Here is a 140196-nt window from a genome sequence, read left to right on the forward strand (position 1 = left end):
TGCAGATGACAGTGCATCCTAGAAGATCCTAGATGAACATCTGGTAGGCTGGGGCCTCCTCGTCCTCCCCTCCTTCCCTTCCCTCTCCTCCCCGCCCCCGTCCTCCTCCCTGCTGGCCTCCCCAGGATGACCCCTGACCCCTGTTGAGTATACTGTACATTTATAAACACTGCTTCCCTGTGTGGACAAGCCATCCTTGCAAATGTCACAGAGCCACCTGGGATGTCGTGCCATGTTCGAAGCCCCTATTCTGCACCCGATCCTTTTGGCACAGGACAGCAGCTCTGACTGCAGAAGGTGATAGGCACACAGCAACCAAGAAGGGTCCCAGCAGGTAAGGAAGGCCCCCGGATTTGAGGCACGGTCTTGGCCAGGCCTCCTCTGCTCACCCCGTGTTGCCATTTTCTTTTTACACCCAGCCTGCTATAGAATGCTTGACTTAGGAGAAGCAAGAGCTAGCCCTGATTCCAAAGGAGGACACAAGAATTCAATGGAAAGATGTGGTTTAATTCATACAATCGCAGGAAAAGCTCAGCAACTAGATATTAATATAAGAGAACCATAATAAATAAACTATAGTAATTAACACATATTGAGCACCTACTGTGGGCCAATCATTATTCTAAAACTTTACATGTGTTGACTTACTCACAGCAATGCAAAAACTCCTGATTTTACAGATGAAGAAACAGAGAAGTCAAGTAAGGAACCTGAGGTCACGCAGCTAGGAAACTTCAGATATTAACTTGAACTACCAACTTCAGCCTAGGAATCAGAGCTTCTTCCTACTATTTAGGAAATGGAAGACAAGGCCAGCCATGTAGGTAGAAGAAATAAAGTACAGTTTTCTCTAGTAAGTGGCACGTGCGTTGAACCCTGCTGAGGACACCTGGATGGCAAGTTCCCCAGACTACATAGGTCCACACAGGATTCTACACAAGTAAACAAACAAACAGATGATGGATCTACTAATAAAGAAAAATGATCCCAGAGCCCTCTTATTTTGTGTATGACTAAACAAAGATCAAGGCGAATCTGTCAATGTGCATTTACAAAAGACAGTACCTCACAAAGTACGTTCCTCACAAGTACCTGTGAGGGCTTCTGTGTCCAGGTAAAGGCATGCATTGATTGTTATGCATGTATTAATATCAAAATAATAGAACTCTGGCTTTTCCTAGGTCTTTGAATTCAACTTGCAAATCCATTTCCACAGACGACTGTACTGTCTGTAACCTGCAAGGGGTGTCTGGTTTAATGTTGCAATAAGCCTCAGTAGCTTCGAACAGTGAGTCCTGATGGGGAGTGATTAAGTCCCAAGTGCAACCTGCCGTGACCAGAGCAACTCAGGGCGTCCAGCAGGAAGCAAACCTGGAAGGGCTCTCAGGTTCTCTCCAGAAGTCAAGTGGGGACACTTTGTATATTTCCTTTAAATTCTCTTAGAGAACTTAGGCTCCAGTACCAAGAACAAAAATAAAAACAAAACCTAGTTCGAAATGAAGCGACTAGCCAGTCTGTTTTAAATGCCATAGAAGACGAAACTTTCATTGGCACGTCAGACAGTTTCTCGCGCAGCTCATAAGAGGCAGATGGGATGCCTCTCACCACAGGGTCATTTCTGCAACTTCCGTCCTCATTTCTAGCCGTGATCCTAGGCTCTCCTGGAGTGGACGGGAAGTCAGTGCCAGAGTCAACGACTTGTGTTTAACATCACAAGAAAGTTTCCTCCAAAAGTTAGGATGCATGCCTGAGATTCCAGCCAGAACTCGGGCCTAAGGTACAAGGACAGACAGCATCCAGATCAGGGTCCTGTCTCCAGTTACTATGGCAACCAGAAACTACAGGCCCCCGTTTTACAGATGGGACTGGTTTTCATAGCCTTGACTTTGACTTAGGCTTAGGGGTCTAACCCCGTTTACCCTGCAGGACAGACTGCTCATGGGCCCCAAGTAACCGTTCCCCTTGGCACCTGTGGTCCCAGGATAAGGGGTCATCTACCAGCATCCCTCAAATCTACGTAATTAAGAGAGGCCCAAGGAATGAGATGTAAGCAGAAGCGTTGCATGAATTCTGTAGGAAATGTCCTTGAAGGTAAAGGGCATGCCCTCCTCTCTTCCTGAATGCTTGGAATAAATGTTCAATGGCAGGAACTGGAGCAATCAACTTGGACTATGGGGTAAACCTGGGAATGGATGGTGTTTTTTATGACTCACTGTGTGGAACAACGGAGAGAAGCAGCTTGGGTCCCTCCCTGACACTGCAGAATGCCTCACCAACCTTGCTATCAGGCTGTGGTAAAAGGGAGAAATTAACTTCTACAAGATGAAGCCACAATGTTGAATTATTTTCAAGGAAACCTATCCCTGACTGCTCCTGACACCACCACCTGATTTATATGGATAAATCCTGAACCTTCTGCCCCACCACACACAGGGCTCCACCAGCCAACCTTCACTGCTGGCTATAGGTCACATTCCTAAGACATACCAATGACTTAAAAGGTCTTACCTAATTGACATTCAAAATCAGTGGCCATGTTATGGTTTAGGTATTAGGAATCCCCCAAGTTTATGTGTGAGACAATGCAAGGATTTCCAGAGGTGGATTGATTGGATTATGACAGGTATCATTTTGTTGGTGGATTAATCCACTGAGATTATTTGTGGGGTTGCAATGGGAGGTGGGGTGTGGCTGGAGGAAGTAGGTCACTGGGGTGTGCCTTTGAGGTTTATATTTTGTCCCTGGTGCCTAGATCCCTCTCTCTGCTTCCTGCTGCCATGTCCTGAGCTGCTTTCTTCAGTCACACCCTTCCACCATGATGTTCTGCCTCAGCTCAGGCCCGGAGCTATGGAGTTGGCCGACCAGGGACTGAACCTCTAAAACCAGGAGTCATAATAAACTTTTCCTCCTTTTTGGATCTTCCTGTCACAGTGATGCAAAGTTGACCAAGACAGGCAGGATGCCACATTCTTCAATCTGGGGCCAGAGCTCCATGCGACTCCATGGCAGGTTCAGTCAACACTAAGATACATGGTAAATTCACATATTAAACGCCAAAGGCAAATCACCGAGCCCCTGCTTTGCACACATGACTTTGTTCTACTATGGCAACAGCCCTAGGAGTGACCATTGCCAGTGTCCCCTTCCATTCTGGAGGCTCACAAGCTGAGGCTAGACACCCAGCCCGAGTCCTACGGCAGCCCCTCAGACCAGGGAGATACCGAGGCACTTGTTTACTTGTGCACTGCAGATGGCTGAACCATCAAGAAGGAACAGAGAAAGATCTGCAGGCTTCGTTTTAAGGAGAGTTAACCCATCGGAATGGCTACGCATGGCAGTGCAAGTCTGTAGCCCCAGGTGCTCAGGTCCACACCTGAGGGCAGCTGGGGCCACTTAGCAAAGCCCTGTCTCAAAATAAAATCAGAAGGGCTGGGGATGCAGCTCAGCTTGTGTGGAGCCCTGGGTTCCATCCCCAGCACCTGGGGGAGGGGGAAGGAAGAGAGAGAGAGAAGTTATTTCAGGTTGGTCTTTATTTTCTCAACAGCATATATGGCTTCATCTTCATTCTCTTCAAACATGGTGGAAATCTAACAGCCCAAACAGGATATGTGTGCTTGGTTTCACCTGGAAACAAAAAACTTTCTCTCCTTTGCCAAAAGCTGAAACAAAATGAGGAGGGGGCCAACCCAAAATGTGGCGCACACTGGGGAAACGACCCAGGGAGGCTCACCTGGCCGGGCAGGGCCCTGACACTGGGCAACTCCCAAACTATGGAATTTTCCTTTCTCATTTATAAAACATCGGCAGATATATTGACAAGGACAATACGCATAGGAAAGATACTTAAATTAGTAATGGGCATAATTTATTGAGTGCTTGCTAAGTACCTGGCGCTGAGCCAGCAATTCTTTTACATACAATTGTTTTCCTGAAAACCACTCTGAGGCGTGGGCACCCGGATGCCCGCTTTGCAGAAGAAAACGTGACGACTCAGCTGCATGAGCCCAGGCACCCACGGAGCGGCCCAGGCATGCGCTCGGAGGCAGTCCCCCGTCCCCCACTGGGGCTTCCGGCTCCAGCTGACTGCAGTCTTCTCCGCCTGACCCCTCATTCAACCTCCCAGGCCAAGGTGCTTGTTTTTAAACGTCTCCAAACCACGACACAGGCCGTTTCTGATCTCTAAAGAGCCCCATGCTTTCTTCACTAGAATGAAGGTAGTAACCACACCATCTCAAATTTAAGCTCAGTAATACATTCTGCCTGTTTTGACTTTATTCAGAGGTAAAGTCATACAATGTCATAGGATGAAAGATTCTGGTGCAGAGACCCTTTAGAGACCACCTGCCTCAGTGACTGTGACCCCAAGAAGGGTGTGCCACACGGTGTGAGTGGCAGGGCACACGCTGGTTCCCTCCCCCTCCCGTCTCCTTGTCATTCTACATCTCGGCCTCTGGGCTTCCCCTTTCATGATGATGCTGTAGCTGCTTCCCTGCTGCTCCGACAGCAGCTCTCTGGGGGCAGTCACAGTGTCCACCTTGAATACTGTTGTAGACCTGATGGCCCACCCCGAGCCTGGCATAGAGCACCCGATGAGTATTTGTTAAATCCATTGATACTGCCGGGTGTCCAATGTGGCACCCCTCAGCTCCCTAGAACACAGTTTGAAAATCCTGCTCTAACTTGACTTACTCATTATACAAACCAGAACACTGACATGTTTCGTGGTAACCCAGCCCCTGAAGTCTTAATACGGCTAGAACTGGTTTTACAAAGGCAGATTCCTGTCCCCCCTCCCTGCTGGGTCCACTGAAACAGAATCTCTGGGAGGAAGCCCAGGGCTCTGCACTTAGAACAAACCTCCTGAAGTCATTCTTGTGCACATTAAAGTTGGAGAAGCAGGACTCTGTGGGTTCCTTGTCCAAGGCCAGGGGCTGGCTGGAGGCTCAGTCAACAGAGATCCTTCTGCTCAGACCAGATCAAAGAGTGGCTGCCCTTGGCAGGGGTGGAGTTCACCTAGAGACACCCCTTTCTGAGCGAATGATTCATTCTCTAAGCCTTTACTGAGGACAGGCATCTGCCACAATGTCCCGGGTCATCCCATCCACCAAGGCCTCCCACCTCCACCTTTTGGCTGCAAATCTTCTCTGCCTCCCAGGTCCTGAAAAGATGATGGACTGTGGCCAAAACACAGCCACAGACTCCTTGTCACTCGTCCTGTGAACTTACTGGGGTACTTACTGGTTGGCCCTTGGCACCTGTGGGTTTTTTTATCTGCAGATTCAACCAAACACAGAATAAAAATATTCAGAAAATGAAAAAAAAAATAAGTAAATAAAAATAAACAAATAAATTACACCATTATGAAAAAATATCCAGAAAATGATTGCATCTGTACTGTACACACTCTAAACAATACATTCCCTCAACCATATAGCCGAACAACGATCCAGGCAGCATTTACGTTGTTTTAGGTATTATAAGTCATCTAGAGATGATGCAAAGAGGATATGTATAAGTTATAAGCAAATGCTTTGCCTTCTGAGCACGGGCAGATCTTAGTACCTGAAGGAGTTTCCTGAAGCCAATTCCTGTGGCTACCAAGGGATGACTGGATGATGCAGTGATTCTACTTCTGAGTTAGGTCATAAAAGGTATGCGGCTGCTACCAGCTTTGTTGGGACACTCCTTCTCAGAATCTAGCCTTCATGCCACAAGAAGTCCAAGCCATAAGAAGAGGTTGTGTGGATGCTCAGCCTTCTGTCCAGCCCACCCCTCGGTCTCAACACAACTGAAGATCCCTCAGCTCGGAGTTACCCTCCACTTCACGTCTTCCCAGACATGATGGGACAGAGACAAGCCATGCTTGTCCAAATCCCTGACCCACAGAGCCCATGGTCATAATGGAAGAGCTCTCTTATGCTTCTAATTTTGGAGAGGTTTTTATGTAAGATTGGAAACTAGAATGAGCTGCAAATGAGTGTTCCATAAAAAACTGAAATGTGACCTATGACACTAGTACTCTCCCTTCTCCTCTTTCTTAGGAGACCCCCACCATCCACCTGGGGCAGGGTTTTACCCAGTTGCAGCAGCAGGAAACCTGAGTACAGGAGGTGCCCAGGTAAGCACTGGTCTTTCACAAACCGGCAGATGCCCACGGAGGCCGCGGGCATCGATCCCGCTGCTGGAAGGCGCCCTCAGGGTCAGGGTCTTCCCGCCTCTCACCCTCGCCACTCTCACGCTGGTTGCCATCAGAAAGCTGCTCTCTCTAGATAAAACGTGTGCTTAAAGGAGAATAGGCATGGCTCCATTCCAAGAAAGAGGTAGGAGGTGGCGTTGGGGACGGTGTCCGAGTCTCGCCCCCAGCACTGTGCTGGAAACACCTGTCTCCCTGCCAGGTCAGCCACAGATGCTTCCGCTTCACGCTTCCGAGGGGCGTCTACCTCCTTCCAGCTTCCCTGCAGGCCACCTCCGTAGGTCAGACCCTGGCACCTTGGATGCGCCAGACCATCAGAACAGGTCTCCACTGCCAGCGCCACATGGAAACCTCTGCAGTGTTGTTCTGGGTCCCAGTCTGCTCCCTGGCTTCCAGGGGCTATGCCCTTAGGGTGAACTCACACAATGGGTTCACACGCCTAGTTCATGGTGAGAGGCCCGGGACCTGGCCCCGGAAGGGGCCCTTACTGTGAGCTCACTGTCCCCTCACCCCATGTCACAGCACTGCCCAGCGTGAAGTGGCCATCCCCTGACAAACCCTGGGCTCTCTCTGTGGGTGAGCACTGACATGGTCACGTCCACATCCCCACATATAGCGCAGGACCCGACACCGCAATGCCCCCCGAATTTTTGTTGAATGAAGGAAGGTGTGACCCTCTTCTCCAGGGTCTCTCCGTCTAAAGGGAAATACAAGATAATAAGCAAACGACGGCTAAGTATGAGGTAATACCCGACTAGGAGACAGAAAGTGTTCACAAGAGAGGAGACGAGGCTGGACAGGGGACAATGGCGAAGCCTCCATGCAGGGGCAACCCTCCCACTCTGCTTCAGACGGGGTCCGGGTGGCGAGCATCCTGCCAGGGCTTCGGTGGTCCACACACGAGCCCCCTGGTGTGTTAGGAAGAAGTGCGTGTTCTTCTGGCTGACGTGTGTGGAACCTGGACACCAGACTCATGTTAATCTGTGTTGTCTCCTGTGTAGTCCAAGTGCAAGCTGAAGTCACCCAGCCTCAGGAACTGCTGCCTGAAGGGAGCACCTAAGTCCCAGAGAGTCTGAGAGGCGCACTTGAACCCACTGGCACAAGAAGAGGGGTAAGAGCCGCCTTCTGAGAGCACGAGGAAGAAAAGGAGGAGTAACATGTTCAAGATCTGACACCAGCTGGTGCTGCAGAGAGGAAGCCACTGCCCAAGGCCAGGACCTTAAGGAGGGCTGGGCAGGGGCAGGTCTGGGTCCCCCAAGTAAATGACCTATGGGGACCTCAGGATATTACCTTAACTGGACAGAAGTGAGGAGAGGAGAGAGGGAAAGAGAGGGAGAGAGGGAGAGAGGGGAGAGGGAGAGATATACAGGTGTGACGGGCAAGAAACCAAGGAGTGCCCGGGATGGCCACTCGCTCTCAGAAGCTAGGAGGAGGCATGGTGGTTTCTCTCTAAGAACCTCCGAAAGGCACCCACCCTGCCCACACCTTCATATCAAACTTCTGGCCTTTAAACTGAGAGACAAACTTCCTCCGTTTCTGGCTACCAGGTTTGAGGTAATTTCTAAGGGCAGCCCTAGGAAAGCTCTGGGCTGCAAAGGCTGGCCCCTCTGAGGAGGAGCTCGGGAGCCGTGGCCCGTACATCCTGCAGCCCGGGGCAGTGGGAGGACCACAAGAGGCAGGTTCCATCACGCTGGGCCAGCACTTGGCCTCTGGGCTTCTGTATGCACTGGGGGCTGGGGAGTCCCGTCATGGCAAGATGGAGATCTCTGTTTTCAGGAATATAACAACATGTAATTTAACCAGTGCTTTTGGGCTGAGTCATGCCTGCTAATAAAGGGTTTATAAAAAGAATTAGAAGAAAACAAAAGAGAAAAACACTGGGGCCACTTCACGAGAAGGACCTTAACTGCTAACCTCAGAAAAGTTGGATTTTCTTCCCTAGGCAATGGGGAGCCATTGCAGTTTTAAGGGTGTTGAGCTTGGGAGAGACCTGGGGGAAGGAAAGGTTCTTCAGGAAAATGAATGAGTGGCTGCAGGTAGCAGAACCATGACCTGAAGTGGCTTAAAATGACATATTTCATTTCTTGTATGACAGAGAGTGTGGAGAGGTTCAGATGTGGTGTGGCCGGGCCTCTTCATCTACTTATGTATCAGTCAGCTTTGCACTACTACAACAAAATCCTGACACAGGCTACTTATGAAGTAGAGAGGTTAATTTAGCTCACCCAGGCAGCTCCATTGGTTCAGTCTCTGGGGAGGGTGGCAATGGCAATGTATCATGTCAGGATCCCACATAAGAGAGCCACATCTCCAACCAGAGCAGAGAGAGACGGATAGGGACCCAGTCCCTTTCAAGGACACACCCCCAATGACCTGAGGACTTCGCGCAAGACCTCACCTCTTAAAGTTCACAGTACCTCTCAGTGCTTCTATCTCATGGCCAAACCTTTACTATATGGATCCCTGGGGGACATGATTACAGCACCAAACCATAGCACCGTGTCTTCAGCTTGACATCTTCCATGAGCACAAGATGTCCTTCAGAGAAACTGTGTTACAAACATTACTCATGTCAAATTGGAAATGAGCTTTCCAGGGCTTACTCTGTTTTTTGTTTACCTTCTGGCAGTGCTGAGGTTTGGAACCCGGGACCTCGCTCATGCTAAGCAAGTGCTCTACCACTGACCTACGCCCGGTGACCAGGATTTACTTTTAACATTTTTCTTCAAAGACTCAAATGTATTTGCCTCCTTATCTTGGTGGTCCAAATAGGGATTAGATCTCATTTCTGAGCCAATTTCTGGCAAAGAGATTAGGATGGTCATGACTGAGACTAGTCAGCAGGTTTAGTGGGATCTTGGATCTAATCTATGTGAACAGTGTCAACTGAATGTTTCTGCTGAGTAGTTCTGCTAACCCCACTGCTCCCCAGGATTCTCAGTGCCAAAGGGGGGGCTTAAGGGCCATGTGTCCTACGTTCCTGGTAGTGTCACATCTTCTGCACTTCCTCACCCATGGGGTGGACACATGCTGCCTGGGCAGCCTATTCAGGTCAGGTGGGATTGGTGACCCATGACCCCCCGGATGAGGCCTGTCAATTGGATTCCTCTCCTGGAAAAACTAAACTGTGAAGTGGATCAAGAGGGGGAAATGAAATCGAAGACTGATTCTACATTTGCCATGACTTGGAGGGCCTGGAGCCATCAACATGCAGAAAATCACAGGGGATGTCCTAGGATTTAACAGAGAAAGCCCGTGGGTGGGGAAGGAAGAGAGGAGGCGACTGCGCACACGCGCGTGCACACACACACACACACACAAAGCACAGAGACAGCAGCTTCTCCTCCCAGCTTCCTCAGATGGCGCAGCCCTGTGATCAAACAAGGAGGTCCTCACGGTCCCAGGACTGAAGTACAGCCTGGTCCAAAACACAGAGCTGTGTGTGCCTGGCGCCTCTGAACTCATCTCTGACGAGCTAGGTGGCCCTTTCCTTTTCTGCACAATCACCCCAATGGGCTCAGAACCCGTTAGGATCTTTCCACTCTGATGTGCCAAGGAGGGGGTAGGGAAGGGAAGCAATCAATTTCTTCAGCCATCATTACGGAGAGCTGTGCTGCTGCTGAACATGTGGGAGGTAGCAGTGAGCACTAAATCAATGTCAGAGCTCCCAGGAGACCCACCCAGCAGGCGCAACCCCCAGGGACTATTATCAGTGGTTTTCTGGCAGCACATGTCGGGAGATACACTTGGGGTGACAAGGAGGAATACAGGCACAGGCCTCTGGCACACAGCCCTGATTTTTCCCTAGCTCCTGGAAATGGTCCAGGGCATCAGGAGATGGAATTTCACAACTCACAACAAATTGCAAAAAAAAAAAAAAGACCAGAAGAGAGGACCTCCTGCCACCTGGGAGGAAATGTGCTGTAACAGAAAGGAAGTGGGGTGGAGAGAAACACGGGGACTGGGCTAACCCACCTGAGACTACATACACAGCTTCTGATGTGCATCCTTCCATATAGATAAGGTGATAATTCATGTGTATTCACCAATGTGTCACTTAATAAGGAACTTCCCTATCACCATGGAGTCATCCAGGAGACCCACCAAGAACCCCAGGCTAAAACTGGGCTGCTTTGGGTTCTTGGCTGCAAAACTGAGCAACTGTATGACTTGGGTCTATTTATTTGCCTAATCTGAACCTCTTTCTATAAAATCTACAGAACAGAGTAATATATTCTCATATCAGTACGACATTTTCTCACTTTTCAGAGTGCTTCCCTATGCACTATTTTATTTGATCCTCACAATAAACAACACTTCTTTTATTAATTCATCCTGTAACTCTTTACTGAGCATCTACCACGTGATCAGCAGAGACAGGGACTGCAGTCAGCAGGGGGCAAAACACAGCATGTTCCCTATGCACAGCAAGCTGTCAAATCAAGAGGCAAACAGCCAGCAGACAGAACCCTGCTGATCTGTAGGGCTTGGTTATCCCAGTGAGGACAGCAGAGTGGCCAACCAGAATCACCTGGATGATGCTCTGAGTCACACCTCTGGGTGCTGAGAATCTGAGTGATCCAGCATCTGGAAGATGCTTGGCTGGAAAGGATGGTAGCTGGTGTTATGGGAACTCTGTTTCTCCCCTCTCCCTCCAACACAAGCATTTTGGGGAATGCCAAGTGTGCCAAAGTCTGACCCTAGGAAATACTTCCAGGCAGGACAAAGGGTTACCCACTCCCTAGCATCAAAACCAAAAGCCAAGGGGCCAGGCCAAGAACTCAGAGTAGTTCATGAAGCATTCAAACCTTTTCTGTCAAACTCCTAAAGGGCAGGGACAGTTGGACAGGGCAGGCCCAGCGGGCTAATGGGGTCCTTGAAGAAGGTCAGTAGATCCATGGGCTTTTTGTTTGTTTAGTTGTTTTATTTTGGCTTTTTCTCTTTCTGGCATGTCTTCCCTCTCCAGTGACTGACTTTCTCTTTCTCTCCTCCTCTCCTATTAATCAGGTTCTCTTCTACTCCAGTCTTATTAAAATATTTCTCTTCTCTCCCATGTCCCTGAAGTCTTCCCCACACCTCCACCCCATCACCTAGGCAGGCCACCTGCCAGAGAGGTGCCCTGCCTTCAGGCTAACCGGGGCTGAGCACTGGGTAGGTGCTAAGTTCAGCTCCAAGGGACCCACTACATGACAGAAATGCCCCACCAGACAGTCACTGTTATTAGGCCCCTTTTCACAAAAGAGGAAAGCAAGGCACGGATCTCAGGATGCGGAGGGACCGGGAACTAGCTCAAGATCACCCATCCATGGAGCACCGCACAGGATTTGCAGATGGGTTGAAACCGTGCGACACAGCAGCCCTCTGGTGAATGAATGCAAGGCAAGTTCCCTCTCACCTTCCACTGCAAAAGGCTGACCGCTCCTCCTGGAGAAACAGGAGCTGGAAGAATAAACTGACCCATAGGCACGCTTTGCCTCTTTCCTCTTAACATTCCACCGAGAAGTTGCAAAAGAGGTAGGTAGTCCCACACTGTGAGGGTTAAGGCAGAAAAACCAGATTTTTGGAATTGCCTCTTATATCTTGTGTGCAGCATTTAGCCTCCTAGATCAGCACTCTGCCACTCATCAAACTAAGTCTCCGCCGCCCTCATTTCCCTATGAAAGACAGAGGGCATAACCCAAACCTAATCCCCAAACCCCAAAGCACACGCCCAGGCTGCCTCGGTGGGCCCTGCACTGGCTCCTACTGCCCAACCTTCGCCCGGTTCTGGACCGCGTTGCAGTCTCTGCATGGGAGGAAAACCCGCGGCGGACAGGAGAAAGGGAGGGGGCCAGATCTCCGTACCAGTTATGCGGCTCCGAAGCCGGGATGCACGGGTCGTGGCTCAGGCCTCACCCGTCCCCACGCCTTCGCCGCGCTCCTCCCTCTTCCTCCTCCCTAAATCCCACCTCGAGTCCCGCGCCCTTAGAGAAAGTCGGCGGATCTGCCCGGCCGCCAGCAGGGGAATCGGCCCCTCTCGCCACGGTGCACCCGACTCGGGTTCTTCTAGGGACCGCTACGTCCGATCGGTGCGCGCCCATCGCCTCCTCCCTGGCGCTGACCCCACAGTCCCTGGGCCGCCAGGGCGCTCTTCCCTAGCCTCGCCCGCTTTCGGCGACGATCGGTCCCGAGGAGTCTCGAAGCTGTCCCGCAGATCCCCTCTTTAGGCGGTGATACGGTCCCTCGCCGCCGCCGCCACCGCCACAGCCGCCTTCGGCGTCTCCACGGCCGGGCCTCAGCCCAGCCCGCGGCGGTCCACGTGGCTCGGCAGAGCTATATTCGGCTCGCAGGAAGCCCCAGAGAGGGGAAAGCCGAGCCGATTCCGGCGGGAGGGGCGCAAGGGAGCGCGGGGCGCAGAGGGCGGGCGCGGGGCGGAGGAAGGGGAGGGCCGCGCGCCGAGGAGGCGGTGGCCGGGCTCTGGCGCGCCCCGCTCGCGGCCCCGCCGGCCACGGGAGGCGGCCCCTCGGCGGTCGCCCCGCCTCCCGCTCCCGTTACACCCGGGGGAAGGTGTTCCCGAGGCCGCTCCCATCCTCACCCCGCCTCCCACTTCCCCGGCTCAAGCCTCAGCCGGCGGAGCCCCACTATGCCAGACAGTTTCGACACTTTGCAAAGACAAAGAGCCCTAGACCAGAGGGAGGAGAAAGAAGAGGAGGAAAAGGAGGAGAGGAAGGAGGAAGAGGCTCTGTGAGCCGGGCCGGGTGAGTATTCGGGACGCCCCCGTCTTATGTACTCTTCGGAACCCCCTCGGTATCCAAAGCCGGGAAACTCTAGCGTGTCTCCAGCCGTGGTGAGTGTGCGCGCCAAGCCGAAAACTGCTCCGGGTGCGCGGGGACTGCGTCCGCGCGAGTTGGGGTTCGGGCAGTTTCCTGTGTGTTCTTCTAGTGCAGGGGTGATTGCCCGGACCCGGGAACAGAGGGGTAGGGAGGGGACTAGGAGGGTGTGACAATGGAGGTGGGAATGAAGACCCCAGGCACCGGGAGGAAGACACCGGTAGGGAAACCCGGTCCCTGGCCGCGACTACCACCTGGGTGTTTGGGAGAGGAAGGTATGGGAGGAGACTCGGGCTGGGGTCTCCAGAGCTTACTGGAGGAACCGCCGGGAGCTCAGCAGTAAGCCTACAGCAGTCTGGGGCAGCGGTCCCCGTAGCGGCCCCAGTGACATTGCGCCCGACACCGGTTGGATCTACCCCGCCCGCGCCGGGGGCGAAGAGACCCCTAGGCGCGGCGGGTCTCCGGTGCTTTAGAGCGGAGCCGGGGTCTTCAGCTGGGACACCGCGGGGGCGCGCAGAGGCCACTGGTGACCCGGACCAGAGGCGCTGGGACAGTATCCGGATCCAGGCTCCCAATCCGCTGTGAGCAGGCGCAGACTCAGGTGGAGGCTATCAGCTCCCGGGACGCCTCTAGCCTAGGCTGCTCCAGATCCGGGGGAGAAGTTGGCGCCTGGGACGGGTCAGCTGGATGTGGCGTGGTGGGAAGTGGGCGATTCGGGTGGGCAGAGGGATCACGGCGGCAGTAGTGGTGTTGGTGGCAACTCGAAACTCTGAGTCCTCCCCAACCCCGTTAGGCGCCGCAGCTGCCAAGAAATAATGTGACAAAAGTTAGCAACTTGTCTGCGTCTCTAACGTGTGTGACCTGCGCGAGCAGGGTCCGCCCCTTGTAGGAGTGCACAGGGGTGGAGAATAGTGACAGAGTTGGTGGGGGTACAGCTAGTTCGAAATCGGGACGGTGGCGCAACTTTCAGCCTGAGTGTTGGAGAGTGACCTTGCGGGAGGCAGCGACGCTGAACTTGAGATGGGGATTGAGGCAGCGCCCCAGCTTGGCACAGATAAACCTTCGCCTTGGCCCTGTGGTCAGGTCTCCTAGAAAAGGGTGTCAGGATCAGCCGGGCTCTGTACGCTGGAGCTGAGTCTCCCCTCTCTCCTACGCTAGGGTCCTATCCCGCGCCTACCACGCATCCGGCTTGGTGGCGCTGGGCTAGGGGGCACGTGCGGGCCCAGAAACGCGCGAGTGTGTGGAGGCTGGGTCGGCCACTGCGTCTCGTGGGCCAGGCGAGTCCCGCAGAGGGAGACAGCCCTGACTCTGAGGGCAGGGACAAGCTCGCCGCGTCGCCGCATCAGACATTCGCCAGGTTTTCACGTGTGATTCCGGGGACCTCTCGCAGTTCTTGGCTTATCGCCCTCGCGGGTCCCCACGCCCAGCGATTTGTGCCGAGAAGGTTCCCCAGGGCGACAGCGAACGCCCACCCCCGCTCTGCGGCTGAGTGGGGGCGGGGAAGGGGAGAGATGGGGAGATCTTCGCTAGCGGGAAAATGGCGAGAGCAGGGAACGAGAGTGCCCAGTCGCCGCCATCGCATCTGGCACACAGTAGGTGCAAACACTCTTCATTGAAAAGGCCACTCCGATAGGAGGTGCTGGCAGGGGCCCGACACCCCTTCTCTCCTTCCCCTCCCCATTTCTACCACTGAGTTCAAATTCACATATTTGGTCTAGCCCTCCGGCTTCTGGACGTGCCTTGAGTACCTACTGCGTGCCACACTCCACTCCAGTTACGTTCCTAGAAGCTGCGGGCGGTGCCCCCTGGTTTTCTTTCCCGGGTGCTGCGGGAGAGCGCCCCGGGCTCGAAAACGCAAAGTGCACTGCCCCCTGCTGGCTACTGTGGAAACTGCCGCCCGGCTCTGCGGTGCGGAAGGGGCCTGGAGGCCTGAGGCAGAGTCACACTGCACCTTCCTGTACTTCCCCTTCCTACCCAAACCCGGGGGGGTCGATTTTCCGAAATCTCATGATTGACTGAAATGATTCACCTGATTTCACCATGCTGCACCTCCTGCCTCTGCCAGGATCCGGTGCCAAGTAGGGTCTCTTCTTGTCTCCTGTCATCTGTCTCTGTCTCTCTGACTTTGAGCATGAGACTTAACTTCCCACAGCCTCAGTTTCCGTATCTGTAAATTGAGTCCATTACTATGATCTCCAAACTGTGTCCTGAAAAATAGGTATTCCACATAAAACTGAGTGTGTGAATAGGTGTGCACTGTGTACACGTATGTTCAACACATGTGTTTGTGTGCATGTGCCCCGACCTCAGGTCTGGGCAGCAGGAGTTCCACCACGCCGTTTCTGCTGAGTAAAGAAATGAAAGGATGAATAGAAGGCTCCTTCTACCGCCTTTCTGAGATTGCACGGGTCCTGACCTTTGCTCCCCTGCATGTCACTGTTGGCATCGCCCGGTCAAGCAAGACCAGGACAGGGCTGAGCAGGGGCTTCACCTCACCTTCCCAGACTGGAGGCCACAGTAGCTACTGGGCTCGGGGGTGAAGGGAAGTGTGGCTGGAAGTGATGGCAGAGTGTGGCATTGGGGGTGGATTCAGCTCTCCACAGCAGCAGGCAGAAGCCAACTTGAGTGTGTCTGGTGGCCATGGACAGGGCTGTGTTCCCTCGTGCAGGATCAGGCCTCCTGCCCTGTCTACACTCCTGAAATCTGGGGACTGTCACCAATATTGGGAGCCCTCAGACCATGCCCCTGGCATAGGGGAGCAAGTCCATGTGTGGGCCTGGCAGTGAGGGTGTAGTCAGACTTCATGCCAGGTGGCTCTGTCTCCCCTCCAAGCAGCCCCCCAGTCCAGGCCTGCATCCGAGAGATAAGCCATGGCAAACCCCCAGGGAGGAGGCTTGGGATGACTGGCCTTCTGAGCCTCCTGGTCAGTTTACCTGGCACCTTGCTGGGGTGGCCCCTGATAAGAGGTTGCTGACTCCAAGGAATTGTCTGTGGATAGATCCAGAGGGATCCAAACTTCCACTCTTAGCTCAGCCTCTCCCATGCCACAGAGCAACCAAGAAAGATAAAACTGACTGGTCATTTGTCCTTACATAGTAGTACTTTATCCTCCGTATGTTCCGAGACCCCAGAAACCTCAGAGAGCCAGCTGTCCATGCACAGGCACTCTTAGATGTACAAAGTTGTGATAGACGTCATAAATTAGGACAGTAAAAGAGGAACAATAACTACTAACAAGAGAGACCATTTATAACAATACACTGCAATATAAGTTGTTGAAAATTTACAAATTGTTTACTTCTAGAATTTTCCATTTAGTAGTTTTGGAATTCGGTTGATTGCAAGTAACTGAAACTGGGGAAGTGAAACCATGATGGGGGACTTCTGTAGTGCTTTGTGGTGAGTCCTGGACATGTGTGTGCACAGGACTTCACAGGCCCACCGAGAGCCGGCCCGGGCATGAAGAATTCTAGAATAAGGCTTATGCACAGCTTATTCAATTGTGTGACCCGTAGGGAAACTTCTGCAGCCCTGCTTGCAACCTGGGACTCTGAGAGCCCTCTCCAGCTCTGCTTTGGTCACAGGAGCCCAGATGTGGGCTGTGAGAACCGGCATTTGAGTCCCTCTGCTAGTGCTGGGTTGCTTTGCAGCTTGGCACCCAAGCAACTCTGGGCTCTGGGTCTGTTTCATTCTGCAAAATGAGAGGCTCTGCAGTTCTGTTGACAGTCACCTTTAAAGCTCCATTAAAGCTTTCCTTTGTAAAGACAGGCCCCACCTCCTTTATTTTGCTACAAATTCCTCCTCAAAACCCGCCTGGCATTGCAGGCCTGACTGGGGAGACTGGACTGGCCACTACACAGTGCCAAGAGCATCCCTCCTCTCACACACAGGTGGCTCTGGACCTCTGGGAGCCCACACTCACTTGACGAAGTCGTTTTCTAGCAATTCTCAACACTGGGTTTTGAAAGATGGCCCAGAAGTTTCAGACACTGAGGTCTGAAACCTGACGAGGCTGTGCGATGCCAGCGCACTTGGGGACTTCCAAGTGATACATTTTACAAAGAGGAACCTGGTGACCTCACCAGGCCTAGCTTGTTCCTATCTGTGAGCTACAAATGACCTTAGAAATCATTTTGTTTAAACTGTTTTGCTTTCATGCAAAACTAGGAGGTCCAGAGGGAACATCCCCAGGACTGTTCGGGACAGAGCTAGTGGGTTAACCCTTTGTGCCCCCTCTTCCCCAATCCCACACTTTTCCATGCATTTGAGCCATGGTTTGGTTTCCTTGGTGGGAACCGACCTATCCGGGAAGGCTGGGACTTGGCAGCTTGTTTGGCTTTGGTGAGGTGGTGGCTGGATAGTTTTGGTTTCAGCTCAGCCTGCATTTCTTGGGAGCTTATTTTGCGCAGGAAGCTTGCAACGTGCTGGAATACAGGTGTGGAAAAACACACAGTCCTTGTCCTCTTGCCTTCCTAGAGGCCCCAGTGAGCTGGGGAGGTGCAAGGGGACCTGGAGAGTTCTGCCTGGTGGTTTGTATTAAGAATTCAAATCTGCATGTGCCGAGATGGGGTACAAGGGAGAGGTTCCCTCTGCCTCGAGGGCCCACAGAAGGATTCCTGGGGGAGACAAAGCCCTGAGAACTTGGGGTTTCCTCTGGAGAGGAGTCAGTCTGTGACACAGCAAAGACATTTTCTCGATTTTGTGTCCTGTGTGGGTAAGAAAAATAAAAGTCGAACAACAGATTGCTGACAGGCCTTTCCGCGAGTCTGAAGAGGCAGGGACCTGGGGGTTGGAGGGCTCCGGTGTGGGTGTGTCCTGATCTCTTACTGGCTGGTGTGGGATGGGCACGTTACGGGGCTATGTTCCCAGCCTCCAGCGGACCACTGTTACAGCCCAGCCAGCCGGCTGGGCATCCAGAGTGTGGCCTCAGAGAGATCTCTTGGGAAACTGTGGCTGTTTACTGTTTGCTTTAAAAACTAGGGCCTAATGCTTTATTTTGAATACTTATTCTTATCATTTGTCTCCAATTTGAGTAGCTGATGTGGGAGGATGAGGTTTAAGGGCAGGATGGGCAGTGGGTAGGAACAGCACCAGGTTTACGGGGGTATCACCGCAGGTCTGAGGTGGGCCAGACCCTGCACCTCTGTGTACCAGGTTTGCAGGGCAGATGGTCTCACCCTGGCTTGCAGGTCCTGAGGGAGAGGAAGCTTGGGAGAATTCAGATGCGGGAGACCCCAGAGCCTCCTGCCTTCCAGCTGAATTAAGTCTGTTGATCAGAGGAAGTGGCTGTGTGGGACATGACATCAGCACAGAGCCTGTGCAGAATGCAGGAGTGGACAGGTGTCAGGACCTTCTAGAAAGCTCATAGAAAAACACTGGAAGGAGGAGGCTAGTTCTAAGGTCAAGTGGCTTGTTAATGACCTTCCTTGAAGGAGCAAGGCCTCAGGGCTGGTCGCAGCTGCATGCTGTTCTCATTCCTATGGGTTGTGTGAAACCTTTAAAATGTCTTTTTCCCTGAGGCAGAACACAGAGAATTACTAATTAGCCAGAACAGGGGCCTACGAGCTGCCCAAAAGCCAGCTGTTACCAGGTGGCCTCGGGCACCTGAGGCACTGGCCTAGCTGGCCAGCAAGGCTCTGACTGGAGTCAAGTTTGAGGCCCTGGGTGGGCTCCGTCTGTTGTGGGTACGCTGGACAGCAGGTGGGGAGGGCTTTGGTATCAGGATATTTCTCAATCGGGGGCCGCCTGGGCAGGGAAACCCCTGCACTCTAGTCCTGAGCCAGCCCACCTGCTCCTGGCTGGGGGCCTTGGACCCTTCACTTACTGTCCTGGGCCCTTGGTTTCCTAAGCAGGGGATGGCAGTGTCAGGGCCCACCATGCCCTGCCACAGGGAGCAGGCAGGAGCCCCCAGCTGGACCAGGCCTTGCTGAGAATAGTGTAGTGGTGCCCACTTTGTACAGTTTAGAGTGTGCCCGGGTTTAGATACCCTGTGAGGGGGCTGGAGCCGTAGCTCAGTGGTGGAGTGCTTGCCTCGCACACGTGTGGTACTGAGTTCCATCTTCAGCACCACATAAAAATAAACAAAAGCATTGTGTCCATATACAACTTAAATGTATTTTAAAATACCCTGTGGGTATGGGTTTCAGCAGGAGAGAGACCTCTGCCCCTCACCCATCCCCCCGCAGAGGTGCGGGAGGATGAAATCTACCAGCTCAACCTGGTCTAGCTCTCTGCACAGGAGCGGGCCTACCAGCAGCCAGGGCAGAGAGCGCTTCGGGGCAGGGTGGAGTGACATCAGGAGTAGGCCTGGAGGGTGGCCTGAGAGATAAGGTGCACCAGCCCCGGGGTAGGTGGTCCTAAGATTCCCAACTGTCAGGTGAGAAGCCCAAGGAACTGACCTAAGTCATTAAACCCTCGCCTAAGGCCACACAACTGGTGGAAACCCAGGGTTTAACCTGTGGTGTTTGAACTGTCCTAGTAAACGAAGTGCATCAAATGTATGATATTATTAAGACCCTTTTGGGTTAGTTTTCTGTTGCTATATCAAAATATCAGAGGGTGGGTAATTTGTAAAGAAAAGAGCTTTTTTAGCTCATAGTTTGGGAGGCTGAAAGTCCAAAGAGTGTGGCATAAGCTCAGGTGAGGGCCCCTGACTGATTCGCCTCGTGGGCAGTGGGCTATGGCTGGACCCCCGTGAGGGAGCCAGCACATGGAGACAACAGTGGGGAGGGGCGATCTCGGGAACGCCCCTGAGGCCCCACTTCTGAAAGATCCCCCCACTTCTTAACATCACCCCATTGGGGACCAAGCTTCCAACACAGGAACCCTTGGGGACACCCTCAGACCACACTCCTGCCAAAGCAGACCCTATTGACATTTCGAAGCCGGGCGGAAAGGCTTCAGGTTGGAGGTTTGCCAGGGTTTCAGGGAGGGGCTGCCACCCCCGTGAGCAGACTCCCTGCCTCCCCTGTGCCTCAGGTTCCTCTGACGTCCAGAGGATGTGTTTTGTACAGTCTTTGTGAAAAATGGGCAGCTTGATTGATTAGGAATTTAGCGTAGATGCTGAGGCACGAGGGTTGCTCAGCAGACGCTCGTTCTTACTCCTGAGCTGGCCGGAGTGGGGTGGGCTGAGCTTCCTCAGGCCTGTCAGTCTGTTCACATCCCAATGCTATTCTTGGAATATTTGTATGTTAAGAGTTTCTGGGAATGCTTGGAACAGTTATTCTGATTATGTCTGTGTGGGTATCTTTTCTCTAAAATACATCAAAGGTATCTTACCAGTTAAATCTTTGAGAGAATATAAGAGTTAAAATTCAGATCAACTGAGAACAAAAGAGCATTAATTCCCAATTGTTTGGCAGAATTAAAAGAGCATTACAAATGACTTTTGGAAAGTTCACATTTTGTTTTGCAAGAAAGTACTTTCTCTGAATGTCACTAGGTACAGTTAAAAAAAAAAAATCCAAACCCAAACAGATAGCATTCTAATAGATTTTGCTGCTTTTACAAACAAAACAAAACAGAATCCATTTGAATCCACAGTGAACTCATGGACTAGAGTGGCTAAAAATTCCCTTCATGCGTATTTACTTAGCAGAGAACTCTTGAGAAAAACCCAACCAGAAAATCACCACCAAAGCAAATCAAGCTACTTCTCTGAGAAGATGAAATGACTCCAAAATATGGTTTCATGCCCCCAAAGCCTGAAAGAACTGCAGATGAAAAAGGAAAGTCCATCTAATTGGGCATTTACCTTTTCAGAAATGAAAGTGGAAAGAAAAGAATGTAACAAAACAAAACACACACACAACCCTTTGCTTAGATCCTTAGAAGTCTAGAGCTGAGCCCAAGATAAATCTCCCAAATTTGTCTGGCCAAGTCATGAAGGGCTCCACTGTCCCTCCTCCCTACCGTGTCCTGTAGCCCTGCCCCAGCACAGAGGTCCCGAGGGCGAGAGTTGAGACACCCTGGAAGCCACGGAGGGCATCCCGGGCCCTCTGCGTCTGCTGCCAGCCCCTGCGTGGCCCTGGCTCAGCTCTTCCAAGTGCTAGCCTGGAACGAGGGTCCTGCCATTGTACAGATACAGACATGGCTTCCAAGTGGATGCTGTTTTGTAAAGTAGCAAAATCTTTGAGAATGTTACCTGTTTGGGACTGGAGTTTAGCAAGGCCACACAGGCTCACTCTGTTGGGCCCTCCGGGCAGGAATTAGGCACACTTTGGACAGCCCGTGGCCATGAGGCACACCTGCACCTAGGCCACCAGCCCCCGCCACCCTCCCCGCCGGCACAGGTGAGGAGGGAAGCTCTGCCAGAGGACCTGCCCAGCACCAGGCCAGTGGCTGGGAAAGGGCAGGTGTGTCCTCCTGCCCCAGGAGCACGGGCCTTCATCCCAGCACCCTGACCGGGCGTGAACGCCCCACCCACCCCTCATAACACAACCAAGTCCAGCTGCTGGGACCAAGACTTGGTCATCGCAAGGATGCAGCAGCCCAAGCGCACACACTGCCATTCACAGGCCATGTCACCAAGTTCCGGATGAGCTGGAACCGGAGGCAAGCTTGGCCAGGGACCAGCTCAGCCCTAGCAAGCCCTGGCGTGGCAGGGCAGGCTGGGGCGAAGAGGCTAGTTCCAGGGCTGTGCTGGTGAGCAGGCCATCACATGGACCCTGGGAGGTCAAGGAAGAACTGGCCCATTTGGTTAGGCAGCTCGCCCTGTCTTGTATTTGTTCTGCATGTGAATGGATTGTTTCTCAGGAGAGAAGAGTCAGCTGCTGGGTGGAACCAAAGCCCAGGAACAGAGGCCAGGAGGCTGGAGAGAGCCGAGGGAGTGGAGGAAGCCCCGGCGGCCAACAGGGGAGGCGCAGTTTTGGGGGTTAAACTGATGAACCTCAGGGAGCAGAGGTAACTGTGGGCAAACTCTGAGCAAGGTTTCACAGAAAGCGATCCAGAGGCGTTGGGGTTTAACTGCGGAGTGGGCCTGCAGGTGGCCTGGGCTCCTGTCCATCTGCTCGGGGCCCACTATCAGCTCCGCACCCCGGCCAGGCCAGGTGACCTGCTCCCCTTGCCAGGGCTTCTCGTCCCTCTGACCTGGCGCCCCTTTTCTTGCGGCAGCCCTCTAAGGCCCGTGTTGGGGCTTTTTCCTAATCCCATTTACAGATGTGGAAACTGGGGCTTGGAGAGGGTAGGTCACAAAATTAAGGTCACACAGCCACAAAGTGGCAGAACCAGAAAAGCACTCCATTAGTGTCCAGAGCCCAGGCCACCAGCACCGTGCTGTGGAATTCACAGGCCACCCACAGGTCTCCGGCAGGGCAGGGGCAGGGCAGGTTCTCCAGGAGTCCCCTGCAGGATGCCAGGCCCAGCCCTGTCCTCCAGTGGCCACAGACCCAGTTGCGTGCTGCCCATTCTGGAATGAGGCCCTGGTGTCTCCGCACTTGCTGCCTCCCAAGTCAGAGCCCGCAGCCCCACACTCCAGAGCGGGGTCTCCAGTGGGACTGCTTCTGGTTCTCAGGTAGCCCTCAGGCCGCACCTGGCCTGTTAGGGTCTCACCTGACTGGAGATCTCCGCGTGGATTCTGCGTTACTGCCGGCAGGTGTTGCTCTTTGGAGTGGCCCTGGCACCTGGGCGTTGAGCACCATGAGCCCCCTGGGCTGGAGACCCGGATGGAGCAGCAAGGCCAGAGTCAACCTGGGTTTTGTAAGCTGAATTGTAAGAGTCACTGCTGCAACTTTAGAAGAGTCCTTTTTAAAATCTTCACAGTAGAGAGGACAGTTGTTCCCAGAACGAAGTGCTGTTAATCCCACCACTTGGTGGAGGGTTTCCAGGATAAAGACCTTTGCTTGGGAAACAGTGTCGCTGCCGTAGAGGAGAATGGCTTTGGGGGGTGAACGGGTGTTCCTACAGCATAATCTCAGATTTTAAAGTTCAGTCTTCTGGCAGAAAAGGAAATTAAAACGAAGGGGGCATTAGGCAGGCAGTGTCCTCTCTGCCCACCTCCTATGGGAACTTCGGATGGAAAACATGCCATACCCTGCCTGGTGGCTCATGAGTGGTTCCAGCCTCGAACCTGCTGCTGTTTTCCTCTCTGCCTGTGACATGAACAAACTGAGCTGAGCAGACTCGGACCATGAACTCCAGCATTTTACAAATGACGCTGATCCCTCTACAACACCAAATATCCAGTCCAGGAGGAAGAACAGGCTGGCCAGAGGCAGTTTTGACTTTCGGACAGCCCTGCATGGTTGTCTGAAACCTGCGCTGGCCTGGGTTAGGGAGGTTCCCTCTTTTTCTCAGAACGAAGGGATCAAACCTGTGTTGGCTGGGGTGGGCTGGACTTGCGGGGCGTTGATTCAGTGATAGCAACTTACAGGTGTTACACGTTTAGGTGATGTGAAACAAATAATTGTAAAATCTCAGTGCTTGCAAAGAGCCTCAGCTGTGCCCTTGTTTGAACTTCTACTCCGAGACTTCAATTACCATCCACTGAGTCATTGCCTCTTTTATTAAGTACTGGCTCTGCCTCTTCCTAGCTGTGTGACCTTGAGCGAGTTGCTTACTCTCTCTGTGCATCCAGTTCCTCATCTTTTATAAGATAGGGATCTTAATAATGACTAGCTCCCAGGAGATACTAAATGAGTATTAAATGAGTTAATACTTGGGACTGTGTTGCTGATTACATCCTCTGAGTAACCCGCTGTCATCCGTCCTCACCACGCTCATTTAGAACCCAACCCTCTTGCTCGGCCTCGTGAGGCAGTTTGCCTGGCTGAGACTCCACGTGGTTCTACCGCACCTGCTCTCCTCCCCATGCCAACCATGACCCTTGGATTCCTGGCTCAGAAAACTTCCTAGCAGTGAACTTTCTACCCAGGCAGGGCTCTCCAGAGCCACCTGAATTAAGGCAGGGAAGTCGCTGGGTGTGCAGCCTGCGGGACTCGGGGCAGCCACTCGTGACCACAAGACCTTCGTTGCAGTGGGAAGACAGCCCAGGCCCCACTGGAACCCTTGCTGGGCCCTCTGAAGGGTTGACATCTGTACCAGGCTGCCCAGCTGCTCTCTGCCCTGTCTCCCTGGCCTCCCTGCACCCCAAGGGTGAAGCAGCAGCCCTGCCCACATGACCAGGTCTCTTCTAGGGCCCCTGATGCCCTGGACGACCCCTGCCCGTGAACACCGGCAGTTCCAGATCCCCCAGCCCCTCTCCTGGCGGCCCTCTGAGCAGGGCTGTGCTGGGCTGTGCACTCTGGCTTCCGTCTGTCCCTGCCTCCTGCCCGCCAGGGGCTGCCACACACTGGACTTCTGGACTCATCTGCCTCCTCGACAGGGCCATGGGGTCATTACTGCCCTTAGTGTTTTGACAGCTGGCAGAACCGAGGCTCCCCAGAGCTGGCCACTGCCCCAAGGCCCCAGATCGGGTGGAGGGGTGGGGGCTGCCACACTCCTCTCCTCCCCGTTCTCTCTGACACGCACGTCGTGAAGCGTTGGGGACCCAATGCAGCTGGTCTCACTGGCTGCACTGATGGCCCCTGGCCACCGGCCACCTCCCTCCCTTCACCCTTCTCTGTGTTCCTGGGAACCAGATAAGAGGCCCAAAGAACAAAGCACGCCGCACACTGAACCGTATTCCAGAGGGTTATAAACAGGACAGCTAGTGGTGGCACTCTGGGTCACCTTCACCAGGGACAGACTGTGTGACGTCAGCCCTGTCCTTTGGCCCAGGGTTTCCATGGTCAGTAGAGTTCTTTCCTCCCTCACACCTCTCTTCTCACTCCTTCCTCCCTCATTCCTTCCTCCTTCCTCCCTCCCTTCCTTCCTTCCTCCTTCCTCCCTCCCTTCCTTCCTTCCTTCCTTTCTTCCTGCCTTCCTCCCTCCCTCCCTCCCTCCCTTCCTGCCTTCCTGCCTTCCTGCCTTCCTTCCTCCTTCCTCCCTCCCTCCCTTCCTCCCTCATTCCTCCCTCATCCCTTCCTCCCTCATTCCTTCCTCCCTTCCTTCCTCCCTCCCTTCCTCCCTCCCTCCCTTCCTTCCTTCCTTCCTTCCTGCCTTCCTCCCTCCCTCCCTCCCTTCCTTCCTTCCTGCCTTCCTGCCTTCCTGCCTTCCTTCACTCTTTCCCCTCGGCCACAAATTCACATTCCAGAGCACATAATTCTGTCTTCTTCAATGAGGCAGAGCCTCCCTAGAAAACCAATAGCCATACTTTACAGTCCCTCCCACAGCTGACCAAGGGCAGTCCTGGGCCTGGCTCTCACGTCCCCTGCAGCTGTTCAGCTTACCCTGCAGGGCAGGGGATTGCCTGCTGGGCCACCGATTCTTAGCAGTGGGATTTGGGGCAAGTCACCTCTGCACCCAGATAATATCACCCAGGGGGAGTCGACCTCATGGTGAGTGGGGAAAGCCCCAGAGAAAAGGTGGACCTCAGGCTGGGACTGGGAAGACGGGGGCGCCTTCGGACAGCTACAGTGGGTGGAGAGGGCCTCAGAACAGGGGGCCCCTGTTGGGGAGCCCACCAGCTGGCCCCTTCCCACTTTGTGCCTGGAGGGAAGGGGCCAGCAAGATGGTTCCAAACGACACATAATCTTGCTCTGACAAGGTGCAGTCAGGTCTTTTCCTTCATGCAGAATGAGTTCTAGGACCCCCATGGCTTAGGACAGCCAGGGAGGCAAGGTTAGCCACGGATGGGCCCCAGGGCTGACGGTCCCTCCGGGATCCAGGTGAAAGTTGCTGTGAGTCACGTCTGGGACATTTATTTGCTCCAGTGTGAGGCTTGGTGACTTCATCTCTCCAGGGTGTAAGGACAGATTGGCGCTTGGTGCTGAGAATCTTTCAAAATGGAAAACAACTTGGAGATTCCCAGTCTGGTGACCAAGAGAACCGGGCGGGCGGCTTGGTTGACATCAGGGAGCAGGGTGGCAGAGGCATGGGAAGGAGGGGAGGGGAGGGAGGGAGGGGGGAAGGGGAGGGTGCCGTCCTTCCAGTCCAGAGCTGGGAGGTTGAAATGCGGCAAGACAGACCTCTCTAGCCAGACAGACTGCGGCAGGTGGCAAAGCCCAATGCGGCTCCTGGGACGACTGAGCAGGTCTGCAGGAAGTGTCCTGCTCCCTCTTCAGGCCTCCAGAGCTGAATGACAGTCCCTCCCAGATGGAGACCCAAGTCCGTGGCAGGGCCAGTGCTCGGGGGATCCCAGGTGTCCCAAAGCTTCTCAAACCTGGACTGGAGCCACGTAGCAGGCGACCCCCTTGCTGGCCCACTCTGAGCTTCAGGCAGGCCGTGGGCGTGGTCCCAGCTGTCTTCTCGTCTTCCATCCTCGGCCACTTCAGGAAGCCCATTCCTTGGATTCATCTCCGGGCAGAGGCCCTTCGCCTGCCCCTGCCTCCACCTCTCCGTCAAGTGCTCAGGATGAACTGGCTCAGACGGGTTGTGGTCTGCAGGGCGGGCAGGTAGCTTGAGAGCAGGCCTGTGCGTCCAGGCTTCACTGTCCCCGCCACCTGTTGACTTTGGAAGGTCGTTTTAGACTGTGAAATAAGGGGTTTGTAATGTAACTCACTCTCATGGTTACGAAAGTAAATTTTGGAAGGTGCCTGGCACTGGCAGGAGTTCCGCCGTGAGGGTCCTGGTGCTCAAAGGCTGCGGTCCTCGGCCTCCACCTCCGCGGGACTCAGAAGTGGCCGCACAGTTCTGGGGAAGGCCGTCACCTCCCTGTGCTCCTCTTCCCGGTCTCTTGCTCCTGGCTCCCCCACCGCCATGCTGCCCAGATCCTTGTGGACCTCACTGTGGGTCCCTTAGGTGAGCCCTCGAAGGCCAACTCGAACTGTCGCAGACTTCCATCTCAGAGCCGTGCAGGTCAGGGACTTCCTTCGCCCCATCAACAGAGGAGGAGACCAAGGTTCTGTGTGAGTTGGTAACTTGCCAGTGACCCAGTGACCAGCCACCTGGCGTTGTTACGTCTGTCCCCTGTGAGTGGCAGGCAAAGCGAAGCACTCTCCGCCTTCCCGTGACCACCATCACCACCATTTCTGCTCTTCAGAGAAGGAAGCAGCTTTGAGCAGGACAAGCTGGTGCAGAGGTAATGGGTCTAGGGTCTGGATGACGGGCGGCGTCCTAGGTGGGAGGTGAGAGGGGACAGGCCGTTCAGTTTCGCTTTCTACATCTGTGAAACGGGACCAAGACTTGCGTCCTCAGGGGGCTACTGTGAAGAGGGAATCGAGTCAAGAGTGAGACTCAGAATGGCGTCAGCTGCCCTGTCCATCAACCCAGGGTGGCTGGGCGCAGTTGGATTCCTCCCAGCAAAGCAGCCAGGCCTCAGCATTTGACTTTCAGATCCAGAAATCTACTTCATTGTGGGGAAGCCTTTCAGGGAGGAAGACTTCAGGCTAGAGAGCAGCTTTCCCAGCCGGCCAAGCACATGCTTCCTGCTTGAAGTTCTGTCTTTCTGGTTCCGAAGAGCTGCTGGCCTTTGCAGCCTCCAGGGAGGGAGGGCAGCCACATCCACGGGAGTGGTCCTCTCTCTGCTCAGCTTCCTGGTGCCCTCGGCATCAGCCTGTCCCCTGGTCCCACTCCCAGCACAGAGCCTGGCCAGCAGCCCTACACTGGGCACGCACAGGCTTCCCTCAGTGGCCCCGCCCCTTGCCCAGCGTCTGCTGCCCTGCTACTCCTGCTCCTCATCAGCGTCCCCTCTGCAAACTGCTCTGGCTCGGCAGTCTCTGCATTGATCTCATTCTCCAGCAGCATCATGTTCTGGACTGGACGGGGCTTCTGATTGGGAAACCACTGCTTGTGCGTGTATGGTATTCCACAGGGACAGTGGTGTGGCTCCTTGCGTCCCCCTCCCACATGGTGGGCTCCTCCAAGGTCGAGCCCAACAGTGTACTGTTTTCCCCATCAGGACAGAGCACACAGCTTGGCACAGCCTGGGCCAAGGTCCCCCCAAAAATGCCATGTGCAAAAAGCTATGTGAGTTCTGGGTTTTCTGGTTGAGTTTAGTTAGCAATTGGTTTATATTTCAGGCTCCAGCATGTGCTAGTCATAGGACCTTGAGCAAATGACTTCATCTCAAGTCTCCAAATACTCAGCTTCAAAATGATGAAAATCATAGTATCCACATCCCAGGGCCATTGCAAGAGGATTAACTGGGTTTCTGAGTACAGTACAAAATCTGAGCTCATAAGCACTTAAAAATGTTATCTTCCATTTCTACCACCAGTTTGACTTGATTATTATGAAAGCGATTTCATGTTCTTTTTTATTCATTTATTTTTCAACCCAACCCTGCAAAATAGTTGGAACAGGTAGACTTTGCGTCTTACCAATGAGTAAGCCTCAGAGGAAAACTGTTTTTGTAAAATCACACAGCTTAACTGGACCGAAAAGCAGGCCACCCTGTTTTGGAATATGATGTGCCCACAGTTCTCTGCAAAAGATTCCTGTAATTCACAATGCTGCAATAGTACTCAGCCAGATTCCGTGTTAACAATTACTCAGACGATCGTTTTCTGCTTGGAGGGGAAAGCTCTGAGTTATTAAGCAGACTGGCCCTGCTCCTCCTGGAATCATGTCCAGTTTTATTCCCAGTCTCCTGTCCAACCCAGAGATGAAGCAAAATTGAAGAACAAAATCTCTTATGAGATTTATTGCATTATATTGTGCAGTAGGAAGGAACATCAGATGGCATGGGGGGCTGTGAGTGGCGGATGCACTAATAGGGTCAAAGAAGGAAGATTTATGGGTCCAGAGTAGGAGAAATGAGAACATAACTGTGATTTGTTTGACTGGAATTTGTCCTAATCCGTGCTCTGACTGTAGTCTGGAGACATTTCTCTGCAGTGCCTGCTGAGGTCCTGAGTTGGTAGCTGTCGTGGTTGGTGGGATGGAGAGAAGCGACGGGGATTGGTGGGCTCAGACGGGAGGGGGTGAGTCACGTGGCAGTGGAAGAACTTGAGCTGGAGTCTAAGCCCTTAGTCAGTCCACTGCTCTGCTCTGAGGCTGGGTGACCCAGGGCCTGTCTCTATGGAGGAACCGTCTTGTGGGACTTGGTTTCTTCCTCTGTGGTCTCAGTGGGTCACAGATTTTCTTGAGCCTCTGGAAAACGGAGGCTCCTTCCTTGCTCCTGTGTCTCAGCACCCTCCAGAGGCATTTCAGCAGTGAGAGTTTAGGTGCTAACTCTAATTGGAACCTCTGGGATGGGTCGGGACGTGCCACCTGTGTAGACAGAGGCATGGCAGCAGGGCTCGGGCCAGAGCGGAGCTGCATGATGGCGTGTTGGAAGGGTTTCAGGGCTCCTGTCAGGAAATAAGAGGAAAGGAGCTAGAGCAGCTGATAGGCTGCCCCTGGAACCGGCAGCACGAAGCCACGGAGATGATGGCCTTCCATGTACCTAGCCCGGGTGCTGTTACAGAAGCCGAGGAACCCAGGCTGGGCGGGCGAGGTGGGCCGCCTGGCTGTGCAGTCCTAGTTTGTTTGTTTTTAATTCAGAGGCAGGATCTCGTGTTCCCCAGGCTGGCCTCAAAATCTCCGTTCTCCTGCCAGAAATTCCCGAGTAACTGAAACTACAGGTGTGCACCCAGGCCTGACTCCTCATCTAGGTTTTCAAACCCCCTAGCTGCTCACCACTTGGGGTTTGGACTCCTTGGCAATTGCCAACCTATTTAAAAATAACAAAACAAAACAAAACAAAAAACTCAAGACAAATGCATGCATTGGTTTAGGATCACGCCTAACTCCAAGGAGAGTTCTAGACCTCATCTGAAGATCACAGGTGCCAGACGGGGGAGTGAGACTGAGGCTCAGTGGGAGCAGGGCTGCATTAATTCTCAGCTTTCCCCTGCGTCCTGCAGAACAGGCTCGGTGTATGTCCCCACATAGGCGAGTACACACGCAGGTCTTTATAGCATGACGATCATCAAGTGTTTAGAAAGATGTGACATACATGGGGCCCAAACTCAGGTGCAGGCTTCTGCTAAATGATAAACCGGCCGTGCCCGAGGGAGCCTCGAGACCCCCGTCCTGTGGACCATTCATCCTCCCTGCGTTCAGCAGCCATCATCCAGCGCCCCCGACACCAAAGCAACAGCAACAGTCTGGGGGCAGGGCTGGTGAGCTGCAGCGCCTGCCCGAGAGGCTGGGTCTAGTGAGGGCAGCTGACAGCAGGATCCGGGTGGTGGCCCTGCTCACCTGACCATGCTGAGTGAGAGAAGGAATGGATGAGCACGCGAACGCAGACAAGCTCCCGAGGCCGGGGCGCCTCGGCAGGGCCCCACCCCAGTTGAGAGTTTGGAGAGGGCCGTGTCCAGGGAGAGCTCTCCGGGACCATCGCTGAATTGTTCTCCTTCTCTTCACAAGAGGTGGCAATGGGCTTTCACCCACATGCCGGGCAGCGTGCCCGGGCAGGGATGGCACAGTGGTGTGTGGGTCAGACGCCCTGTGCCTGGTGGAGTTCAGGGACTGGGGACAAGTAGGTGTTCTCTGCAGGAGCACGACGGGGGAGTGGTGAGGTGCTGGGGCCCGCCCCGTCTGGGAGTCCACCGAGGCGCCTCGGGAGGTGCCATTTATACTGAAACTTGAAGAAACTTGAGAAGAAAGTACAGAGGGAAGGGGACCCAGTGAGCTGGCAGTGGGACGAGGAGGGTCTGGGGACCTTGGCGAGATCCCTCCGGCCACTGCTAAGAGAGGGTCTGACCTGGAGGAGGTGGAAGAGGAGGCCACCTGTGACTCCCTCCCTGAAATTCTCACTTCCGACTGCGAGGGCCTGAGGAACGTTTAGCTGCTGTAGCTTCCATTCCGGCCTCTGCGCCCGCCCTGCTCTCTCCCTCTGGCCACCTCTGTGTGTCTTCCATGTTAACATCCTGCCCCCACCAAGGATCCCTGAGCAGAATCTGTTTATAGTCAACACCACACATGGTCCAGAGCCAGACGATGGCTTTAGACTAATGTGGCCTCAGTCAGTCACTAACCCTGTTGGTCCCACGTCGGAAATAGCTCTATAGTCTCCTGTCCCTGCTCTCGCCAGTCCCTAGCACAGACCCTCCTTCCTAACACGCCGTGTGGCCTTTGCCCTCAACATGAGCGTACTTGGTGGTCACGTGAGCTGGCTTGCTGTGAGGACCAGCACCCAGGCCTCAGTGTCTTACCACAGCGAGCAGTTGTGACTGCCTGGTTCCGTGGGCCAATGGGCATTTCTTCTGGTCTGTGTGCCTTGGCTGGGCTCCATTGCCTCTTATGGCCTCAGGCACAGATGTGGGGGCTCAGCCAACTGGTGGCCTCTCTCCATGCTGTTCCTCATGCTCCAGGGCGCTAACTCAGGCCTGTTAATGTGGTGGCACAATGATTTTCAGCAAGAAGAGGGAACTCGATGCATAAACACTTGTAAAGCCTTTATTTATGTCACATTTTCTGCTGTGCCACTGGCCACAGCTAGCTCAGATTCATGGGGTGGAGAAATGGACTGGAGTTGTGGCTCAGGACAGGAGGGGAGGCAGAGGCACACTGTTGGCATCTTTGGATGCAGACAGAATGGCGTTGGTCTCTGTTTTTTGCTGTCCCTGCCTTTGTGATACTGGACAAGTTTACTCTCCCAAGTTCTCCAAGTCTCAGCTGCCTGTGTAATATGGGCATGATTGGGTGATCGCTCGGTGACATCCGGAGAGGAGCAGATGAGGAAATGCGTGGTGTGCTCGGCTCTGAGCAGGGCCCAGCAGGAGCACAGCTCTGCCTCGGAGTGCTCTGCCGCGGACACTCCATAAAGAGGGCTGTCCTTGGGAGAGGTGATGTTCCGCCAGGGACGGTGCGGCCTGCTGAGGTTCTAAGCAGCCTCAGCTGTTCCTCCAAGGACAATCCTCGTGAAGATGACGAGGGAACACCTGGGTGAGGAACATGCTTTCGTGATGTTCTGAAACCCAGGGGAGGTCTGGCATGGCTCTCTGCTGAGTCCTGGAGAGAGCTTTAAAATGCGGCCCTGGGGTCACGTCGGGCCTGGTCCGTTTTCATAAATAGAGCCGTGGAGCTCCAGCCATGCTGCCCAGACCAAAAGCAGTGCCCTGTCACCCCTGAGCATCAGGAGCAATCCTCACTTTGCCATTTGGAGGCACTGAGGTTTGGGACCATTTGTTAGCAGGAAAAACTAGCTGACACAACCATGTGTCCAGACCTCGGGTCTGCACTCAGGGCAGCAGGGCTGAGCCGGGTGGGAGACGCCTTGGCTGCCACACCTGACATGGGAGCTCTCTGGGCCTCACCAGGGGAAGGGTGCCAACCCTGTCTAGAGCTGAGCTGTCTCGTGGAGCCTCAATTTTAATTAATTAAAGTAAATGCAATGAAAACCCCGTTCTCTGTCATGTATTTCAAGTGCTCAACAGCACGTGGGTCTGGTGGTCACATGAGGCAGAGAGGAGCAGGGACATTTCCATTCTCGAAGGATTTGGCTTGAGAAGACAGCCATCACCCTGGGACCTGTCTGTCACTTTGTTATGCCCACCCCTAACTTAACTCGGGCATGGTGGCACCCGTGGTGGGTCGAGGAAGGTTGGTGAGAAGTCCGTCTGGGGCTGTTTTCTGTGTGATTATTGGTGGGAATTCTTCTTCCTTTCTCTCCCTCTCTCTCTCTCGTTGTGGTTCTGGGGTTTGAACACAGGGCCTCCCGTGCCAGGCTAGGGCTCCCCCACTCTCGCTTCAGTAACGAGATGGAATTACTTTTCAAATCCCTTTGGGGAGCCAGTGGTCTCCGTACGTGACTTCATGTAGAAGCAGGCCTCTGGGCCTTGGGGCTTACGTTTTCCATGTAGGAATAGAGGAGGGCCTGGAGCTCCAGCCTGCTGAGGTCCCAGGCCGGCCAGACGCCAGAGAAGCCTTCCTGAAAAGGAATACACAGCGGCCACAATGTTCATCACGTGAAGATACGAGCGGGAGAGATAAGACACGAGGAGAGGAAGGAAACAAGCTGAGGATAAGGGGCCGCGAAGCCAGGAAGCCGGAGGAAGAATGAGTCCAGAGAAAATGGACTCTGCATCACGCTCCTGAACTTGCTACGAGGAAGCACGTTGAACAGAGTGGCAGTGGTGGGAGATGACCACACCCCTGAGGGGCTACACATGACCGGGTTTACACAAGAGACAGGTGGGACAGTCCTGGACCTGGCCAGTGTCCCAGCATCCTGGATGGGACAGGAGGTTCCACCTGGTGCATAACCAGAATCAGTGGGGAGTCAGAAGAGTTGGTTGGGGACCCAAGAGGGACCAGAGGGATCTCCAGATGACCACCAGGTCTGGATAAAGTCCCCAGGCTGGGTGTAGATACTGGCTTCTTCATCCTCAGGTTGCCCGGGGAATAGCAAGAAGCAGGCAGAGGCTCAGTTGGTGAGAAAGATTCCATCACTTTGTGTCCTGTACGCCTAGATCTGAAAACCGTCTTCATTTTCTGAAGACTCAGCATTTGATCAAGAACACTTGGTTCCTCTCAGTAGAGAAGCGCCAGTCCCTGGGCGAGTCCGCACTCCTGGGGTGGCATTGCCTCCAGGCCCTCTGAGCAGACAGTCGGGCATGTGTGTGAGGGGCAAAGGCACATGGCTGAAGCCTACACTCTACATGCTCATAGGCGTCATGTGCACATACGTATATCCGTGTTCGTCATCTCCATCATTTGTAAATTGACCTATCTATATGTTAAGCCACTTGTTCACACTGAGAACTTTCTAGAAATTCATGTCTCTCTTGGTGCTGAACTATCCCCCTATTCCCAAGTCAGCACCAGCCCAGCAACCACACTTACTAAACTGTCTCAGACCCGCGTGTGTTGTTACTGCCGACAGGTGAGGAAACTGAGACCTTGGAAAGCTAACTAAGTTGTGCTAAGTTGCACAACTAGTCACAATGGCAGCTCATAGTGAGCACCTGTTGGCTTCTGATCTACAGGCCCAGGAATGCGCCTTGGTTTTAGGGTAAAGCAGAACAGAAGGTGGGGTAGGGTTTGTCCACAAAACCGGAACTCTCCAGCCCTCACAGCGGCAAGGACATCTGAAACATGTTCACGGGACACAGTGTCCTTCACTCCCCGGAACCCTGTGTGTGGTCTGCATCACTCAAGTTCAGTCCTCCAAGGGGGTGTGTGCAGACACATCTGGCATTGAATGCACACATGTGGGTTTGCACACCTGATGAGCGTTTCCGGGGAGAAGGCAGGTGGCTGGTTCAGAGTGAGGGTGTAGCCCCAGAACTGGCCTCACTACCCAGCGAGCATTTCCTCTCGTGCCCTGGGGTTTTCCTGGCAGAGCCACGTTAGCTCAGAGGCCTTGACTTCAACATATGTGCATCCTGGGACCAGCAGAAGCAGGCAGCGTGTGCAGGCCAGCTGCAGGCTCCTTCGCACGCCACCAGCAAGTGTTTCTGAGCCCCTGAATGTGCTAGGTGCTGCTCAAGGTGGACCAAGTCGTGGGGAGCTCACCTCCCCGCCAGGCGTGGGGATGGGAGGAGGAAACAGACATCTGAGTGACTGGGCGGGGACAGGCAGAGGACACAGGTGGACTGTCTGCGGAACCAGCTCCCACTGCTGGTGAGAGACAAGTTGCTCCGAGGACAACCAGGCGTGTTCTCCCCTCTGGGTGGGCTGTGGCCAGGCCCGTTTTCTCCTAGACACAGTCACTGGCATGGCCGCTCAGAACTTAGGCATTTCCTCTTTAAAATAAAAAAAAGAAGAAGAAAAAGAAAGAAAGAAAGGCAGTGTTATCGACAGGCGCAGAGGCAGGCAGCAGCCAGGCACTGAGGAGATAAGAGGGCATCCTGGCAGGCCTCGGATGTTGGCCTGAGTGGCGGGAAAGAGCTGGTGGAATTTCCCTTTTTGATAACATTTAAGAGGAGAGAAGTAGTGGCAGCAACAGACGGGGACGGGGGAGCCCCCCGAGGGTCCAGGGCTGGGTGGGGAGGGCTCATGTAAGATGAGGCAGGACCCAGCACCGCCCAGGATCAGAGGGGAGCTTGCCCTGGGGCTGCCTCCTCACTCATCAACTCCCTCTCACCGTTCAGCAGAGGGTCAGTGAGCCCCTCATGGTCACTGCCGAGCCCTGGAGGACAAGAGCCATGTCCTCAAGATGCTAATGATTTGAAGGGAGAAACGGGCCAGTTAATCAGTGAGTGTGCAGGTGACGTTCTGCTTGTGGAGCCCGGAGCTTACGCAGTCTGGGAGGCCTCTTGGAGGAAAAGTAATACGAAGGTGTGGATTAAATACGATGGAAGCTCTAGACAAGTGGGTGCGGCTGAGGGCCGAGCTTTGGCGCCTGGGCTGTGGCTGTCACTGCCCAGGTTGCAGGCAGAGGGTAGCTGTGAGCGCTCTCCTGGACACCAGGGCCTGCAGGGCTGAGTGGGCACAGGGGAGCTGGCAGAGGCCATCACTGGGACTCTGGTGCTCGGGGTGGAGGGGATTTACTTTCTGGATCCCTGGTTTTGGGCTAATGGAATGGGTTTGGAGACCCTTGTTCTTAGGGCTTCTGGAATTCTCCAGAGCACTTGGTGCACAGTGCTTCTGGACTGTGCTCTAAGGCTCGGCTGAACTCCGGAAGGCCTGAGCTGAGCCCTGGCGGAGCCTCAGCAGGTCCTTGTGTAGGGCCGACTGTAGGTTCTGCGCTTCCACCAGCCCTGACACACTGACAGTCAGCTCCACAAATGTCCCAGGGCCACCGTCGCCCTCTCCTGTTTCACAGCGGATGGGACTAAGGTTCAGAGCGGTTGCCTCAGTTCACCACAGACACACAGCCAATAGCACAGAGCCGATCGGAGAAGATACGGTGTATCTCCAGAACCCAGTCCCGGTGCATTTCCACCCCTCCAGGATCCTCATGCCGAATTCTCTTGATACCTTACTGCAAACGCCCTGTGTGGCCAAGATGAGGAGAATGGCTAACAACAGGCAGCCCTAGACCCATGATCCATGCAGAGTTGGCGGTGGCAGGCCTTGGCCCTCAGGTGCCCAGGTGGAGGGCCCCACCTGCACACCTGGGCAGGGAAGACCGGGTGCTGGGGCCTGCGTTCCCTCAGCCTTGCACCCTCTCCTGGGCTGCTGAACAGGCTCATTCTCCCCAGACGTTTCACCAGCGCCCTCCCCTAGCCTGGGGTTACAGTTACAAAGTCAGAAGTGTGGGTTCCCTGTTCATGGGGCTTATGGTCCAGCCTCTGGGGTGCTCCCTGCCTCCCCTGCTCCGTCCACATCACACTGGGGACAATTCCCGAAGCCCTGGGGGCCCTGTGCCCTCACATCCCAACTTCCCCACACCTGTTGGCTCATGTATAGAAAGGACTGGGGACTGGCCAAGGGTCACTGCTTCTGGGTCTTCTCACCTAGTGGCTGCAGGCTGCAGCACCACGTGGGCTCATCATTACCCTCTTCTAGAAAGATGGGCACTCCACAGCTGGAGCTGCAGCAGCCAGCAGCAGTGTGTGCCCACCCGGTTACCCAGGGTCCAGCCCTGGAGGGCCGCTGGGCTGTCAGGAGGCTGGGCCCTGGATTCCTAAGTCCCAGCGTCTTCCTGACTCTGCTGCTTGCCAGCTCACCACCTTCCCCTGTAGCATCTGGCTTTCTTGATAAAGTGAGACCCACCCTGCACCCCAGGGGAGATGGGTGTGCCCCTGTGGAGGGTTCCAGAGCATGGGCCTGGGTAGGAGGAGCTGGGGTGCCCCTCTCCGCTGCTCCTCTCCAGCTCTGGAGCTTGGGCGGGTATTTTGCTTCTCAGACTTAGTTTTCCTGTCTGTCAGAAAGAAGAGGAGCATGGCTGCTTGCTGGGCTTCCTGAAGGTTAAATGACAGGAAGACCCATGGCCAGTGCTGGGTAAAAGGCACTCTTAGTAATTCTTATTGTTGACACTGACCACACTGTAGTGGGACCCAGTGAACTGGAAGGACAGGAGCCAGGACCCACCTCCCAGCCAGCTCGGGCCATCCGACACAGGCACTCTGCCATGAAGGAATGGCTGTCCCTGCTCACCTCCATGGCCTGGCCCGAGACTTCGACAAGGCCAAAGGCAGGGAAGGGAGGGCCACTGGAGGCACAGCCTTTCCCATGTGCTTGTAACTGCCAACCACACAGGGCGAGTCCTTTGCAAAGGGCTGATTTTAATTTCCATTCTGGTCATACCCAGCTAATAAGCCCTGGTATATACAGGTAACCTTTATTCCAGAAGGGCATCCGTTTGTGTCCTTCCCCTTTCAGTGCCATGTTCCTGATGGTCCTGGACAGGTCCAGGTTCTGCAGTAGGAGGGGCAAGACCCCGTGAGTTGGGTCCCCAGCCTCACCTCTGCGCCCCGCCCCACCCCTCCTCCTGCCAGTCGGTGACCTTCAGAGCCACGCCCCGTATTGCCCTAGCGCAGATCTCACTCTGCCGCTCTCTGTGCCACCGCACTCAGTGCCTCTCTTGATCTCAGTTTCCTTCTCTGTGCAATGGACAGAATAGCTGAGGATGGCAGCAACCTCGAGCTGAGCAAGTTAGAGAAGGTGGCAGTGCTTCCCACCCTACTGGGCACAGTGTCTCCCACAGCCAGTGTTGTGCACAGGTCACACAGGTTCAGGTGTGGCTGTGAGCATAGAAATCATGTCCTCGTCACACAGACAGCATCCCCTCTCAGGGAAGGGCCTGTCACATCTTGGGCTGTGGATGTGTGCCTTGCTATGCCATTCTCCATCTGCAAGACCCTGTTCCTGCCTTTCTGCTGCCTCATCTTGTCACCTGCATGTCAGCTCACATGTCCCCTCTTCTGGGTATCCTTTCCCCCTCAACCAGGGCTTTTCCTGCATCTGCCCAGTCCCCTGGCATGCACAGCACTTGCTCAGAGGGCACACGGTCCTGTGTGAGTGGCCGTGTGCGGGGCCCCTCGGGTGTGGAGCCTGTGCTTCTCTTCCTACCGAGCACACGCCTGGGTCAGGAACATCTTTGCATCTTGCTGGCAAGCAGAGGCAGGCACAGTTGGTCCACTTGTCTCCTCGACACAGAACTGGCCCAGCTGCCGGCTTGATGAACACGGGCCAGGCAGGCCCCAGGGGATCATGTCTCAGCCTCCTCAGGCACCAGCCAGCCTTCCACACCTCCTCCCACCTCTGCCTCGGGTTTTGGAGAACTGGAATGGACTGCAGACTCAGGGTCCTTTAATCGTGGGACTGGTCCCTTCCCTGCATTCTATGTGCTGGTCAAAGTACCTGCCATTTATACAAAAGTCTGCATGCCTCCCAGTGAATGAAGCAAACACGGTGCCCAGTAGTTCACTGCCCTTTCTAAATCAGTGCCCTGGCCAGGAGGAGGAAGGAGAGGGGAGGAACTGACCCCAGCACACCTCATTCCACTTGGCAAGCCCTCGACCCACATCCCACAGGCTGTATGGGGAAGATGTGTCGCCATGTCGCCTAGTGGTCTTCGGGTAAACCCTTACCCATGAGCACTCCAGTGAGCCTCTGGGCTTCTGGCTGCCAGAAGAGGAAGAAGGGAAGGCCTTTGGGACTGGGAAGCAGATTTGCTTTTCTGCTGGTCACATAGAGTGGAATTGGCTCCCTGCACTTAGCAACCTATGCAGATGGGTCCTCCCTCAATGGAGCCTCCAGGGGCCAGGGCTGCTCTTCTCATCGAAGCCAGTACTTGGGTCAAGGAGGGACCATCAGGGAGTGTTTGGAATCGTGCTGAGCACTTACCTGCTGTATGGCTGTCAAGTGGCATATTGAATTAACTCTCCTCCACATTGAAGTGCATCTGCACCAGTGTCTGCAGCCATCAGTTGATGGCCGTCTCCTGCCTTTAGCCGTTCCCTTTATTTGAACCCTGTCCTTGGATGAGTTCCCAGAAGAGAGATACTGAAAATGTTTTGAGGTTTCTTGCTACCTGTTGCCACTTGTGACTTTGCTGTGGAGGGGAGATCGGGAGACGACTATCCCTGTAGTGACTGGGAGAGGGAGACCCCACAGCAGCAGTGGGATCCTGTGACGGGCCCAGAGTCCTGGACCAGGATGGAGGCCCCAGGGAATTTGCTCCTGGTATGGAGAGCCTGTTCTCATGTCTCTCATCTGGGGGCAGCTAGTGTGTAAATTGGGGGAGTGAGCACTTTCAGGTGTGGGGGGCAGAACCTGCACCTCACCTCAAATACATTTGAAAAATTGGGGTGTTGGTAGCCCACAGGAGAAAAATAGCACAAACAAGGCTTGCAAAATTCCAGGTGTCCATCACACCTAGAGATCCTTTGCCCTGGTCCCCAGGGTGCCACAAAGCAGAGGACTTTCATAGAACTTCAGGATTCGAAGGGACCTCAGGTCTCCTTGACATTCAGAGGGCCGCCGGGCTATTCCCACATCCCCTCCAGTGCCCAGTGGAAATCCAGAGAGCAAAGCTCATTCAGGAAGGGGAATGCAGACAGCTTGCTTGATGGCAGCTCCGGGCCCTCAGACCTGGGCGGGCCAGTCCCTGGGTGGCTTGGATGGAGGCGTGTGAGAAGGTGAGGCGTGAAGGCACAAGGCAGAAGTGCCGGCCCAGGCTGCTTCTCAACCCGGAGACGGGTCCTCGCCCCACATGCTCTTCAGAGGGCCACCAGTGCGCCACCTCCTGCTGCAGGGACAGTCGCATGCTCCGCAGGAAGAGCAGAACACAGCCTGGAGCCCTCTGGAAACCCCCAGGTGGTGTGGGATGGAGGGTCAGCGTGCAGGGTAGCTGGCCTCAGAGTGGCCCCTTTCCACAGGTATTGATCATCCCAGTAATTGAAAGATTATTGAAATCTTTATTGTATCATGTATAAAGAATCATAAGAAATCCATCATATGATAACAGAAATGATGTTTGATGGAAAAAAGACCCCTTAACCCAAACGAACCAGAGAGGGCTGGTCCTGCAAACCTCTCAAGGCCTGGCGTGAAGGACGACAGCAGTTCTCCTCTGGCCCTGTGTTCAGCCTATGGTGAAGTCACAAGTCATCCGCCTCCGGAGTGAGACGGCGAAGACTGTCTGGGCACCCTGGTGAAGATGGCTTGGACGTCGTGGACTCCCCAGAGGGCCGCGGTGACCCCAGCGGCGCCTGGACCACAGCCTGCCACCTGAGCCGCTCTCTTCCCTTTGCGCTCGTTTGGCTCGCAGGGCTGGGGTAGAAATCATAGCGATTCAGAACCTGGCTTTTCCAGCAGGCTGCCGGGGTCCTGTCTGCCTGTGGCTTTCAGCTTTCTCCTGTCCCCTTCCGTCCTCTCTGAAGTGGGATGACGTACCAGCTTACGGGAGGATGATGAGGTTAAAGGAGTGACTGCCGCGAAGCTCTGAGAGCGGGGGCCTGGGAAGTGCCCGCGTCGACACGCTCCCCACGCACACTGCATGGATACACATGTGCACACGCCCACACGCCTGTGAGTGCATGTGCATGCCACGTAGCACATATGTGCATTGTACTGTATGCATCACAGACGCGACACATGAAAGCCAGTAAAACTCTCCCCAGTTACTCCAGCAAAAGCCCACGGCACGTCATTCCTGAGAACTGGAGTATTTGAAAGCCAACTCCCAAGGCGACTTTCTGTTCCCCACGCCCAGAGTGGGGGAAACCGAGGCACCAGCCCCCACTGCATCCAGGGTCCTGCGTGGAGCATAGTTGCCCAGCTGCCGGGCCTCCAGGTCCTGTGGAGCCCTGCCCCCTGGCCTCCTGGAGCCTGGATCAAGGCCTGGTGACGCTCTACGGCCTCCTCCTCTGTGCTGGGGAGTAACCGTGTTTGCTTGGCTTCCTGCTGGAGAACCGGCCACAGACACCACAGCATCAAGGAGGGCGGCCTCGGCTCTGGCCAGGGCTTCCCCGGAAGGCCCTGGTGCCACCTCACACTGGCATCCTTTTCCAGAAGTGCTTTTTGTCTGAAAGCTCTCTGTGTGACCCTAACAAAAGCAGCTGCGTTTCCTTGGCCTTTGAAGAGGCAGAGGACAAAGGAAAGGAAGAAGGCCACACTGGTCCCTGGCCTCCTGCAGCGCCTCCGCCCTCCGCCCTGCCTGCGTGCAGTGAGCTCACCTGAGGACTTCTGGGAGCCTGCTCACCACTGGCAAAGGCCCCCTGGCTTCCTGGGAGGGCCAGGCAGCTGGGCTGGGGGCATTCAGAGAGCTGGGGCCTCTTCCCTCTGTGGGAGAGCAGAAGTGCTAAGAGGAGGAGGAGGTGGAGGTTTGGGAGCGTCTGCAGTGGTGGGGTGACTGGCCACACCAAGAAGGAGGAGGAGTGGAGGCGTGGGGAGGGAGACACTGCCCAAGTGGGTGCCCGGGCAGAGCAGCGGCAGGGGACACCATGGCCACCCACCGAGGAGGAGGGTGCCTGGCGAATCTGAGCAGCAGGGGCTCAGGGTGCTGGGCAGGAGTGGGGAGGGTGTGTGGGTCAGAGAGGGAGAGGTGGGCAGGTCAGAGAGGCCTTGGTGACATTTGGTGTCACTGTGCCTCAAGGGCCACCGTGTCTCCTACTGGATCTCTGTTAACACTTGGGTCACTTCCTATTTCTGATTTCCTGGGCTCCACTGGGAAATGGCCCCTGAGTCCACCGCTGGGCCTGTAGCTCTTGCCTTGACTCCCTGGCATCCCACCGGGACCCCTAGCCTGGCATCGCTGGTGGCAGATGGACGCCTCTCCTCCTGCCAGCCTGTCTCCTGCTCAGCCAGGCCTTTCAATTTCACATCCCACCAAATGGGTCCTGGTTGGTCCTGATCTTAATGCCCTGACCTTTGCCCAGGAGCAGCATCCTGAGGCCCTTCTGGAATGAGGTCTCTTCACTGCAACACTGTCCCCCTGTCCCCCAAAGCACCCTTCGCTCCGCTTCCTCAGGACACTGATCACTTGCCGCCTGGCGGTTGCCTGGCAGATTCTTGCCCTAGGTGCTCAATTCCACAGGTCCAGGACTGGGCCTGCCCCAGGAGCTGGCGCCTGCCCTCCACCCGCGTCATCTGCCACAGCGCAGCTGGAGAAAGCCGGACAGCCATTCTCTGCTCCAGCCACAGAGGACCCGTCACAGCAGGCTGCGACCTGCACGCCCGGACCCGGGCCCTGCCGCCTCTGCTGCAGCCGCCCACCGCCATCCCCGCCCCCCTCCACCTGAACAGCATCGCTCGGGCCAGCTGACCCCGTGGCTGTCTTGGCCAGGTCCCATTGGCCACGTTTGGCTGCCAGGGCGTGATCTTCCTGACGCTTTGTGGGGCTCTGAGCAGAGAGGATGGATGTGGCCCTGCGTTCAGAGCCCTTGCCGCTGACCGCAGGGCAGCAGGGGTGCTCTATAAAGGGCCACCCACGAACCTTGAGGTTTTGCAGGCCAGATGGTGCCTCGTGATTACTCAGTTCTGCTCTGTGGCAGAAAGCCCTGGCCTTCCTGAAGGAAGGGGTGTGCCGTGTTCCCATGACAAACATTTCCTTTACAGAACGAGGTGGCGGCCCCTGGACTGCACCCCTGGGCCTGGGGCTCTCAGGCGGGCCCAAGCTACAGCCCAGCGTGTGTGCAGCTTGCTCATTGCTGGTGTCCTCAGCCGCCCGGGACCCCTCCAGGACAGGGACTGCGTGGGGCTCCTCACCACACTGCAGAGCCCCAGTCAGCAGTGGCCCCGGCCGGCCCAGCTGGGGGCGAGGCGGTGAGAAGCAGAGTGGCCGGATCCTTCCCTTAGACCACGAAGTGGCTTTAGCTCCAAGGTTTGGGAGTCAGACTCACCCCTTCTCCAGGCGCACTCTTCCTGGATGCTGCAGCAAGCTCTGGCGGGCACGGGCGTGGTCTCCTGGGGGCAGGTGGGGGAATTTGGGCTCAGCCCTCAGCCTTGACATCTGGAATGCCTGGCTCCTGGCAGCAGCCCCAGCCTCACCCAGGGCCCACCTGGACTCACTCCTCCGAGGGCGGGGCAGGTGCAGGTGGAGTCCCTGAGCTATGGGCAGCCTCTCTGGGGGGCAGCCTGTTCCCTCTTGCCTGGGGCTGGCCTGAGCGCTGAGCAGCTTGGGTGAAGCCCTGACATGCGGCCTGCAGAGCCATTGACCTCAGGGCTGTGTACTCGCCTCTCACTGAGCAGCCATAACAGCCTGCGTGGATATCATCGTTGTCCTCATTTTATGCAGGGCAGACTGTATCACAGAAGAGTTGCTTGTCCGAGGTCACCAGCAGCTCTGTCAAAGTGTGGTTTGACCCTGGCAAACCCATGCCAGTATTCTCGTTTATAACCACCATGCCGAGCCGACACAGAATGGCCAGGGTTCTGAGCTGCAGGGGCTGGGGTGAATCCGTCTCGCCCCACTGCCTCCAACCCCTTGGTCCAGCCCCTTTGTCCGGATGAGGACACTGCTGCACAGAGACAGAAGTCATTTCCTAACCAAGATCACACAGCATTTCTAGAGGCAGAATCTGAAGCTGGTGATCCGATTCCTAATGAATGCTTTATCCACAAGCCCAAGGCTGTTCTTTGGCACCTGCAGGCGGACAAAGGCAAAGTCTCTCCCTCTTCCTCTCTGCCCAGCCCCACCTTATCCTTTGTTAAAACACAACCCCTGCCGAGCATGGTGGCTCATGCCTCTAATCCCAGCAGATCAGGAGGCTGAGGCTGGAGGATCTCAAGTTCAAAGTCAACCTCAGCAATTTAGTGAGGCCCTAAGCAACTCAGCGAGACTCTGCCTCTAAATAGAATGATAAAAAGGGCTGGGGGGTGTGGCTCAGTGATTAAAGTGGCCCTGGGTTCAGTCCCTGGTATATTAAAAAACAAAAACAAAAAAGACCACCCCTGTCAGCAGGAAGTGGCAATACAAATATGCTCCTTACACTTTAGTTTGCCTGGACAGGGGTGGGCGGTAAGGGGACTGGGCCTGCCAGCAGTCGGATCCCGACTTGAGTCAGTGCCCTTGGAGTGCTGGGCAGGTCTCTCTGACTTGGAACTGCATCTCAGGAACCCGTGGCCATGAGACCCTGGCCCCTGGCGATGCTTTCTTCTGTGGAGTCAGCTGCCTGGGTTAAAAAGGGAGGCCACCTGGCTGAAGCAAACTGGGAAGCTCTGGAGAGGGGACCTGCAGGTGCCTTGTGGCTCCGGATGGCCGAGGGGGGGCTCTACGGGCCTTCACCAGCTCTTTCCGTCTCCCCTTTTCTTGATCTAGAACAATCTGCTGCCAGTGCTGGCTGGGGAATGGGAGAGGGCAGAGTGACCAGCAGAGGGCAAGGTCCCTGGGGTCCAGATTGTCGGGCTGGTGGACCTGTCGTGTCTGCAGAGGAGTATCCTCAGCTCAAGTGTTGGCCAAGGTGCAGGCTGTCGGGGCCCCGGCAACCCTGCCAGCCCAGGGCTACTTCATGAGAGCTGAAGAAGCATCAGGATCTGCTCATCTGCAAAATGCCAGGGCCACCTGCAGGCTGTCGTGTGGCCTGGGGGTCTAGAGCTCCATCCGGCACTTAGCTCTACATTCATTGGCTGGGTGACATTGGGCAAGTTCTTCATCTCTGTTTTAGATTTTTACCTAAAAAATGGGAATGACAGTAGCTCTCATGAAAAGCTTAGGAGTCAGGTGCTGTGTTGTCTCCAGGCTCTCTTTGGCCTGGGAGGCCAGAGCAGATAGATGTGTGAGAGCTTCAGCAGAGAGGACGTATCAGTCAGTTTTGGCTGCATAACAAAGAACACAAGATGGCGTAAGAGCACCCTTTTGATAACCCGGGTCTATCGCTCATGTTCAGTCTGCAATTTGAGTTGGCCTGGACCAGGTGGTCACAGCTCTCTGAACCATGTTTTCCTCATGGCAAAGAGACAGGTGTGCAGAGCTCTTAAGATTCTGGTTCTGAATGCACCCTGGTACACACGTGCTGCTGACCAAAGCAAGGTCTGCGGCCATGCCTAGCATCACTGACATGAGGAAATCCCAGGGAGGGGTTTGGGAGCACTTGGCCCATCCGTGCAGATTGAATGAATGCATAACGAGGGGCCAGCGGGAGGACCCACTCAGAGGCGCCGGACACTATCGTAAAACTCCCAGGCAAGTTCATGACCGAGATCTGTACCTCTGCACTTCCCGGAAATCTCTGCTGTCCTTACGGTGACTCTGTCACCCTCTTGGCTTGACATTAGCGTGGAAAAATTTCCCCTGTGCTATTTTAAATTCTTCGTGAACCAGCATTTTTCTTCCTCTAATCCAGGGAAGAATATTCTGGAATTTGCTTGATGGCGGGATAGCTCTGGTACTCACCCAACGTGGCATGGCTGGGGTTCGGGGTGTGCTGATGCGTCACCTGCCCCAATCCTGCCAGGGCGCCTAGCATGGTCAGGTCCACCCTCTCATCAGGGGGCGGGAGGCCCTGGCTGCGCATGCCCCCAGCGCGGAGTCCCAGGGACTTCTAAGGTGTCAACTACTGTCTGCACTTGCATTTCTCTGATGACCGATGAGCCCTCTGTGCCTGTCCTGCCCTCAGCCTGACCCCGCTGGCTTCCCCTCCCCACCCCTGGCCTCCCTCTTCTTGCCCTTCACAGTTCAGTGTGGACTTTCATCCCTGCAGGAGACTCTTGGCTCAGGCCCCTCCAGCCGCTCCTCGGCCGCCCTTCCACAACAGCAGGCTGAGGCCCATGTTTTCATACCCACCTCCAGCCTCCCACCTTGGGGATCAAGGCCAGCTCCTGCACCTGCAGGCTGTGCATCCTCTACCAAGGGCTTGAACCTCTCTGAGCCTCAGGTCCTTCCTGCGAAGTCGGGGATAAAAATAGCATGCGCTGGGAGAGTTTTCTTGAGAATGGAGAGAAATGGTGTGTATGAAGTATCCGGCTCATAGACGGCTGGGTGGGGACAGCTCTTGGATGGTGGTCTTTGCGGGCTCCTAGCCCGGGGCTTTCTGGACAGGTTCTGTGTATTCTCAGATTGCAGCAGGGCCAGGGGAGACCTGGAAGGAGCCACTGGCCTTACTGGAGGAGACTTGCGCATCAGGTGTGGGCTGGCCTAGGGACCGTTTTAAAAGTCCCTTCTCGGCCTGCCATTCTGTGATCGGGAGATTACCAGGGGAAACATTCTCCCTGTGTGGCCCACGCAGGTAGTCACAGGAGCCTGCAGCTGCAGCAGAGAGCTGGGTGTGCCTAACACCGCTGGGCACACCGTGGAGGCTGTCATCTTTCTGCTGACCAGGGTGTCCGTGTCCCAGCAGAGGAGGGGGCCCACTATTTGGCTGGCAGAGGGAGTAGCCCTGGAAGACTCTGCCTCAAGCTGGGTGGCCCTCCACTCTCTACCCTAGGAGGGACGGCGGGGCTGCAGATCAGGAAATCAGGGAGAGCAGGAGCAGAGACCTTTAACCCCCAGCCCCCAGGTCACAGTCTCACGTCTCTGCAGGGGCCATGCAGGTAATATGAATGGGTGCAGAGGTCTGGGTGAGGCAATAGGGAGTGGTGAGGCCTGGGGCAAACTGTTAAACTGTGCTAGGCAGGGAGTAGTTGCTGCTTAGCCTGGGGAATGTGAGCCCAGGACTCCTTTTCCAAAGGAAGGCAGAGGTCTACTTTTTTATGTGAAATGTTCTAATTTTTCTTTTTAATTAATTAATTATTTTTTTGGTACCAGGGATTGAACCCGGGGTGCTTGTCTACTGAGCCACATCCCCGGACCTTCTTAGATTTTATTTAGGGACAGGGTCTGGCTAAGTTGCTGAGGCTGACTTTGAAATTGCGATCCTCCTGCCTCATCCTAAACTGCTGGGCTAAACCTTCTAATTCTTAAAAATGGCGGCTAACTCCAAGTTTCAGCACTGACAAAACACGCCTGGGAAGTCACAGTGTCCACAGCTCCGATTGAGCCTGGTCATTGACGGATTAGAAATGGCCTGAGAACTCAGGGACTTCCAGAAGTCCCCAGGGAGCCCGGCCCTGGTGGACGCCAAGCAAGTCCTCTCAGTCTGGTGGGCCGCCCGCCCCCGTGGACTCCTCCCCACCTCTTCTCAAGGTGGAGCTGGAGCCTCAGAGGGAAGGGACCTGCTGGAGGTGCCAGCTCACAACCCCAGAGTTCAGAGCAGGCTGGTGCTTCCAGGCCTGTGTCCCCGAGACTGTCCAGCCACCACATGCCAGGAACCACCCTGTGGTGGCTTCACCAACTGCCCCAGCAGGGCTCCCGCGGGTGGCCCGACGCCTGCCAACCCACCCAGGGAGGGCGGCGTCTCCGGAGCCAACAGATGTACCCCTGAAGGTGGGGGCGTCTGCTCCGCCCTCCTTCTGGTGGCCCGTCCTGGGAGGAGCCTGGGGTCTGGTCGAAGGACTTGCTCTTGACCTTGGCTGGACGTTCTTAGAGAACGTCTGAGGCTATAAATCCGAGGCTGAAAAGGGACCCATGTTCTCCTGCCTGGCTGACCTGGGGCCCAGCACAGGGGCCTGGACCTGCATTCGAGCGCTGTGAGCAGTTCCAGCTCGGGTGCCCTGGCTGTGACTCCAGGCTGCCGGCTGTGGTGATCGCTGCCCTGCTGGCTTCAGAGCTACTAGGAGAGGCCAGGTGAGTGGAGGGATCTGAGCTGCCAAGGAAAGAGTTAAAGAAATATCAGTAGTGTTTGTCCTTAAAGTCCTTCTCCCTGGAGGATGACATTTGAGCTGCTGGGACAGGAATGACAGGAAGGAGCCAGAAAATCCAGGCTGTGCAAAGGCCCTGAGGCAGTAATGAACTTGGAGGGATCAAGAATAGCTATGGGGCTGGCATGTCCAGACAGAGAGAGTAGGGAGAACCTGTGGGGGCAAAGCAGTGACGTGGCCAGCGACTGCCGGAGCAGGGCCAGCACCCTGCCAGCTCTCCCCCAGGCCAGCGGCAAGGAGCTCAGCATCTGGGACACACCCGTACGCCCAGTCCATGACGGTGCAGGCAAGAGTAGAAGGGTCCAGAAAGTGAAGAAGCTGGTGGTGAGGGGAGTTGCTCCAGCAGATGTCCAGGAGGTGCGGGGTGGTCACCTGGCTGGTACGTGGGAGCAGGGTTGGCTCCCCTGGGCTGGGATCACTGAGGGGCAACGTGGGCATGAGCAGGTCGCCTCCATTTATCTGTGGAAGCTGGGAGAGGAAGGACTTGAAGGCCTGGGTGCCTGGACTACAGAGGCCCGGGACCCGGGAGGCTCAAGGGTCCGAGCAGCCCTGGGTGATGTCCGGACCCGCCCTCTCTACCCAGTACCCCCGGAGGCAAATGCATCCTCACGGCTCCTCGGTGCAGAAGTCAGGCCCCGCAGCACACTGCCTAGCGAGCAGGAAGGAGGCAGGGAGACTCCAGCGCCTCCTTCGCCTCTGCCGAGGAGGACAGCTGGTGTCCACCATCCCGCAGACGGCTCGCAGCGGAGGGAGGCGTGCTCCAGAAAGAGAGGGTGGCCGTGGGCAGTGGGCAGTGGGCAGGGAGCAGTCAACAGCAGGCTGCGCTTCGCCCGCTCCTGCCCGCCCGCAGTTCTCCTGCAGAGGGTGCAGTCCCAGCCCCAGGCTCCTTGCTCCACGGGGAAAACAGGCTTAAGCCTGCAGCTTGGTCCCCCACGTTCTGTGCTCTTGAGACTCTGTAAGTGGCACTCCCTCCCAGGAGCATCCTGGACAGAAAATGACCATGGAGGGTGACTGGTTGGTGTGGCGTCTTAGATACTTGCGTATAGAAAACGTGGCATGTCTTTCTTGGCTGTGTTGCTTTAAATATTAATGAAGTAGAACTGTTCCTTTTGCTTACTGGTTGTTGACATTCCTTCCAGGTTATTTGCCTTTTAATTCCCAGTTTTTACAAGTTAGGCTTTGTGTGTGTGTGTTGTGTGTGATTGTTGTTTTGTTAGAGCTCTTTGCATATGATGAGAATTAGCCAGGTGCTGCACACACCCTTCCTGGTTTGCCATTCATTTTTCATGATCTTTCGGGCATTTAACTCCTGGGAGCTGGAATCAGCGACCTTTTTCTGTGAAGGGCCAGACAGTAAATGTTTTTAGTCTTCGAGAGCCAGCAGGTCTCAGCTATCCATTCTCAACTATGCCGTGGTAGCATGAAAGCAGACACGGCTATCATGTAACTGAATGTGCGTGACTATGTTCCCATAAAACTTTATTAACAAAACCAGGAAGCAGGCCTGCCGGCTCTAAGTTGCCTGCCTGTGCCTTAGAGCTTAATTCTCATGCATCCATCTTTTCCCTTTGTGTAACTACCAGATTTTATAAGCAGAGGTCTTCTGCAGCTCAGAATTTAAATGAGAGAGAAATAAATAAGCACAAACTTAAGGAGAAAAAAGCACTCGAGCAGACAAGGCAGGAGCCCCAGGAACCATGAATTCTGATGGACAGTCTGGAGGCCTCGGCCTTCATCTTGGTGGGTCCCCAAGTCCCCAGGTGGACAGAGGAGGGAGCGCTGGGCCTGGGGGCCTGGCAGGGCTGTGCTGGAAGGGGGCACACTCCATGGGCTCCCCTCCCCCACCTCTCCTATGACCTTTGCTCACACCCCTGACCTGGGCCCATGGAGGACAGAGAGACCTGCCTTCTGCCACCTGGTCTTGGTAGCCTGGGGCGGACCCCCAGCTTCCCTCCATGGAAGCCATCCGTCTCCCCTTTCCCTCTTCCTGCAGGACCTGTGCCCTCCAGGGACAGGGCCGTCAGGCTTGACTGAGTGTGAGTTCCACACCCAGTGCAGGAGAATCCTGTCCCCAGTCTTCTGATCCAGTTTCGAGGTGTTCTCGCGCCCAGTGTGGTGTGTAAGACAGAACTCGCCCGTGCTAAGCCATGAATCAGGAGCCCGACTGACTCTGCCAAGGACAGCTGTCCGATGTGCTTGTTATGTGCTTGCTCTGCTGGCCTCTGCTCAGCTGCCCTTGTGACCTGCTAGAGACACAGGCCTGGGGGCTGTGCAGAGCCTGGGAGGACGCACGCACGCATGCCAGCTACAGACCTGGAAGCCCTCCGTCTTCCTGCGCCCACACCCCCTCCCAAGCCTGGAGATGACCAGTGAGGTGCCGCAGGCCTCAGGGAGTGTGAAGGAGGCCTTGGAATCTCATGCTCTGTGGGCATCGGCCCCGCGGCCCCCTGGATTGGGTACTGCCCCTGCCATCTATGATCCGCGTCACCCAGGATGAGTGGCTTTGCCTCTCTGCATTTGCCTGAATGTGAAATGACTCTGATAATCAGGTGTTTGGAAGATTGGGCGACTTAAAACACATGAAGGGTTGGAGTAGTTCATATGTGTACCAGGCACACAGTAAGTGCTCAATAAATTCAACTGCCCCTCTGCTATTAAGTGCACTGGAAAAATTCCATTCTGTTGCTGTTTGCTTCCTCTGACGGACTGCAGATTTACGCATCTCCACCTCCTGCTGCACACCATTAATTAAAGTCCCCAGCCCAGATAACCTTGCTTGTCTGTCCTTAGCAAGCTTCGGCTTGATAAGAATTTTCAGAAATGTGTTTGTGGGTCTTTTAAAACCCCAGGGACCAGTATTTACTGCCAAAAGGTGCAAGTGTGTCAGAAGGATCTGGGTCGGGCGCGAGGAGAAGGCTGGAGACCTCGAGAGGGGAAGGCCAAGCCTTGGGCTCCGTCCACCTGGCCGCGAGCTCTTCTGTTTGTTATTTAAGAGTCCCGCTGGGAGAGGTCACTGGTTACCTGTGTGACTGCGCCGGGGGACCTGAAGAAAGACCCGGGGTTGACGCCCCACACGTCTTCCCACTCCATCCCTGGTCCTCCCGCTGAAGGACCCCTGCTACCCTCCCAGGGTAGCGTGTGGGGCCCCTGGGAGGACAGCACGTGGTGCGTCTGTGCGACGAGATGCCTAGACTCGGTAAACGGCGTGCTGGGGGCCAGGGGCCTTCCCGGCGGGCTCGTGGCTCCCAGGTGACAGAGGCGGCTGGGGCCCCGCAGGCCCTGGTGCTGGTGTCAACGTGCCTGGCACGCCATGGCAGAGCTGCCTCTCCAGGAGCCGGGCACCTGCACGTGCACCTCTGCCTCGGCTTGTGTCCAGTGATGTCCAGCGGGTGCTTCCCAGTCTCCTGAGGCCCACGTCCACAGTGACGGGGGACCCAGGGACCACGGGACACTTCCAGGCCCCGTGTTTGTGACAACCACAGAAGCCCTTGGGAAGTGGAGTGACGTCAGGGGCCCTGACAGGCTCATTGCTGAGGCTTCGCCTTTGCTCTTGGACCACGTGACCTGCGTGGTGGTCCAGCCTGGCAGGTCCCGAGTTTCCAAGACAGATGTGTCTCGAGGGCAGAGTGAAGCCAGAGGAAGGGGTCAGAAAGGGAATCAAGAGTGATTTGGGTGAGCAGATGCTGTCCGCCCGAGTGACCTGCTCAGGCCCCGAGCCTCTGGCTGACCTGGAAACCTTGGGGGTCAGCTCGCCTGTAGCGCATCTCGCCCGCCAGACCTTTCCGCCTTGTGAATTCCCGACTTCCTTCTGCTGGAACCCTGTGCTCCGCAGGGTCCTGTGTTCCACAGGGTGCATGTTCCTTGAGTGTCTCAGCTTGTCTCTCCCAGGCCCCTGCCCCGTGTCCCCCTGTGCCTGAGCCTCCCAGGAAACCAAGCGGTCTGTCCTGTTCTAATCCCACATGTGGGGATGGAGCTCAGAGGGGTCGTGTCACCTACTTAGTCTCAAGCCAGCAGGTTGCACAGTGAGCCACCAGGCCGCACACCCTGTGCTCGGATCTCCCAGGTCTGCCCTGCCCAGGGTGGCTTCCCCAGATCTTGGAACATTCTCTCCAGTAGCCTCCCAATCACATGTGACCTAGAATTTGCCTGATGTCACTCAGGAACTTTATTTAAAATTCAGTCTGATTTAATCAGTTCATTTAATTAGTGGTGCTGATTGATTAATTGATTAGTACAACTGAGGAACTGTGTTTTAAATCTAAAGCTTAATTTGAATTAGAAACGGTGACATGAGGCTGGTCATGCTGGAGAACTGTACAAGCCTGAGATGTCACCCTTGGACAACTTGCAAGCTAGCAGATTCACCTGCTGGCTGGTGCTGGCGGAAGACATGAGCTTCCTGGATCAGAGACAAAGGACCTCGCTCTGCACGCCTGAGCTTCCTGTCTGCATCCTCTCTGCCCGCCTCCCCCGTCCGGTGAAGTTTTCTGCAAAAGCATTTACTGTTAGCTGCTCTGTTTTATTTGATTTATAAGCTTGCAGAAGAGAAAGGACTTTATCTGGTTTACCTTGGGATCACCAGCATTCAAAATAGGCTTGGCATGTTCTGGAGACTCGGCGATGCTTGGCTGGATAACCAGAGGCCTCTGGCTTCCCATTACGTAGCCAAGAGTCAAGACCAGGTATTTGCTGAGGATCTTGCTTTGAAAATTCTCTGAACGTGGAAGAGCGCTCCACTTTGGAGCCTCTCTCTTCCTGGTGGCCACTGTTCTCAGCCTGGCCTCCCACAGGGTCTCAGTTCCTCTCCTGGAGCCTGAGGCAGAGATGTGGTACCCAGGGATTATGGGCAGGCATCCAGGAGAAGGGCTGGGGAAAGCAGGACTGGGCAGGGGTGGCTGGACAAGGGCACATCATTCAGCGGGCGATGACCTTCAGCCTGATGTGTGGGACCGGGGTACCACTAGTGCGGAGCAGTTGGGCCAGCCTCACGCAGCCTGTGTCCTTCAGTCTGCCTGTGGGCTCTCAGGGTGGTGGCCGGGGGATGTGGTCACCTTCTAGGTGAAACGGCTCCCGTTCGGCCTCTGGGCTGGTCCAGAAGACAGGCAGGAAACTTGAGCAGCCCAGAGAGGCGGGGCTGGTAATCTAGAGCAGCTGCTGGCCTTTCCTTAGGTAGCAAATTACTGCCACTGACCCTTGGAGCCACTTCCCTGGAAAAGCAGGCTTTGTGTTTCGTTTCCTGGGCGGGTCAGGCTGCGCTGAGCCCCCACCCTGTGAGGTGGCTGGAGAGATGTGGAACCATATTCTAAGGGGGCTGCCAGCAAACCTCACCAGCCTGTCCCCCACGTCCCCTGCTCTGCACGCTGCGGGAGGAGAGTCCAGGGAAAGATCGCCGGTGCTTCTGCCTGTGAGGTGGACAGCAGTGCAGGTGCCCCAGGGCGTTGCCTCTTAAAGTGGCCGCTGCCCCTGGCGGCTCAACCCCCAGCGTCCACTGCACCTACTCTGCGATATTTCATGCGTCACATCATTGACCACCATCCAGGAGTCCATGGGGCAGCCTCAGTTTACCCACTTAGCAGGTGGGTAAACTGAGGCTCACTCCCACTGTCCTCCTGAACACTGACGTCACCCTGCCCTCCCCCAGGACAGGAAACCCCGGTCCGGGGGCTTCGTCTTCCTTGCCCCCTTGTGGGCATATTCCTTCCCTCTTCCCAGGCGACTGACAGTCTCGCCTCCACCCTGAAGCCGGCCCGGCCCAGCCCAGCCTGCTGACCACCCGCCTCTTCCCTGACACGGCGTCCCGTCCCGTCCTCCCAAGGGCAGGGCTCTCCCTTCCCTGGCCACTGTCCCCCATGTCACCTACCGCCAGGCTTTTGGCAAAAACAAACCAACAGACAAGGACCCCAGACTCCAAACCCGAGACCACCCACACCCACGTTGTGCCCCGAACGGGCTTCCCGGTTCCCTGCCCACTTCTCCCCAGCGCCCAGGCATGTGGAAAGCTGGGCTCTTTCCCAGAAAGGGAAGGGAGGTGGTTTTGAAGTGACTCAAACAGGGGCTTGCCGGGTGATGTCAGGTCCTGGCAAGTCCACCCACGAGGTGGCCGAGCCGACGTTGGCCTCGGGCAGTGGAAGGGGTCAGCCTCATTTCCTCCTCAGCGAGCAGGAGTCCGTGGAGTGATGCCCAAGCTGCCTCAGGAGACTGGGGTTCCCGCCCTGGCCAGCCACGTGACCTGGGGACAGCGCTGGGGACAGGAGTCTGACGCTCCACCGGCCCTCCCACCCTACCTGGCTCTGTGCTGCTGTGGCCGCCAGCCTTCCTCTCCCCTCCTCCAGCCTCCTTCCTGCCACCTGCTGGAGGATCGGCCCTGCCTGCGGAGCGGACCTCCCACACTCTGCAGAGGGAGGGAGGGAGCGCTGGCCCTAAGGGTTTGCTGAGAGAGCAGCAGTGGGCTGGTTCCCAGTGCCCTCCAGCCGCCGCACCGCACACCCCACACACCCATCCCGTGCGCCCCCTCAAGCGCGTGCTTCCTCAGGCACGCTCTGTGCCATGTCTCATGGTCCTTGCAACAACCTCAGGATACAGGGGCTCCTGTCATCCACCTTTGCTGATGAGGAAACTGAGACTCAGACGGGAAGTGCTTCTGTGTGGCCACAGAGCTGCTAAGTGGCAAAGCCTGCAGAGAAGGCAGATATGCTGACCCCCTGCTCAGGGTTGCTGCTGGTAGGAATTGGGTGTTTGCAGAAGGAGCCCTGTACTGGTCAGCTCTGCTGCATCACAAACAAGCCCCAGAGTTCAGGGACTTGCCATGAATCTTGTTCACGTGAGGAACAAGCAAGCCGTGGCTGCCTGCAGCTGGCTGTGGCTGGGCCCCTGCCCTGAGTCTTCCCGGCTTCGGTCCAGGCTGAAGGCAGCCACTCCCCAGGGCGAGCCAGGCGCTCTCCAGAGCAGAAAGGACCGTGCGTTGAAGGAGCAGTGGCATGTAAGCCTTCTTCCAAGAGACCACACCCCTGGGCAGAAGCAAGGACCTGGCCAAGCCCACGTCAGGGGTCAGGGAGGTACTGTCCTTCCACAAAGAGAGGCGGGCCTGGGGGTGGCAATAAAAATGCACCAAGTCCCATCCAGGCTGTCTGGCCTGAGGCGCCGTCTCTTTGGTGTGACTGCGGGCACCGTGTTTCACGGAAGACCACCCCGCGCGACTTCCTCTTCTATAAAATGGAAGGATGCCCGAAGCGCTGTCCCCACCCAGCGTTGCTGTGACGGGCACACTGGCTGGGCGCTCAAGGGCAGACGCCTACCCTCTCGCAGCTCTGGTGTTTGGACTCCTGGGATGGAAGCTCTGCCTGGCCTGGGCGTGGCTGCTCTCACCTGCTCCGCACGGCCCTTCTGCTCTGCAAGGGACCCTGCTGCCTCCTCTTCTCCTAAGGCCCCCAGTTCCTTGGTTCGGCCCTGAACATCGTGACCACATCTATGCCTTCCTGAGGGCCTTCCTCCAACTGCAGTCCCCTCAGGCCTGGGACTTCAACGTAGGGGTTGAGAGGACGCACAGGCAGGTCCCGTTCCTTGGTGGTGTAGGGAGGATCTCGGTGGGCCAGACACTTGCGTGTCGACGCTGGCTTACCAGGAAGCTCTGGATAGAAGCCAGGCTGCCCCGGGCCTCCGGGGGCTTGTCCCTCGTGCTGATGGGGCCTCTGCAATGGCGACACCTCATTGAGTTGATACCTACACCCTTGAAATGATCCCAGTTCATGGCACTGGCGAGGTGCTCAGAAAGGAGATTTCTGACTCACACTGGGACGCATAAGGCAGCAGTCTGGACCCAACCAGGTTGGAGGGGCTCTGGGCCGTACCCTGGCCACGTTGCTCCCCAGCCATGTGACTTGGGGCCCATCCTTGTCTTGTGCCAACCAGGCTCCCTCCCTAGGACAGAGAATATTTTGCCAGCAAAATCTCAGCAGTTTTCGTTTTCTCATAACCTTTTGTGCCTGTTCCGGGGGAGGTGGGCAATGTTCAGTGCCAGAGTCAACTCGGAAAGGTATTTCTACAAAGTCCTTGGGAACTCTGGAGTGACAGTGCTCCCCAAGCCCCCTCCCACAGGTACTGTGTCCCCACAAGGCACCATGATGACCCTGCATGGCAGGGCTGGGAAGGAGGGACACTGCCCCTGTGTGGGGCTGTGTCTGTCCTGTGGGAGCCTCAGTGTGGCCTTGAACTTGAGCAGCTCCACAGGCTCCTGGATGTGAGTGGCGTGGGACTCTGCGCAGTCTAGAAACCCGCTGACTTGCCATCCTTGTTCGTGTTTCTGCTCCCACCTCTGGCCTTGCCCAGGAAGAGCTGGGTCTGGGGGTGCCTGGCAAGACCTCTGTCAGCTGGGAGGGAGGATCAGGGCACAGTCAGCTGGCTTCCCGTGTCTTCAGCATGGCAAGGTCGGGGAGGGGCACCGCGTGGAGGAGCATGGCCTCCCCCAGCTCACTGCTGAGTAAACACGGGTGTGCCGCCCACTTCAGAGCGCGCTGGCCCTCAGCCTCCCCTTCCCGGCCAGGAAATGAGAACAAACACCTCCCGTGAGATGCACATCTGGCCCAGAGTAGATGATGATGTGGTGATGGTGGTGATGGTGGTAAGGGTCATGGTGCCGGGAGTGTTGGTGGTGACAATGACAGTGATGGTGGTGGTGGTGATGGTGATGGTGGTGATGGTGACAGTGGTCATGATGTTGATGGTGATGGTGGTCGTGATGCTCGTGAGAATGGTGATGGTGTTGGTAGTGTTGATGGTGATGGTGATGGTGGTGGTGATGATGGTGGTGGTGATGGTGGTGATGATGGCGGTAGTGATGATGGTGGTGGTGGTGATGGTGGTGATGATGGCGGTAGTGGTGATGGTGGTGGTGGTGATGGTGGTGATGATGGCGGTAGTGGTGATGGTGGTGGTGGTGATGGTGGTGATGATGGCGGTAGTGGTGATGGTGGTGGTGGTGATGGTGATGGTGGTGGTGATGGTGGTGATGATGGCAGTAGTGATGATGGTGGTGGTGATGGTGATGGTGGTGATGATGGCGGTAGTGGTGATGGTGGTGGTGGTGATGGTGGTGATGATGGTGGTAGTGGTGATGGTGGTGGTGGTGATGGTGATGGTGGTGGTGATGGTGGTGATGATGGCAGTAGTGATGATGGTGGTGGTGATGGTGATGGTGGTGATGATGGCGGTAGTGGTGATGGTGGTGGTGGTGATGGTGATGGTGGTGGTGATGGTGATGATGATGGCGGTAGTGGTGATGGTGGTGGTGGTGATGGTGGTGATGATGGCGGTAGTGGTGATGGTGGTGGTGGTGATGGTAGTGGTGATGGTGGTGGTGGTGATGGTGACGGTGGTGGGGCTGACAGTGGTGTCAATGGTGACAGTGGTGATGGTAGTTGGCCCTTAGGCTGTGCTTCATTTACCTGGACCCTGATGGCCTCAGCCACCAGCATTGAGCACTAGCATCCTCCCTCCTTACAGCTGAGGAAACGGCCCAGTGAGAGGAGGTGGGCGGCCCCTGAGCCACAGAGTGGACAGCTTCGGCTGGCTGGCCCAGCTCCACACCAGTGCCCTGAGCACCACGTTAGCATCGACGTCCGCGGCCCAGGCCAGGCGTTAGTGACGGGCAGGCAGCAGCGAGCTCGGGCTCGTGGCCGTGGGGCCACCCAGGTGAGGAGGAGGAGGAGTCCAAGGGCCTGGACCCCTCAGAGAGTCCCTTTCTCCTGCGCCTGGTGGGAAGGCACTGGACACGCCTCACAGGTGACAGGAGCTCAGGCGGCTGCAGGCCGGGCGCTCGCTGGGTCATTGGGTGAGGTCCCTCTTCCCACTGCGTTCAGGACTGAGCGGAGCGCAGCAGCCCCTCCCCAGTCCTCAGACCCCAGCTCCCTCCCTGGGCAGGTGTCTCCTTGCGTGTCTCCTGCCAGTCAGAATATTCCAGATCAGACGCTGCCCGCTCCTGCCCCAGGTGACCTGCGACCTGCCACCTGCCCTACTGCAGGCACCTCTGTAGGGGGCACACAGGGCCTTCGACCCCGCCCTGCCCTCATGACCAGGAGCCCAGCCAGTGCTCAGCCTCCCAGCCTCCTCCCTGCAGCGGGGAGGCTGGGCCACCTCCAGGGCTGCTGTGCAGTGGGTGCACGTGAAGGGGCTCAGCCCAGTGCCCTGCCCACCCACGGGGGGCCCAGGAGAGGGCACGCTCCACTGTGTTGTGTCTCCCCAGCTCGTCGCCCCTCCTCTGGGGCAGCTGCGATGGTTCCTCCCACAAACCCCCGTTACAGGTTAGCCGACACTCTTGGGGCACACACTCCAAATTTAGCCTTTCGGAACAGGAAGTGGGCTCAGAGCTGGTGCAGACAGCGCACAGCTGTCCTTTACCTTCAGGACAGGAAGTGTGAACACGCGGCCTGCCTCTCGCGTTCAGAGCTGTTTAGTAACTGTTGTTCTCTCCCTCACCACGCTCTGGACAGGGCTGCGCCCCTTCACTCCAGCGTAAATTTCTACTGTGTATGTCTGAGTTGAGCACGTTGTAGAAACTGTCTTTACATCCTCATACCCTCTCCTGGTGGTAATTCTGAACATTTATTTCTGTTTTTCAGATGAAGAAACTGAGGCTCAGAGAGGTTAAGGAACTTCACTGAGGTCACACACACAGCAGGTAAGCAGCAGAGCTTGGATTTGCACTCAGTCCCTTGGACTCCAGAAGTTGTGCAGTGGGTGCACTGCCTAAAGCCCTGTTGAACTGATTTTCCTCTTCCACCCAAAGGTGGCTTCTCAACAGGAGACACTGTGACTCTCCTGTTTCGATGAACTCATGCAGGTTTCTAGGTTGACAGGGAGGAGCCCAGGAGCTGAGCTGAGGAAAGGGTCGTGTTTGATACAAGTAACTCTGTTCCCCATGGGTATCCTGCCCAGGATATGAGCCCTTCGTGGCTAACAGGGGCCCGAGTCCACCCTCCAGGAAAGTTCCTCTGAGGATCCAGCCTCTCTAGGAACCAGGGCCCTGGGCCCACAGCAGGCTGGGTTTCTGCTCATGGACTGTTGGCCTCACCTCCTGCCCAGCCACAGGAAGCCAGAAGGCAGGACCCCCACCCTCACTGGCCACAGTGCGGTTTTGTTGTAGTCCTGGTTTTGTTGTTTTTGCAAACACCAGAGGAAGTCTGTAGGCTGAGTTCTGCCGTCCCCCACCCGAGGACGGCTGATCTGCTCAGTCGGGTCAACTATGAGATAAGAGCTGCCAGACACAAGGTCAGAGATCAGAGGCCACTTGCTCGGGCTGGACACTGTCCAGGCTGACTTGTGTTTGCCATTACGAGCACTCTGTCTTACATACGAGGACTCCAGGGTCCAGAGGTGACCAAGGTGGCCCCCACCGTGATGCATGAGCTGGAGAGAGGCTGGCTCCCCGGGTCCTGGGGGCTTTGCTGCGTCGTGACTCTGCACCTTCGGTCTTCGAATGTCTGCTGAGGGCCTGTGCTGTTCTCAGCGGGGCCCGGTGGTGAGGGGGTGGTACACGCCCCACCTTGCTGGCCATTCCGTGTGCAGTAGGCTGGGGCAGAGTGGCAGAGATTCTGAGTCAGGGTGGCCAGGCCTCTCCCAGGAGGGCATTTGGGCAGAGCCACGAGTGCAGTGAGGGAGCAAGCCCTGTGGATTCCAGCATAGGGAGATTCCTACAGAGGGAGCCGCATGTACTAAGGCCCTGAGGCCAGTGCACACCTCGTATGCCTTCCCACTCTGAGTTTCTCTGTGTATGCCTCCCCCCTCCCAACCAACATAGCTGCTTCTCATCTCTGTTTCCTCCACCCGTTCTTGCCAAGCCTGTAGGAGTGTGGCAGGGGGTGGGGGCTGGGTACCAAGAAAAATCAGGCACTTGATCAGGGCAGAAGAAAGGCGCGTCTCTAACAGGAAGCACTTGTCTTGATCCCCTGCGCCCTTGGTCTGGTGCAATCTGAAGTAGCTGGATATTTTTCTTTGCATTCCTTCTGCAGATGCTTTATTGAACGAGGTCTGAGTCTTCAGCCCACTATAGTCCACTATTTCAGGCCCACCTATCCAAGCAGGAGCCTGAATTCAGGATCCACAGAAACGGCCCTGTTCTGTTGACCTCTTGCTGACCTCAAGGAGGAAGGTCTGGCAGGCAGAGCCCGGGACCCCCGGGACGCAGAGACGTGCAGACCTGTGTCCTGGCATGGCCGTCAGACTCCGGCTGCGGTTCTGCCCTCTGACAGATGGTGTACTGGCACCTGCAGGCTCCGGGGGCAGCTCCTGGGGCAGCTGCTGGGGCTGAGTGCTGGAAGGGACACGCTCAGGGAGTTAGCAACCTAGGTTCCACCTCAGCGCCTCTGCAATCTGGGCACAACCTTGGGCTGCTCTGTCCCCTCCCTGAGCCTCAGAAGATGGTACAGGAAGGTGGAGGCATCATGTGTTTCCCTGTGATCCTGAAATGCCGCCAGTCTTGCTTCCAAGCCATGGCAGCAGGCACGGGGACAAAGCCTTCTCCTGTCGTCTCTGCTGCCATTTGCAGGCCCCCGTGAACGGGGCGCTGCCTGGCAGCCCTGCCTCGGGGCTGCCGGACCCCCTTGCCTCCCAGCCTGGGCTGTGGCCTCGCAACCAGAAACTCATTTCCGCAAGCAGCAGACTGGCTCTTTCCTCGGGGCCCAGAAGGACTTATTAAGTCTTCCACTAACTGAATCTCATTCAGCTGGAAAAATAATAATCAGAAAGCAATTCTGCCTGGTTACTGGTCTGTGAGCTCCCGAAAGTTTCTCATAAGGAATGTTCTAAAGCCTGCAGCCCTGGGAGATGCGAAGCCAGCCCCGCTGCTCCCTCCCTAAGGGACAGGCCACCCGTGGTGTCCTCAGTCCGTCACCAGTGAGCATCACTGGGTTTGCCATCTGTCCTTCTGACATTAAACAGGCCACCAAGAGGAGCTGGGGCCAGCGGCATCACCCTGGGAATACAGCACGTAAGACCCTGTGTGCCCTCAACCCCCGTGACAGTACGGCTCCGCCAGAGCGCTCTTTCTGTTGGTCAGAGAGCCCTTGGCTCAGCCCCTCCCTCTCCAACACATAAACATGCAGATGCTTCTGCTTCTCTGACTCGTCTGCTGCCCCCATTATCTGCCCTAAGTCATAGCGCGACTGTTCTGTGTTTACCAGTTGGGGCTGATAACCCTCTCTCCTTCCGTCAAATTCCTCTCCTGGCCCGTTCCTCCCAGGACCTCCAACTCACAGGAATCCTGGAAGAAGGGAAAGGAGTGGAGGCCAGGGCAGTGGCCATGGGGAAGGGTGCTCAGGCGTGAAGTTCACCAGCGGGAGGAGACGAGAAATGTCATTCCTTCAACAGGCCCATTTTACTGAGAGTAAAGTACTTCATTATGTGGAGGGTCAAAGAGCGGAGGTGTGGAGCCTGGGCTTTGATTTTGTGCATGTCTGAGCTGATCATGAGCCTGTGGTGTTTTAAGGCAGCTGGCAGCAGACTTGAAACCCCTGGATCTGAGGCCAGGGACTTGCAGGGACTTAGTGCTCATCATTCTGCAGGTAGCCTGAGCTTTTCCCCTGTATCCCTTGGTCCCAGGGGTCTGGCAGAAGGTCGAGTTGGAAGCGTGTCATGCAGTGACTACACTATGGGACACTTGGGCCATGTCTGGGGACCCTTCTTGCAGCAAACAGCAAGCAAGCCAGGTTTCTTCCTGGAGGGAGACCTTGCCTTGTGTCTCAGGACCAGCTGCAGAGCAGTGGAGCCCTGGACTGTAAGAGCCTCCAGCGAGTCCTGCAGGAATGAGAGGCAGCCACTGGGAGACTGGGTTCCAATTCCAGGCGTGACGCTTCCTTCGTGTAGAGTTGGATCACTTCTCTTAGCCTCAGTCCTCATCTCTTAAATGGGCGTGGTGCCTGCCTTTCAGGTGCTCCTTAAAGACAGGGTGTGATCACTCTCCAAGGAGCACAGTGGGGAACAAAAGAAAGCCCGAGCTGGGGACTCCGTTGCAGCTCCGCTCAGCTGTGCGTGCGTGCCCACGGGCTGGTGGTAGCTGGTGAGGAATTCCGAGGCAGGGGCCGTGCAAGGGCACTTCTCCATGGAGTTAGACCCAGCATCCTGACTTGAGTAAAGGCAGGCCTTGAAATCCAATCCGGGGAAGAGCTCTCTGGGCCGGCCATCTGCCCGCCCGCCCGAGCATAGTTCCTGGCTTGGTGAGCTTGAGGAATAGCCTGGGGCGGTGTGGCTCGAGAGGGAGCCGAGGAAAGGGGAGGAAAGCAGTCAGGCAGCAGGCAGGGGCTGCCACCGCTCTGGGTTCCTCTCTGTGAGGAGGGTTCCTCTGTGGCATTTTGGGTGGGGCTGGGTCAGGAGCAGAGCACAGCATGGAGGGGGGATTGAGAGACCCAGGTGTGTAACTGTGTAACTTGATCCTCTCTAAGGGGGGAACTAACCAGCTATCCTGCAGTGTTTCACAGATCCTGGCAAAAGACGGGGACTCTGAAACCAAAGACTGTGCTAAAGGGAGGCAGATCCACCCCTTTCGTATATGGAGCCTCAGCTCAATCAGATTTTTTCTAAATTGGGGGGAGGACTGTAGCTCAGTCAGTACACTCGGGGGCTGAGCCACTAAACGTGAGGGAGTCAAGGTACGTGGGACAGACCCAGGTCCCAGCGTATCAGGGACTCTGATTCTCTGCCAGCCTCATGTGGCACCTATAAAATAGAGAACATCAGTGCCTAGGCGTAGTGCGGGAACCTCACAAACACCCGTGGAACCTGAAAACCACCAACTTCTCACCTGCATTCATATGAGAAAGCGAATTCATACTAATAATTCATCCTCCTGGGTTTTCAATTGTTCCTTTTCGTTACTGAGAAGAATAGTGTGGGATGAGCCCTGACACAGCGGACACACACACGGAAACGGCCACTCACAGAACCTGCCTGCCAGTGGCTTCCCTGCAGGGTGGGGGGCTGGTTCATGGGGAGAAGGAAGGAGAGGGTGGAAAGCGGGGGACGGAGGAGAACGGAGGCGCCCCCACTCACACGGGCACACCACCCGCGCGCTGCACCCCCGAGGAGCTCCCGGGTGACGCCCTCACACGCGCTGAGCCATGTCAGCGTCCCCAGAGACAAGGGTTTGCACACCCACCTCACCAGCCAAAACCTCCCGGCTGGCCAAGTCTGAGAGTGGGATTGTGGGGGTTCCTGGCCCGTGTCGTGGTGTCTCTCCTCACAGGACCATCTCCAGGCCTGCCACCTGCCCAGACCCGGTTCCTCCTAAAGACCAAGGAGAGCAGCTGGCCTTCAGAGGCCCACCCTTGGCCACGGCATTCCAGCTCAGGGACACCTGGGGCAGAACAGGTATCTAGGTGGCCGCGCTCCCCACGTGGGAGGCGCTCCGACAGGCAGCAGGGCTCGTGCTGTCCAGTCCTCCGCCCCCAGCTCCCAGGAGGGACTTTGGCCTGGATGGGGAGGGCCCAATGCTGAGTGCCCACCTCCTGGCCAGCTGACCGTCCACAGCAGCGAGCCGCCCTGCTCTGCGCACCTGTCCTGCCAGCACACCTCCTCAGGTGGATGGAGCGTGAGTAGCTCGTGCGACCACTTTGGGAGGAGTGGGGCTGGGTGGGATAGGATCCCCCTGCCCGTGTGGACAGACTCTCAGGCAGGGTCGCGTGCTCCACCTGGACCCCTGGCTGTGACTGCTTGGATCACCTTCAAGTTCGGAATGTAGCACCCTGGACCATGTGACTAAGCTTCCTAGACTTCATTTTCCTCATCTGTGAAATGGGTGTATGAGTGGAGTGGTGAACCCACAGGGAAGTTCTTAGACCTGCGGGAGCACTGTGCTCAGCACAGGGCTGCCTGCTCTTATGGGGCAGGGCCAGGCAGGGACATGGCCTGCCTGGAGGCCAGGGCGCCGCTCTCCATTCTGCACTCACAGACAGCCTTGTGCTTGTCTCTGCTTTGCATGCAGAAGTGGGATGTGTCTGGCTGGGGTCAAGCAGCTTGTCCAGGTCTCACGGCAGACGAGGCTCTGGAGCTGCTGAGCCCCAGCCTCTCCCTGGTGGGAATGGAATCCAGGCCTGGGTTCCTCCTGAGAATGTCCTGGAACTTAGCTGAGCAAGTAAACAGCAGGCAGTGAAATGCCTTCATGACCGTCAATAGCACCAGGCAGGAAGTGAGATTCCAGCAGATTCCAGCAGAGGGAGAGAGGTTTGGGGTGCTCCCCAGCCTCCAGATCGCTACATAGTTTCAAATACATGGCCACCAGCACGTGGCTCTCCTCACAGGCACAGCCGGCGCTGCCCGGTCTTCCAACGTAGTTCTGAATCTGGGGTCCACCGCTCACTGTGTGGCTGGTTATAAGCCGTGGGTGCCCAGCCCTCCCTGATTCCACTCTTTGCCGTGAGGATCAAAGGAGCTACCTCCCAGAGTTGGTGCATGGTAGGGACAGTCCCTGTGCCTCCCTCCCCAGCAGGCGCTGTGCCTGGATTTCCCCAGCACTGGCCGGCCGAGGGTCACATCTGCACTAGGAGTTCTCTCTGTGGCTCCAAGCCTCCGGCTGTGGCTACTCCAGGCTGTAGGGCCTCCCACAGTCATTACCGGCCTCTGGCCTGGACTACCTGGCAGGCTGCCTTGCTGTTTCCTGCAGCACACCTCCCCCGGGCTGTCTGACCTCCGTTGATCTGGAAACCCCTGTCCCTTCAGGGCCAGTGCTTGCCCATCTGCTCCAGCCCCCAGGATCCCAGTCTTCCCTGTGGACTTGCTCAGAAATCCCTTGCCAAGGGGCAAATTTTGCCTCTTTCTGAGTGCAGGGCTCAAGAGAGGTCCTCACCGCAAATGAATGACTCTTTCCCTCAAGAGCTACCCTTCGCCAGGGGGCTGAGCCAGGGCAGCTGAATCCTGAGGCTCTACTGGACACCGTGACCATCCCTCCAGCCCTTAGCGTCTGGGAAGGGTTCATGCTGGTCGATTTCCATTTTATCTGCCAGGTCCCTACTGCAGTCTGCATCCTGAATCTGGACACTACTAGAGGTTGCTCCCAGCCCCTTTAGAAACCTTCTGGATACCTCTGTAAATCAGTAGAGTTTAGGTATTTCCATGGGATGGCAGAGGGCTAGGAAGAAAGGGCCCTTTCTAAAGCACCTGTCAACTTCTAAATCTCAGCCCCCAGGAAGCGGTACACCAGCCCCTCGTGTTTACAAAAGTTCTCTAAACTGTCCCACAGACCTGGAGGCCCAGCAGTGTGGCAGTTCATAGTGCTGAAGTGTCTTTGCCTCATGGCGATTTCTGCACCACCCAGATCGGGAAAATCCTTACCTCTTCTGGGGACACACATGAGCCTGGGCACACATGACTATTACCCTTTAAGTTCCTGACTACGTTTGTTGCTTCTAATGTTGCTGGGATCTCTTTGGAACTCCAAATTTAACCTCCCCCGATGCACATGCATAAGCAGATCTGTGGATTTAAATTCCTTCCGTGCAGCTGGGCATGTGAGAACACAGCCAGCGCCTCCTCACGTGGTCCTAATCCTGGGTGACCAGGCTTCTCCCAACCATCCATTCTGAACCTCTGTGTGTGCTTCAAGGGAATGTTTGTTCCCTCCTCTGGTCCCAGCAAGGGGACAAGCAAGAGGAGCCTGGTAAGAGGAGGAAGGATCGCACGAAGAGCCAACCAGACTGATGGGGGTAGGGATGTGAGCGAGAGTTGGTGCAGGAGGGAGCAGGGAAATCGGGACCCCCAGAGGGATAGGCCTCTCCGGTCACCTCGATGGGGACAGGCTGCCCGTTAGATTCCCATGGAATGTCCTGCGTGCCTCTCTTCCATCCAGGCCCCTCTGCCTGTGTTCACTGCATTTCCCAGTCACAAGCCAGCTGGGGCTGCCCATTCCTCGGCCTCCACCTCCTACTCTGCTACTGGGTCTGGCCGCACCACTCCCCCAGCCCCTGATCTTCCTGGCTCACGCCCTGGCCAGTCCCTCAGGAACTGTGTGGCCTTAGGAAGGGAAGGCCTGGCCTCTTAGCCCCCAGCTTCCTCTTGTGCTGCAAAGCAGAGCTAAGAGCAGCTGCCTAAAGACCCGGGACTTAGCTGGCCCGCCCAGATGGCAGGTCAGGCGCAAACAAGATGAGATGGTGGGGCTGCAGAACAGACCCTGAGGTCAGGAGAAGGAAGGGCACAGCCCTGGGCCCCAGATCTGGTTAGAGACATCCTGTGGGTTTTTGCAAGAACCACAGTGAGGATCCCTGCTGACAGCCCAGCAGGAGCTGGAAGAGTGAGCTCCAGAATGACAGGGTGGATCAGACACAGAGGGGCTCCAAGGAGGAGGTAGGAGGCTGAAGTCAGCCCGGAGCAGCCAGGGCTCCTGTGGCTCCTGCTGGTCTTGGGCATTGTTATGGTGGATGGTGCTCTGGAGGGGCTGGTGGCCGTCACAGGGAGCCTGAGGGAGGAATGTGGTGCACCTGGCACCTGCGTGCTGCAGGACAGCCCTGGTTCTGTCCTGGCCACAGGCCACAGCAGTGACATGCCTGGATGACCACGCTTGCTGATGAAAGTCTTGGCATCAGTTGGAATGGGATTTGGGAAGAATCTAGAAAGAGTGGCTACCTGAGTCGGAGAGGAGTCAGCTCTTGCAGGGGTCTGGAGGCCACCTGGGGCCGTCTTGAAAGTAGCTTGGTTCTCCAGCATGGAGTCAGCTCACCTGAGCGGACCCCTCCAGGGGTGCTGCTGCTGAGACACCTCAGCAGCAGTGGGCCTAGGAGATGCGCAACAAACAGGATCCTGGGCCACCCAAACTGGTCAGCAGGCTGGCGGATGCAGATGGTACCGGTCTAGGCCGGCAGAGGAGGGCACCTTAGTGGAAGGGTATTTGCAAAGTTTCACTGTGGTCTAGGAAACACAGTGTGGTGCGGCTCCTGGGATGGAAAAAGTCGGGGGGTGTCCAGTCTGAGCTCAAGGGACAAGAAGACAGAGACTCATGGGTAGCCTTGACAGAGCCCACGTGTGGACAGGACCACTTCACAGAAGCAAGAGGCTGTCTTCCCTCCACTGCCCCATAGGGAGGGACCAGGCAATGACCAGCCTGCCCAGTGCAGTCCAGTCCCCTCCCTCCATTCTCCTGGCCGCTTTCCCCCTGGCCAGAGCCCACAGGATGCCTGGGCTCTTGGAAGCCCTTGACGGTCAGCCTCTAAGTCAGCCTGGGCAGAGGAGGCAGAGGACCATCTGAAGGAGAGCAAAGACACCCAGCTCGCTGCCCCAGCTGGGAGGTCGCTGGCCGCCTGAGGCACACGCGTCAGCCCTGCAGGCAGCCCCAGGCACAGGATGACCCCGTGGGAGGGGCCGTTCTGTCAACCCTGACTGCCTTGCTACCAGCAGCCACGCTGGGCCCAGTCAGGAGACCCCTGGGACTTCTCCTGACTTCCAGGATGAGCCCTGCCCTCGTGGGGTGTTGCCCCAGCCCTGGCTCCCCCAGCGCCACCTGCCATCCTTCCTCCAGGGGGCTTGGGCCCCTCCACCTTTCCTTAGCTTTCTTGGACTCAGCTGCTCTCCTGACAGCCATTGGCAGCTGCCCCTTCCTGAGGGGCTCCTGTCCTCGCCACCAGTGACAGGCCCACCCTTCTTGCCTCAGGACAACCGCTGGCCATCTCCCACTTCTGCTGCATGGTAGGGAGGTCCACCATATCTGCGGGGTCTCCATAGGGGCAGAGCTGATGGCGTGGACGTGTGGAGAAGGCCTCGTTTTAAGGAGCTGGCTCTCGCAGTCTCGGGGGCTGTCAAGTTAGGAATCTGCTGGGCGGGGTGGAGGGGTGGAACTCAGGCAGGGCCTGACTTCCATGCCAGTCTCCAGGCAGGTTTGTTCTGAGTGGATGAAGCCCCAACATGACTGAGAAAGTCTTCACTGGCCTGTCGATGTTGAGCACATCTGTTACATACCTTTCCACCAACGTCCAGACTGGCTGGACTGAGCCGCTGGGCACCATGCCCAGCTGAGAGGACACATCCAACCTACCCTCTGCAGAGCTTCTAAGTCAGCTGTGTGATCCTTCATTTCCCCAGCCTCCACCCCAGCCCTGTGAGGCAGTTGTAGGAGGCGAGGTCGGAGGTCACCCTCCTTTCCCTAGCCATCGGCTGACCAGCACTGGACGGAGCAACTGCGAGGCAGCAGGTGCCCAGTACCTAGTGAAGGAAGCCACGAGAGCAAGAGAAGACTGCAGAGGAGGAGCGTGGCCGGGCGATGCCTTGCGTAGGGGGCCTACTGGCCCCGGCCCTCTGAGCGCATCTTCCTCACGCCCAGCGGCCGCACACGTGCTCCTGCACACGCAGTTCTGATCCCTCTAGCGACGATGATCCCAGGGCAGGTGACATCTGCTAATACATCATACGCTGCCTGACGACAGGGATCCATTCTGAGAAGCACGGCGGTGGGTGTTTCCCGGACTCTGACAGTCTGAGTCCACATGCCAGGGCAGTACAGGATGTCACCAAGGTGGCCTCTGATGCCGTCCAGATGCTTGGTGAACATGAGACGTAGAGGTGACTGCCAGCAGAACAGCCTCCGCCTTTCAGTCGGCCTGAGCTCACGGTAGGTGCCCGTGAGACGGCGATGCAGAGGTGGCCAGCACCTCACTAACGGGTGGCCGCTTGTTTCTACCGCATGTCACATCCTGAACGGGACCAGACCTGATCCGCGCTCAGGCTGGCAGCACAAAGTCTTGTCCGCGCCGCTGGTTGGGACAGCTCCGGTGTCACAGCCAACAGAAATGAGCACCATCACCTACAATGTCCTTAAGAGATTCCTGTCGGCATGGACACTGAGCCTCCTTCCGCAGGGTGGGGAGCTATCTGAGGCGCACCCCAGACTGACAGCGCTGATTCTGATGTCTGTTAATATTCCAGATTCTAAGCCACTCCATCAGAGCAGAGGGGCTAGGTCTTTGGAAATGGCCTTCAGGGCCCATGGAGTACCTGATACATGGTTCCTCCGGTGAGCCCAGGCGAGGGGAGCAACTGCCTAAAGTCCTACGGTGGCTCCTGGCCACCGCCCCAGGGCAGGGCTGTCCTCTTCTCTCCTGGGAGCTGAGGGAAGAGGAGGCTGCTGACTGACTTTACTTGGGAGCTGTGGAAGGGGAGATGGCCACCCCCAGCCCCACAGGGACGGGGAGCTTGTCACCACTCACCCGCCTCGTGGTGATCAGGGCCGCCTCCCAGGTCTCCCCTCCGCACAGCCCGTTTCTCTTGATGATGGTGTTTTCTGGGAAGCCGGGCTCCATGGGGGTGGGCGTGCTGGACCAGCTCAGCCAGGGGAGCGCGGCTGCCTCCTTCCCGGGAGACTCTGAGTGGGTGGGGCTTAGGTGGGTTCATGCCGACCCCCGTGGGTCCCCGGCTGGGCAGCTCGAGCACACGGTGTACACTGTGACGCTGCCACGGGAGCGGGGGTGGTGTCCCTCTTCTGCACTCAGGACGCCATCTTGAACGTCTGACCTGCATGGACTCATTTCCCTCCAGCAGGACTCTGTGAGGCAGGGACTAGTCCATCCCCATGTTCTAGATGAAGGGACCACGGCAAAAACCTCAAGTCATCCATGCTGCACATTTGTTGGAGGGTCTGCAGGTGTCCCTCAGACATTTGGGGTCAGTAAGCTTCAGGAGGCCAGCACAGACCCAGACGGCCCTGCACTGAGATGGAGGCAGATGGGTCTGGAGGCCAGTTCCCAGTCTGTGGGCAGCACAACTGCACAGCAGCTCCCCGCCACCTCCGCCAGTGCAGGCAGGAGGACGGTCCCCCGCTGCCCACCCAGCCGTCACTGGCTGGCTGCTGCATCAAGAGCCCTGCTGGCAGGAAACCACACTTCCAAGCTTCTAACGCTGCAGCTCAGCAGGGAGCATGGAGGAGCTAGGGGAAGAGGCCCACTCCGGTACACAGTGACCCGCACTGGGGGCCTCACAGCAGCAAGAAGCGGGACACCCTACGAGCTCTGGGCAGAGAGGGCCAAGGCACGGGCAGGTACCTCTCCAAATAAGAATCTGTGCTGGTGAACTGGCACCTCCTCAGCCCCTGCCCTGGCCTTGGATCTTAACCACGAGTCCCTACTGTTCTCCTTAAAGGTTCTGCACGTCTCCCAACGCAGAGGACCCCTGTGTGACAGCCAGGGAGCCTAGAGGGCCAAGGACATCAGCAAGGAGAAGGCTTGTTCATCCAGTGACGGCAACATAAGGCCAAATTACTCCTGAGCCTCGGGGGAGGGACAGGTGGCAGGAGCCCGGGCCAGGGCTGGGTTCCATCCACCCAGTGCGGCTTCTGGGCAGCGGCCTCCAGCGCTGACTCACTGGGCCGGCTTCTCCTTAGGCAGAGTCTCTGAATGAAGAAATGCAGCAGAAATCAGGCACACCCTACATAATAGCTCCGAGGCCCGAGGGACTCGACTAGGGTACACTGGGTTTCCAGCACCTTCTTCCTGGAAACCCAGGCTTAGCACAGAGCAGATGTTCAGTGGATGGGAAAGGAAGGAAGGAAAGAAGGGAGGGAGAGACATTCAGCCATTGACCCCAAATCTGGAAGACACTGTCCTTCGTAGGAAAGACCCGGGTCCAGCCCTCTCTGCATCTCCTGGTGTAGGACTCAGTCAGCTGCTTGCCCCAGGGCCCGGGTTTCCTATCTGTGAGGTGGTGGTGCAGGTAACCACGTGCTGGCAGATGTTAAATGCTCAGTCCTCACACATGCTTTGAGCAGATGTAATTGCCCCATCTTGAAGAGCAGGCTGGGCTCACTGGGTCGATTGTCATACCCAGGGTCCCTTTGCAAGAAGTAGTTGGCACAGCATTTGCACCCAGGCCTGCCTGGCTCCCCAAACCCATCTTCTGTTCAACACTCAGTGCCCAGGACTGCTGCGGCCTTAAATGGGGACGGTGACTCTGCAGACTGTGAAGAACAATGCCGCACACGCCCCATCGGACCCTGGCGGCTGAATTCCCAGGGCCCGGCTGGTGCTGGTGGAGTAAATCCCATACACTCCAGAGGGCGGCAGATGCTGGAAGGGGATCAGAGCGATCCGGGAGTGGAAAACTGGAGTGACGGGACCGGTGGGGACCTCAGACTCGGGTGGGGCGCACGGCCCCACTGCCCCAGGTCAGCTGCACCTGGTCCTGAGGCGCGTCTGCTGCTGAGCATCAGGTCCTGGGAGCCCTGGCCCCTCCGTGCCTTACGACCCCTTCTCTGCATTCCTGGGCGGCCCTGGCCCCTGACGCCGAAATCTGTGAAGGGCCGGGGTCCAGAGCCCCGAGCATTGGAAGCAGCTCATCCTGGGGTCAGAAGCAGCCTGTTGGCAACAGTCTGGTTTGCATTCGCGGGTGCCTGGCTTCACGCGGTCTTTCGTGTAACTCTGGCAGTAGTAAGCGCAGGATTGACCTGCGTCGTGTACCTACTTTGCACCCAAAGCTGAGCTGCTCCCTGTGTGCATCATTGTGTCCTGCAGCAGGTCCTGGTGAGCATTATGAGCCACATTGTGTAGACTTAGAAACCAAGGACCAGAGAAGTGAAGTGCCTGACCTGTGGCACACAGCAGGAAAGAAGAGAGTTGGGAATTGAACTTGAGTCTGAATGTGACATTTTTTATTTCAACAACTGTTGGCCAGGATCCATTGACAAATTCTTCATGCAGATACAGTCGACGGGTTCCAAGTGTCCAGTGACGAGGCCGGGGCTGGAGAGCGGATTGGAAACAATGTTCTTCCTTCCGCTGGCCAACCTCAATCCATGCACCCTGGGCCACCACGTGAAGCCAGCCAGCACCCCACAAGGTCAGGATCTGGGAAGATCTGATTTTCAGTGGCCAGAGGCTCACAGCATCTAGAACCCAGAAGGGACCAAGAAGTCACCTGGGCTGGGTGTGGAACTGGTGTGTGTGGAGGACACTCCGATACACAGGGAAAGCTGCTAGAGCCGGAACTTGGGGACAGGGAGGTGGTGGCCACAGAGGCCACACACGGCGACCACTTCACAGCCTGTTGACCTGCTGGACTTTCCCACTGTCAGCTCACGGCTGGCGGAAGGAGAGACTCTGGGCACCTCCAGGGTCCCTCCACCGCCACCCTCTCCTCTGAATCGTCCAGACGCCTAACACATAGAGGACACCACTCCAGGTCCCAAGAAGATGGGAGCAAAGGATGGACAGTGTGGCTTCCATGTCAGGCTATAGCAGCAGACGCTGCATTAAACCATAGAAGCCGAGAAACTAAAACCGACGGGAAGGAGACGAGGGCTCAGGACAGCCACATTCCAGGGACCAGGAGCCTGGAGCGGAGGGCCACACAGAAGGAATGCTCATGCTGCGGTGTCTTTGTGTCCTCTTGCCTGGGTTCAGAGTTTTAAGAGCCACACAAGAAGGAGCAGCAGAGACGCTGACAAGCCACCCACGGGGGGGTCATCTCACGGCACAGGGGACAGAGACCTGAGAGAAGGACCGCCAGAAAGATCTGCCTGTGACACCCTGACTGGCCTTTGAGGAACCTGTGCCCTGGGAACAGTGACCAGGACCGTGCTAGGTGCCCCAGGAGGGAAGGCCCACCCCGACGGGAGCACAGTGCCCTGGGTCCGTCCCCCACCAGGAGACCGCCCTCCCCAGCCTCCACCCCGATGTCCACAGCAGCCAGGCTTGGCTTGCAGCAGGGCCGGGCACCCAGAGAGAGGCACAGAGGGGCCACAGGTGTCCGGCTACCAGAGGGCACCGGACGTAGACTTTGAAGACAGCTGTGATCAATACTTGCTAAAACACAGACAAGACGGAGAGGGCACCAGAGAACCAGAAGCCATCAAAAATGATCAGAGAGATGTTCCAAACGTGGAAAAATACACCCAGGTGAAGAGCTGAGTGTGTAACTCCAGCAGACCAGGTGCAGGGGCAGGAGGACCTGCAGGTGGGAGAGACAAGAAACAAGCAGGAAATGGTGAGGAAGAAAGAGCCGAGGACGAGTGACCGACGCCACCGTGGGGCCCCGAGGCAGGACGGGTCCTGGCTGTGCCGCCTGACCTGTCCACAGCCTCCTGCCTCCTCTGGGTCATCTCCCATGTCGGGAGACAGCGCGATGGCCGCCCAGGCCAGCGAGGGCCACGGCGTCATCGTGGCCGCCCTCTGGTAGATGCACCAGCGGTGCCAGCAGGCTGCGCCCTCCCCTGGGGCAGTCCTGCCGCTGCGGCGGTGCCCTGGGCATTTGGAGGACCGCAGGCTTCTCCGGGTGACTCCGCAGCTCCCAGGTGCTCATTAAGCACCACGGTCCTGTGCTGTTCTTCATCTGGAGTTCACGAGCTCCACGCTGTTCTCTTTGTCCCTGCTAATTGTCCCTGGCTCCCCGCCGTGGGCGGGGCGGGTGCTGGTCCTCACCTGGGCCCTGCTCCTGGCCCAGGAGAGACGCTGACTCCTGAGTCCCACCAGGCGCTGGCACCTGCCCCACTGTGCTGGTGGCCTGTCAGGAGCACAGGCCCCACGCCTCGCGGGGATTCCAGTATGTGATGGGTGGCTGGCGGCCACTCTGGGGCAGAGAGGGCCGTGCCCACCTCCCTCCTGGGTGGGAGGCGCACTGACCCTCCGCGCTCTCGGCTTGTGCAGGTCTTGGCCTGGGTCTCCGATGGGAGCCAGGGCTGGCGTTCCTCCCGCCCGCCCTCCTACCCGGGGCCCAGGGCGGGAGAGGGTGCGCCACTGTCCACTGTGAAGCTGACGGCAGCCGGGACGCCTCTGGGAGCTCCTGCCACCTCGCCCTCCTCCCCAGCGCTCGCCCACCCTGAGAGCCGGTCTCCACGCCCAGCTGGGCCCGGGGGCCTCGACTCCGCGTAGCACCCTCTTGGTCAACGCCTTCCGTTAAGGTGCTCCTCTCCGCCTGGCACTCGGGTCCGCAAGGACACCTTGGGCCCTGCTCATTATGGAGACAGATGTCATGAGACCACATCACCCCTTTGCTCTGACCCATGCCAGGGTCCTTTTCACTCAGAGAAGACCTGGTCTCCACTGTGGCCTCCACAGCCTGACACACTCTCCTCCTACCTGCTGCCCCGCTACTCACGCTCCTGAAGGCTCTGGGCCTGTTGCTGCCTCGGAGCCTTCGATCACGCATTCCGAACACCCAGCCAGGGCCTGGAATGGCGTGGGGACCAGCAAATATGTAGTGAGTGAATTGGATCTGTGGGCAGCCTCGATGGGTAGAAGGCCTGGGACTTGGGCAGAATCACCATCAGCCCTGTTTTCCTGTTGAGCGGTTCAGAGAGGTTAGGTCACTCGTCCACAGTCACACAGTGCATCGTGGTAGAGCCTGGGGAGTATCAGTCTTCTGCCTCTTGGTCTGTGCTTTTCTGCCAGGCCTTATGTTGCCCTTCATTTCTACATTCCTGGGGTCCTTCTCTCCCCATGACCTTGTGAACCTGGGAGAGTCATTTACCATCTCCGAGTCTCAGTTTCCTCCAAGACACAAAGGGAAACTGGTGTCTAGCTGGAGTGCACTTTGAGGCCTATCTGAGATACACACGGACACAGCCTCCTGTTGTCCCCGACGAGACGTGGAGAACATCCACACACTCAGATACTGAGAAAGCAGCCCTGGAGCCAGCAGTTCCTTGGTAGATGAGCTCCGCGTACATCATTCGTGTTGTCTCATAAACTTTGTGTAAGTGGGGTTGTGGTCCCATTTTACGGAAGAAGAAACTGAGGGCCAGGAAGGTTGACTAACTTTCCCGAGGTCACACGCTGCTCAAGCAGAGCTTGACTGTGGCTGTTGGAAGCCCAGCTGTGGTAGGTAGAGGCCTGGACTGTGCACTAGATGTAACGTTTTTCCTGTGATTCTTGCTGCTGCTGCTGAAATTCAGACTCCAGAAGAAAATAAAGTAGAGGAGGGCAGCTGACATGTTTGGGATCCTGGGTGCAGTGCACTGCCTGAGCCCCTGACCCGCAGGCTTGCGCCGAGTGCTTCCCCGTCCTGGCTCCTGGCCGTGGGAGGCGTGGAAGGGGCCCTCCCGGGGCCTTGGCAGCCTTGTAGATAGACATGAGCTTCCCAGCGCACACACACTCTGGGCTCAGGAGGGCAAATCAGTCACCCATAGCCCCCGGGTTGGCCGCACGCAGAGGGGCGACCACAGAATCCGTCAGGGCCGTGCAGGACAGCGAGGTCACAGGATGTCATCTTTCTGTCTTCCTCCTTTTCTGTGCAGATGATGGACGGCCTCTGTGCGTTCCAGACAGCTACTAAACTGGCACATCCCTGTTGACGGCAGCATGCGGAGACCACGCTCTCGTTAAGGATCGTCGGAGACCACGCGTCCTGAGGAGGGCAGCCAGGGCGGGGTCCCTGCGTCCCGAGCCCAGCCCCTCCCTTCCAGGTCTCACCCCCGAGGGTCCCTGGACTGTTGCAGAGATTCAGTAGCCCTGAGCCCCCCTGGATGGGAAAGGAAATCACTGTTATTACACGTAATTAAAACTTCATCAAGAGACATTACCAGCTCACTTGGGATCGTAGAAGAACAGGCCACATTATTTCCCAAAAGACAAATTGCAGGCCAGCGATCGGGTCCGCCAGGAATGGGCTCTGCACCGCCCGGGCACGTCCAGGGCACAGGGGCAGCTGCGTCTCCCTAGGGGCGAAGTTGGCCCTCGCAGCCCCCGAGGCCTCTCTGGGTACCCCAGCTTCCCCTCGGATCACACCTGCACCGCTAGGGATTTCTTTGCGTCTCTGCTCTGTGTGGTGGGTTTCCTCCCGCCCGTCACCGGAGGCCCCAGTGGACGTGAAGATGGTGACCGTGCGGAGGAGGACCCTCAAAGTGCTCACCTTCCTGGTGCTCCTCATCTTCCTCACCTCCTTCTTCCTGAACTACTCGCACACCACAGTGCCCACCGCCTGGTTCCCCAAGCAGATGGTCCTGGAGCTCTCGGAGAACCTCAGGAAGCTGCTCAAGTCCCGGCCCTGCGCCTGCGCCCACTGCATCGGCCAGCAGGGCCTCTCGACCTGGTTCGACCAGCGGTTCAACCAGACGGCGCAGCCCCTGCTCAACACCCAGAACGCACTCCTGGAGGAGGACACCTACCAGTGGTGGCTGGTGAGACCTGCGGCGGGCACAGGGCTGGGGCCGGGGGCTCGCGGGGCCACACGCCAGCCCTGCGAGCACCTGTCACCTTTAAGTCAGCACGTCATCCGGCACTGGTCTCCTGGGGCTGCCGTGGCAGCTGCCGTGGACCAGGAGACCTAGAACCGAGAAGTAGGGCCTCCCTCACTTCTGGAGGCCAGAAGTCTGAGGTGGAGATGTCGGCAGGCTGGCCCCTCCGAGGCTCTGCGGGAGAGCCTGGGGCACGCTGTCCCTGCACTGGCAGCGGAACTGCCCCCGTCCCCGCCTCCGCCTGAGGGCCTTCTTTCCGGCTTGCTCGTGCCCGTCTCTGTCCTCCTCCTGTGAGGGCGCCTGTCTTGGAGCCAGGGCTCACCCTGAGGCCAGGCTGATCTCTAGAGATCCGGCAGCTCCCCCTGCAGGCCCCCCTTCCTGGTCACATTCTCGGGTTCCGGGGACTGGCCCCTGGTCGCGTTTGGGGGCCATTATTTCACCATTGCAGGGGGTGCAATCAAGATGCAAGGTCGTTGCCACGGAATTTTATTCTGGCCGATGATGGAGAGAAGAAGCAAATCAAATGCAGTTGTTCTTCCGTGTCGGTCGGGGTTGGTTCCAGGTCCCTCCAGTACTGAGCCCGCTGATGCTCGAGGCCCTCATGTAAAATCATGGTCTTTGCCTGTGACCCACTCACATCCTCCATGACTTCAGACCGTCCCGAGGTGACTTACCGTTGCCTGGCGCCATCTGAATGCCGTGCCAGTGCTGCATTGCACGGTGTGTGCCCTGTGCGTGTGTGGTTCCGATGCAGTTGTTTTCAAATGTTTTCTATCCACTGTTGGTGGAATCTGTGGATGCAGAACCCATGAGTGGAGGGCCACGTGCGGACAAGGTGGCTTTGGAAGGAAGTGCTCTCAGGAAGGCTGGACGACATGTGTGATCTTGAGGAGTGTGGAGGGGGCCTCTGTAAATGGGGTTGTTGGGGACATCTCTGAGGCTGAGACCCAGAGGCAGAAAAGGCACCAGGCATGGAAAGATCCAGAGAACATGCTATAGGTCCTGAGGCTGGCAAGTGCAAGAGTCCTGGGGTGGCTGTATGTGTAGGAGGGGTGGAGGAAGTCAGTGTGGCTGGGGTGCCATGAGGGGGCTGCTAAGAGAACAGAGGCAGGGGAGGGGAAGACCCACTGCGAGAGAAGTGCGGCAGGAAGCCACCGCGAGATCCCACCCAGCCAAGCTTAGATCTCCCCTCGTCACTGGAAAGGTCATTCTGGTTATAAAGAGAACACAGATTGAGGGGAAGCAAGAAATACCCATTTGTGCCCCGTTCACCGACACCTTCTGTAGCAGCACGAGTATCTGCAGGTGCAAGAGACATTGTGCAGGGAGAGAAGTGCGGACCCAGTGCCCAACCTGGCTGGGGGGCGCGGAGCAGGAAGTGGCCAGGGGAGAGGCTTCTGGCGGAAGCTGGAGGAGGAGCAGCTGGCCGGGAAGCGCCTGGAGAGGTTGTCCTCGTGGCGTCTGGAGTGAGGCCGCGGCGGGCAGCGGGGTCAGCCTGAGCGTCGGCTGGGGTGTGAGAGAGTGCGGGAATGCGGGCGTGTCCTGCGGAGGCAGCCACCTGTGCCTGGGGCCCTTCAGGAGCTCGGGACGCCCTCACCTGCCCTGCTAAGCGCAGGAGCCTGGGGTGCGGCTGAGCTGTGGGCAGCGCGGCCCGCGCGGCATGTCCTGTAAGGAAGCCCTGCACGGGGGAGCTCACGGTCCCCTTGACGTGGGTGGAAACCTCCCGGGCCTCAGAAGGCTCCAACCCTGGGCCGTATCCGAAGCCCAGCTGGTGACCTGTGCAGGGCTCTGGGATGTGGCAAAGAGCAGGACGGGCAGGCCTTTGCCTTCTCAGGGACTCAGCGTCTGGAGTGCTCAGCTGAGAAGGGCCAGGGCAGGGGCCCGACTTCGACCTTGCTTCACGGTTTGACTGACAGGGTCACTGGCCACCTTGCCTGCAGGTGGGACAGATGCTACAGGCCCAGTGCAGGGTGGGGCTTGGAGGCCCGGACGCACCTGCAGGGAGACAGACGCCTGCTCCTTGTGGTGCCTTCGGAGTGACACGCCTCCTCTGTGACTGTGACCGTGACCGTACGCATACTTGGAAACCGGTGGGCCAGCTAAGGGACGAGGCATTGGAACCGCTTAACACCCCCTCCTGTATTTGTACTTCCACTGCCATTTGCAAAGGACAGAGAGAGCCAGAATATCCCTCCCAGGGACATCAGGGATGAGTGACCCGCCCCTTCTGTCCCACATGGGCGAGATCTAGGACGCTGGTCCCTGGGTTTCCTCCAGGTTCTCCCTGGTCTGCCCGGACGCCCTCGCCAGCTGACCTCAGAGCCGGAAGAGACCCCCGTTCCTGAAGTGTGGGCCACGCCTTGCTGCAGGGGACGGGCAGGCATCCAGGAACGAGGCACAGTGGAGACCGACCCGCAGCGATTCCCGCCCTGTCCCCTTTCCATCTTTGCCGCATGCAACCTTCTCCTGGCCCGAGGTCTCTCCCCTCCCTCGCTGTGGCCAGTCTTGGTCCTGACAGAGTGAGGGCAGCTGGTGTGGCCATGCAGGCGCTGGGCCGGTCTCCACTGAATCTGCGGCACATCTTCACGTCCACCGCGAAGGCCACGCTTCCCACCTGTGGCGGGTCTGTGAGGTTTCCTTTCCAAATTAACTTTCCTCTTTGCCTAAGTGAGTCGTTAAAAAGAGTCCCCAGGAGTGGTCCAGCGGGAGCTCTCGAAGCCCCGGGCTGGGCAGGTGAGCTTGGGCTGTTTCCAGCCAGGGGCGCAGCTGACCTCGAGTCCTCAGCCTGGGCCGTCCTGGCAGAGCCAGCCTGCGGTCCAGTAGGTGCTCAGAAAATGTCGCCGCTTGAGGGACACAGGCAGGCACAGTGGCCCTCCCTGGGTAGGGTGGCTGTGAGGCCGCTCAGTGTCCCACGCCTGGTCATGAGGTGGTGAGCACAGCGTCCTCCCTGGCTGGGGCCACCATGGAGATTCCCGCACAGGCCTGGCCGGGGTCCTCTACCCAGGAGCAGCAGGGTCATGAGGAGCTTGTCAGACAGGCAGGGCCCCCAGGGGGTCGTCTGGAGGTCTGGAGGGTGGAGCGACCGCGGGAGGTCTTATCAGAGGCAGGGGCTGGCTGGAGGCCGGGTCTGTCCCTGTGGTGAAGGTGCAGAGCGTAACATCCGTGGCTTTGAGCTCTTGTAAGTGTACAGTCACTGGCATGATGCGCCCAGAGCGTCGTGTGACTCACCACTGCTTAACCCAGCACCCCCCCCCCAGTAGAACTGCCCCCCTCCCCAGCCTCTGTAATCCACCATTCAGCCTCCAGTCTCCTGAGTTTGACTCTCCAGGAGATGCCTTGTCCTCGCGGACACCTGCCCATGGCCCGTTTTACCAGGCGTAATGATCCCTAGACCGGTTGCGTCGCAGCCTAGAACGAAATCCTCTTCCTCCTTAAGGCAGGTGGCTTTCCGTCTCATTTTCAGGTCACACTTGGCTTATCTGTTGATCCACCTCTGGACCCGTGGGTTGGTCCACCTCTTGACTATGGTGGACATTAGGTCAGCCAGTACTGGCTCAGGACTGCCGTTGACTGTTTTGGCTGTGCAGCTGGGGTCAGCATGGCGGGGTTAGAGGGCGGCTCTCTGTGTCAGCCTTGTATGGAGAAGTCACCAAACTGTCTTCCACAGTAGCCACATTACATTCCCACCAGCAGTGCATGAGGGTTCCTTATCCTTTGTTATTCTTCCTTTTCAAAAACTATAACCATTCTAGCAGATGTGCAGTATGGTACAAATAACATCACCTTCAGTTTCCCCGTGGCATGTTTTATTAGTCCGTTTTTATTACTATAATGAAATACCTGAGGCGGACTACTTTATAAAAAAAAAAGAAAAAAGATCTGTTTTGACTCACAGTTCTGGAGGGTGAGGGATTTCATCTGGTGATGGCCTTCTTGCTGGCCGTCCAGAGGCAACAGCACTTGCGTGGCAAGAGACAGGAGGCATGTGTGGGTCTCCTGACCTCTCTCCCTTTTCTTATAAAACTACAAAAATTCAGTCAGGGGGCCTTTTTAAATCGTAATCAAGGTGGCCCAACAGCTGCGCACCACAATCATGAAGTCTCCACCCTCTTAACACCTCACAACGGGGACTAGGTGTCAACACATGGAGCCTTGGGGTCTCTCAAACCATGTCCAACTGTAGCGCCCGTCTGAGGGTCTTGAGCTCATGGTGATGCTTGACATGCCTCCTGGAGGGAATTCGGATTCCTTCCTCTGAGTGGGGACTGGATGCCCAGGAGCTCTCCACTCCTCTTCCTGGTCATGGCCTCCTGGACAGTGACCAAAGCCACCTCTAGCTACACCTTCCTCTCCCAGTCAGCCCATGTCCCTGGGGCAGGTGGTGGAATCACCCCACAGTGCATCTCCCCAACCCCGCCTCAGGGCTGGGCCTTCTGAAGGTCAAGGTCGCAGGCTGGAGGCAGCAGCCATTTGGGGGAAACCTTAAGGATCCGAAAGCCCGGATTCAGTTCCTGGTTTGCACGTGGGACAAGTCGCCTGGCCCCTTCGCCGAGAGCGCCTTCCTACTGTGGTTGGAGCACCACCCCCTTTTCCTGGTGAGAGGGTGGGCCAGGTGCCACGCAGCTCACGCAGCCGCTCCAGGCCTCCAGGGCCCGAGCGCCGCTGGAGACACGGGTCAGACCCAGGCAGGGCCATGGGGACTAAGAGTGGCCTACTGTCCTGGCTTTAGCACCAAAGTCCTGCAACAAGGGTGTCCTCGGGTCTGGCCAGCCAGGAGGGGCCAGGAAGGAGTCGTGGGGCAGCGGGCCTTTGAGCTGCTCTCAGAAGACGCAAGCCACGTGCTAAGGTGACACAGGCCCGTGCCTCCAGCGAGCGGCCGCTCTTGGTCAGGATGGGTGAGGTGCAGCAGTCCTGGGGCTGCTGAGGGTGGGAGGGGCAGGGCTGGGCAGAGGGTCCTGCTGCTGTCAGTCAGGTGTGCTGGGCCGGAGAGCAGCGATGCACCCACCCCCACAGCTCGATAAGGCCTGACCAGGGGCCTGGAGCCCCAGGAAACTGGCGTCCAGAATTAAGAGGCCATCAGGAGCAGGTGGGGTGAGACAGACTCCAGAGGTCCCAGCTGGGACCCTGGGGGGATGCGGGCACTCGGAGAGAGGGGCAGGTCAGCGGGCAGGGGCCAGCACCCCAGAGTGCTGGGGTGAGGGGCTGTGGCCGGCTGTGGAGCCGAGTGCCAGGCTTCTCCCTGCGCCTTTGCCTGTGGCCAGCGTCCTCCCCCATCTGCAGCCATTAGCAGGCCGCCACCCACAGGAGGTGTCTGTGGGCATTAGCAGAGAGAATGAAGGAGCTCCTTCCTGTCCCTGAGCAGCCCTGGGCTCCCGTGGGGGCGACTGAGTCTGAGCTGCTGTCACCTCCAGCACCCAGCAGAGGAAGGGCACGCGGGAGGTGCCAGCGGAGGACAGCTGGCAGGCCCGGGGCCGGGGCGCCGCGCCCGCCTGGCCAGGGGCAGCACCCGGGGCCGACCGCCGCCTTGGTCCTCCACAGAAGCTGCAGCGGGAGAAGAAGCCCAGCAGCCTGAACGACACCCTCAAGGAGCTGTTCAGAGTGGTGCCCGGGAACGTGGACCCCCTGCTGGAGAAGCCGGCCGCGGGCTGCCGGCGCTGCGCCGTCGTGGGCAACTCGGGCAACCTGAAGGAGTCCTCCTACGGGCCCGAGATAGACAGTCACGACTTCGTGCTGAGGTGAGCAGACCCAGCCCGAGCCCACCGAGGCACATGAGCCTGGCCCGGGGCCCAATCCCAGAGCCCCAGGACTGCCAGGGCCCCGCCCCGCCGTTCCCGACTGGGCTTTGCAGCTGGGATGGACCAGGAGCCTCCCTGGGTGCAGAAGAGCCACCGCGGGGCAGCCCAGGGGCTGGGAGCTGGGCTGGGAGGCCCAGCGGGTCCGAAGACACTGGTCTTCCGAGTTCATCTCCCGTTTGCCATCCAGGCTGTGACAGAACCGTAGAGCGTATTTCCCTGTCACCAAGTTACAGACGCCCTCAAAAAGGCCTGCGGCTACCCTAGGACCCTGGGACCCTGGCCACAGTGCTCACGAGGGCCCCAGGGCAGGGCGCGAGCCGGGTGGGGCTGGCTCTCCCCAGCCACCTTCTCCACCAGGCCCCTCTGTGTCTCGGACATGATGTCCTTAGACCCCTCGCCTGGCTCTCGGTGTACCTGGTGTCCAGTGGGAAGGTCCAAGGTGAGGGCAGAGTCAGATTCAGGGTCAGACAGACCTGAGGTCAACCACTGGGTGGCTCCGTGGCCTGGACACCCTGTCTGACCTCAGGTTTCCAGGTCCATGATAAAGGACCATGAAGCACCTATGGGTGTCCCATAGGGACAGGCCGTCAGCCGTGGGCGGTGGCTCCCCTGAGGTCAGGAAAGAAAAGCCAAAGCCCTGACCCTGTTGTAATCGTCCCCGTCCACACGTGAGGAAATCGAGGCCTGGCGAGAAGGGGACGCACCCGAGGTTACAGGGCAGCTAAAGCCACGTGACCCGTGCCCTGTGTCCTGCAACGCCAGGGCCACACAGCGCGGCTCTCCCCCCTCTCTCCAGGATGAACAAGGCCCCCACGGCAGGGTTTGAGGCCGATGTGGGCAGCAAGACCACCCACCACCTGGTGTACCCCGAGAGCTTCCGGGAGCTCGGGGAGGATGTCAGCATGGTCCTCGTCCCCTTCAAGATCACCGACCTGCAGTGGGTGGTCAGCGCCACCACCACGGGCACCATCTCCCAGTGAGTCCCCAGCACACATGGCCCCCGCTCACACCACCTGCCCTGGCCCGTCCAGCTCCAACTGCCCAGCTCTCACCTCTTCACAAAGCCCCGGGTATCACCGTCCTGCAGGGGACTCCTGAGTGGACCACCAAGGTCCACTCCCCAGAGGCCCTGGAACCCCGAGGTCCCCTGCCGGAAGGACTCCACATGTTGGTTACCCCCCCGCCGTAGCTCTGGCGTGCTCAAGATCAAACTGGACCCAGAGCCTCAGCCACCATTTGGGTCCAAGTCTGAGGCCTGAACTCTTCCCAAAAGGAGTGCTTCCTGGTCTCAGGCCAGGTGCCCTCGGAGCAGAGCTGGCGCCAGGAGCTCAGGTTTCCTCTGTGTCTTCAGGGAGCAGGGACCTGCCCAGGCCTGGGAGGAGCAGGCAGGCGGGCGAGCCGTGGTCTCCTTGTGCTCCATCCTGCTAGGGTTCTGGCCTCAGATCCCGTGTGGGTAGAGCCAGGCTTGTGCTCTCATGCCGGGCATGTGACCTCCTAAGTGAGCAGGGGCAGCCAGGGCCACCTCAGCCCGCACCGGTCACCAGCCAGCAGCCCAGCTGCTGGACACAGGCCTGTGGACCTGAAAGGTCCAGGCATCACACGTCCCCACTGGTCGTTCAGCCTGTGCTGGGATCACATCCAGCCCTAACTGCTGGGGAAACCAGCAGAAGTCCAGAATGAGCCAAGGCCGCCCCCTGGTGTCCACAGCGGGGCTGCTGCCCGCAGGGCCGGCAGGGGCAGGGAGTGCAGGGCTGGGGCCCGGAGCCTCCCTTGCCTCCCCAGCCTCCCTTGCTTCCCGCCGTCCCTGTGGAGGAAACCCCCCCGGAGCTGCTGGTGCTCTGGAGGCCCTGCCACGCTGACCACCTTCTCCCTCCCCATCTGCAGCACCTACGTCCCCGTCCCCGCGAAGATCAGCGTGAAGCAGGACAAGGTGAGTGGAGCTGAGCCGCTCAGCCCTGTGCTGGGTGTGCTGAGGATGCACCCGGCCCAGCCTGCTGCAGACAGGGTTCTCAAAGTGGGGTCCCCAGAGCAGCAGCAGCAGAGGCGCAGCCTGCAGGCCCACCCCAGACCGTCCCCAGGACCCGAGGTGCTGCCCAGTAATCTGAATTTTAACAAGCCCCAGGGGTCGGGTGAAGGCAGGTAAAGGCAAGCGTCTCTAAGCCAAGCCCCACCCGGCTCCATCTTTCCCAGCAGGCTCCCTGGTGCGGGCTTGACCAAGACCCGGGCCAAGGGCAGAAGAAGGAAGGAAGCAAATGCCCACAACACTGTCCCTTCACACAGTCATATTTAAGTAGGATCAGAGAGGTCACTAATCTGCTCCGGGACACACAGCTCGCTGGTGAGAGGGCTAGGACTGAAGTCTCCCTGTTCCTCCAGCACCCTGCCCAGTGCCACTGACTACACTGCCCTGAGAGGACACCACCGGGGTGTCTGAGGGTGGTAGAGGGGAGAGCCTCCAGAGATGGAGGTACCTTGAAGCCAGACTGAGAGACAGTGCTGCTCAGAGACTGCAGACCCTCCCTTCAGTCCAATCCTGGAGGCTGGTGTTAGGCTTTCTGAGCGTGCATGCCCTCTGCTGCCTGAGAATTCCCCTCATGTCCTCCAGTGGCCCTGGGGTGTGGAATCAAGCCAACCTGACCCCGATCCCTCCCTTTGGCCGTGTGATGGGGAGCAGCCTCTGAGCCTCCTTGAGCCTCGGTTTCCTCATCTGTAGCAGAAGGAGAGGAATCCGCCATCCCGGAGCAGAATGAGTCCCGCGGTGCCGGGCAGAGCAGCCACCGGGCCCCGGCTCCTCCTCCCGTGGAGAGGCCTCAGGGCTCGCTCCTGGGCCTCCCGGGGTTTTAGTTAACCATCCCCTTCCCAGGAGGCTTCCCTCCCAAGCACCTGTGGCCCCGTCTTCACTTCCTCCTGTGCTTTGGCCCTTGAGCGCCACCTCATGACGCGGGGTGGGGTCCGTCCCTCCCACCAGCGTGTGAGCAAGCCCTCTCAGTGCTGCGTCCCCGCAGCCACAGCAGTGTTGGCCAGTAGCGCTCAGGCCTGTGCTAACCGGAACCCCTCGGGCCCCCCACAGATCCTCATCTACCACCCGGCCTTCATCAAGTACGTCTTCGACAGCTGGCTGCAGGGCCACGGGCGCTACCCGTCCACCGGCATCCTCTCGGTCATCTTCTCCATGCACATCTGTGACGAGGTGGGCCACCTGGGGACCAGGGCTAGCCCTCGCACAGTGCTGAGAGGAGGGGGAGGGCGGGCCGTCAGCCCCTGTGGCTCAGACCCCGGGTCTCCCGGGGCCTGCGATGCCTGCTCGGCGACACTTTCAGGAGGAACGGCCGTTTGTGAGTCAGTTCTCAGGAGAGGATTCTGGTACATTCTGCCTGTTGCCCAGGGCAGAACCAGGCCAAGGGTGGTGGAAGCTCCTGCATGAGCCGATTCCGGGAGGGACAATTGACCCAGCCCTGGCTCGTGACCTCAGGTGCTCCTGAGGGCCACCTGTGCAGCCCAGGCCCAGCACCTGGGCCACATCCCGGCCAATGGCATTGGAAATTCTGGAAGTGGGAACAGGTGCCCATGGTTCCCTTTCCCACTGAGGCTGGGGACCAATGGTCTTGTGGAGCGTTCACCCACCTGGGTGCTGGTTTCCGCCTGGCAGAGGAGCAGGACCTAGGGCCAGTCCTGCCCTTCCTCTTTGGCCTTGGATTCAGGCAGGCCACTCCAATGTCTCTGTTTGTCACATACAACCTATGCCCATCCTGGTCGCTGACTGGAATCCCAGGGAGTGGCCTCGGGGGGTGCTTCCCAGTCTCCCATCCCCAACCTTCAGGTGGCTAGTCACCCAGCTGGTCACCACCCAGGTTCCTGCCTGGGCTCTTGCTTCCTCTCTGTACTCCTGTGTCCATGGAGGAACGTGCTGAGAAGCTGCACACACCCGGGCCAGCCGGGTCGGGAGCCTTTGCCTGGCCCCAAGCCCACTGTCTACTGCCGTCCCCGCTGGAGGGTCTGGAGAAGAGGTCAGGCTTGCCTGGTGAGGCCCGGCGCTCAGGCCCACCCGCCTGCCGTCTCTCCCAAGGCCTCCGGGCCCGTGCCAGACTCCAGTTTTGCTTGACTTGCTGGGTCTTGGCTGAGCCCCTGGGGGTCCGCAGAAGGATCTCTCAGACTCTTTGGCTATCTCCTGTGGCCTGGGATTCAGGGTTGGCCACGGCTCCCTTTCCTGGTGGTCCCGTGTCTCACTCTTACCTTCACTTTGCCCCACAGGTGGACTTGTACGGCTTTGGGGCAGACAGCAAGGGGAACTGGCACCACTACTGGGAGAACAACCCATCAGCAGGGGCTTTCCGCAAGACAGGGGTGCATGATGCTGATTTTGAGTCCAACGTGACAGCCACCTTGGCAGCCATCAACAAAATCCGGATCTTTAAGGGGAGATGACGTTGTGAAGGGTTAAGGACAGACACACCTTGCTGTACCTCGATTTCCAGCCTCGGAGCTCGCTGGAGTTTCTCCCTTTCTCCAGGGCCAGCCTTGGGGTGCCCCGGGGCCACGCGCAGCCTCCAGCACCCCCGTTTTCAGCAGTATCTACTCAGCAGAGCCGCCCCACTCTGACGGGGCCACAGAGCAAGTCTTAGAACCTGTCTCAGGTGGGAGAGTCCCCCTCTGCTGTCCCAGCGCTGGGAGAAGCTGCGGTGATGCGGGAAAGCTCCACGTGAAAATGATTCTGGCTTCTGGGGCGGAGGGGACCGATATGGAAGACCCCCTATGCTAAAGACAGGCGACCTCCCAGGGAAACAGGCAGAGGCCGGCAGGCCTGACTGTCCCTGACGCTCGCTGGGCTGTGTGAGTGACGGCCACCTCCAGGCCAGAGCCTCACCAGGCCACGCACACACTGGGCGAGGCGCTGCCTTCTGCACGAGGCCTGGCCTCTCGCCCAGGGTGACGGCCCTGCCGTCCCTTTCTGAAGCTCACTGCTGGCGACCAGGACAGGTCTCTGACCCCAGAGGTCGTCACAGGCGCTCAGCCACTGGCTTCCCACAGGCGCCAACGCCTCTTCCCAACTCTTCCTTGGAGTGATCAATCTCCGTGGTTCTGACCGTGGCCGAGAGCAGACCTGACCACGTCCATGTGCCTTTGTCCTGGGGAGAAATGCATGCACAGCTGGAGAGAGGCCGAGCCCCACCTGAGGTGGGCGCCCCAGCCGCCCCGGCTCCATGGTGGGGGCTCGTCTTCCGGTGTCTGAGTGATGACTCTCAGCCCCCGGTCATCAGCCGAGGAGTGTCCGCTCTAATTTCTGTGGACCACTGGGTTTGGTGCCGTGACCGTCCAAGGCCACGCAGGGCCTGCCACAGCCAGCCTTTTCCCCGAGGGCCCAGGTCTGGGCCAGTCCCTCTGGCCACCTTCTTGGCATCCTGGGGGTGGGATGGGGCATCCAAGGAACGGCGACCTGCACATACCTCATCTCCCTCCTCGTCACTCTCCCTCCTCGCCGGCCTTCCTGATTATTTATTGATTTTATTTTTAATTCAACTGACACTGTGTGCACTCTGGCTGCTGATGCTCCTGGTGTTTTAATCAAGCTTCTGCTTCCCCAGCAGCTGGGATGGGGGTGTCCAGGCTGGGGCCGGCTGGCAGGCATCCCAGGTGTCACATCGGCAGCGTGTGGACAGTCCCGTCCTGCCTGCTGCCCAGCACCCGCTTCTCGTATCCCTCCTTCTGACCCGACTCATTCTCAGGCCAGGAGTCTCCCAGCTCAGCGAAACCCGCACTTGGGTGGGAGGAGTGGAGCCACAGGCACGGGGACAGTGACGAGGGTCAGTGACTGTTGGCTGCAGTTACTGATGTTGTCAGAGAAGCCACTCTTCCCATGCCAAACGTTTCCTGAAGGCCGGTGCTGCCCGGGGAGGTGGGGCGTTTTCCTGGTGGAGCGTGAAGGGCGTAGTCGGGTAAGCCATGGGACCGGCTGTCCCCAGCTCAGGTCCCCTGTGCAAACTGGGGGGCAGGAGTCACAGGGCCTTGGGACCACCTGTGGCTTCAGGCCATTCACAGGAGTCCTCAAAACTTGCACGTCAGCTTCAGTATTTTCCCAAGTCTGCATTAGAGCATTTAGGGATAGAAGTTTCCGTAGCCTTTATAGACTCTCAAAGAGTCAGGATCCGGAGGTGGTTTTGTTTTGTTTTGTTTTGTTTTTTAAATCTGTTTAAGCTTTAAAATCTTCCCGTACTTGAGACTCTCTTTGGGTAGAGGGTGGTCAGTCAACTTGAGGCCTTGGTGCATCCTCTGAGACTAGAGGTCCCAGTCGCATGTGGTGTGAAGAACTCAGCGGATGCTTGTTGGTCGCTGATCTGCCCCAGGGACAAACTCCCCTGGTGCAGAGAAGAGTGTGGACTTGGGCCCCGCCTGCCCTTCTCCTAAAAGCTGGGGTTTCAGGTGACAGGTTCAGGCTGAGGGGCTACATTCTGGTTCTACTGAGTAAGAACAAGTCCAGAGGTGGGTTTGAGCAGGATGCCACCTGGGTCGCTAGTCTGGTCCCCATCTCTTCCCTCCTTCCCTCCCTCCCATGAGGATGTTGTGGCTGCGAGGTGTCTTCCGGCCCACGAGTTCAGATCTGCATTTTACAGATGAGCAGAGCAGGGCCCGGGGAGGGGATGTGACGGGAAATTACCTCGGTTGTAAGAGTACAAGTGCAAGAGTTGGAGCAAGAACAGGACGTGGCTGGCTCATGTCTGAAATGCAGGCCCTTCTTTGTGTCTCACTGGCTGAGCGGCGGGCACGTGACCACGGGAAAGCCAGTCACTGTGGCAGAATGCAGTGCACTGATCGGCCTGGGGTGGGATGGCCGAGAAGCAGCCTTGCCGGACAAGCTCTTCTGTGCCTACCGCAGGCAGAGGTTACTGGTCTGTGCTCCTTGGGCCGCTGGAAACCAGCCCTGAGCTGGGCAGGGAGCAGGGGCTCCTGCCTGCAGCACACAGAGTGAACCCGAGGCCCCCGAGGTGGGCCCACGAGATCTCGGCAGCTGCCCATCCTCCAGGCGCCCGGGTGAGCCGGCACCCAGTTTGCTGGAGATTTGCATGACACCCTGCTTGTGTCCACTGCTAGGAGGAAGGACAGGTCTGTAGCCTTTGGCTCCCTGGAGGAATGTAGGACAGAGAAGAAATTCTTCAACATTTTTGAAACTGGGTTTGTCGAGCATCGCCCAGCAGACCGGGTGGCCTGGCTTCGCAGGAGAAGTCAGATGCCAGCAAAGAGCAGGACAGTCAGGGAAGCCAGCAAGAGAGCGCAGTCGAGACCCCGCAGCCAATCCTACCTCCCTGTGACCCGGGCCTCGGGGTTGAGGTGGAGTAGAACCGGGAGAGCATCCGGCCTGGCTCCTGTGCCGCCCCCTTTCCCCTCAAGGCAGCGAGAACACAAGTAGGAAACCCTCCCTCACCTGGTTAGGATGGAACATGCTTTTTCCAGGGACCCAGCCCCAGGGGGCCGCTGCCCAGCCAAAGAGGGCCACTCGCCAATCATGCACCCTCAGGAACCAGCAGCCGTTAGTTCCCTGTGGATATCGCGCTGTCCAGTGTGGACACATGTTTTGTGACTAACGTGGCCACAGGCTTCCAAGCTGCTCGTCCCCCTGTGGCCTGGGCCAGCCAGTTTTGAGACCGTCAGATCTCCCTTCCTGTTTGTCATGAGCGTCCCCCGCTCTGTTTCCCTGGGTGCTGCCTGTCACCTGTACAGAGGAAAGGGGAGGAGAGGTCAGAGCCGCTCCCCAGCAGAGCCACAGGGGCCGTCCTCTTCCTAGCAGCCCGTCTGCCTGCCTCCAGCCTCCTGATCACCTTCCAGCCCAGCAGGACCCTGACCCCAGCTCAGCTCTACCCTGGTACCAGGTTGCCCTCAGCTGCCCTCCTGCCAGGGCCCCAGGGCCAGGTTGGTAGCTTTCATCTCAGCTGCACCAGGAGCCGCCCGCGTGGCGGGCGGGAGGGTCCCTCCTGCAGATGGCTTCGGCCCCGCCCACGCCCCTCCAAGCCAAAGCTGATCAGCACTTTTCCTCCTTCGCCATCTCCTGCCTTCCCTTGTTGGTGATTCAGCTTTTGCTCCCCTCCCCCCACCCCGTGTTGACTTTGCCGCTGAGCGATGATTGACCTGGATGTGATTTGAATGACATTGGCGAGTCTGCCTCTCTCAGCCCCTGCTCTGTTTTATTTATTGTGGAATATTTCAATGATCCGAATTGAAGTGAATTAAAAAAGAGCTATTTTATCGTTTGACTGTGTTTGGGTGTCTTTTTTCTGAGTCCTGGCTTGGTCTGGTCCCGGATGTTTCTGTTCAGTAGAACTTTTCGGTCCTGAAATGGTGCGACACTTCATCTCCGGGAACCTCCTGGGTTAATGTTGCTTCCGTCACATGTAGAGAGACTTGGGAGACAGAGTGACATCGGGGCTGGACTCAGAAATTGTGACACTCCCTGCCCTGTGACTGGGAGTCACCTAGCCTCCAGAACCTATGGCTGTCTCATCTGTCAATACCAGCCCGGGGACAGGGGGTCAAAAGCAAAGGGCCTCAGAGGCCCCAGTGGGCACAAGCCCTCTGCTCGGAGTACCCCCTTGGTCTAGGGTTCTAACCTGGGCTAAGGAGTGTCTTTCTGTCACCCGCAGAGGCAGGCATATGGACATGAGTCATGTCTAAAGTTTGCATGAAACTCCCATTTGGATTTTTTTTTAAAAAATAGATCCAGAAACCCAGAGTAGCCCCTGTGATGCCAAATTTTTGTAAATGTTAATGATACCTCCCACGTGTGGCCCTTGAGTTGGCACACCTCAGTCCTGGGCGTGGTCTCGCGTTCTCCCCACAGCCCGCCAGGACCCTGACTGCCGGGGGCAGACACAGGACTCAGACCCAGCCTTCCCTCTGCAGCTCCAGGCCTCCTCTGCAGCCAGCTGCCCCACGCTCCTCTGTCGGCAGCAGGACCTTTCCCGAGTTTTCTAGAGATGGGCTTATGGTGCTCCTCTGAAGGCAGCCCCAGATGCCAGGTGGCACAGATTCACATGTGCCCTGGAGCCAGGCAGCCCAGGGCCACTTCTTAGCTGTGTGACTTGTGGCAAGTTGCTTAACCTATATGCACCTGACCTTAAATTTGGGGGGAGGTAGCATCTACATAAAAACACACGCTAAAGATTAAATGAGTGAGCACATGCAGAGGGTTTAGACAGAGCCTGGTGCAGACTTGCTAAACAGAACTGGGGGCAAGCAGAGCGAGGCTCCGCCCTGCCTGAGCTGACCCCTTCCCCACCCTTCCTGCTCATCCCTGTGCCGTCCCATCCCCCAGTCCTGGGGCCGCCATGTCGCCTCTGCATCTTCTGCAAGTGGCTTCTTCAGCTCTGGGATCCCTTTCTGCCTTTCTCCCATCACTCCTCTGTCCTCACCCACCCAGGACGCTGCTCTCACCCACTGTTGTTAACGTGTCCTCGCTCCTCTCACTTCAGAGACTAGCTTCCCCAAATCAGCTCCTTTTCGGCCTCACGTTACAGCTGCAACGCAGGAAGTGGCCACAAGGTGGCAACACACTGCAGTTGTTCCCACTGGCTGGCTGGACAGGTACCCAGCTGCCTGGTCCCTGCACATCACATGGGGTCCCGAGTTGGAAAGGGATTAGCCTGTCAAGTTCTAATAATCTAAAGACATTCCTTCAGGACCCTCCGGGCAGCCCCTGCATACAATAGCCCAAGCGGGCACCTACCCTGCTTCAGCAACCCCCACCCTGCCACCAACAGACCCTGCAGGGACTTGTCCTGGGAAACCTGGAGCGTCTTAGGAGCACCCCTGTGACTGTCCTCACAGGTGCTCATTTGTTCAGCAAGCAACTAATGGACTAAAGAGAAGTTTCCGAGCAGGTGTTTTCTAATTTCCTGTTTGTGTAGGGTTTTACCAGCGTGCCCAGGACTGCAGGGAGGGTCTGGCCAGCCCACCTGCCCCACTCAAGCTTCTGTCCCACTGTTTCCTGTACAGGCTCCTCACTTCCCACTGGCCTCTCTTTCTCAGTGCTGCTGATTTTCCAGTGTTTAAGAACAAGCCTCCTCGGCCACCTGCCCCTGAGCGAGCGGACTCCTCTGGGATGCACCCAGCCTGCCTGCCTGCCTGCCACCGCCCTGTCCTCTGCGTCCAGCCAGGGCCGCCCCAGACGTCCTTGGGACTCCTCTGGCAGTTGGCTTATTCATCCTGTAATCCACTCATGATCCTCTTGTCCCCAGGAGAGACCGTATACCTCGTCGGCCTTCTGTCTCCACGGCGTTCTCATGTTCAGCCAACAGTAGAGCAACAATATTTTTGCCAAGTTGTGCCTTTATAGAACAGGACTTTTTCTTGTCACTTCCCCTAGTGACACTTCCCCTAGCTGTACAGTTTAACAACTCTGGATGGAGAGTTTCCACTGCATTTTGTATGACAAGGACTCTAAACATGATTTAAAGTACAGGATGAGAATAGGTTCTATGCATCCTCAGGGGGGATTCTTGACATCCTCAGGGGACCCTGGAATCAATCCCCTGCTGTCTCAATCCCCTGCTGTCTCAGAGGGACAACTGTATACTCAGAGGCCCATCGCTTACTAAAGGTCTGTGGTCATCAGAGGCCCAGTAAGCCTATGGTTTAGGGGACCTGGGCAGGAAATGTCCAACTCATTCCTGGGACCCCTCTGCTGTCTAGGGAGGGTCTGGTCTCTGCTTCTGCTTCACCCACTTCTCTCAAGCACCTCTGAGGGTCAGGTTCAAATACTAGAACCTCAACATATCCACCCACAGGAGGATCCCAATGATGTGTTTATTTCCTGGCCACGTCCTCTCCCTCCAGTGCCATCCCAGGCAGGTCAAGCCCCCGGTCCCACAGAGTAAGGTGAAGACGCTTCTTCCACTTGTCAGAAGTCGAAGCCCCCTGGTCATCTCCACTTGGAACTTTGGTTTCTCGAAGAATCACGATTTCTAGTCATCTACTGTTCAGAGACAACGGCTGCTACCTGTCCTCACACCCACTAGTATTTTGTTGGCACTTGGCTCCAATCCTATGGACTGAATTGTATCCCCAGAAAGCTGTAGCTTTCTGCAAACAGGAATAGGGTCCTTACCAGAGCCCAACCATCCTGGCTCCCCGACCTCAGACTTCCAGCCTCCAGAACCGTGGGAAAATAAATTCCTGCTGTGTAAGTGACCCGGTCTGTGGTGGTTTCTTATAGCACACACAGGGACCCAGGGTTCTCAGGGAGCTGCCGCCCAGCCCAGGTCAGTTCTGGGAAGCAGTGTGCCGCTGTTCTTCTGGTCAGTTGGCCTGGTGACCACAGGCAGGAGTCTGCATTTGAGGATAGAAAAACCAGTTCCACTAGATTGATAAAGAGGAGGGGCTCGCAGGTTTTGCTGCTATTCCAGTAACATGCTCCAGTTCAGCTTCCATGTGGAAGAATCACCTTCCCCGTCGGCTGGGAGCCTGTGGGGCCAAACCCATACTGCTCAGAGACAGAGGTCTGGACTTGGAAGCCCTGCGTGTGGGTGGGAGCTGGGAGGGTGGCCCCAGGAGGGGGACCATGCTAGGTGAGATGAGAGGGAGCAACCAGAAAGGTCACTTGTCCCCAGGGTCGTGTGTGAGCTCCAGTGAGCACGAAGCCTCACAGGACAAGAGGCCAAGTCGTGTGGAGACGCACTGACTGCTCTGCAGTCTGCAGCCCCAGGGAACGTGAGCAGCCAGCTGGGGTGCGGGTGGCGGGAGAGAGGGAAGGCAGGGAGCTGGGTGGGGTGGGCAGCCAAGTCCAAAAGCTGAGCGCAGGCTGGTGCTCACATGGTCCTCTCCCCAGCCCTGCTGTGGGAGCTGGACAGGGCAGCTGCAGGCTGGGCCAGTGGAGGGGACAAGGCTGCCGGTCCCCAAGGCCCCGTGGGCATGTTCCACAAGTTAGAGAAGCAAACCTGCCCCCAGGGCTGGCCGCTCCCTGGGCTGCCTCAGTGCCTGGCACACGGAAGACCGGAGGGGATGGGAGGTCCCCCGCCAATGCCGGGAAAGGACTTCCGTACGGCCAATGGCAGTGAAGAGCTCAGCACACGAGGGCTCCTCGGCCCCACGGGAACCAGGCCCCACTCTGGGCTCCCAAGCATTCTGAGGACCTCTCCCTGGGGCCCTGGCTTTCCTCAAGCTTTGTCCAAAACGGGAAGCCAACGGTGGTCTGGATTTGTAGAGGGCTGGAAGATGTCTTTCCCCAAGGAGAGGGGGTGTCTGGACCACGGGCACCCACAGGTCCTGAGAGCCGAAGACCCGCCTCCACAGCAGACCCTTCCTCAGAGCAGGAGGGACGGCGCCTGTCCGCCTGCCTCGCGGGATTGCTACAAGCTACTGCACTTGATTCTCGTGTTTCACTGGATGGGACTGAGGCCACCAGGGGCTGCAGACACATTGTCAGCAAGATGAGGTCAGAGCCATGAGAAGGTCAGAGGTGATGGGGCACAGGAGCCCAGGGAGTTCCTGAGTCCTGGGTGATGGGACATGTACTTTGTCCCTCCCAAAGGCATGGGGACAAGGGACACTCAGTTGTGCTCCAACCGAAGCTCTCTGGAGATGAGCCTCCACAGCTGGTGCTGGGGGGTAGAGCTGGACCTGCCCGGGGCTGCCAGGTTCTTTCTAACCTTGGCCGAGTGCCTGTCAGCACGCCGGGTGATGGTGGCCACCAGGGGGCGCTATGGACCCGCCCCAGCCAGATTGCTTTGAAGATGGTTTGGCTGGGACCCAGGAGCAACTTGAAAGCCACAGGAGGAAAGGCACACCCATGTGTAAGATCAGGACTTGAGAGGACTTTGCCTTAGACATTAACAAGCCAACGCATTCCAGATAAGATAAATACCCCTGCTATTCAGCTAGGCAAACAGGTCAAGAGGAAAGTCTGGGCCCCGCTGGGAAGGCCAGAGCCCCATGCCATTGTGGATGGGCTGACACGTTGTGGTGTCCTACTAGCCCCAGCCCACCAGGACCTCCAGACCCGGGAACATCTGGCGTCCCATTCCCATGCCTTCTCCTTGATGCTCTGTGACTCCCTGTGTGAGAAAGACCTCGGGGAAAACTGACCCAGAGACTTATTTCTTAATCTGTGAAATGAATATTAAATGAACGTAGACGCTTAGGCAGAGGGGTAGGTCCTTTTCTCTGAGTCCTTCTTGTGCACTGAGCACTTAACATGTGTTTTCTCACTGAACTCTCACAGGAGCCTTGAGTTAGATGGTCCCATGGTCCTTATGGAGAACTGGAGGTGCAGACCTGCCTGTCATCTGCTGCTGGCCACACAGCTCGTGACTGATCCGCCAGGATTAAAAACCAGTCTGTGTTGGTCAGGACGGGTCAGACAAATGCTGCAATAACAAATAAGCTCCCCAAATCCCAGGGATTCAGAGCAGAACACCAAAGCCTTACTTCTTGCTGGGCCTGTCTAAGGGGTTTGGCAGTTCTCCCTCATGGCCTTCCACAGGGTAGCCCAGGCTGCCATCAGTTTTCACCTTGACAATGTCCACACAAAACTGCAAGGGAAGCTGGATGAACAGATGGAGCACCTGGAATCGTTGAAGACCACTAAGCATCTCTGGCCTCCCCCACCCCCCTTCATGTCACAGACTCCGCCTTCTCGGAGCTGGCTGGAAACAGACCTGGCTCTGTCCAGGTCAATCCTGAGTGACAGGGACAGAGCACTTGGATCCGCAGGTTCGGTGGATGTGAATAGAGAAGGGCAAACCCTAGGGAGAGGCAGGAGGCCAGGAGGCAGGGTGGAGGCTGCTCAGCTCCTGGTGGCGGTCGGTAGCTGCCATTTTTCTCTGGCTCATTCTGTGTGACGGTTCATCCCTGGTCACACTCCCAGGCAAGCCCTCCAGACACAGCCTGAGCCACTGCCTCCTGGGGATGTGTGCTCTGCACCAGCAAAGGCAGGAGCCCACATGCCGGAGGTGTCGTGCAGCTTGGGCATCAGGGAAGAGGTACTGGAAGGACAGTGCGGCTCCTGCCAGGTGACCCGGTCCAGTCCCCTTCCTGCAGACAGCCAGGCAGCTGCTTCCATTTCCAGATCTGTACATTAAAGGGCTCGGACAAGGTCCCCAGATCACAGCATTTTCTCTACCTCCAACTTCCAAGCCCAGCCACAGAGGCCACAGGGCAGGGGCACCGCGGGGTTCTGCCCTTTCAAATGCCCAGCACCTTGCACATTTGAGAAGCCAGCAGGCACACAGGTGAGGGCCGTGCTGATGGGCCAGTAGCCTCTGGAGATCCATTCCTCTAGGGGACTGCAGGCAACGTGCACCGAGTGTTCCCACACGCAGCCGCTCTCGGGTCTCGTGAGGTTGCTGGGGATTTCCACTGATACGGAAGCTGGTGCCCTTGCCTGGGTTGCACAGCTCGGCAGCAGTGGACCCCAAGGGCAAGCTGGCGGTGACTCTCTACCCCTGCACTGCAAACCCCTGAATAGCTGCCAGACACACCTCGAAGCCACTTGCTACCGTGTATGCAGAGTGGAGGCCAGCTGAGAGCCGTGTGCTGGGAGCAACGTGAGGAGCTAATGACCACACAGGCTCCCTGCGCCTCCAGACACGGGCCTCCAGCTCTGCTCCATGCAGAGGCTCTGGAGTGAGGCCCTGGGCGATTCCTTCCCCAGGCACCGGCCAGTCCAGGGAGCACAGGGCGCTGCTGGAGGGCAGAGCGTGGACCAGACCCGGCGACGGCAGGGCTCATCTAGAGCCGGGCAGAGACGTGAGGGTGGGCAGCGGAGCTGGGTGCGAGGGTGGCCAAGCAGGAAACCAGGGGGACCTTCCCAGCGAGGGACCCACAGCCTCCCGGGCTCCTGGGGCTCCCCTCTGTCCTCCATCGCGCTGCCCGGCTGCCTCTCGGTGCTCTGCAGCTTCCCCTCCTCCCCACTCAGCATGCCGCATGCCCCGGGCTCCATCCTTGGCCCACTGTCAAAGCACGGTCCCTGTCCTCCGGGCCACTGCGGACACGGCGCCCAGTTTTCTTTTTCTTCTCACTCAGGTCACCATCCAGGGTTTCCTGGAGCCCCTTCAATCCCACAGTCCCTCCCTCCCCGCTGCTGCTCTGTGGGTCTCACTACAAGGCAGAGGCCAGACCACCGTCCTGGATGCTGCCCCTTGTTCCCCATGGCCACTCCACCACAGCCCTGCTTGCTGCTCCTGGAACATCTGTTGCTCAAATCTATATTCTCCCCGACCTGCTCCCTCAGCCTACTTTAGATTCTTATGTCCCTGCTGAAGACGCCAAAGACCTCTGCCCTACGGATTCTCTCTTCTGCTACTTTCTTGCCACTCTCTGGTCATGAATCTAAAACCCACAGTCCATGGTATCTGTCAGCTGTGCCACAAAGATGCTGCGTAACGATCCACAGTTCAGGTTAACCCTGCTCTGCTTCAGGTGTGGCTGCAGCCTACAGGGGAATCCAGGCCTTCTCTTGCCGCTCGCGTTTCCTACCCAGTGTATGTATCTAAGGAAGACAGGAGGACAAGGGCCAAAACCCCCTGAGAGCACGTTTCATCTATGATTTCTGTCACATCCTCTAACACTGGAGCTGCTGAGAGTCACCTGCCACGGCAGGTTGAAGGTAGCAACACGGGCTTTGACGTTGCTCCAAGTTCCGGACGAGTTCTGTGACCCCTTTGACTGATTACAAAATGGCAGAAATCATGTGCCAGCTGTCCCAGGTCTCGGAGGGGAAGCTTCCAGCTCCTGTCTCCTGGAACACTCCCTGCTGAGCCCAATCACCGCGTGAGGAAGCTCAAGCCCCGTGGAGACCACCACCTGGGAAGGAACCAAGGCCACGTCAGCTTGCCACGGCGTGAGCGGGCCGCGTTGGAAGAGCACCTTCCAGCCCTGGCAAGTTTCCCAGTTCAGGCCGCGTGGCCCGAGCTGCACCCTCCACCAAGATCCACCTCGATGGAGATTTTTGAGCTGAGTAAATAGGTATTGTTGCTTTGAGCCCCTAAGTCTTGGGTGTTACATGCAGTAGATTATCCAAGCGGAAGGCTGATCTGAAAGTCAGACGGGAGGAGAAAGGCTGCCCCGGGGGCCAAGAGAGGGTGAAGGTAGATGCCATTACTGCCACGTCACGTGACCTGTGCTGTACTCCTGTGGTCCACCGGCTCAGACCCTGGCCCGCTCCCGCGTGGAGATAGGGACCAGCCCTTGTGCGCTGTCGCTGGGAATGTAGGCGAGCTCAGCCATCACGGAAGACGGTTTGCAGCGTTGTCAAAAAGCTAGAAATAGAACTGCCATACGACCCAGCTCTTCCGATTCTGGGTACGCAGCCAAAAGAAATGAAATCAGTATGTCAAGGAGACGTCCGCACTCTGGTGTTCACACAGCTCTATTCACAAGGGCCAAGACAGGGACAACGCAGGAGGCCATCAGCAGATGAGTGGACAAGGGGTTGGGGACATGAGGTTGGTGGGATTCTAGTCAGTCTTAACAGGAGGGAAGTCCTGTCATGGAGGAGCCCCGAGGAGATCACATGAAGTGAAATAAGCCAAGTACAGAAAAGGCCGACATGGGACGAGCTCCCTTACATGTGGAATCTGAAAAGTCGAAATTACAGAAGCCCGGAGTGAACTCTCAGAGGCGGGTGCGGTGGTCACAGGATACGGAATTTCAGTTGAATAAGAATCTCTTAAAGTGAGCTCAAGAGATCTATTGTACAACACGGTGACTGTGCTAATAACAATGCTTTGTGGCTTTGAAAATTGCTAAAGGAGTAGGATTTAAATGTTCTCACCACAAAACAATGTTAAGTATGTGTTTCGTGCCCATGTGAGCAGGCTCGGTTTAACCATTTCCCAGCATGCGTTTCAAAACAGGGTGGCGTACGTGAGAAACGCTGACTTGCCAAATGCAAGTATAAATTTTAAAAAATATCAAGCAGACTTCTTTCCAGAGTGTTTTTTCATCAGTAAACATTGAACATGGCTCACATTCAGTGGACTTCTCTGTCAGTCGTTGCTAAAGGAGGGTCTCCGTGGGACTGACGTGTCCATCCTCTGCTAAAGGACGGTGACGCGCTGGCAGACACGGGCTCTGCAGCTCCTGCCTGGCCCTGGCGTCCTCGGCCCTAACGAGAGAATGGCAGCATTGCGCTAGGCAGCAGCAGAACTGCAGGTAACGGCAACGTGGGGAAGAGACCACAAAGGCCAGAAAAGGATGTCGAATGTTTCACCACAAAGAAACGCGAGTTGGAGGTGTTGGACCGCCTACCCATTCGAGCGCCTCACAGTGCACAGCGCCAGAACGTCACGATTCCGGGCCTGGAGGCAACGCGCATGACCCCAGCCGCTCAGGAGCCCCAGCAGGAGAGCCCTGAGCTCGAGGGCAGCCTCGGCAACACAGTGGAGACCTCGGATCAAAAACTGAAAAGTAGAACCCCTGGCGCCCCGGGGAAGTGTCTGATCTGTATTGTCCATTGAGTTTTTTTAGTTTTAAAAATGAAGAATGGCATACGAGGACCTTTAAAAGGGACCGCTTGCATGAGCTGGGAGCTCGACCTCCCGAGGGGCCCCTTGGTCGGCCTCGCTGTGGCAGCTCACGGCAGGCTTCCGTCCGGCCTGCTGGGCTCCTCCCACCTGCCCTGATGCGCACAGGGCTGTGGTGGGTGGCTGTCCTTCTAGATGAGGAACAGGAGTCAGGCAGCTGTGAGGAGCAGCGGGTGGGGAAGCCGGGCGCTGGGTGCACAGCAGGGGCCCTGTGTGGAGGTGTGGAGCAGCGGCGGCACAGTGGTGATGCTCAGGGGGTGACCGTGGGGAGGACAGGACACCACAGGCTGAGCTGCTGCCCGAGGCCCCACAGCCAGGTGGTGCAGGGCTGTGACTGGGATCGTGTCCCCAGAGCTCAAAGCCCTGGCCAGTAGACCTCCCTAAGGAGAAAAGCTGGTGTGGCTCTCCTCCCCCGCCCCAGAGCCCAGCTGTGACTGGATTGGACAACCCAGAGGAGCAGGGTGACCCTGGAGGTCGGCACGCATTCAGTCCCCAGCAGAGGAGGAGAGGGGCTACGGGTTCCTGGACCAGGCCCAGGCCTGAGCCCGAGGATTGCAGATTGTTCCAGAAGTCCTGATTGAGGGGTGCAGGTTCCACAGTCCCAGCAGCAAGCCTTTCGGGTGGACGGGGCGGAAGGTTCAGAATCAGGAAAGATGGGAGGGAAGCTGAGACCTTCCGTTGTCCATTGGTCTGTGCAGGTTTCCCTGAGGAAACCAGAGCCCAGAAAAGTCTTCCGAATTTAGAGCCGGGGCTGCAGTGCACGTCTGGAAACGGGACCTCCCGCCACTCCAGCGAGCTTTCCCAGTAACGGTGGAAAATGCAGCTTCGGAGGCTCACACGGCAGCTCTGGGCGGTTGTCCCATGGACGACAGGCATCAGGCTGCCCTGATGTGCGTGGGCACAGCAGAGGGGCGTGTAGATTGCAGGACTGACCAGGCTGTCTCTCTGCTCAGATTTTTCCTGGGCACCTGCAGAATCAAGGTCAGCTCAGATGGAAAGGGGCCTCCCAACCCAGGGCCATCCTCCAGCCCTGCTGGTCAGGCGCCATGGGGCACTCAGTGGGGCCCCCCGTCTCCTGTAAAATCTTCCCTGTCCTCTCCAGCCTTGGCCTGAGGGTCAGTTCCTCTTCCTACCCCACCCCCAACTTCCAAGCACCCAGAAAATCACCCTGTGTTACCAGAAGTGCTCCTTCTCTCTGCCTCCCGCCTCCGGTGGGGAGCTCTGGCTCAGAGGTGGGTGGGTTCCCTGGGCGTTCTCAGGGTCGGGCACCATGCCTGGCACCCGGGGGATCCTCAAGAAAGGGACATGGCTTTTTTAAATTTGGGTGAACAGGCAGATGGGTGCCTGGACACGTGAAGGTGGAACGGAAAGAAAAGGAGGTGAGGAGGGACTGTGGTGAACCCAGGTCGCTCTCCACTCCTTCCTCCCCTGGTCCAGTCCCGGGCTCCCAGCTCCAGATGTGGTGGGCTGGTGGCATGATCCCCCAAGGCCATTCCTGCTCTGAGGCTCCAGGAGGCTCAGAGTCCCTGTCCTCAAGTGAGATGGAGGGGACCTGTCTGAGAGCAAAGGCTCAGGGCAGTGGAGTTTGGACAGTGACTCCCCCTGGAAGTGTCCACGTAGGTATGGGAGACTGTCCCTAAGCAGGAGAGTGCTTTGAGCTGGTTCAGGTGTCCTCCAGAATACTGTGCGGTCTTCCAGGTTCTGGCTTTGCCTAATACGTTAGTGTCCCCAGTCGTATTTTCTTCCCGCCACCCTTGCAGAATCAGGAAACAGGCCACCAAGCAGAGGCCACCAGCTCTGCGTCGGGAAGTTTCCTGAGTGGAGCACTGGCTCAGGCCAACAGCACTGCTGTCCTTCCTCAGCCTCGGAGGCCTCTGCTCAGATGCAAAACCAGCCTGGAGGACGAGCGAAGTGCGGACGCCCAGCCTCCTTCAGGAACTCACCCGGCACGCTCTCCTGGGCCTAGCGGGCCCCGAGGGTGGACAGCAGAGTCAGGCCCATTCCCAAGGGCTCCGGCCAGGCTGGGGGCTCTGGGACGCAGCATCCTGGTGGCTTGGGCACTGTCTGGAGGTAGGTGTCAGAGGAGCAGCAGTCGAAGTCCGAGGAGAGGAAGGGACCAGGAGCAGAGTCGGTTCCCGAGGGGAAGACGGCATCAGAGAGCGGACCCTTCCGGCTGGCTCCCCACCGCCCTGCCTGCCACAGTGTGGACGGAGGTCAGCTCTGCATGAGCCCCTCCCTGCCACTGCAGGGAGGCCACAGTTGTTGGAGGCCCCGGAGTCTGTCTCCTAGCGCTCCTTTGATCATGGTGCCCCACCCTGGCCCACAGGGCGCCTGCCCTGCTCCTTCCCTGGCTCTGCTCTGCCAGGAACACCCTCCCCACACACACTGCCTGCCAGCCGACTCCCTTCACTGGCCTAAAAGGAATGCCAGCCCACTGCCACCAACCTGAACTGGCGCCTCTGTCCTCTGTCCTCCCTGAGGCTAGTGGATCAGTACAACGTGCAACGTCCCTGCCACCTCTCACTTCCCCCTTGACTCAGTCCACAGAAACGTCACCTTCATGGCCACGGTCCTTAGAAAACCGCCCTGCTCAATGATTCTGCGACATGGGTAATGAGAGCTGGCGTGTGCAGGGCACTGGCCAGAGCTCCCTGCTGCTGGATGTGGACATCCTTCTCATCAGTGGGCAGGAGTGCCCAGTGCACAGGCCAGCAACCTTGGGCAGGCGGATGGGCGGGCCTGCCTGCAGGGAAGAGTTCCTCCGCGTCACCGTTACTGTCATCGTCCTGGGCAGCTCCTCCTGTAAGTGAGGAGTAAGGGGCCCAGAGAGTCCAAGGGGCTGGCCCGAGTCACAGAGCTGGTGAGCAGCAGAGCCAGGATTGGAACTGTCATCCGTCTGGAGGGACCGGAACCCTCATGGTACCCTCTGCTGCTCCCCTCAAACAAGCATGGCGCTCTGAAGGTTGGAAAGGACAAGCTAAGGACTTCAGTGCCTTCAGGCAGAGAGGACGCCGGGCGTTGCAGGCTCTGGAGCAGCCTCCCGGGGACCACACGCCGCCACAGGTTCCCGAGTTCTGCCGTCCCCACTCCCCATGGCTGAAGCAAGGACCTGACCTGCCACACACCTCTTGGTGGACCTTGGGGCGAATTTCTTGATCTCTCTGATCCTTGATGTCCTCGTGTGTAAAATGTGAGAAAGAACTTGAAGGAGGTGATAGAGGTTGCTAAAAGTGGACTCGGTGCAGGAAGTGGTTGCAGATGGCTAAGGCTGTACTTTTTACTTGTTCCACTTAGTTATACATGGCAGCAGATGCATTTTGATTCATTGTACCCAAATGGGGTACAATTTTCATTTCTCTGGTTGTACTCGGTGTAGATCACACCATTTGTGTGATCATGCATGTGCATAGGGTAATGATGTTTGTCTCAGTCCACCCTCTTTCCCACCCTCCCTGCCCTCTCCCCTCCCCTCATTGCCCTCTGCCCAATCCAAAGTTCCTCCATGCATCCCTAACCCACCCCTCACCCCTCCTTATGTATCAGCATCCACTTATCGGAGAAAATATTTGGTTTTCGGTTTTTTTGGGATTGGCTTATCTCACTTAGCATGATATTCTCCAACTCCATCCATTTACCTATAAATGCCATGATTTTATTCTTCTTTAAGACTGAGTAATATTCCATTGTGTACACATACCACCATTTCTTGATCCATTCATATGTTGAAGGGCATCTAAGTTGGTTCCACAATTTAGCTATTGTGAATTGAGCCACTGCATTTTTGACAAGCAGTAAAGAATGGATACTCTGAACTCTGTGCCCTGTCCTGCTGTGTGTCCCAGAGACCTGCCTTCCATAACTGCATTTCCAGACTTCCTCGCCAATAGCTGAGAGGAGGCCCTGGGGAGACAAGGACGGAGGAAGAAGCTGTGGGATTCTCAGCCCTCGTGGTCTAGGCAGCCACTCTGCAGGGGCCACAGCCCCTCCCCAATGCCAGCTCTGCCAGGAAGCCCCTGTCAGGTCCCACCACACAGGCAGCCTCCACCTCTGGACCCAGCTAACTGCATCCTCCAGCGGAGGACGAGAAGCTACTGCTGTTCTGACTTCAGTTGCCTGGAACCCAGAAGCAGGGTTATCAGAATGGGCACATGAAAACAGAGGAAGCCTAGCTCAATTTGCATTTTGGGTGAGCAGCACATCAGTTTTTAATATAATTATTCCCCCAGTGTTTTATGGGGTATATATTCACGTGAATAAAAAAATCATTGTTTGCCCTGAATGCCAATTAAACCCGTATCTTGCGTTTGATCGGGCGACTCTTCCCTTAAGACTTCCCAGCTCTTCCAGCACCTTCGCACCTAATTCTGTGTATTAAGTTTCCTTCGCGAAGCTTCCTGGAGCTCTTCTGTGGCTGGGTCCTCCTCAGGGCAGACACTGGGCCCCACAGGAGCCAGAGGCGTATTTCTGGAATCCGACCTAACTTCCTGGCTCCAGGCCTCTCCTCCTCACCTTCCCACACCCCAGGAGTTAGAGGAAGAACAGGAATGAAGAGCCAACCTTAATTGAGCGCCCGTCTGCGCCAGGGATGGAAAACCTGGCAGAGAGAAGACTTTGCTATTTTAATTGCTGGCATCAGAGCAACTCTCCCAAGGGCTTTGTTTAGGAAAATAGCTCCACAAGTCATGTGGGCAGAATGCCAGCCAGAGGCCAGGGTCTACAGCCACAGAAGAAACGGCCGCACAGCTCTGCTCAGGAACAGAGAGGGTGTCGGGCCTGAGAGAGCAGGGTGGGCGTTGCCCTCACGGGGTCACTGCAAAGAAAAACGCTGGGCCCTCGTGACGAGAGACAGCTCTGCTATTATTCTGGAGGTCAGGAACTGAAGCCCGGTGCGGTAAGGGCCTTCTCTGGGCTCCAAGTTGTCTGGGGACTTGGCTGGGCAGACTCAGGTGGTTGGGGCTCAATGGCAGGTTGCAGCCATCACCAGGTGTCTTCACAGGGGGCCTCAACTGTGCTGAGACCAGCGAGTCCAGCGTGGCCTCCCCACCTGGTCAGGGCTTCTTCACAGAATCATGGCCTCAGCAGAGTTGGACTCTGATGTCAGCACAGTTTTTCAAAATCAAGTGTCTTCGTCTGTTTGTACTGCTATAATGGAACGCCTGAGACTGGAAAACTTATAGGAAAGAGAAATTGATTCTTTTACAATTCTGCCCAAGGTCGTGAATTTGGTGAGGGCCTTTGTGCTGTTTAATCCCATGGCAGCAAGCAGAAGGGCAAGAGAATATGAAAGGCAGAGTGGGAAGCAGAGAGGAGGGAATGAGGGAGGAAGGGAGAGAAGGAGTCAAATTCCTGCCTTAATCAGACACTCCTGACATATTGACATTAATGAGTTCATAAGGGATGAGCCCTCCCCTCTCAACATTGTCACACTGGGGACGACGTTTCCAAGGCATGAATCTTAGGGGCACACTCAAACACAGCAGCAAGCCCCAGAAGATGAGGCAAAACTTCAGTGTCCCAGAGGCCATGGGATGTCACAGGCCTGTCCAGAGCTGTGGGAAGGGCACAGAGAACCCACCTCTTGGAAGGAGGGTTGTAAGCTCACATGAAGGAGAGTCTGCGAGGAGGGAGATGAGGCGGCTGCCACTACCTTTGGGAAGAAAGCATAATCTGCATACAGGAGATGGAGGGAGGCCACAGAGGGGAGGACGGCCAGGAAGCTGGCCTGAGCTAGAACAATATGTGGAGGGAACAGGGAAAGGTCCTACAGGGGAGCGGAGCCACCCTGGAATTTAAAACTGAGTGGTTGCCCTCATTTGGAGTTGCAGGACTTGCTGGGGTGGGAACACCCTTCTCTGCCTTCCACGCACCGCAGACGAGCGTCCTGCACACACGAGGCCCTGAGCGTGAGTGGGGTGGGGAGCAGGGTGAGCTGCATGCCTGACTTTTCGTAGGGTGAGTAAAGTGGGAATAACAACCCTCGAACATAATGAGCTCAGCAAATGGAAAGCCAAGTGCCAGCTCTCAGTCCTTGAGTCCAACCCCTTGGGAATTTGCAGCCACCTGGGGTGGGGTGGGCATCCCCAGAGCCTAGAAGCTGGAGTGAGGCCAATTCCACCTGTTCACTGATTCCACAAGCTTCTGCATCGCCACTGTGCGGAGACCGTGCTGGCCGCCCAGGCCAGAGGAGGGACCAAGGCAGCAGGGCCTACCCTCGCCCAGCTCACATTGCATGGGAAAGAAGACAGGCCATGAACAAGAAAACACATAGGAATCAAAATGTCAGCTGGCAACAACTCCAGAATCTCAGAGGCTCATCCCAATAGAAATCACTCCTTGCTCATGGAGAAATCCAACGGGGTGCATATCAGGAGGTCCCCAGATCTGGGCTTTGTCCTGTGACCCCCACCTGCAGTGAGGGACTCCCGGCATCCCTGGACCCATGCACTTGGCCAGACAGGCAGAATTTTTAATGAGCCAGGACAAGAAATAGGCCAGTTCACTCCCACCATGGCCAAAGCCTAGTCCTGGGACACCCCACTGTACACAGTGCTGGGAGATGGGTCCAACTGGGCGTCCAGGAGAGGATGTGACAAGCGCAGGAAGGAGATTAAGAAGGTATCCAGCAGAACGCAAGTGACGGAGTCAAGTCCACCCCACCGGAGGAGATGGGTGCGTGTCCGAATCTCCAGGACTTGGGGACGTTACCTGGTGCAGCAAAATCGATTTTGCAGATGTAATTAAACTGAGGATCTTGAGATGAGGAGAGGATCCTGGATTACCTAGGCGGGCCCAGAGCCATTGTGAGGGCCAGAGTCAGAGGCGGAGACCTGATGATGCACACAATCTTGAGGGAGGAGGGCCCTGAGCCAAGGAAAAGCTGATTCTCCAGAGAACCAGGAAATGGTCCCCTGGAATTCCAGAATGAATGCCGCCTGCCTGGACTCCAGTCCACACAGGCCACGTCAGACCTCTGACCCCCAGAGCTTCGTGACAGCACGGGATGTTGTTTGAGGTTAGGTTAGTGAGGATGTGTGATGATAATTTGTTACAGCAGCCATATGAATCTCATACAGCCATCAACCAAGACAGCGACTGTGGAACTCAGAAAGATTCCAGGACTTTTCTTTAGTGGTGTTGTTTTTCTCCCTGGGTGGTCATGTTTCTTCCCCTTTTTTCCGTTCCTCCAGAAAGATCATCATGAGGACTTTGAAGATCAGAGGACTTTGGGGCTTGTCGAGGAGGTGCCCGAGAGTGTTTGCCAGTGTCTCTGACTCCGCGCCAGCTCGAGGGTCAGACAGAGGTGGCACCGAGGCCCTGGGCACAGTGAGAACAGGCAGCCAAGCCCCCAGGCATGTCCCAAGTGGGCCAAGCCAGAACATTTCCCCACCGTGAGCCTCATGGGGTCAGAGCGGCAGGACAAGAGGCAGCCCCTGAGCACACACGAGGCAGCTTCCTGCTGCTGGTTTCACGACTCCCGTGAGCGGGAACCAGCGTGCAAGGCCAGCCCCGCCTCGGCCACCTTCAGAGGAGGCATGCTGGCCTCCCCAGGCTGCTGAGCAGCTGCCAGTCCTGGCCTGCAGGAGTTGGTTAATAAGTAGGCTCTTGTTTGTCTGATTTGGCCTTCTGGTGACTTACCACCCTTGGCCTGTTTATGAGGGTTTGCGATATCAGCATTTAATAAAATGTAATGAGTAACCAGGGTCCTGAGACTTGCACACCTGCTTCTGTAAACACAGCTGGTTGGCCCCAGCCTCCCTGGGGACTTGGTACTGGGGGCAAACCTGACATGGTTGAGAACATGTGGCCTCCCAGGGAGACAGGGACCTAGCCCTGAGCCAGCTGGCCTGGATCCCAGTCCTGCTCTCCTTACAGTGGTGGGCCCAGCGTGCCCAGCCTCCTGGAGCCTCCACTTCTGTCTGGAAGGCCATGCCTGTGTCCACTCATCGAACACCTTGGCCCTGAGCTCTGTGATCTGTGTCCGGGTTTTACGATGCTCTGAAAGGAAAGCAGATGAGAGAACTTCTGGCACCTGATAATTACCCAGAGGTGAAAATGCCCTTCCCCCAGCTGGGACGTCAGTGTAGGCCATGCAGGTTTTCTTTCACGAACTTCAGGGACACAGGGCCTCTAAGAGAGGAGCGGGGAGGGAGTAGGGAAGGGACAGCAGTGGGGTGAACGGGGCCCGGGTTACCATCCAGGAAACTCCAGCTCTGGATGGAGCAGCACACAGCACAATGTGTGCTCCCAAGAAAGTGACCCCCTGTATCAGAACCCCAATTTCCTCATCTCTAAAATGAGCAGAACTAGCCCCTTGAGGGAGGCTAACTCCCAGGAGGATCGGGAGATGAGTCACAGACAGCCGACCCGTGTGGCCCCGCATGTCTGGTGGGGTGCTCCCCGTGGATGGAAGCGTTCCAGCCGGGATGGACTTCAGCATGCGGGCATTTGAGGACCTGCATATGTGGGTGTTCTCTCATGCCCGTGAAGACACAAGCAAACCCTCCAGAGCAGCCGACCCCTGGGGAGACAGGGAGCCACAGTGGTGCCGGGGGGAAGAGCAGTGAGGTGGGGAGGTCACCAGGACTCTCGTTCCACAGACCTGCCTCCCTCTAGGACACAGAGGCTGGGCCGGGTGTCCTTGCTAGAGGCTCCCTTGTGACCATCCAGAAGGACGGGTTGTTCTTGAGGTCCAGAGAGTTTGAAATATCAGGGACATTTCAGAGTGTCCACTGATATCATCAAAACACATTAGAACTGGAAGAGACTCAGAGACTCTTGGCTTCAAATCTTTATTTCATAGATTTGGAAACTGAGGCTTCAAGAGTTTGAGGATTTACCTGAAGTGCTAACCAGGAATCCATTCGGATCTTCAGAATCAGGGCCATGCCCAGAACAGACTGGCACCTTCTCCATCCCTGCTCTGACCTCGCAGGCTTCCTGCCAGGCTCCCACCCACCCTGATGGAGAGAAGGTCTGAGGCTGGTCTGTGACCAGCAGCCAAGATCACGTGGAAGCACAGATGTGGGAACATGAATGTGCCTCTCTTCAGTCACCAGGGCTGCGGTGAGAAGCCGTGCCAGGGTTGCCATGGGTCCCCACAGAGGTCTGGGGTGGGAACAGGAAGTAGGAGGGTGCCCTGACAGGAAGTGGCCCCCAGAACTGGGCCATTTGTGATATTTGGCCCCAAAGAACAAAGGGAGGAAAATAGTAAGCACCATGTCCTGAGTTACTAAGTACTTTCTAAAGAGTGGACGTGGTGCTCCATCCTTTAAACATCCTGTCTCATTTAACTCTTCAATATTCTTCCTTAGAGAGTCTACCTACTTAAAAGTTATTCCTGGTACTGTTCATATCACAAGTTCAACTTGTGATTATTTTGGTTGTTATTAAAGGCATTCACTCATTTGTTCAATACATACGATTAGGTACATATTACCTGTCAGACCAAGGAAAATATAATGAGAGTTATTTTTAAAAAGTGTGTCTGCCATTGAAGAGCTTCTAGCTAAAGGCAAGACAGATCTGTACCCAAAATTACACACATATCTGGATTTCCCCTCAGGTGAGGTCGGACTTGCCCTGGACACACACTGCTTAAATGTGTAGCTGCCGGAGGCTGGGAGAGGTGGCATGTGTAGGCCCTGGGTGACCCGCCTGACCAGCCCCACCCGCACAGGTCTGGAAGCTCTGGAAGCTCTGGAACAGCACTTCACAGGAGGCACTCGGTAGGTAGCATGAGCCACAGTGCGGGTGAAACAGCACCCCCGTGTGGATTCTGACTTAAAAGGGCTGAGGTCCCTGCACGGTGGTGGCTGGGGGTGCGAGCTCCCCCAGTCCCATGGTCTCAGTGCTCTGTTCTGCAGCAGTCTACCTCGCTCCCCACAACCACGACCACCCCCAGTAGCCACAGGGTTCAGTGGCCTCCAGGTGGCAGTCCCTTGGATGGACCCACAGAGCCACCTGCAAGGAAGAACAAGACGACCGCTGGCATATCTGGGGTGCTGAAGCTTGTCGACCCTTCTGAGCAGTTTGGCAGGTGCCACATCTGGTGGTAGCAGAGAAGATTTGGAGTTGCCTGGACCCCAGGGAAGCCACTCTTCTGTGGGAGACTTGTTCGATGGGAAGAAGACAGTCATGGAAACCATGCAACCTGCCAGGCAGCCTGGGGTGGAGCCCGACAGCCCACTCCTGTGACGCCGGGGCCTGCCTGGCCGCCCAGCCCTGAGGCCATCCAGAAGAGTCCCTGGCAGCAAGTCAGGCGGGTCTTGGTTAATCCCAGCTGTCCTGAGCCTTCTTGGGCTGTTTATGGTCTTCCCTGTCCGGGTGAACCACACAACTCGAGTGAGTCTGACTGTATATCTTTTGGATTTGTTTCATTAAATAAGAAGCACTTAAAAAATAACATGAACTTTTTCTACTATCATTCCTTCCAAATGCATTCTGCTGTCATGTACAACTAATTAGAACACATAAAATATTTTAAAGGCATGAACTTAATATGTTATTTTGGACAACACAGATAATTATAAGAAAGAAAATTAAACACTGCAACCCAGCCAGAGAAAAAAACCATGCTAGCATTCTGGAGCATTCTTTTAAAGTGTGTGTGCTTGAGTGTGTGTGGGCACATGGGTACATGCTTGTGTATTTGGACTCACACGTCATATACACATTTGCATTTCATCCCACATAACCCCTTATCAGAAAAAAGATCAAAAGTCTTATAAAACCTTCACTTAATACTCAGTCTATTTAACATACCATCATATAGAATTATCAAAGTTTTTTATCCAATCTCTTAATATGTCTGTTTTATTTTATTTTATTTTATTTTGTTTGGTTTTATTTTATTTTATTTTATTTCATTTCATTTTATTTTATTTTATTTTATTTTATTTTATTTTTATTTTATTTTTTCCTGTTTTCTCTATTCCCTAGAAGTAGGGTCAGTGGGGCAGAGGGTTAAGAAGTTTTTAGAGAAAGACGTAAGCTAAATTGGCTTGTAGAAAAGGTGTCCCAGGACCTTCACGAGCAATGGGCACACAGGTTCTGTTCTGATAACTTCTAGAATGTGCTGGGTGGCAGCCTGTGTTCCTCTGCTTGCCAGTGGGAAGCTGCCGTTTCTTTCTTCATAAACCATTCATGGTTCCTCTCCCTGCCCTGGTGCCCGCAGGAGCTGAGGGAGCAGACCCCAAGCACCGACTGGGAGTGGGCTGGCAGCCACGCCTGGAGGTCAGCCCTCAAGGTGGCCTGTCGCCACTGCTCTCCCGGAGGCGGCTCCTGCAGCACCCCCCGAGTTTACCCAGCATGGCGAACCGGCGGGTTCCAGGAGAGCCTGGCACAGCATGGAGATTTCTGGGAAAAGCTGCAGCCCACCTGGTCAGTGCCCAAGGCTACTTGGCACCCAAGGGCAATCATGATGCTTCTCTGCTGAGTAGGCCTCAGTGGGGAGCCCCAGGCAAAGGCCCCAGCAGCTGCCTCCCAACTCCCTGGGCTCCCCTCTGGGCCACGCCAGGCCCTTTCCTTACCACTGGTGGAGAGGAGAGGGGAGCAGGAGCTCACTCCAGTGCAGATTCAGGAAGGAGCTCAGCCATTCTGGACTTCTCAGAGTCCACCACTGAGTGTCTGGGTCACAGAGACGCCGCTCTCCAGAAGCTTCATTCAGAGGGCTGGTTGAAAGCAGGGGCTCTGGAGCCAGAGGGCCCGGGGCCCAGTTCCCGCCAGCCACTTTCCACCCATGTGGCTACTACTGCTGATCTTTCGACTTCCAGGAACCAATTGAAGCAGGAGATGCCACGCGCTGAGCCCAGAGGGAGAACATTTGGCTGTGACCATGTGCACTGTCTAACTATGGCTGCTGGAACCAGTAGCAACACAAACTTACTAGCTCACCACTCTAGGAGCCAAAAGTCTTAGGAGGGCTCTATGGACTGGAGCAGCTGTCTGCAGAGTCACTTCCGTCTGGACGCCCTGGGGAAATGGTTGTCTCCCAGCCCTTCCCTGGTTCTAGAAGCTTCCTGGATTCTCTGGCCCATGGCCCTTCCTCCATCTTCAGATCAGCAGCCATATCACCGACGCCGGTGAGCTCTCATGCTCACGTTTCCTCCCCTCATTCCTCTGCCTCCTCACAAAGCTGTTGTACTTGGAAGATTGGGAGCCATCTCCCTGTCTCAAAATCCTTAATCACTTCTGCCAAGTCCCTTTTCCACGTAAAGTAACTTGTCAGTAGGTTCTGGAGACTGAGCTGAGGGCTCTCGACCACTGCATTACCTCCCCAACCCCTTTTAGTTTTTATGTTGAGACAGGATCTCATTAAGTTGCGGAGGCCATCTTTGAACCTGCCATCCTCCTACCTCAGCCTCCTGAGTAGCTGGTATTACTCCACAGTGCCCGGCAACACTATTATGTCTTAACACAAATTTATTGAGCCAGGTACAATACCTTATTCTGAGTTTCTCATTGGGTTGTACCAATAAGAAATGGACAAATTAGCAAACTAAAGAGTCTGAGATGCAAAAATGTGATTCTATGCAGAATAAAAGAGGGACAAAATAAGGAGAGAAAGAGATCTTGGGCAGAAATGAGTCCTTGGCAGAGAGGATGCGGGGAGTGCCTAGTGGAGCCTGGTCGAGGCGTCCGTACGCTTACAGCTCAGAGCACACAGGTCCTTGTGTGCACGATGTTGCGTCAGGGATGGAGACACCATGAGAAAACAGAGAGAAAGGAAGGATCAGAGTGCATTACGTGTCCCAATGAAGAGCCCAGACTTAATTAATATGTGATGGAGAGAAGAGCAAGAGAATGGGGAGACTGGTGGTTTCTAGTGGACAGTGACGGATGGAGGGTGAATTGCGGAGTTCACAGGAAGAGACCAGCTTGTCCACCCCACCCACCCAGTCATCCACGCCTTCGAGACCTATGCGTCCATTCTTGAATTCACCATCCATCCATCCCCCTCTCCACCCATCCATTCTTTGCTTTGTCTAAGAACCCACCTACAGGCACTCCATCCATCCACCCGTTCCTGAGTTCAACTTCCACCCATTCAGGTAGACGTCCGCCCTCTTCATCTATCTTGAGCTCGTCATCCATCTGCCGGCTTCTTCCTCCACCTGTCCGTGCATGTACACACCCTCCACCCATCTCACGTGTCCCTGGGATGCTGAGTCTTATACAAGCAGTGTGTACAGTTCTGTGATCTCCGACAGTGCTGGTGGGTTGTCTGCTCGCTGTGCACGCTTCGTCGAGACGTCAGATGGTACTCCCTGCATCTTTCTAAGCATCCTGTGAACATGTGCTGGGCTACGCAGGCAGCAGCCACCTCGATCTTGTTTCCTGAGTCTGATTGCATCAACAGGCCAGGTTGGGTGCTGACCTATGCCATGTAGGTCCATGGATGTTCACACTATGGTGTCCGCAGGAGGAAATCACAGGGACACACGTCGCCACGTTCCCCTGTCTTGAAGCATGTACAACTGTACAAAGGAAAAACACTATGAAGTTGAGGGGTTTTTAAATTTTTGCTACACACCGATGTCAAGAGGCATCTGCTAACGTCCCACTGTGTGCCCTTGCCCGTGTTCAGGATTCTGCTCCTTTTCCACCAGCTGGTTGCTGCACCTCAGATGATTTGCATGACCGTATCTACACGTGATTGAAGCTGTAGTATTAGGGATATTTTTCTTCTTAACCTAACACACACACGTGAGCACTCTTTGTTATATAAACACTGTCCACATAAGTGGTAGGACAGCCGGGCATTACCACTTGTGGTTTAGCTTTGGCCCATCTGCAAAGTGCCTAAGAGCTGGACGTGGAGGCTTGTCATGTTTACCACTACAACAAGCTGCGGACACGTCTCAAAGCTGTTTTGGCCTCTCAGTTTATTTCCACCTCTCATACTGACTCTCAGGAAGTGAGGGCACTATGACAAAGCACATGGAGAGCCAGAACAGGCCCGTGGGAGGGAGGTCAGCAGCCACAGGACGTCCAGCAGACGCCGTCTCCAGAACAGGAGGTATCACATCTATCCTCCTGTTTAGTTTTTCTTTTTTCTTTTCTTTTTTTTTTTTTTTAAGAGTATTAATGACAGGAACAATCTGAGGGGAAAGAGAAAATGTCTGTGGTCATTGACAATTTCACTCACCCTGTCACAAATAATGGTGCAACGGTAGAAGGATGGCTTCCAGCTAAGCAGGGCTGGCTCTGCTATGACAAAGTGTGGACACAAGGAACCAGGTTCCCAGCTTCTGCATCTGCGGCGATCGTGGATCCAGGTTTGACTGACGGGAGGGGTAGAAGCGTCTGGTGAGGTCGGTCATGGGCCCCTGTGGTCCTTGCCTCTGGCGGTTCCACCTTGGCGAGGAAGATAAAGAAGAGGCTCTGTCTTCCTCGCTCCCTGGAGGAAGTAGGGGACCCGACAAGGAGGCCCCCGTGGAGGAGCTTCATGCCACCTCCAGGAGCTGACAGCTGGCAGCCGACAGCCTGCAGGAAACAGAGGCCTCCTTTCCACAGGCCCGGGAATGGCGTTCTTGTGACTGGCCTAGTGAGCTTGGAAGGGGATCCTTCCCCAGGGGAGCTTCCAAGGAGACCGCAGCCCATGATCTCCTGGATCGCAGCTTCATGGGACCCTGAACCAGAGGACCCAGTTGAGCCAGGCCTGCCCCACCCTCGGAAACTCGCCTACCGGCTGCATGTCATTAAGCGGCAAGAGTCATGGAAATGTGTTATAGAACGATGGAAAACATGCAGAAAGTCGCCTTCAAGGCAGACAGTGCTCCCTCCGATCTGCCTCCCTCTAATGGCGACCTGGAATGTGGGTGCTGTTTTGGCTGGAGGTGTGGCAGCCATCCTGGGCCAGAAGACCTGGAGTGAACTCTGTGCAAAGGATGCCGTAGGAAAGCGGCTCCCTGGGGTCCCGGGGACACTGCTCCACCCATGCCGGCCCAGGCCGCCTGTCCTTGGGATGCTCTTAGATGAAAAAAGTCACTTCCATTCTGGGTAGGCCTCAGCCACCTGGAGTTTGCTGCCCCACGCAGCAGGGCCCAGTGCTGACTGAAGCAGGAGTCAGGAGGCCGAGCCCCGGCTTAGACCTGGCCCTCCCAGCCTGGAACCTGCCCTGCTCTTTCCCAACCGGGTCAACCTGAACATTTCCTTTACTCCTCTGACTCTGGGTTCCTTTAACTATGAAATGGCATGAATTGCACTCCCGACTTCTTAGGTTTGCAGTGGGAATCAAAGATATAATGCAAGGGAACAGCTTCCAACTGAGCCAACCCCACTGCGGGTGCTGGGTGACTGTCAGCTGTGGACCCTCACTGACACTGTGCATCCATCAAGGGCGTGGAGTGACAGCTGACTCCAACCACGGTGCCAAGTGTCACAAATGACAAAATCCCTGCTTTCTAAGAGCCACGCACGTAAGTGAAACATGGAGCTATAAGCAGGCGCGGTAGTCTAGTAGCCCAGAGCTGCTGAGATGCACGGCCTCTGGACACTGGCCCTCAGCAGGAGGGTGGAGTCAAAGGAGGTCCACAGAGTGTTAACCCCCGTCACGAGGCCTGGAGAGGGTGGAGGACAGAAGAGAAAGAGCACCAGCGTCCATCAACACGCTGCTCACGAAAGACCTGCCTCACCTGCAGGGACACCCAGACTGGAAGGGGAAGGGTGGGACCCCATACAGATGGCAAGCAGGGGTCTATGCTGCCAAGTCAAAAACTGTCACCAGAGACAAAGAAGGACAGTGCGTGACGATGAAGGGGCCCACTTGCCAGGAGAATATGATCATTAACAATGTGTATGCACCCAGCATCGGAGCCCCTGGGTGTACAAACAAACCCTGACAGACTGAGGGGACCAGAGCCAGCACGCAGGAAGGGCAGTGCCCTCTCAGGAGGCCCCAGGGGAGGATCCATGTTTGGGCTGAAAGAATCAGAAAAGACATTCCCAGCTAAGCGCCTCACAGCAGCTCCTGACCTGTACCGGGCACTGCTCTGAGCTCTGCTGCAGAAATCACTAGAACTCCCCACTACTCTCCTGCAGGGCTGTTTACCCACGAGGAAACAGCAGTCAGGGGGTAAGTCACACACCAAGGTCACACCACCAGGAGGTGAAGAGCAGGAACTGTGGCCCATCCGAGCTCACCATGGAGACACCTGCAAGAGTCTGGCAGAGCGAGGGTGGGAGGAGTGAGGCCTCGGGCAGAAGCACACTAGGGCCCTTGGAAAGGGCAGGGCCAGAGTAGGAAGGCCAGGCCAGCCATGCTGCAGAGCTGGGCCTCCAGCCTGAGTTCCAGATCGCAAAGCAGGGAACAGTCAGCACTTCACAGCCGGCTGCATAGACGGAACCCTCCAGCTTCAGAAGGGAAGTGACTCCGGAGGCCAAGGGACAAGGGTGCAAGTAAGAAATGAAGCTGGTGGTCAGGAAACAGAGGGGGCCGTGCCTTCCAGAGACAAACACCCAAGGTCACCAGTGGACACTCACACGTGCTGCTCGGCCAGCCCCACTGGGCACCTCGGGATCCAGAGTCGGCCCTGAGAGTCCTTGCCTCCTAGGGCTGCCGTGGAGGAGGCAGACATGGCCCCCAGGAAGGTGCTGTCCTCCCGCTCCACAGCTGAGGGTCAGCCAGTGGGGGTGGGTTCCTAAAGGTCAAGTCGCCTGGACTCAGGCACAGGTTTCTCTCTGAACCTTCCTAGTAGTTTCTAGTAAATGCCATGTGCAGCAGATGGAGAGGACACCACTGTCTGGTTCAGAAGAGGAGGCTAGCGAACTAAAAGCCTCATTCTGCAAATGCCCACTGGGCACCCACCCTATGCCACGACTGTGGCTCATGCCAGGAGCTGAAGACATGAGCTGAAGGTGCACTTGGCCCTGACCTTCAGGGGCCTGCAGCCTCTGGAGAGGTCCTGAGTTTAGCAGATAACCGGAGGCTCAGTCCTTTAGCACCAGGAATGGATTCATGGGAATAGGCAGTCACGAAATCCACGGGAAAACTGCTGGTCTTCCAAGGTGCCTCTGGGTCACACGGTGCTGACAGCCTATTGTGCTTCCCCAAGCCCCAAGTCACAAGCAGGACTGGCCTCTGGTCCCCCAGCTCTGGAGCCTTAGCTTGTGAGTCGTGGTCAGTCCTCCCAGGCAGAGAGACTCCAGAGCCTGCTCAGCTGACTTCCGACCTTCCCTCCCACGATTTCTGGAAGGCAGGACACGGGACCCGAAAACGTGCGCTCCACTGCGTCCACACGTGTCCGAACCTGGAGCGTCTGCAGTGAGTCCAGACAAATGATCCTCTGAGCAAGTTGTGTCAGTTGCGATGAGTCAGAACTGCCATCCCAGATGGGAAGCGGAGGGCAGAGAGCATGGATGCTGGAGCGACCACATGGCCTGAGGCATCCCGAACGGGACTCAGCTGGGGCAGCAGGGAAGGGCAGCAAGGAGAGGGGAGCCAGCCCAGCGCCGGGTCAGGAAGCCCCGGGAAGGGGTGGCTGGGGCGGGTGCTCCAGAGCTCAGCGCGGGAGGCATTCTCGGCTGCTGCCACGGCCACCGCACATTTGGTGGCTTAGAGCATCAGCGGTTTATCAACCCCTTGCAGTTGTGCAGGGGAGAAGCCTCTGAGCACCTGGCGGCTGGAGGCCCTTCCTTCTGGGGGCCCTAGGGGAGAACCCAATTCCTCGCCTTTCCAGCTCGGAGCACCTGCCTACATACCGTGGCCGCTGCTCATCTCACGACCCCCTCCCTCTGCCTCCACCACTTGACCTTCCTTGGTCCTGACTGACCCTCCTGCCTCCCCCTTATAAGGACCCTTGAGGTTACACTAGTCACCAGGACAATCCAGGATAATCTCCCACCTGCTATGGTGGGAGTGTACCCCCAGCAACCCAGGGGTTGGAACTTCTTCCCCAACAGGACTGCACTGAGGCGCAACCTCGGGAGGCAAGAAGGTCAGGGGGGATCTGCCTCCTGGACGTGCTGGAGTCTTGGGAAGGAGGCTCAGGAGTCATGACCGCCCTCCCACCACACGGACGCCGTGGGAAGGTGTGGTCTATGAACCGGAAGCTGCCCCCAGACTCCACACCGAGCCTGCCTCTGCCACCTGACCTTGCACTCCAGTCTCCGGGATGGTGCACTCAAGCCAATGCTGCCTGTAAAGGACTCAGACGCGGGTTTCTGTTTAGTAGCCCAAATGCATTTGGACCATCTCAAGATCCTTGATTTAAGTCACGTCTTCAAAGTTCCTTCACCATATAAAACAACATAGTCACAGTTTTGGGGGTTAGGAACATGGGTATTTGGAGTGGGGGTCCTATATTCAGCTGGCCATAGGGCCAATCACTGGAACAAATGGCCTCTGCCCATTCTTCCACCTTACGCCGCTAGATAGAGACTCAAAGTCCCGACAGACGGTGTGAAGGCCTGGCCTTGACCAGACACCCACTTCTCAACCCGGGGAGTGCCACCAGCGTGTCCATGCCCTGCCAAGACTGCCCACAGTCGGGGAGAACAACTCTGGGTCCTGGATCGGAGGGGTTCTCCTCAGACGCACAGGGAGCGGGGAAAAATCAAACACACGCGCTTTACTGGAATAGAGGGAGGTCTACCTGTGAAAAGGAAATCACAACTCTCCAAAAACAGGCAGGACCACACGGACCCCGAGGATGCCACAGCTGGACAACCCCCAGGGTCTCCAGACCTCTCCCTTCAGGGGAGAAAGCCAGGGTCCAAAGACAGCAGCATTTGCCTAAGATCCCCAGCAAGTATGTGACTGAGCAATTACACAGCGAAGACAGAATTTTCTAGATGATCACAGAGAGCGAACTGGAGCCCAAGACTGTTGGGAGAAGTCAGTGTGGCTGAGTGAGAGGAACACTGTCCCCAGCATCCCGGGCTCCCTGACAAGGATCAACTGCCCACCCTCCAGGGGCGACCGCCAGTCTAAACACAGGGCCGGAGCCCCACTGCCCGCTGCACACAGAGAGGCTGAGGTGCAGGAGCCGAAAGATCTCACCAAGTTCACCCAGCCGGGTGTTCGCCAAGCGCAGAAGCCCAGGAAGCAAGGGTTCAGCTGCTTTGTTCCATCTTCTCGGCTTTGTTTTCCGTGGACTTCAAGGCTGGGTGGGTAGAGAAAGGAATTTGATAAACTTGCTCCAGCCTGGAGCTATTCCCAGGGTCCTGGAGGGAGAGAACCAAGAGGCGGACACACCCGCTCTCTGGGCCAGAAAACTGACACAGCCCTCCAGCGGGCTGGGCTCCTTCTGTACCCCCGGGAGGGACCGTCCCGAGCTGCAGCAGGGTGCAGGCCCCCTCGGCTCTGAGTCTGGGCGGTGGGCCTTCCCTCCGGTGTATCCCAAGCTGGGAGGGCAGGCACTGCGGAGGAGGGAGGCAGCCGGGAAAAGGGGATCCCAGGATACAGGTCGCTCTGCCAGACCACTGAGCCCCTCCACCTGTCCCCCGGAACGACTCCCAGAACCCAAGTGACCTGTGGGTCAAGGGTCACAGCGGAGGCAGGAAAGGTGCCCTCACTCCACCCCTCCTCTCTGACTAGCCTCGGCCTGAAAACCTGAACAAGAACTTTCCTCCCACACAGGACCAGCTCAGAAGGACCCAGCACGAACCCTGCCCCAGGAGACCACGGCTTGTGAGCAAAACAAGAGTCTCCATAACACTTTGTTTTTATTGTTTTGTTCCCAAACCACCAAAGCCAAGGTTCGACCAGCAGCCCCAGCCTGCTCTGCGAAATGAGAGCCCTGGGCCGGGAGACCCGGGGAGCGGGAGGGGCCTGCAGGGGTCTCAGGGATGGGCCCAGCTCCGCTCCTTCCGCTCTGTGTTCCTTGGGCAAGTCACAACCCCTGTCCCTGAGTCAGCTCAGGGGTTCCTGAAGGTGGCATCCCCTTGGAGTCCTGGCTCTGTTCCCGCAGAGTCCAGCCCTGGTCATCCCCACCGTCCTCCATGCCTTAGCTTGAAGCATCATTTCTTCTCCTTCAAAAGTCAGTAACTGGGGATGGTTACCAGTCAGAAGCCAGTCCTGGTGCAGGGCAGTCCTGTCCCAGGGCACACATGAAGCTTCCCTGCCAGGCTCTCCCCTGCACACCTCTGTCTATGTCACCCAGCCGTACCAACCCAACTAACTCCTGCCTCGCTCTGGGTCTTCTCCCAGGTAACATGACGATCCAGAGTCCAAGCACCTGGCTGGGCCCTCACCTCTCTGTGCCTGGCTCCCCATGTGCCTGGGCTCGTGGGTCTCAGTTTCCTCATCTGTCCACAGGGAGCATGGGCCGACTGTCCCCATCGAAAGACATTATTAGCACAAGGGACTTGGCAAAGGAGAACTCAGGGGCCCCAGGAACCTCTGAGCTCCCTCCCTGGCCGGCAATCCTGCTCATGGGGTCTCCCAGGGCTCCGAGGACCCTGGGCTGCTCAGACGAGGGGTATGGGCTGGCGCGGGTGCGGGTCAGCGGGAAGCCAGTCTCGCGGCTCGTCTTCACACACCCTCCTGGGAGTCTCGGGCCGGCAGAGGACCTGCAGTGAGTCCGGTCGTGCCCCCTCCGCTGCCCCACCCAGAACCTTGTCTGGAAAACCCTTTATTTGGAAACAGCTTCTTTGCAGAGTTGATTGAGCACCTCGAGATGAGGTCGTTCTGGACTTAGGACGGGCCCTTCTCAGAGAAAGGAGAGGGACCCTGGAGACACGGGGCAGTGATCCACAGGCCATGGAGGGGCGAGACAAGGGCAGAAGCTGGACAGACGCTCCCTGGAGCCTCCAGGAGGAACCGGCCTCACTGACACCTTGCTTTGGACCTCCCGCCCGAGAGGGAGCACAGTCCTGTCACCTCACACCACAGGGGTGGCACTCTGTGTGGCCGCCTGTGCAAGGTAGAGACCCTCATCACCCCACCGTTCCCAGACACACGCAGCAAACGCCCCAGCGTAAAGGAGACTGGACACCAGAACCCCGCCCCCCCAGAGGCTCTGGACACTCCCAGTTGCCCTGCTGGCCCTGAGATACAAAGCGGAGATGGGTTGTGCGTGTGTGTCTGGTGTGGGGTATGTGTGCAGTGTGTGTGTGTGTGCAGTGGCATGTGTGTGGTGTGGTGTGGCATGGGGTGTGTGGTGTGATTCAAATGTGTGGTATGGAGTGCAGGGCAGGGTTGGTGTGTGTGTTGTGTCACATGTGTGATGCAGTGTGAGTGTGTGTGTGTGTTTGTGTGTGTGTGTGGTGTGGTGTGTGTGTGTGGTGTGGGGTATGTGTGCAGTGTGTGTGGTGTGGCATGTGTGTGGTGTGGCACGGAGGTGTGGTGTGATTCTTATGTGTGGTATGGAGTGTGGGGCCCGGTTGGTGTGTGTGTTGTGTCATGTGTGTGATGCAGTGTGAGTGTGTGTGTGTGTGTGTGTGTGTGGGGTGTGGTGTGTGTGTCTGGTGTGGGGTATGTGTGCAGTATGTGTGGTGTGGGGTATGTGTGTAGTATGTATGGTGTGGCATGTGTGTGGTGTGGCACGGGGGTGTGGTGTGACTTGTATGTGTGGTATGGAGTGTGGGGCCCGGTTGGTGTGTGTGTTGTGTCACGTGTATGATGCAGTGTGTGTGTGTGTGTGTGTGTGTGAGTGGGCAGAATCGGGAGGAGTGCAGTGCCAGGACCCCCTGGGCTGTCCACCTCCTGCCCCTCTCCTTCCACCCCCAGCAGACATAGCACTCACCTGGGAGCCTGGACGCTGCCACCCATCAGTACCGCACAGGGGACAGAGGCCATCTGGGTGGGGGGTGAGCCTGCACAGCCCCTCCCAGCCCTGAGCCTGGCAGCATGCACCACGTTGATCGCAGGCCCAGGCCACTGTGGTTCCCAGAGGTCCAGTGGGAGCTGGCTTCCTCTTTGGAGGACAAACCCGTGTCCCTGCAGCCAGCTGGTCCTGCATTTCACAGGCTCTGAGGCCCTGCAGTCCAACCCCACCTCCTCCTCACCTCATCCAGGGAACCCCCACCTGCCACTGTCCCTGCTACCCTGGCCTCTCCCTCCCTCCAGCCAGCAGAGCCCCACCCCACCTCAGGCCTCCAGGCAAGCTGATCCCTCCCCAGGATGCTGATCTCGCTCTGGTCTTGGCTTCAGCATTTCCTGCAGACAGGTTTGGCTTTAACCCATGTCCAAGTTCTCCCTTCTTCCCCTGTCCTTGGTCCTTTCTTTCAGTGTTGTTCTTTTCCATCACAGTATGCATCATAATTTACTTGTGCATTTATTTTTTCCTTGGTTTTCTTATTGCATTTTTCCTTCACAAAGTTGTGAACTCACAAGAGCAAAATCATACCTTTCAACTAGTCACCATTCATACCCAGGGGATGCCTCTGACTCAGAGTCAGGGCTTGTATTAGTCAGGATAAAACAAATCATGCTGCAGTGACAAACATGCCCAGATTTCAGAGACTTATATCAATAAAGGTTTCTTTCTTGCTCATGCTACATGTACAGTGTGTGTGAGCGAGGAACTGGGGGTAGAATTTGAGCATCAGAGTCACTCAGGAACTCTGGCTGGTAGGGACCCATCCTAACTCTGCCACAGCAGAGAGAAGGAATGTGCAGAATCATACACTGGTTTTTGTGTTCATCCAGAAGTGAACCATTCCTCTTCTCTTTCCCCTCCCATGTGAGCAAGCCTGGGCTAGCCTACTGTAGGAAGAAAGACATGTAGACCCCTATCACCTCAGCCCACAGCAAGTTGACAACTGGACATGAGTGAGACCTTTTATACCAGATGCCCGGCTGATGTAGCAGAAAGACCAGTCAAGATCAGCCAAGTCTGACCAGCTGGGCACAATCACCCACTGACCTATAGACTTTTCAGCAATTAGAAAAATGTATGACTTAAAGTCACTGAATTTGGGGGTGGTTGTTACACAGCAGTAGCAAACGTTATAAACCCTAACAAAAATACAGTGCTCAGTAAGTGTGTTTGGAAAAAAGGAGAGAAAAGCAACTTATTTCTCACCCCTGCCCTTTCTTCCAAGCCCAGGTTGGACTCGCAGGAACTGGAAATCCTCATTTAGCCTGTAAAGATGTGTGCGAGTGGCTGAAGGAAAGACGGAACTGGAAATCTGGATTTCATTCCATCTCTTCCACTCACTCAGATAGTGCCCTTGCTAAGTCCCTTCCCCTGCTACCTTAGTTTTCCTGGATGAGAAATGTGGTCCAGATTTGAAGTTCTCCAAAGACACTGCCAACCTGCAGCTGGAATCTTCTAAGCTATTCCCTGCAGGCTGAGACCTCCTGGAGGAGGGCTCTGAAGGACAGGACTTCTCAATGGCACCTTGGGCCCTCTGGCCTGAACCAAAGACAATGCTCCATCCCAGGGAGACTGGTCTATGGCATCCTTGAATTTTCCTGGGAGAGGGAGACTTGAACTCCTCCAGGGGCTTCATCTGCCTTAAATAGACTAATAGCCCAAATCAAACTCTGCTAATACTCAAGTACACGCCTCCCTGAGGGGTCTGAGATGGATCCTGAGGGTACAGAGATGGTCACTGTCAGTTCTCTGGGTCTAAGACTCCTCAGAATACCTCAGGAGACAGGGGAGATGAACCCTGAAATTAGGATTAAATCCCAATTTGGGTCTTGAGCCCATCCACTTGACTTTATTTCAATTACAGTATTTTTCAGTTCTAAAATCCCCATTTGGTTCCTCTTTGTATCTTTCATTTCTTGATGAGATTTTCTGCTTCTTTTAAAGGCTTTTTACCATTTCATTTTGTTCCAGTGTGTGTGTGATTGCTTATGGAAGCATTTGCATCACTTCTGTTCTCCAATCTTTGTTGGGTCATCCTAGCACCCCAGCACTGTGGAACTGGCAACTCTGGGTTGTCTATCTTGGGTCAGGTTGAGTGTCCCGGTTATTGGATGATGAGTGATTTCCAGTACTATTGAGACTCTGTTCACATTTAGACCTTTGGCTTTGGTAAACATTTTCTGTCACTGCTCCTCTGAGGAATGGGGTCCCTTTTCACTGCCCTCTAGAGGGAGGCTGCAGTTTCAGTCTCTGTCTTTGGCCTCCAAGACAGAGATACTGTATGGTTCCTTCTTGATTATATCTCACTTGGCCCTCATGACACTCTGAGGGAGGGGAGGAAGGGGCAGGTACCCCAGTTTTGACCTTGACACTGAGGGTCAGAGCGGGTACATTATTTGCTCAAGCATCTTGCCATGCTGTCACAGGACAAGGGTTGGAACCATGTCAACGTGACTCAAAGTGTGAACTCTGAAACCTTTTTTCAATAGCTTCTCCAAGTAACTCATGATCACACCTCTTCATCTCCTAATCACAAGACCCTGGGACAGGGCCTGACCTACCACGGGTGCTCAGTCCACGTGAGGGAAACAACTGCAGCTCAGTGAAGAGGCAGACTAAGGCCCGAGGCCATCCCCACGGTTGGCACAGGAGGCGGAAGGGCCCCTATGCAGACCAGGCCTCGTCATGAAGGCATGCTTGGGCTGTTGGCCCTCAACAATTCCCTCCTCCTCCCTTTGCCTTCATTTCCCCATCTGAAAATTGAGGCCTATATGACTTTTAAGTTTCATGAAGATGATGTGTCAGTCCCTGGGGTACCCCAGGATATCGATGTCCTTCCCTTCCTGCTAGTGTGAAATCCTGGTAGGCCAGCAGAAAAAGAGCTCACACTTACACAAAGCAGTGGTTCTCCACCAGAGAAGTGGGACTCAGCAGAGCCGGGGAGATTTGGGGTAGAGCAGAGAAAGGCTTGGGTGGAGGCTACCTTAACACCAGTACCACGGAGGGAACAGAATTTCAAGGACAAGACAGGAGTGGGGAGGCCCAGAGGGTGTTCTTCGTGGGAACTCTGGGTCATAAAGACCCGGAAGGACTTTGCAACCTAGGAAGGAGGCTCCTGGAGGAGGGGAAGGGCACTGGGCACCCCTCCTGAGACACAGCAGGATTTGGAGGTAGGCTGTGCCAATTCCACACTTCCTGAGGCCTGGGGGTGGTATGGCTGGAGGCAGGTGAGCCCTCGAAACTTAGCACCACCACACCAGGAAGCACTCAGGACAGGCAGGATGCAGGCCACTGCGGCAGGTGGCAGGTGCCTGAGCAGTCCATGCAGACGGCCACTGGGTAGCAGACCACCCTGCAGCCCAGGGAACGAGGAGCCCTGACCAGAAGTGCCTCCTTGCAATTCCAGAGTCGATTTCCCAGGGCCTGCAGCAGCTTTCACAGGAAGTGAGATCAGGAGGAATGATAGGACAAGGGTTGGAACCATTCGTCACTGGCTGCGTGGAAGCCAAGGAACCAGGAGGATCGTGCACTTGGGCGGCAGATGCCTATTCAAAAGCTTGCCGGGAAACTTGGTTTCCCAGCACTCGGTGCCTTTAGGACACGTACCCAAGCCAGTCTCCCCGAGGCCTATGGGCTCTGTGACAGGCGGTGGGTGCTTGCTGTCCTGCTCCTCCAGCTTCTGGCCCCTCACTGAGCCCATCTCCAGGGCCTCCCCTGACCCTGCGAGCAGATGGGCCCCTCCCACTGAAGCCCTTCAGCTTCTTCCTGCTGCTTGAAATGCCATCGCCTCCCTGATGTGATAGGATTTTTCCAGAAACGAGTCAATCCTTGATAGCAACCTTCCCTTCTTTAGAGCTATGGAACTGCTACCTGAGCAGAAGGACTCCCAGGTTAAAAAAAAAAAAAAAAAAAAAAAAAAAAATATATATATATATATATATATGTGTGTGTGTGTATGTGTATGTATATATGTATATACATATATATGTGTATATATATATACACATATATACGTGTATATATATGTACATATATACATATACACATATGTATATACATATATACGTGTATATATATGTACATATATACATATACACATATGTATATACATATATATGTGTATATATATATATGTACATATATACATATATATATGCATTTTGCAAAGTCTTTTGCAATTAGGTCAATTAATTTCTGGTTAACAGAATATAAAAGGAATATAAAAGGAAGTACAATGTGCAACTCACGTTTTCCCTGGTTATTGTAAGAAATGAAGATGTGATAGCTGGAGCCGGAGCAGCCACCTTGGAACCTGAGAGGTAAGGTACTTCTTGAGAGTGACATAACAGCAAGACAAGGAACTGGAGCATTGATTGTTGGGAGTTACAATACGTGCCCTCTATCATGTACCCACACATTTATGGGAACAACAAATAAATTAAAACATATGCATTTTAAGCCATTACCTGGGGACGGTCTATTACTGCAACCAAACAGATACACTAACTAATGCAGTAGCTAGGTTCTGCTGACCTGTGACTGGTAGGCAAAGAGCTAGTGAGCATGATCGGGGAGGGACCAGAAGCCATATGGACACAGTGCAGACAGTCTTTTCCCACCCGAAACGTGCTGTCTGTTCTCAGGTACACCTAGGTGCTGCAGATCAGCACCAATTTATTTAGAAGTGCCACCGAATCTAAAAGCCTACGTAAGTCACAAGTGAGATAAATAAGAGAAGCAAAGCTCTTGACATAGATGATGGCCTGGAGGAAGACAAGTCATGAACATGCAAATCACGTTTGCATTTGGCTCCGTGTGGGGGTTCACAACACACCGGGCTAGTGGCAGAGGCATCTTGCGGGAGGCGGGTCCTCCCCGTGGGTGGGCAGCTGCTGCAGGCATCCGAGCTCTGCAGGTAGAGATCTGCAAAGTGGGGGCCCTCAGAGCTGCTAGTGCAGGCCCGGCCTCAGATCCCTCCTCAGCCGTGAGACCAAGGCCGTGGAGAGGAGGTCCAACCTGGGAGAGACCGGCGGAAGGAGTCCATCCCGCACTCGCCCCTCCCTGCCCCACAGAGGAGGGGTGCCAGTTCCCTCGGCCGGTGCTCCCTCTGCCATTTGCAGATCCTCCCCACTGAAGAGCTTTGTGACAGGGTTCTCTGTTGAACTCCACAGGAAGTCCTCAGCCGGGGACTGTCTACACGGCAGGCGCCTGCTCTGGCAGAGGTAAATGGGCTCACTCTGGGTCCCACCAGTGGCTGGAGGCTGATGCAGGACATGGCTGACCTCTTTCCCCCACGCCCGCTGCCCTTGCCCAGTCACCCCTTGGCGCATCTCACACACAGTCAGCTAGATGTTCGACGGGAGAACAAGCCTGTGGCCCAGGTGGCTCGTGGACCATATGGCATCATGGACGACACTGAGGGAGACAGTCTTAAGTCCGTGCAGAGACGAGGGTCGCTGTGCCCCAGGGCAGGAAGGACTGCTGGAGCCTCTTCTGTCAGGACCCAGGCCTCAGCCGCCCAAGGAGCAGGGGGACCCGGGCTGTGGACCCCGTCCATGGTGAGCGTGGACGTAGGGACAGTCTGCAGCCCTCGCCCAGGCCTGCCAAGACCCGGCTGGCCCTTCCTCCTGGCCTTCTGTTTGACACCCTCAGGTAGACACTGTACTCTCTTCCTCTGTCTATAAAAAGGATATGAAAATTCAAGAAGGGATGTGGCCAGTCTCCGCCTCGAGGGACAGCGTCAGGATTCCAATTCCAGGCCCGTCCGCGTTTATTCTGCTCCCCGGTGCTTCCCGGCCCCCTGTCCTGATGTGATTTCTATCGCCCTCCAGCCTTAGCCTTACCTGAGCTTCCTAGCGTTTTAACAGAGTGCAGGTCCTCGCCATGACCTCTCCTAACCGTGGCCAAGTCAGGCACCTCCCTGGAAAGCTGGGTGGGAAGAGCAGCTAGGGCCTCTGTCCCGTTGGCCTGTTTCTCTAAGCTCTGTCTCTGGTGGAGAGAGGGAGAGGATTCCGTGGGAATGCAACTGCTTGTGCGGAAGGAGTCTCTCCGTGGAAAGCCAGTCGGTCCTCATGGCAGAAGCGACTTCTTCCCTTGGTTCAGGCAGGCTGCCCTTTGGCTCAGCCAACTTTATTTCCAGATACTTCTCCCAAGTGAGCCCTCAACCCCACCCACGCTCCCCTCCCTCCCTCCCTGCCTCCCAATGTTCCTCGCTGGTTCTCACGTTGCCCCACAGCTGAGTTGTCATTCGAGCTCCGCCTCTGAGATGCCCTCTGTCCCTGAGTGGTGACCTCAGGAGGTCAGAGGCCTCAGGAGGTGTCCTAAGAGCCCCAGGATGCAGTGGCCTGAGGGGCACACACACTGCACTCCTTCGAAAGGCCAGACAGACCATACCCATCGCCTCATGGCCAAGAGCCTGCCCTGCGGAGCCCTTCCTCTCTTCTGAGGGGGTAGACCAGCCCCTGGACCCCAGGGCTCAGAACAGAGGCCAGCAAGCTGAGTTCCTGCACCCAGATTGCAACACAACATAAGGAAGAACATTCTAGCAGCTCACACTCCCCAAAGACGAGGAGAAAGGTGTCTAGCTGCAGCCTGCCGCCACGCTCCAGCAGCACCTTTTCTGTGAAAACGCTAGATGTCCTTCAACACGTGATGTCTTGCTGCCTCTCAGTCCAGGAAAGCAGGGCGGGGGGCTCAGAGCCAGCAGGAGAAGGCGGAAGCGGCTTTCTCCACTGTCTTCGGCAGGACCTGTCATTGTCCTTGTCTCTCCACAATGTCAGGCTACAGGAGTGACCATCAGTTGATGGGTGACTCCCCTTCATCAGCAGCAGTGCAGTGAAGAGCTGCGGGTCACCTGGGGCCAACGGCCCGCACAGGCTTCCTTACTCCAGTCCTACCCTCATGTCTGTCACAGTCACGTCACGCGTCTCACGTCACCAATCCTATACGTAGGTTACAGGAAGGCCAAGAAAGGGCTGTGGCAGGTCCAGTTCCAGCTGAGAGGTCCAGGGCCCGAACTGAGAGCAGAAGGATGCAGAGTGGCTGTCGGTGGTCAGGTAAGTTCAGGGGCCACCATGAACTGGTTCCGGGCGCCGAGTCGTCAAAGTGCAGGAGCTTATTCTAGGCCAAAGTCCAGATGGACGGCAGCTTCGCAGTGTCAGCTGCCTGGTCATCACAGGCAGGAGAGATTGCACTGCGCTCAGGCCCAAGGCCAGAGGTTCTGAGGGTCCCCTGTGGGGATTTTTCTGTGGGGTCATACGAGTGACCAGGGGACGGGGTCAGGGTGCTCCTCCTCTTACAGTCTCAAGTGAAGGGTTGCATGGTTGGGTGGTCGTTCGGTTAGCTCATGGCCTGGGTTTTCCTGGTTTGAGTTTGAGTTGCCTCTGCATCCGTGTGCTTCTGATTGATTCGCTGAGTTCACAGGTAACCATTCTTATTAGCTCAATTGGTTGATTGATCGGTTCATGCCTTATGGTTGTACCAGGCAGATGGCGGTTATTTATTTGCACAAACAAGATGTAGGCTCATTCCACTTTAGCACCTAAACTCAGAATGGAGTAAATCACAGTGAACTGCCGCTTTACAAATTGGAGTAGCACGGGTTCCGGCACAGCCTGGAAACTGCTGCTCTAGACCTTGTGGCATGACAGACGATCGGCCCAGCCTGCTCGCCACATCATCCCCAAAGGGAAGGGCTGCAGGGAGACTCGAAAGTGTCCGAGACCAGCCATCCCACTGTGGAAGTCTGGGCTTTCGAGGAAACCCGTAACTGGTAGGGCTGTCTGTACTGGATGCGTATCGTCAGACCTGCAAAGCCCTCAGCACGTCGTGAGGTAGCCCTTCTACAGCTCGAGAGCCTGAAGCCAAGAAGGTCATGTCGGCACCTGTGCACACTGACCTGGGACTTCCATCTCGATATAAGTACGATTAAGAAGTTCGAGCGTGGCTTGTGGCATGTCCCACTTCACGTGTGTGCGTGCGTAAATAGACCTCTGCTGGGAGCAAGGAGAGAGGGGCCTGGGCCGGGGAGAAGCTACCAGCTGTAACTAGATCAAGGCCCATTTGCGGGAAACCCCAGAAACCTGGGATTTGAAATTCGCTTAAGCAATTAGATTTAGTCTTCTCTCAGAAGGACCCAGAATCAGCATGACTGGAGCTCCATGACCGTCAGCTCAGGCCCCATCTTTCTGTTCTGCTCCTCTGTCCTTAACAAAGCCTGTGGTCCTGTGGTCAGAGGTGGCATCTGCCCTTTGCCCCCCAAGCCCACGCGGGGCCTGTTCTCGGTCTCCCTGAGATGTCCCTGCTCCCCGGTATCCAGCACACGTGCCCAGGGACAGAGGAAAGCCAGTGACCTGGGATGCTTTCCTCTTTGAGGGAGCTCTCCGGAGAGTCCCTCCAACCACACCTGCAAAGGAGGACTGGGCGGTCACCACGGTCCTGCCCGCTGTGTGGTGTCGTGCTGTCTGGGACGTCAGTGGCCGTCCCAGTCACGTAAGGATCTTATTAGGAAGAAATCAGGGGCAGATGTTGGTGGTGGACCCTGCCACCAGGAAAGCATTCACTTATTTTCTAAACAGCCTTTAAAAATAGACTTCTGGCTAAATATAGGAGGAATTTCTTTATAATTTGAAAAAAAAAAAAAGAACCAACTAGAAACGATTTCTAAAAGCAAGGAAAGGAACAGAGCTTTCAGCTCACACTGAGCCTGCTTGCTGGCCATCTCACATGCTGTCCCTTGGTCCTCACGGGGATCCCACGGGAGGACGCTACTCCTTCCCCTGTGCCTGATGTGGGAGGTGCTGGCTTCCCCGGGTCCCCTTGTCACCAAGGACCACGGCTGGTGGTGACGAGGGGTGTGTGTTATTCTAACTCCTGGGCTGTGATCTCAGGAGAAGTCAAACGGCTCACACCATCTGGGATCCTGGGCTCTTCCCTAACCAGCCGTCAGGACAGCCCTGAGCCCCCGGCTCCCCAGGTCGATGCCTGTACCCCAGGATGTTCTCCCCGTGGCTGGCGGCTCTCTTCTTACCCGCCCTTCCTTTTCTTCCTTTTCTTTCTTTTCCCCCCAGGGGTTCATTTTCTAAGTTTTCTTGCAAACATGCATATTCATATTCAATCAAAGGAAAGGAGGCGAAATTTCTTTGAATAACACATTTTCCTTTTTTCTCCTATTTCTTGAGTCGGACTTTGTAAAGGTAAGGAGGACACGGCCAGCGTCTCGGATGAGCAGTGGGGTCCCCTCCGGTTTCCGTCAGTGTGCGCCTACGAGGGGACCCTGGAGGGATGCTGCGGGATAATGCTATCCCGGCCGAGGCGTGGTTGCCGCGGCTGCGTGGGCTTTTCCTCAAAGCTCCTCCAGTTCCAGGCAGGACAGGGACAGACCCTGCACTCTGCCATCCTGAGCAAACTCCGGCTCAGCTCTCGGTCTCCCTGTCCTGCCAGAGATGTCCCTGCTCCTCCAGATGCAGGCACTCCTCAGAGAGACGCAGTCCCCGGGCAGGGTCCTCATGCCACATGCTGGTCTGCCCCTGTGAACTGCAGCTGGGCTCCAGCCCCCCGGAAGCATGAGGCCCCTTGTACCTAGCTTGTGCCCCGGACACCCCTCTGCAGGCACGGGCAGGGGAGCAGGAGGATCCCCAGGTCCACACGGGACCCAGGCTCTTCCTCTGGACAGGACCAGGCAGTGGCTCTGCTCCCAAGCTCTGCCATCATCTGTGACATGGAGACAGGAAGCTGTGGCTTTGCTTTCCCCCTCTAAACAACCAGTCCTTCAAAAACAGGAAACAGTCTCTTCCCCATCTCTGGGCCCATATAGAGAAAATTCAGAAAGATAATAACAAGATGGAATAAGGATTATTCTCCTGCCGTTACCATGAAAAACACGCCCTCCATCACAGGGGATTTGGTTAGAGGCTGGCTCTGGCAAAATGAGGGGTCAGAGCCTCACTGGGAAACTCTGGGGAACCTGAAAGCCCGGGTTCAAGTCTCAGCCCACTCAGTACTCGCTGTGTGACTTTCAGCAAATCATTTGACCTCTCTGAACCATAGTCTTCTCATCTAAAAGTGGGAATAATAATGGTGATTATCTCATCTGTAAGGTGACTCACGTCAAGTGCTGAGAACCATTGTAATAATACAGCAGAAGTCGCCTGTTATCTACGGTGTTAGTCCTGAAGTGGCTCAGGCGAGGTTGGGGCCTCTTGCTCACCAACTCCCCCTGGCAAGAGCCACTCCCAGGAAACATAACTGCTTCAGTGGCCGAGTGTGGAGGGGTAGGGTGACCACCTGGGCTGTTTCCAGTGGGCAGCAAGGACCCTGCTTGGCCCCGGACCCTAGTGAATCCAGGAAGACACAATTCTGAGACTCTACGTGTTAAAGGGAAGGGACACATTGAACCAGTGAGAAGCACGTCCAGACTCGGCCTGTGCCTCCTGCCTCTGCCTCAGGCGGTGCTCCAGGTCAGTGAGCGAGGAAAAGAACTTTCCACCCTCCTGGGCGGGAAGATGCTGGGACTCAGGCCCTGGCCCTGCCGAGAGGGCTCCGGACACGGGAAGGCAGCGCATTTACTGAGTGTCCTGGGGTGTCCGAGTGTGCATGGCTTTAGCTCCAGTAAATCTGCCAGCGTCCCTAACAGGGAGCTCCTCTGAGGAGCCTCATGGTCTGTGTTGAGCACCTACTGAATACCAAGGCTCTTCAGGTAAACCAGCTCCTTGAGTCTCTCAGCCTCTGCGGAGCCAGTGGGCCCACCAGTTTTACCAGATTCTTGAACAGCATGGCCCTGGTGCAGCAGGTGGTGAGGGGGGCAGGTCCCAAGCTGGTCGGCTGCCACCGGCTGGCTCAGCGATGGGCACTTCCACCTCTAACCATGGGCACAGGGGGGTGGCACAGAGAAGTCCCACACAGTGCCCGACAGTATGTACTCATCAGTCACAAATGCCAGCATGGAGACTGTGGGACCTGGATGGCCCAACCTGGGGACAGAGAGGGGACAGTCGTGGTCGGCAGGACCCAGGCACTCACAGTTTTGGAGGAAGATGACGCTGTGCCCTGGAACCCCAGGGCCCTTGGCTATGATTTGACTGTGTCCCCAACTTTCATGTGTTGGAAGCCTGATCGCTAAAGTCACCTGAGGACGGACTTTGGAGCTGGGGCCTGGGAGCTCCGTGGGACTAGACGGGGTCATGGGAGAGGAGCCCCTGGGGACATCTGGGGTTTCACCAGGAAAGGAAGGCAGAGTGCCTGGGCCCTGGGCGCTCTCTGTCAGGCGGCACTGCCGCAGGAGGGCCCCCACTGGATGCCAGTGCCCCTCTCTTGGACTTTGCAGCCTCCAGAACAGGAACCAAATAAACCTCTCTTCTCTATAAATGCCTGGGTCCCAGGCACTTTGTTTGGGCCACAGTGAGCTGAGACCTCACCTTCCACCCTCGACCCAGACCACAGCACGTCGGGGTTTGGCGGAAAGATCTATCCTGTGAGCCTCACTCACAGGCCACGCGTGGTCCCTGGTCACACTCCCCCTCCCCCTCCCCCACCTCTCCCTCCTTCCCGAGGGAGCTTCATGTTCACAGAATCCCCTCTGGGAGACCCTCCCCAGCTGAAGCAGGTCCACTCCCTGGGTGGGCTGTCTTGGCTGAGTCTGGAGGGGCCTCAGGGAGGTGGGAACTGGAGTTGGTGGCTCTGCAGGGGGCTCACAGCTGCAAAGTGGATAGATGACCCTCAGAAACGCCGGCCCACACAAGGAGCACGCGAGGGGGGCTGGAGAGAAACTCGGGGTGGTGTCCAGTGTCCACTGCTGCTAAGCCGTGTCAACCTCCAGAGCCCCTCCAGGATGTGTGGCTTCCGAGATCCTCGGGGACGCCTGACACAGCCCTTTGGTAGAGAAACCCAAAGCAGAAGGCTGGGGGCCGACACGGGGACCCCTGAACTCCTCCCCGGCCTGCACGCCAACACAGTGCGCCGCTCCTCTCCTGAGACGCGGGCGCCCGCCTGCTCTGCCTCCTGCCCGTCTGCAAACCTGCACGTGAGGGGTGGGCTCCCCCCGCCAGGAGCCGCCTCTGACCAGCGTGGACTGCAGCGTGGTTCACGTGTAAGAAGAGCCGATTGTCCCAGCCGTGTGGCGGCCTTGGGCAAGTGTCCTCTCGCTCTCCAGCTCAGGGGCCCCATCTGTGAAATGGAAACCAGTGGCCTCTCCCTCCGGGACGCTTCTGAGGGTGAGCAAACACGGAGGCCCGGCCTCCTCTGCCTGCGATAGTGACCTAAGTGCTTCCTAAGAACCTGGAGGACAGACTCAGTGGGAGGACGTTTCCTGCCTGTCTAACAGAGGAAGCAAGACCCAGTGAAACGGTGACAGAGCTGGGAGCTGCCCTGGGCCTGGGCCTCTCCTAGGCGGGGGGCAGGCGGGAGGAGAGTCCACCCAGGGTTGGGTCCAGTCCAGCCACTGTCGCGGGATGGGCACTGAGCTCTCTCTGCTCTCTATGCCCCAGCTCCTCATTCTGGCCGGCAAAACTGGCCTGGAAGGGTCTGGCAGGGTGGCAACATGACCAGTTCCACGTGGCTAACTGCAGGCCAAACCCCAGGAGGCACCTGGCCTTCCTGAGGGCTCCTCGGGTCGGTCCTTCCTCCACGGACGGGTCTGTCTTCCCAAGCTCCTTGATGTCCGGTGGAGTTCAATCCCGACAAACCCAAGGCAGGCTGGAAACCACCCAAGCTGACATGCGTTTAGCGCCTGCCCTGCCGAGTGTCCGGCTCCGTCCACTTAACCTTCAGCATGCTCCCAACGTTCACGAGAACCCAGGGCTGGGCTACATCATCCTACACAAAGCCGATTTTAGAGAGAAGCGTGGAGTATCTTCAGCCATCACTGAAACCACACTGCAGGGGAAGAGCTGGACATTTGCGGGGTGGCGGGAGACACGCCTTTACACCAACGCAAAGCCGAAGGGCTGAGAGGAGGGCAGAGTCCGGCCGTCTGTGGATGGGAAGGTGAAGACCCCTTGGGTCTCCCAGGTGCTCTCTGCACCTGGCTAGAGGCAGACGACGGAGGCTCTGGAGGTTCCTGAAGCCCGGCTCTCAGGCTGGGCCCGCGGAGGAGGGCAGAAACGCCGGGGAAGCCAGCACACAAACAAACCTGCAGACAAGGCCCGCGTTTGTTGCTGAGAGAGAAAGGGCCCATTCAGCCCGGGCCCCAGGCACCCAGTGCTTCCTGCAGCCTGCAGCCCCGGGCAGCTCTGCACTGACACTTCCCAGAGCCACCTGTGACCCCGGCTGCTGGTGGGATGGGCGGGCCTGACACATCCCTGCACTGGGAGGGCGAAGGCAGCAGCCCTGTCCCCAAACGCTCGAGGCTCAGGGGCTGGCTCATCCGGCCCTGCACCTGGCCTGGCTAGGGCTTCCTCCCCTCCTGGCCCTGCGCCACTCTGCTCGGGTCTCCTCTTTCCGCCCTCACCTTCGAAGCCTCAGGGCAAATGGATGGAGGAAGGTCTGAATGTCCAGAATGGGGAGAATCATTCCACCCGTCACCATCTGAGCCCCTCCCAGCAGGAAGGAGAACTGAAGCAGCTGGTCTCACAGAGAACTTCTTTCCAGGACAACCCACTCCTCGGGGCTATGAGCCCGAGTACAAGAGGGAAGGGAGAGTCTGCCACGAATGAGGACGCGCCCGACTGGCAGGAGGGCTCAGTGGGTGCCCGTGCACATGTCTGAGTCCCTGCACGGGCTGAGGACTCGCTTAACAGGAAGGCGGGAGGACGGCTGTTAACGGGCACATGGATGGCACTCGACCAACACCACACTCGCTCCTGCCAGACACGGTCAGACACGGGAGCCTGAGAGGGAAGGCACCCTGCCCTGTGCCGCTCTCGGCTGCTGCTTGTCCAGCAGAGGAGCTTTCTCCCCAGTTCATCCAGCGTCAGGACATTGAGCACCTACTGTGTGTCAAGTTCTGTTGGCCGCACTGTGTTCTTCGACCAGAGAATTTCGAGCTAGGAAGCAGCAGGATCCTGGCCCCACTGTGCATGTGGGGGACTTGAGGGAGGTGCTTTTCCTCGAATTCCTGCCAGAAAAGTTTTCCTCGTCAATTTGCTAATGATGAGGAGATGATAGGGACGGAACCCCTGCAGGCGGGCAGGGAGCCCTCAGAGACCCTCCAACCGGGAGGCCTGGGCCTGGCCAGTCTCTTGCACATGCTGGGAGAATCCCACCAGGATGCAGGCACAGTGATTATCCACAAAGGTGAGAGCTTGGGTCGACGGAAGACTCGCACTCACATCCCAGGGACTCGATGGAATGTTCCAGGCTCCTGACTTCCCTCAGCCTCCCAGGCTGGACGGACCACAGCCGTCCAAGACGCCTGTGTTGAAGTCCTGACCCCCAGGGGTCAGCACGTGACAGCATTGGGAAATCGGCTCTTTAAGCAGGCAATTAACGTACAAAACCAGCTAGAGAGCAGGAAGCAGAGTGCGCGCCGGGGAAGAACCAGATCGATAGCAGACACCCTGGGCCTCCAGACAGCTCCGCAGCAAGGGCTTGAGTGCCAGCTAGGCCCAGAGTGGCCACGGACAACAGGAAAATGAGTCAGCGTGGCAGGGCTCCAGAACAACTGTATTTATAGATTCTGACATTTGAATTTTACATGATTTTCAAATGTCACAAACTACTCTTCTTTGGATTTTTTTCCCCAATTATTTAAAAATATAAAAACTATGCTTAACTCGCTGGGCCTATCGTAACGGGCATTGGTTGGGATTTCGTGTGGAATGTCGCTTTTCTGGGAAGTGACTGCTGGTGGGGGTCAGAGCTGGGAGGAGCTAGTGATCAGGCCTACCCTACCTTCCTGTGCAGATGGGGACATGGAGACTCCAGGCTCCAGTGGCAGCCGAGACGCGGCTCCACCCTGGCCTCCCACCCAAGCCCCTCCTCCCATCCTGGGAATGGAGGCTCCGCCAGGGGCGTTAAGGGTGTCTCTTTCCAATATAAACTCTGGAGCCATGCGTTCATCTGCTGCCTGATAAGTCTCCTGGAGCAATTGGCCTCCCAGGGCTGAAGCGACGGATGAGAACAGGCAGCATGCTGGAATGGCTGGCGGTACTAGTGAGCACTGTGGAGGGTCTCATGATCCACTTGAGCTCCATCAGCACCTCTCATCCCCATGACAACCCTATGAAGTGGCTGATGCTACAAATGAGGAAATCTAAACTCAGAGAGGTTAAGTCACTTCACTAAAGACACACAGCTAACAAGCAGCAACAACAGGCTTCACGCACATTTCACCTGGCTTCAAAACTGGGGGTTCAGGGTTGACACAACCAGGTCTCCTCTGTCCTGCTGGCTCCAGAAGGCTGTTCCTTCCTGTCAGACTGCCAGGTCGCTTGTCAGGTATGGTAATAGAGTCACCCTAACCATGGGCCTGCGATGGTGGGGCACAGATCTCCCGTATGCACAGGCGAGAGACCCAGGGGCAGACGACGAAGTTGTCTCTCTCCTGCCCAGAGTCACTTTAAAACCGTCCTGACCAAGCGGCAGTCCCATGGGAAAGACCTGCAGACGGGCCTCTGTGGTTGCCTGTGTCTGAGGCAGGAGACTGAGCTGCACCGGAGGCCAGAGCGAGAGCCCAGGTCAGTCGTGGTGGTGCGTGTGGCGGGCAGGATGCTGCCCAGCCGCTGAAGTGGCGTGAAGGGAGGTGTGCGCGTCCTCCGGGAGAGAAGGTCGTGGAACTTGAAGAGGTGAGACCCAGCGTCACAGTCGGCCAGTCTGCGGACTGAGCAGCAGCTGCAGCCCCTTCCCACCCGCAGAGCCCCCCTGGGCAGCACCCCCGGCTGGGCAGCCCCCTGGTGACAACAGACCCACGTGTCTCACCAAAGCCCACAGCCTGCTACCCGCCCTCTCTGCACTTGTCCCCGCTGGGCCCTGGGCAGCAGCCTGTGGACGGTGGTGGGCTCCTCCCTCCCTGGGCCCTTCCACTCTGCACCTTTGTCCACCTGCACTCTGCACGGGCCTTCTCGTCCCCATGTCCAGGCAGCGTGGCCAGCCTGGCCCGGCACCAAGTCCACGGCTGTGCCTCACGTCCTTCCCTCTTTGAGCCACATTCTGAAGCCTGGGCATCTCTTGCCTGACCATGTGAAGGTCCTCCCCCTGCCGTGCCCCCTGGGCCTCAGCCAGAGCCCTCTCTAATGCTCCCATCTGGGTGACACCCAGGGTCTTCTCAGAGCCCAGAAACAAAGGCAGTCACTCACTAAGGCCCTTGGTGACGATGACAGGGTCACTCCACCCACGCATGGCATGAAAGTTCTCAGATGCAGCTCCAAAATACCTGGGGTGCAGATCCCAGCTCTGCAGGTCTCTGACCCTGCATCCTTGCGCAAGGAACTAACTTGGTGTCTCCTTGTCTTATAACTGTGACGATGCAGGTCCCTCTGTCCTACACGGTGGGTGGATTCAGACAGGTAATGCAAGGACAGACTTGAAGGTGAACCCCCAACAAAGTAGAAAGGAATCTGGTTGCCATTCAGAATGTCCCAGGTCTGTGGCCCTGCCACTTTCTGGCTGTGTGATCTTAGGCAAGTCTCTTGACCTCTCTGAACTTCAGATTCTCCTGGCAAGTTGAGATGTGGGTCTCAGTGAGCTCTGAGACTAAAGGGAGAGAGCGGAGACTAGACAGTCCTGTGGGTGCTAGGGCATGGTGCAAAAGATTCTGCATGTCTTAGAATCTATCCACAGTAAATCCGATATTGGCTTTTAAATTGAAATTAACTGAAATGAAATCAAATTAAAAGTTCAGTTCTTCGGCACATGTCAAGAGCTCCGAGATCACGTGTGGGGGGCTGTGGGGGGCTGTGGGGGGGAGGGCCCTGCAGCACCTCACTCCCTCACTCAGTCATTCAGCACACCTTCCCTAACCGCTGTGGCAGCTGCCGGGCCACCCTGGGGACACATAGCCAGGGTCCTGTCCTAGGACAGCACCGTGGTGAGCCTTCTCTCCCGGACTTGCCTCTGCCACCTCCTTCGTGGTCAGTCTGCCTTTCTGTAAGATGGATCTCAGGGACTCGAGTCCGCCTATGACCGCAGAAGCCCGCCCAGCATGCTTGGTGGCTCTTCTGGGGTCTCTGGGGCCAGGCTGAGCTGGACTCGAATGTCAGCTCCCTGCACCAGCCTGAGACCAGGCTGAGACCCACCCTGGCCACCCCGGATGGCAGCAGGGGAGCAGAAGCTGTGTCACGGCCTCCAGCGGTCTGTCCTGCTGGGCGCCCATGGAGGGGTCAAGCTGGAGAGGCCAGGGAGCAGGGAGGGAGCCTGCCAGGGAGGGAAGACCCAGGGACAGGCTGGGAGCCCCCGGACAAAGTCCAGGCTGCTGGCCCAGGGACGGCTGCCCCGCCTCCCCACCCTCCACGCCCTCTGCTGGGCCCTGCGGCCAGGCTGTGCTGAGTCACCGCCCAGCCAGGAGGGATTCCTGGGAAGGGCGTGAGGCGCGGCACGTCCTGAGGGCGCCACCCCCACCCGTGTTCTCGGTCTGGTCTTCCTGCTGTCATCCCCCCTGCAGCCCGGCCGAGGCCTTGAGCAGGGCCAGCACCCCAGTCCCGTGGCCCCGGGGAAAGACCTGGTTTCCAGGCACCAGCACTGGGGATCTGGTGAGGCGGCCCAGCCTGGTCCAGGAGGAGGCTGTAATTGTACCCCAAGGCGCATGGCTGTCCTGTGGCCCTGGGCGGCTCAGGGCTCTCTGAGCAACAGCCTGCACGTCGGCACAACGGGCACGCACAGCCCCGCTCTGTCCTGTCCCTGGCCCCTTGCGGACCTTAGGGCCAGTGCTGTGCAGGTGGAGAAAGGGCCCCCCAAAGGGAGCAGGAGGCGGGCTGAGCCTGGGAAGGGCAGGACCAGCGCATGCTGAAGACCACCTGGGACCCCTGCTTCCATGACGGGCCCAGCTACTGTCGGGCGTGGCCATAGTCACGGTCTTGCTTGCTTATTTAGTGATGTGTCTCCCTCCCGCCACCCCAAACCGGGCCTCCGTTTTCTGCTTCCTCAGAAGTGTGTGTTGAATGGATAAAAGGGAGCGATGGCAGAGGACGGGCTGAGGCTCCACCCCAGGAGGCCTCGTGATCCCATGGGGCCCAGGCCTGCCTCCAGGGGGGACCCCAGAGCAGCTCAGGGCCGTCAGCGTCCAGCCTGGAAAACTATGGCCGTGGACCCAGCCGCGTGCCCGACTTCCTCCTCTGCCAGGTGACAGTGGAGATCAGACCAGCAGCCAGACCGCCCGACACAGAGCCGCCCTTCTGCCGTGGATGGGCTGCCTTCTGTCTGTTGAGGAACGTGTCACACGGAGAAAAGCGCAGCGTGCAGGCGCTGAAGCTTCCTGAGGATTTTCCAGCTGGGGAAACACGAAGACAAGGTGCAGACGGAGAGCACAGATCCCGCTCCCCGGCCTCCGCCCGGCCCGCTCACTGGCCAGCCCTTCCTCTGAGCTACGACTGACCCTCCGCTCCTTCCCCAGTGTGTTAGGTCTGCCCTTGAACTTCATCTGAAAGGACCCACAGGAGATGGGAGGTTCAGTGGCCCGTCCCAGCCCTGGCCGTCTCTGGGAGAGGCGCTTCCACCTGCTCTTGGGGCCCCTCCTCGGGCTGCCTGGCCCAAGCGTCCATGCATACACTGTCTGAGTGTGGAATCCAGCCACCCAGCTCCCAGACCTCCCGAATCTTACTCACGGGAGCCACCAGATTGACCTGGAGGACTTGATAGAAAGAGCCCTTAGAGACACACCGTGACCCCACTGGCCAGACTCTGGAGTTCAGGTGAGAAGCTGACGGCCGCTGGCCCCTGCTCCCGACACTCGGAACCTTCCATGTGCACGCCTAGGTCCCCGCCCCTCCCGCTGTGGGTCCGGTCCTCTCAGCCCCACTGCCAGGGACCCTCCTGCTGCCCGGTTCGGGGCTCCCAGCCAAGCCCACCAGAGAGGAGCCCAGGCCTGGGCTGCTTTCCACCATTCTTCCCTAGCGCTGGCCCTGTTGCTCCGGGAAGACGGCCACCATCTTCCTGGCTCTCCCCTGTGCCCCAAGCTGGCCACTGTGGTCTCATTCAGCTGACAAGGTCTCTGTGGCTCAGGTGTTACTAGTCCCCTTTCACCATGGAGGAAATCAAGGCTCCGATGGTCCCAGTGACTTGCTCATGGTCACACAACCTGTTGGTACCAAAGCCAGTCTTGGAAGCTGCCCCGGCCCCGTGGCTGGGGCTGTGCACTGCAGCATGGAACCTGCCCGTGAGGGTGCAGTTTCCCCCAGCCAAGAGCCACTGAGCACGGGGTCTCTGCCTCGCAGGGCTGTGCCTGCCGGGCAGTTCCCCTGGCCTTCCAGCACCAACCAAGCCACACCAGGGCCCCTCACTGGGGCCTCTCCATAGAGCCTGGGTCTGGGCTCTTGGAAACCAGGCCGCAGTGCAGTTTAGACATTTTAACCTTTCTTCTCTCCCTTCTGGTCCCCTCCGCAGTCCTCGCCGCCTCCCTTGGCCCCTCGCCTCCGCCTGGGCCCCACCCTGTGATTTGAGAACCACCT

The 140196-nt window shown here is 56.8% G+C and overlaps 1 protein-coding gene and 1 long non-coding RNA gene across 8 annotated transcripts in view; both read left to right on the top strand.

The window, feature by feature from the left end:
• The window catches only part of LOC124958327 (uncharacterized), a 3381-nt gene extending 1789 nt beyond the window's left edge, over positions 1-1592 (top strand). Inside the window, exons 5-7 of one of the 4 annotated variants that reach the window (XR_007103881.1) lie at positions 6-43; positions 212-334; positions 1182-1592. This is a non-coding gene — a long non-coding RNA (uncharacterized LOC124958327). The other 3 variants (XR_007103879.1, XR_007103880.1, XR_007103878.1) reach the window with 3 other exon arrangements.
• Positions 1593-12712: 11120 nt separating this feature from the next.
• Positions 12713-89633, top strand: St3gal1 (ST3 beta-galactoside alpha-2,3-sialyltransferase 1). Of its 4 annotated transcripts, XM_047550733.1 has the most exons (9): positions 12713-12930; positions 58089-58147; positions 59478-60454; positions 74660-75541; positions 81137-81333; positions 82190-82369; positions 83278-83323; positions 84464-84583; positions 85645-89633. In XM_047550733.1, exons 4-9 carry the CDS (start codon positions 75236-75238, stop codon positions 85816-85818), a joined length of 1023 nt encoding a protein of 340 aa, XP_047406689.1. In that variant the 5' UTR covers positions 12713-12930; positions 58089-58147; positions 59478-60454; positions 74660-75235; the 3' UTR covers positions 85819-89633. The 4 variants fall into 4 exon arrangements, with proteins under 4 accessions (XP_047406689.1, XP_047406664.1, XP_047406682.1 ...); XM_047550708.1 differs by lacking the exon at positions 59478-60454; XM_047550726.1 differs by lacking the exons at positions 12713-12930; positions 59478-60454 and adding an exon at positions 12967-13019.
• The last annotated feature ends 50563 nt before the right edge of the window (positions 89634-140196 follow it).

This window comes from Sciurus carolinensis, chromosome 1 (assembly GCF_902686445.1).
Source record: "Sciurus carolinensis chromosome 1, mSciCar1.2, whole genome shotgun sequence".
Taxonomy (NCBI): domain Eukaryota; kingdom Metazoa; phylum Chordata; class Mammalia; order Rodentia; family Sciuridae; genus Sciurus; species Sciurus carolinensis.

Excerpts from the sequence above, each read along its gene's own strand:
- St3gal1 (XM_047550733.1), top strand. The coding sequence starts at position 75,236 with ATGGTGACCGTGCGGAGGAGGACCCTCAAAGTGCTCACCTTCCTGGTG. Across the intron at positions 81,334-82,189 it reads AGTCACGACTTCGTGCTGAG|GATGAACAAGGCCCCCACGG; the intron begins GTGAGCAGACCC and ends CCCTCTCTCCAG. Across the intron at positions 84,584-85,644 it reads CCATGCACATCTGTGACGAG|GTGGACTTGTACGGCTTTGG; the intron begins GTGGGCCACCTG and ends TTTGCCCCACAG.